This window comes from Gorilla gorilla, chromosome 20, assembly GCF_029281585.2.
Source record: "Gorilla gorilla gorilla isolate KB3781 chromosome 20, NHGRI_mGorGor1-v2.1_pri, whole genome shotgun sequence".
NCBI lineage: Eukaryota > Metazoa > Chordata > Mammalia > Primates > Hominidae > Gorilla > Gorilla gorilla.
Window position 1 is genome coordinate 16,113,723 of NC_073244.2, and position 121,896 is coordinate 16,235,618.

At 51.4% G+C, this 121,896-nt stretch overlaps 6 protein-coding genes and 2 non-coding genes across 17 annotated transcripts; 5 read left to right on the plus strand and 3 right to left on the minus strand.

Moving 5' to 3' along the window:
* Nucleotides 1-9,724: 9,724 nt before the first annotated feature.
* On the plus strand, nt 9,725-16,820 carry SHFL (shiftless antiviral inhibitor of ribosomal frameshifting). Of its 2 annotated transcripts, none has more exons than XM_019015218.4 (8): nt 9,725-10,060; nt 10,535-10,658; nt 10,857-10,906; nt 13,220-13,258; nt 13,461-13,610; nt 14,827-14,930; nt 15,053-15,207; nt 15,647-16,820. In XM_019015218.4, exons 1-8 carry the CDS (start codon nt 10,040-10,042, stop codon nt 15,877-15,879), a joined length of 876 nt encoding a protein of 291 aa, XP_018870763.1. In that variant the 5' UTR covers nt 9,725-10,039; the 3' UTR covers nt 15,880-16,820. The 2 variants fall into 2 exon arrangements, with proteins under 2 accessions (XP_018870763.1, XP_018870764.1); XM_019015219.4 differs by having other exon boundaries at nt 9,740-10,060; nt 15,161-15,207.
* ANGPTL6 (angiopoietin like 6) lies at nt 15,915-26,248 on the minus strand. Of its 2 annotated transcripts, XM_055371805.2 has the most exons (6): nt 26,091-26,248; nt 19,562-20,153; nt 18,338-18,518; nt 17,270-17,457; nt 16,926-17,196; nt 15,915-16,356 (listed from the first exon to the last, which is right to left on the minus strand). In XM_055371805.2, exons 2-6 carry the CDS (start codon nt 20,141-20,143, stop codon nt 16,166-16,168), a joined length of 1,413 nt encoding a protein of 470 aa, XP_055227780.1. In that variant the 5' UTR covers nt 20,144-20,153; nt 26,091-26,248; the 3' UTR covers nt 15,915-16,165. The 2 variants fall into 2 exon arrangements, with proteins under 2 accessions (XP_055227780.1, XP_063557060.1); XM_063700990.1 differs by lacking the exon at nt 26,091-26,248 and having other exon boundaries at nt 19,562-20,724.
* A 3,537-nt stretch (nt 26,249-29,785) lies between these two features.
* PPAN (peter pan homolog) lies at nt 29,786-38,831 on the plus strand. The gene is made up of 12 exons (XM_019015221.4): nt 29,786-29,894; nt 29,983-30,153; nt 30,982-31,083; nt 31,281-31,331; nt 31,441-31,611; nt 33,079-33,155; nt 33,361-33,468; nt 33,571-33,694; nt 33,772-33,850; nt 33,933-34,062; nt 34,145-34,314; nt 34,393-38,831. Exons 1-12 carry the CDS (start codon nt 29,877-29,879, stop codon nt 34,611-34,613), a joined length of 1,422 nt encoding a protein of 473 aa, XP_018870766.3. The 5' UTR covers nt 29,786-29,876; the 3' UTR covers nt 34,614-38,831.
* Nucleotides 31,128-31,212, plus strand: LOC115931683 (small nucleolar RNA SNORD105). Its single transcript, XR_004068128.1, has one exon. It is a non-coding gene; the product is annotated as a small nucleolar RNA SNORD105 (small nucleolar RNA).
* On the plus strand, nt 33,205-33,283 carry LOC115931689 (small nucleolar RNA U105B). The gene has a single exon (XR_004068134.1). It is a non-coding gene; the product is annotated as a small nucleolar RNA U105B (small nucleolar RNA).
* Nucleotides 35,098-38,831, plus strand: P2RY11 (purinergic receptor P2Y11). Its single transcript, XM_004059978.4, has 2 exons — nt 35,098-35,186; nt 37,071-38,831. Exons 1-2 carry the CDS (start codon nt 35,168-35,170, stop codon nt 38,174-38,176), a joined length of 1,125 nt encoding a protein of 374 aa, XP_004060026.2. The 5' UTR covers nt 35,098-35,167; the 3' UTR covers nt 38,177-38,831.
* Nucleotides 38,452-44,297, minus strand: EIF3G (eukaryotic translation initiation factor 3 subunit G). The gene is made up of 11 exons (XM_004059979.5): nt 43,242-44,297; nt 43,056-43,102; nt 42,490-42,573; nt 42,291-42,379; nt 42,092-42,151; nt 40,511-40,615; nt 40,227-40,416; nt 39,403-39,510; nt 39,138-39,274; nt 38,927-39,033; nt 38,452-38,563 (listed from the first exon to the last, which is right to left on the minus strand). Exons 1-11 carry the CDS (start codon nt 43,259-43,261, stop codon nt 38,548-38,550), a joined length of 963 nt encoding a protein of 320 aa, XP_004060027.1. The 5' UTR covers nt 43,262-44,297; the 3' UTR covers nt 38,452-38,547.
* A 12,455-nt stretch (nt 44,298-56,752) lies between these two features.
* DNMT1 (DNA methyltransferase 1) lies at nt 56,753-118,096 on the minus strand. Of its 8 annotated transcripts, none has more exons than XM_031004158.3 (41): nt 117,816-118,024; nt 104,985-105,021; nt 103,721-103,828; nt 103,287-103,506; nt 103,124-103,171; nt 100,603-100,678; nt 98,853-98,931; nt 97,216-97,250; nt 96,433-96,517; nt 91,681-91,715; nt 89,948-90,035; nt 86,683-86,717; nt 86,027-86,108; nt 83,771-83,805; nt 83,406-83,451; nt 83,230-83,310; nt 83,046-83,155; nt 79,800-79,918; nt 79,210-79,302; nt 78,259-78,410; nt 77,940-78,127; nt 77,647-77,833; nt 75,095-75,192; nt 74,743-74,890; nt 73,195-73,310; nt 72,795-72,999; nt 72,223-72,356; nt 69,705-69,878; nt 67,122-67,343; nt 65,445-65,637; nt 64,521-64,605; nt 64,197-64,325; nt 63,461-63,743; nt 63,091-63,232; nt 61,854-62,020; nt 61,247-61,424; nt 60,500-60,695; nt 59,536-59,702; nt 59,151-59,267; nt 57,624-57,714; nt 56,753-57,108 (listed from the first exon to the last, which is right to left on the minus strand). In XM_031004158.3, exons 1-41 carry the CDS (start codon nt 117,893-117,895, stop codon nt 57,074-57,076), a joined length of 4,899 nt encoding a protein of 1,632 aa, XP_030860018.2. In that variant the 5' UTR covers nt 117,896-118,024; the 3' UTR covers nt 56,753-57,073. The 8 variants fall into 8 exon arrangements, with proteins under 8 accessions (XP_030860018.2, XP_030860017.2, XP_055227581.1 ...); XM_031004157.3 differs by having other exon boundaries at nt 60,491-60,695; nt 117,816-117,973; XM_055371606.2 differs by having other exon boundaries at nt 89,942-90,035; nt 117,816-117,973.
* Nucleotides 118,097-121,896: the final 3,800 nt, after the last annotated feature.

A 121,896-nucleotide genomic window follows, 5' to 3' on the forward strand; every position in this document is an offset into this window, starting at 1 on the left:
ATGAGAGGCAGGAGGATTGCTTGAGCCCAGAAGGTCAAGGCTGCAGTAAATCATTCACACCACTGCACTCCAGCCTGGGCAGCAGACTGAGACCCTGTCGAAAAGGAAAGGGATGGGACAAGATGGGACAGGACGGGACGGGACGGGACAGGAAGGGAAGGGAAGGGAAGGGGAGAAGAAGAAGAAGAAGGAGAAGGAGAAGGAGAGAGAAGAGAAAAGAGAAGAGAAGAGAAGAAGGAGGAAGAGAGGAAGGAAGGAAGGAAGGAAGGAAAGAAGGAGGGAGGGAAGGAGGGAGGGAAGGAAGGAAGGAGGGAGGGAAGGAAGGAAGGAATGTTCCTTCCTCTTCTATTTGTTGGAAGCATTTGAAAAGAATGTGTACTTAACTTAATGGTAGACTTCATCACTGAAATCATTCAGTCATGACCTTTTCTTGTTTGGAGGTTTTTGATTAATAATTCTAGTTCTTATTACAGATCTGTTGAGATTTTCTATTTCTTCTTGAGTTAGTTTTATGTATTTCTAGAAATTTGTTCATCTAGATAGATTACCTGATTTGTTGGTGAATAATTGTTCATAGCATTCTCTTATAATCCTTTAAATTTCTGTAAGGTCAGTAGTAATGCCTCTATTTTCATTTCTAATTTTAGTTATTTGCACCTTTTTTTTCCTTTGTCAGTATTGCTAAAGGTTTGTCAATTTTCTTTATCTTTTTGAAGAACCAACTTTTGGTTTCCTTGAGTCTTTGTTTATTTATTTATTATTATTATTATTTTGAGATGGAGTCTCTCTCTGTCACCCAGGCTGGAGTGCAGTGGCGCAATCTCAGCTCACTGCAACCTCTGCCTCCCAGGTTCAAGCAATTCTCCTGTCTCAGCCTCCAGAGTAGCTGGGACTACAGAAGCGTGCCACCACACCCGACTAATTTTTTGTATTTTTAGTAGAGATGGGGTTTCACCATGTTAGACAGGATGGTCTCAATCTCCTGACCTCGTGATCCCTGCCTGTCTCGGTCTCCCAAAGTGTTGGGATTACAGGCGTGAGCCACCATGCCTGGCCCATTGAGTCTTCAAATTTCTCCACTGTTTCTCCTTTTTATTTCTTTCTTCCTTTTTTTTTTTTTTAAGATGGATTCTTGCTATGTTGCCCAAGCTGCTGGTCTTGAATTCCTGGACTCAAGTGATTCCCCACTCCTCAGCCTCCCAAACTGCTGAGATTACAAGCATGAGCCACTACGCCCAGCTATACTGATTACTTTTTTAATTTTAGTTTTTATTCATTTTCACAGACAGGGTCTCACTCTGTCACCTAAGCTGGAGTGCAGTGGCATGATCATGGCTCACTGCAGCCTGAACTCCTGCGCTCAAGTGATCCTCCTGCCTTGGCCCCCCAAGGAGCTGGGACTACAGGTAGAAGCCGCCACACCTGGCCTGTCCTTATTATCTTTTTAGGATACACGAAAACAAAAAGATTCCCCCAAAGGCAGACATGTAGAAAAGAAAATGGGGACTGGGCGCGGTGGCTCACGCCTCTAATCCCAGCACTTTGGGAAGCCAAGGCAGGTGGATCATCTGAGGTCAGGAGTTCGAGACCAGCCTGACCAACTTGGCGAAACACTGACTCTACTAAAAATACAAAATAATTAGCCAGGCGTGGTGACAGGCGCCTGTAATCCTAGCTACTCGGGAGGCTGAGATGGGAGAATTCCTTGAACCTGGGAGGCGGAGGTTGCAATGAGCCAAGATTGTACCACTACACTCCAGCCTGGACAATAAAGCCAGACTCTGTGAGAAAGGAAAGGAAAGGAGAGGAGAGGGGAGGAGAGGGGAGGGGAGGGGAGGGGAGGGGAGAGGAGGGGAGGAGAGGGGAGGAAAGGAAAGGAAAGGAAGAAAAGAAAGAGAAGAAAAGAAAGTGGGAAACTCCATCACAAGCCTTTATCGTACGCTCCTCCCCGCAGAACCAGAACGTGCACATCCTGCATCCCCTATTCAACATGGAAAACACTTGAGTAGCCAAGGACAAAAATATGTAACGTTTCTTACTGTGTGTACACAGGGACTTCCTCCTTCTGGATGAAACACTTCTTAATGTGTAACTTTTTGGAGGAGGAGTCCAACACGCTTTGCTTTTGCAATCAGAAAAGGAAAAAAGGGAGAGTATCATGCTTAGAGGGGAGGGAATGCTATCGGCAAATTTAAAATTCCAAAATGTAAAGTGGAAAGAGGACATTGTCTGTCCATCCCACATCCCAGAATTACAGGTCTGGTGTCTGCACCGACTGGCTTTTTTTTTTTTTTTTTTTTTTTGAGATGGAGTCTCGCTCTGTCGCCCAGGCTGGAGTACAGTGGCTTGATCTTGGCTCACTGCAACCTCCGCCTCCTGGGTTCAAGCGATTCTTCTGCCTCAGCCTCCTGAGTAGCTGGGACTAAAGGCCTGCACCACCATACCCGGCTAATTTTTATATTTTTAGTAGAAACGGGGTTTTGCCATATTGGCCAGGCTGGTCTCAAACACTCCTGACCTCGTGATCTGCCTGCCTCGGCCTCCCAAAGTGCTGGGATTACAGGCGTGAGCCATCACACCTGGCCCCAACTGGCTTTTTCTCAGTACTTTCCCTCGGGGCCTTCTGGCCTTGGTTCTCCTCCAGAATGTAGGATCAATGATTAATGATAGATGTTTCTGCTGTCAGGAGCTGAGATGTGGCAGCAGTCCCTGGAGTGGAGTGAGGAACTGTTTCCCACAGGCCACGCCCTCGGAAAAGCAAGATAAACCAAAGTGGTGGGCGTGGTGGCTCACACCTGTAGTCCCAGCACTTTGGGAGGCTGACATGGGAGGATCACTTGAGTCCAGGAGGTCAAGGCTGCAGTGAGCTATGATCACACAACTGCACTCCAGCCTGGGTGATGTGGCAAGTCCCCACCCCCAAAAAAAGAAGAAAGCAGCTAGACGTGATGGCTCATGCCTATAATCCCAGCACTTTGGGAGGCCAAGGCACGCAGATCCCTTGAGGCCAGGAGTTCGAGATCAGCCTGGCCAACATGGCAAAACCCTGTCTCTACTAAAGACATAAAATTAGCTGGGCATGGAGGCACACGCCTGTAATCCCAGCTACTACCTGGGAGGCTGAGGTACGAGAATCCCTTGAATCCAGGAGGCGGAAGTAGCAGTGATGTGAGATCACGCCATTGTGCTCCAGCCTAGGCGACAGAGCAAGACTCTGTGTCAAAAAAAAAAGAAAAAAACAAAAACAAACAAAAAAAAAAACACCGGAAAGAAAAGAGGCTGCGCTCAGTGGCTCACGTCTGTAATCCCAGCACTTTGGGAGGCCAAGGTGGGAGGATTACCTGAAATCAGGAGTTTGAGACCAGTCTGGCCAACATGGTGAAACCCTATCTCTATTAAAAATATAAAAAATTAGCCAGGCATGGTGGCGGGTGCCTATAATCCCAGCTACTCAGGAGGCTGGGGCAGGGAATTGCTTGAACCAATGGGGTGGGGGTTGCAGTGAGCCAAGATTGCACCACTGCACTCCAGCCTGGGTGACGAGCAAGACTCTGTCTCAAAAAAAAAAAGAAAGAAAGAAAGAAAGAAAAGAAGGAAAGAAGGAAGGGAGGGAGGGAGGAAAGGAGGGGGGAGGGAGGGAAGGAGGGAGGGAGGAAGGAAGGAAGGAAGGGGAGAAGGAAGGAAGGAAAGAAGGAAGGAGAGAAGGAAGGAAGGTTGGTTAAGGACTGTCTGGTTCCAAAGCATGCCCCCTTCATCTCTACAATTCTTAACCTAAATTCCAGCTTGAAGGAGTTTGCAGTCAGTTGGCCTGAGTTCAAATCCTGGCTATACCACTTATAAACTGGGTATCCACGTGATTTGCTTAATCTCTTGGAGGCTCAGTTTCTTCATCTGTAAGGGCCAATCATGCCTAAGCCAGAAGATCCTAAGGCCTAGGGCATAACCTGCAGACAGCCTGACACTCAGTGAGCTCCAGATACACTCAGGGAATTTATTTTAGCCATTATAATTTCTCCACTCACCACTCACCAAATTCATTTGAGCAGAGCCCCATCAAACAGCTTCCTCAACTTTTGCACATAATGTATTCCTGGAAAAATGTATGAAACTGATTTCACAAAACTCGAACAACAGATTTCTGTGCTACAAAGGATGTTCCATTTACTGAGAACTACTCAAATTATAAAATCCCAAATTACTTCTCACCTGTTAGGCATCATTGTCAAAGATAGTGTCCAGGGTTTCATACATGTTATTTTTAAAAATTAATTGGATTGGCTGGGCGCGATGGCTCATACCTGTAATCCCAGCACTTTGGGAGGCTGAGGTGGGCAGATCACGAGGTCAGGAGTTCGAGACCAGCCTGGCCAACATGGTGAAACTCTGTCTCTACTAAAGATACAAAATATTAGCCAGGCGTGGCAGCACGTGCCTGTAATCCCAGCTACACCAGGGGCTGAGCCAGGAGACTTGCTTGAACCTGGGAGGTCGAGGTTGCAGTGAGCAGAGAGCACGCCATTGCACTCCAGCCTGGGCGACAGAGCAAGACACTGTCTTAAAAAAAGAAAAAAAGAAAAAAGAAAAGAAAATTAATTGGATTTATCTTATTGGGTATTTTTTTTTCTCACTACAAAAATGATAGATTAGATGCTTGTTGCAAGAAAAATTCAAACCAGGTGCAGTGGCTCATGCCTGTAATCTCAGGGCTTTGGGGGGCCGAGGAGGGAGGGTCACTTGAGCCCAGGAGGTCAAGATCAGCCCAGGCAACATAGTGAGACCCCGTCTCTACACAAATAATAAAATTAGCTGACATGATGGCGCACATCTATCGTCACAGCTACTTGGGAGGCTGAGGCAGGAGGATCACTCAAGCCCAGGAATTCAAGGCTGCAGTGAGCTATGATGATGACACGGCACTCCAGTCTGGGTGGCAGAGCAAGACTCTTGTCTCAAAAAAAAAAAAAAAAAAGGCCAGGTGCGGTGGCTCACGCTTGTAATCCCAGCACTTTGGGAGGCTGAGGCGGGCAGATCACGAGGTCAGGAGATCAAGACCATCCTGGCTAACATGGTGAAACCCCATCTCTACTAAAAATACAAAAAATTAACTGGGCGTGGTGGCGGGCGCCTGTAGTTCCAGCTACTTGGGAGGCTGAGGCAGGAGAATGGCGTGAACCCGGGAGGCGGAGCTTACAGTGAGCCGAGATCGCACCACTGCACTCCAGCCTGGGCAACGGAGCGAGACTCCATCTCAAAAACAAAAAAAGGAAGAAGAATAAGAGGAGGAGGAGGAGGAGGAAGAGAAGGAGGAGGAGGAAGGAGGAGGAGGAAGGAGGAGGAGGAAGGAGGAGGAGGAAGGAGGAGGAGGAAGGAGGAGGAGGAAGGAGGAGAGGGAAGGAGAAGGACAAGGAGAAGAAGAAGACAGCAACAGAAAATGAGAGACATGATTAATCCAGCATGCTTAATAGTTTAGTAGCAGATTTTTCCATGGTGTCCTTCCCAAAAGGTTTCACCAACGGATGCTGTCTCTAATGATTTGGGAGATTTCTCGTTTCCCTACAGCTTCTCCAGCTCTGAGCATTCCCGATCAATTTTTCATTTGACTCAACTGGAGTGGGAAATTTACTAGATTGTGAAAAGCATGCACATGCTCCAATGGTCTCCATCTCCTCCACAATATTTTTTTTCTTTTCTTTTTTTTTTTTTTTTTGAGATGGAGTTTTGCTCTTGTTGCCCAGGCTGGCGTACAATGGCACGATCTCGGCTCACTGCAACCTCCGCCTCCTAGGTTCAAGCAATCCTCCTGCCTCAGCCTCCCGAGTAGCTAGGATTACAGGCATGTGCCACCATGCCCGGCTAATTTTGTGTTTTTAGTAGAGACAGGATTTCTCCATGTTGGTCAGGCTGGTCTGGAACTCCCGACCTCAGATGATCCGCCCACCTTGGGTTCTCGGCCTCCCAAGGTGCTGGGATTACAGGCGTGAGCCACCGTGCCCAGCATTTTTTTTTTTTTTGAGATGGAGTCTCACTCTGTTGCCCAGGCTGGAGTGTAGTTGTGCGATCTCGGCTCACTGCAACCTCTGCCTCCCGGGTTCAAGTGATTCCCCCACCTCAGCCTCCCAAGTAGCTGGGACTACAGGCACGCACCACCATGCCTAGCTATTTTTTGTATTTTTAGTAGACAGGATTTTGCCATGTTGGCCAGGCTGGTTTCGAACTCTTGGCCTCAAGTGATCTGCCCTCCTGGGCCTCCCAAAGTGCTGGGATTACAGGTGTGAGCCACTACACCCGGCCTTCCTCCATAATTGAACACAGTCGCCCAGCTTAAGCCTCCAAGGGTCCAGTTCCAGGTCAAGATTTGCTGCTTTTTTTGTTTTGTTTTGTTTTGTTTCGTTTTGGTTTTGAGACAGAGTCTTGCTCTGTCACCCAGGCTGGAGTGCAGTGGCATAATCTTGGCTCACTGCAACCTCTGCCTCCTGGGTTCAAGTGATTTTCCTGCCTCAGCCTCTCAAATAGCTGGGATTACAGGTACCCGCCACCACGCCCAGCTAATTTTTGTATTTTTAGTAGAGATGAGGTTTCACCATGTTAGCCAGACTGGTCTCGAATTCCTGACCTCAGGTGATCCACCTACTTTGGCCTCGTAAAGTGCTGGGGTTACAAGAGTGAGCCACCGCACCTGGCTGATGGGGTCTCACTATGTTGCCCAGCATGGCCTCGAAATCCTGGCCTCAAGTGATCCTCCTGCCTTGGCTTCCCAAGTGCCGAGATTACAGGCATGAGCCACTGTGCCCAGCCAATGAGCTTTTAATGTACACAATGTGGCTGAAGTGATGTGGGACTTTCAGGCTAGATCATAAAAAGATACAACTTCCACCTGGCTCTCAGCTCTTGGAAGGTGCTCGGGAGGCCAGCTCCCATGCTGGGAGTACACTCATGCCACTCAAGTATACTGGGAGGAATCAAGGCATCCCGCCAATCATAGCACCCATCTGCATGCCCTGGGAGTGAGCCACCTTGGAAGCAGATTCACCAGCCCCCGTCAAACCTTCAGATGACTGAAGCCCTGGCCAACTCCGTAACTGCAACCTTCTGAGAGGCCCTGAGCCAGAGCAGCCCAGCAGCAAAGCCATTTCTCAAGTCCTAAGCTACAAAGACCACATGAAATCATAAGGATGGACCAGGTGCAGTGACTCACGCCTGAAATCCCAGCACTTTGGGAGGCCAAGGCAACAGGATCACTTGAGCCCAGGGGTTCAAGACCAGCCTGGGCAACATAGTGAGACCCCTCCCCGCCCCCAGCTCTACAAAAAAGTATAAAAATTAGCCGGGAGTGGTGGCACATACATGTAGTCCCAACTACTCGGGAGGCTGAGGCAGGAGAATTGCCTGAACCCGGGAGGCAGAGGTTGCAGCGAGCCGAGATCATGCCACTGCACTGCAACCTGGGTGACAGAGCAAGACTCTGTCTCAAAACAAAAACAAAACACAAACAAAACAACAACAAAATAACAAACAAATTAGCCGGATGTGGTGGCACATACCTGCAGTCCCAGCTACTCAGAAGGCCAAGGTGGGAGGATTGCTTGAGCTCAGGAGGTTAAGGCTGCAGCGGAGCTATGATTGTGCCACTGCACTCCAGCCTGGGTGACAGAGTGAGACCCCGTCTCTTAAAACAAATTTTAAAAAATGCTAGCTCTACGAGGGCAGGGATCTTTGTTTTGTTTGCTGTCATGTCCACAGTGCCTGGAACAGCATTGGGAACAGAGTACACGCTCTATGTGGTTGCCACGGTGATGATAACCTAACAGACCTTTGCTCTGCATATTCTGTGCTAAAAAAAAAAAATCAAAAAACAAAAAACCTACCAGATCTGATTTATGTCAGGGCTAGCTCAGACTCTTACCTGTTTCCTGCTCACTCAGTGCCCATCTCGGCCAGTGAATGGGACATAGCTATGACCTCCCTCTGCACTGGGCAAATAGATTAGTAACTGGCAACTATGACAGGTGATCCCCTCCAAACCTCGCCACTTCCCTCAGGATAAAATCCCAGGTCTTCTGTGCAGTTTCCAACCCCCATCCTGCCTAGGATTCCACCATTCAGCCACGAAGAATCATGAACTGCTTGTAGTTTGCAAATACAGTAGTCTCCAGAGTGGAGTACATACACCCTATAAACAAAGCTTTGGGGTTCAACTGGAAAAACATTAGAATATCTAGATTTGGGGGGTTTTATTGTTTGTTTTTTAGTTTTTTAAAAATAACTTTATCCTTTTCTTTTTTCTTTTTTTAAAGACAAGGTCTTGCTATGTTGCCCAGGCTGGTTTTGAACTCCTGACCTCAAGTGATTCTCCCACCTTGACCTCCCAAAGTGCTAGCTAGCATTACAGGTGTGAACCATCATGCCCAGCTTCATTTATCTATCAATGTTTTATATAACAGTTAACAGAATATATTGACATAATTGTATTTGTATATAATTTATAAATAATATCCATCTTTGAGGCCAGGAGTTTGAGACCAGCCTGGGCAACATAGTGAGACCCCCGTCTCTACAAAAAAAATAGAAAATTAACCAGGCATAGTGGCATATGCCAGTAGTCCCAGCTATTTAGCAGGCTGAGGCAGGAGGATCGTTTGAGCCCAGGAGTTAGAGGCTGCAGTGAGCCACGATCAAACCACTGCACTCCAGCCTGGGCAACAGAGCAAGATCTTGTCTCAAAAAATAAATAAATGAATAAATATCCATCTGGGGGTGTAACTTTAACACTTTTACCTATAGGGGTGTGCAATGGAGAAAAAAATTTGGAGTCGTTGAACACAATGCTATTTTGCCCCTCAGAGAGTATCTGGCAGTCTCTGGAGACGTTTTTGGTAGTCACAACGGGGAGAGTAGGGAACCACTGGCATCTAGTGGGTGGAGGCCAGGGATGATGTTAAATGTCCCCCAATACACAGGACAGTCCCCCACACAAAGAACTAGGTCGCCCAAAGTGTCAAGAGTGCTGGGCTTGAGAAGCCCTTGCCCAAAAACCCCAGACTTAGTCTTGCTTTGGGGGCTCTGCACGGCTGCCTCATCTCCCCACTCTATTCCTCCCCTAGCTAAGACCTCCAATTTCAGTGACTCTACAAAGCATCCCCTCCTCCAATGAAGTTGCCATCTCTGTGTCCCCAGGCTGGGCCAGAGCCCCACCACCTAAGGGCTCCCCGATGTGCCCTGTACTGGGTTAGAGTTGTCCGTCCCACGGGGTTCTTAACCATTGCAGATTCCCTGGATCCCTGAGACAGCCGGATTCTACCGGGCTACTAGAGACCAAGAATCTGTATTTTTCTCAAGCACCGCTCCCCCCAACCACACACACACTGCCTACCCCTATCAAGGGCACACAGCAGGTGGCCCAGTGACTAGTTGAACGCCTACTGCAAGCCAGGCGCTATTACGCGATCCACTCGGGAATCTTGGCACATACTCCACTCCATGGTGTAGACACCAGGATTCTCCCCATTTCACAGAGGGGTAAACTGAGGTTCAGAGAGGTGACCGTAGCTAGGACAGAGACTCAGGGCAGGAAAAGGGCCCAGGTCCTCATGAGCGCCAAACTCCCGGGGAAGGAGGGTGATGAACTTGGGGAGCGCGCGCTGGGTGGGGGGGCGCGGGGCCTCGCCGCGGCCTTCTGATGCGGCCCCGCCCCCACGAGGGACGTGAAGACGCGGACCCCGCGCAGCGTGGGGACATGTGACCGACTGCAGAGGCCGCGCCGCCTCCCCCGTCCGAGATCTGCGCGCTCCGCCGCAGGGTGCAGACCCGGGGCGCCCGCCTGGGTTTGGGGCGCAATAGCAGAGGCGGAGCCAGGGCGGAGCCAGCGCGCCGGGTCCCCCCTGAATCGAAAGCGAAACAGGGGCCGGGGAGGAAGGGCGGAGCCGGCCCCGAGGCACCGCCCCCTGCCCTGCGCGGCTGCTGGACCGACGGGCGCACCCAGGTAGGGGGGCGGCTGAGCCGCGCAGTGCGGACCCTCGCGGGGAACTGCGCCGCCGCCACCATGTCTCAGGAAGGTGTGGAGGTAAGCGATGGCTACGGCTGGGCCGGGGTCAGCCGCGACAGACCCCGAGGAGCGGCCGGGAGGCGCGGAGGGGGCTTCGCAGTTCCTGGGGACCCCCATTCTAGAACCCCAGATCCTTACCCCTGCCTGGCGCTCGCCCCCCTTGAAAAGGAAAGTGACTCCCACGTTTCCCCAGAGCGAAATGAGGCCTCCCCGAGGAAAAGCGGGGGCTGCAGGGTCAAAGGTCAGAGGCCAGAGATAACCTGGCCGCCCCCCCCACCTTAGGCTGGGACGCTCGCCCCAGTCCGCGCCTTCCCCCAACGCCCTGTGGGGACTTTGGCTTTTTCCAGGAAATGCCGTAAAGGGATGAAGGGGGGGGGCGGCGGAGGCCAAAACCAAGGGTCAAGTTCGGGCCGGGAGAACGGTGCCTAGAGATGGGGGAGGGATGATCCCGTTTCCCCTTCCCCCACCGGAACCCCCCTGTCTCCATCCCAGCTGGAGAAGAGCGTCCGGCGCCTCCGGGAGAAGTTTCATGGGAAGGTATCCTCCAAGAAGGCGGGGGCTCTGATGAGGAAATTCGGCAGCGACCACACGGGAGTGGGGCGCTCCATCGTGTACGGTGAGGCTGCGGGGGTCCCGGGCCTGGTGCGGGGACCGCGCGTGGGAGCGCCAAGGGGGCGTGGTCTAGGGAGAGGCGTTGAGATCACCTCCCCCGGAGGTCCCAGCCTTGGGGAGGCTCTGCGTCGCGGCTCTGGGTGGCCTGGAACTCCCACAGACCCTTCAAGGGCCCTTCCCTTATATGCACTCTCCCCCGCAGGGGTAAAGCAAAAAGATGGCCAAGAACTAAGTAACGATCTGGATGCCCAGGTAACCTGTCCCCTCCCCTCGCAAAGAACCGGGTCACGGGAGGGAGAGCAAGAGGGGGGACCCGACCCGTTCATGGTGACTGACCCCTCTCTGAAACAGGAGGGACCAGGCATTGTCGGTCCATAACTCATCACCCAATCTCACTTTTTCACCTCTCCATCATTTGTCCGGCCAGGGAGCCTGCAAACAGTAGGCGCTCATTATGTGCTGATTGTATTCAATGGGGGAGAGAGCCATGAAACTAAGCAATGAAAGGAGCCAGGATTATTGCCATCATAGCGGGGGCGCAGAGGTCAGAGAAGGCTTACTGGAGGAGGAGGCACCAAGCCTTAAAGGATGGGGAGGAGTGAGCCCTGGGAGGGGAAAGGGAAAGAAAGGCAGGGGTCTTGGGGTGGGGGAGGGAATGGCATAAGCAAAGGCTGGGAGGTGGGGAAGGGTTGTTAGTGGCAGTCTCTAGAAAGGCTGGGATGAGCAGAGGATTGGGGAGGAGAGAGAGGCAGGGGAATGGAACCCTTGTGTTGAATGAATGAATGAATGAATGAATGAATGGCTTTGAAGCACAGGTGCATCATGGCTACTTTGCTTCTTTGACAGCTTTGGTGATGGGAACGCTGTGGATTTAGCCTGCCTGAAAGGCTCAGTGTAGGGCTGTTAAAGAGTATAATAGGCCGGGCGCGGTGGCTCACGCCTGCGATCCCAACACTTTGGGAGGCCGAGGCAGGCGGATCACCTGAGGTCGGGAGTTTGAGACCAGCCTGACCAACATGGAGAAACCCGTCTCTACTAAAAAATACAAAATTAGCTGGGCATGGTGGCGCATGCCTGTAATCCAGCTACTCGGGAGGCTGAGGCAGGAGAATCACTTGAACCCAGGAGGCGGAGGTTGCAGTGAGCTGAGATCACACCATTGCACTCCAGCCTGGGCAACAAGAGTGAAACTCTGTCTCAAAAAAAAAAAAAAAAAAATGCCGGGCGCGGTGGCTCATGCCTGTAATCCCAGCACTTTGGGAGGCCAAGGCAGGTGGATCATGAGGTCAGGAGATCGAGACCATCCTGGCTAACATGGTGAAACCCCGTCTATACTAAAAATACGAAAAAAAAAATTAGCCGGGTGTGCTGTAGTCCCAGCTACTCAGGAGGCTGAGGCAGGAGAATGGCGTGAACCCGGGAGGCGGAGCTTGCAGTGAGCCGAGATCGCACCACTGCACTCCAGCCTGGGCAACAGAGCGATTCTCCGTCTCAAACAAAAACAAACAAAACCAGAGTATAACAAAACATGTATCATAGTCTACATTTATACATATAAAAGTATGATAAAAATGATAGCAGAGGGGCCAGGTGTGGTGGCTCACGCCTGTAATTCCAGCACTTTGGGAGGTTGAGGCGGGCAGATCACTTGAGGTCAGGAGTTCAAGATTAGCCTGGCCAACACGGTGAAACCCCTTCTCTATTAAAAATACAAAAAATTAGCTGGGCGTGGTGGTGCATGCTTGTAATCCCAGCTACTTGGGAGGCTAAGGCAGAAGAATCACTTGAACCTGGGAGGCAGAGGTTGCAGTCAGCCGAGATTGTGCCATTGCACTCCAGCCTGGGCGACAAGAGCGAAACTCCGTCTCAAAAATAAAATAATAATAATAATAATAATAATATTAGCAGAGGGTAGCATTCATTGAGTACTTCCCACATGGCAAGACTCCAGGAATTTATTTATTTCATCACCGCAGTGACCCCAGGAGACAGGTCCTATTATTTATCCCCATTTCACAGACAAAGAAACTGAGGCCGAAGTCGCTTGCCAGCAAGCAGGGGCAGCTGCGATTTGAACCCTGGCCACCTGGAGTCAGAGCCTGGGCTCTAACATGCCTGTCAGTGGGAACCCAGGGGGCAGGGAGTGGCTTGCCCAAGTCCCCACAGCTGGAAGTGATACAGCTGGGATTTGAACCCACATCTCTCTCCCACTTAGCCGAGCACAACGTGGCCTCAAAGGGGCGATATGTCACAACACCAACAAGCATGTGGCATTTGCAGGCAGGAAGTGAGTATGGGGGTCAGGCTAGCCTCACTCAGGCAAGCCCTCCCCTAAGCCTCAGTTTCCCCATCTGAGCAATAAGGTAACAGGTGTGCCCACCTCTCAGGGCTGCTATGAGGACAACTGAGGCCACACACCTGGCTCTCAATAAGTGAGTGGTGCTCTGTGAGCTTCTGGCGAGTTAGGGGCACCCTACTCATTGCGGCTGGGGGCCTCCCCCAGCAAACGGGTGGAAAGAGGCCTGAGCCCCATCCCCAGTTTCTGCCCCTGCTATCTCCACCCAGGATCCACCAGAAGATATGAAGCAGGACCGGGACATTCAGGTGAGTTGGTGGCTAGGGCTTGGGATGGGGAAGTGGGGAGGGGGACATCTGCAGGCACAGAAGGATGTCCATTAGGGCAGGAGGGGAGATATTCACTGGGGCAGGAAGAGGACTCGTCTGTAGGGAGAGGAGGGCTGATGCTTATGTTGGTGCAGAAGGGGTGACACCCCCCCACCTCATCCCCACCTGCCCCATTCCACAGGCAGTGGCGACCTCCCTCCTGCCACTGACAGAAGCCAACCTACGCATGTTTCAACGTGCCCAGGACGACCTTATCCCTGCTGTGGACCGGCAGTTTGCCTGCTCCTCCTGCGACCACGTCTGGTGGCGCCGCGTGCCCCAGCGGAAGGAGGTGATGACCTAAAACTTAACCTCGACTTTGACTGTCCCGAACTCCACTCCTGACTCCCATCCTCAGTGACTGTACCTCTGACCTAAGGATTTCAATCACTGAGAGTCCAATCCCTGACCTCCAAACTCAGAGCTCAGCCTTGATCTCTGATCCCAACCCCTGACCCAGGACTGGACTTCTGACCTTAAATGTGAGAAGCCCAATACCTCCTTACCCCAGAACCTGACCCTTGACCCACAATTGAACAGCTACTACAGAAATCAAACCTGGCCAGGCGCAGTGGCTCATGGCCGCAATCTCAGTGTTTTGGGAGGCTAAGTAGGGAGGATCGCTTGAACTTAGGAGTTTGAGACCAGCCTGGGTGACAGGGTGAGACCCTGTCTCCAAAAAAATATGTTTTGAAGACATGGGGTCTCGCCCTGTCACCCAGGCTGGAGTACAGTGGCGGGATCATAGCTCACTGCAGCCTCCACCTCCTGGGCTCAGGTGATCCTCCCACCTCAACCTCCCAAGCAGCTGGGACTACAGGCCTGCACCACCACACTTGGCTAATTTTTGTATTTTGTGTGTGTGTGTGGAGATGGGGTTTTGCCATGTTGCCCAAGCTGGTCTCAAACTCCTGGGCTCAAGCAATCTACCACCTCAGCCTCCCAAAGTGCTGAGATTACAGGCATGAGCCACTGTGCCTGGCAAAAAAAAATTATTTTAATTAAAAAAAAATTTTAATTAGCTGGGAGTGGTGGTGTGTGCCTGTGGTCCCAACTACTCAGGAGGCTGAGGTGGGAGGATCGTTTGAGCCTGGGAGGTCGAGGCTGCAGTAAGCCATGATCACAACACTGCATTCCAGCCTGGGTGACAGAGTGAGACTCTGTCTCTAAAAAAAAAAAAGAGAAAGAAAAGAAACCAAATCTGACCTCAGAAGCACAGCCCCAAATCTGGCTTCTGAACCTCCTGACTAGTAGTTCACTTCAGGTCAATGCTTAACTAGTTCTTGCAAAAGAGGCAGGAAGCCAAGATGTGTAGTGTTTGCCAATTTCTGTGGTGTAAATATTCCCACCATGGTCAATATCAGGCTACCCACGTGAAGTCACTGATTGAGTTGGGTTGCTCAAGCTGAGGCCAGCCGCTGCAGCACACTGCTAGCCCTGACCCCAACCTCAGACACCTCTGACAATCCTTGGTCTCCTCTCTGTACCTCCCTGCCCACCACCACCAGGTATCCCGGTGCCGGAAATGCCGGAAGCGCTACGAGCCAGTGCCAGCTGACAAGATGTGGGGCCTGGCTGAGTTCCACTGCCCGAAGTGTCGGCACAACTTCCGGTGAGGGCGCTGACCCCCAGCTCCCCTTCAGCCCTGCCCTACCCCAGCCCTGCCCCTCCCTGCCCTGGCCCCACCCTGGCCCAGCCTCGCCCTCGGACCCTCACAGCCCTGCCCGCCCCCAGGGGCTGGGCACAGATGGGGTCCCCGTCCCCCTGCTACGGGTGCGGCTTCCCCGTGTATCCAACACGGATCCTCCCCCCGCGCTGGGACCGGGACCCGGATCGCCGCAGCACCCACACTCACTCCTGCTCAGCTGCCGACTGCTACAACCGGCGAGGTGAGGCTCTTCTCCCCCAAAAGCCTGGACAGTCTTTGTCCCCTTCTGTGCCTTTAAGTCCCCAAATCTCCACTCAGTCCACTTTGTCTCCCACAGCAGCAGCCACTGCTTCCACATGGCCTCCATGACCCCCCAGTCTCCGTGGTCTTGCCCACGAGGCTCTGAGGTTTCAGCCCAGTGGCCCGTGCCTGAGGGTCCCCATGGCCTCTGCCCCCATGGTCTCTGGGTTTGGGGCCCCTGTTTTGTCCCCTGTAATCTCAGGTGACCCCCATGTCCCCAGGTCTCCTGTATCTTCAACACCCCTGAATGTCCAGTTGCGCTGGTCCCCGTATCTGGTGGTCTCAGCTCCTCCCTAGAGCCCCGCGTGGCCTAAGTCCCCTCCTCCCCAGACTCTCATGGGACCTCCAGCCCCATGTCTGCAGCACCTCTCCCTCCCTAGAGCCCCACGTGCCTGGGACATCCTGTGCTCACCCCAAGAGCCGGAAGCAGAACCACCTGCCCAAAGTGCTCCACCCCAGCAACCCTCACATTAGCAGTGGCTCCACTGTGGCCACCTGCTTGAGCCAGGGCGGCCTCCTGGAAGACCTGGACAACCTCATCCTGGAGGACCTGAAGGAGGAGGAGGAGGAAGAGGAGGAGGTGGAGGACGAGGAGGGCGGGCCCAGGGAGTGACCCCTGCCAGGTGCAGATACAAACCAGACACGGTCTGTGGCTACTTTGTGTTATTATAAGATATGAGCTCAAACCGAGATATGAATGACCTTGGGGAGCCATCTGGGGCCAAGATATTGACGGGGGGGATTCCTGGGTCCCATTTTCAGCGCCCAGGGTCACAGATCCACAGTGGGAAGTTCTGTGGGACACATTGGCACTGAGCCACAAAGAAGGTGTGGCCAGAACAACTTGGGCTCCTGCTGACCAATGTCCCCTGGGGCCTAGGGGACAGAGGAACACAGAGTCACAGCTTCAGGGGCCGAATGAGCATGGCGGCCTTCCTGAGAGAGTATGCCCCACCACGAAACTCAGCCCAGTAGACACCATCCTGGTAGCGGCTTCGGTAGTGGCCGCCGTGGTGCCACACACCGTTGAGGTTGGAGTGGGCACAGGCATGGTACCACCAGCCTCCCCGCTGGTACAGGGCACAGTTACCTGAGGGGAGAGAGAGAGTCCATGTCCTCTCACCAGAATAAAAGCCTCTACCTGCACCTCACAGTGCAAGGCTTTTGCCAGGCATCCCCTGGCCCCTCCCATTCTTATTGAATACAAGCCCTGATCTTCCATCTCCTCAGCAAAAAAATAGGAGCCCTGGCCCCCCAACTTTCTTCAGAGTAATAGCCTTAATTCCTTCCCTATCTCCTTACCAAAGTACAAGTCACACCTTTCCCACCTTTTCTGCAAACTAGGAGTCTACCGTTCATTCCTTTATCAAAGAAAAGTATCTACTTCCTTTCTAGAATAAGAGTACTAGCTCTCACCCTCTGCCCTTTACTTGAACAGGAGTCTTGATTCTTTTTTTGCCTCATCAGAGAAGGAATCTGGACTCCCCATCCCCCCACCAGGATAAAAGTCCTGACCTTTGTTCTCTTGACAGAATAAAAGCTTGCTTATCCTTATACTTACCAGAGGGGCGTCTTACCTACCCTACCTCCTTTCATTCCCTCACCAGAACAGGAGTCCCGCCTCCCCTATCCTCTCACCAGAATAGGAGTTCTCCTTACCAGAATAGGAGTCTCGGTCCCTATCCACGGTGCTGAAGGGCTTGTCATTGTGCCAGGAAAGAGAGTCTCCAGCATCACCATGGTACTGGCCAAGCCGCAGGCGGTAGTGGTCGCTCTCGGGTTCCAGGGAGAAGCCATCATAGTGGGCACATGCTCCACGGCCCCCCCAGTCCTCCAGGAGAACCAGCAGCTCATGGTCCCCACGGCTGGTCAGCTGATACACGTGTTCAAGGCCCAGCCAGTATTCTCCGTCTGGCCGCCCAAAGCCCGCCTGGCAGGGCAGGAAAGTCAGGAAGCCAGAACAGGCTCCCTCCCCTTCCCTGCCTCTGCCCACCTGTGCCCACCTTATAGTGCTGCCAGGTAGTGAAGAAGTTGACTGAACCATCTTGCCTCCGCTGGATCACAGTCCAGCCTCCACCCTCCAGTTGCTGCTCACACCATACTGACACTACGTGACGGCCCACTCGCAGTTCATACACTCCACTCTGTTCATGGCCTGCCTGGCGGGCCTCTGCACAATCCTGCCATGGGCCTGTGGGCACAGGGATATGGGGGAGGCACAGCCTGGGCTGACCAATCCCTTACTGGAGCAAGAGTCAAGATTCTCACAGGTCCTCTCACCAGAATAAGAGTTCTGCCTCTCCCACTTTTCTACCAAAGAGTCCTGCCTCTCCCATTTCCTCACCAGAATAAGAGGCCTGCCTCTCCCATTTCCTCACCAGAATCCGAGCTCCAATAGCCATTTCCTTACCTAAGAATCTGGGTCACTTGTCTCTAATCAAAGGAAATGTCAAGTCTGGGGTTCTTTTTTTTTTTTTTGAGATGGAGTCTCGCTCTGTCGCTCAGGCTGGAGTGCAGTGGCGCGATCTCGGCTCACTGCAAGCTCCGCCTCCCGGGTTCACGCCTTTCTCCTGCCTCAGCCTCCCGAGCAGCTGGGACTACAGGCACCCGCCACCACACCCAGCTAATTTTTTGTATTTTTAGTAGAGATGGGGTTTCACTGTGTTAGCCAGGATGGTCTTGATCTCCTGACCTCGTGATCCACCCACCTCGGCCTCCCAAAGTGCTGGGATTACAGGCATGAGCCATCGCGCCCGGCCAACTCTGGGGTTCTTAAACCCTGGTTTTTTATGGTCTCCTCACCATAATATAAGTCCTGAATATGGTACTCTGAACCAGTTCAAACTCTTACCAAAGTAGCAGTCCCAACCATCGCCTCACTAAAGTAAGAGTCCCTCCTCTTCTATTTCTTGTTTATCCTATTTTCACACCTTAGAAGTTTGGTCTTATTTTTAATCAGAATAAGAGTATCATTTCTTCCGGTCTTCTCACAATGAGAGAAATCTGCCACTAAAATCCTGACTCCTCAATTTTCCTCTACCCACAATTCCTCAGCCCTAATGTCGACTTACCCACAGGCTTGGTGGGGACCGCAGGGTGACCTGCAGGCATGGGAGAAGCCAAGGGCTCCTGCTGTCTCTGGGTCTGGTCTCTCTGGGGCTCTGGGGCTGGGTCCAGCATCCTACTGGTGTCATTGGTGCTACCCACAAGACGGACCGGAACCACAGGCACCAGTGGGGGTGGGGGCAGGACCTGGGGTGACGGAGAAAGTCAGGTGTAATTGCACTAACCCTCAGGCCAGGAGGCCTGGTCTCAGGGGCAGAAATGGTGGATAAATCTCCCAGCTCCCAAATGACCTGGACATCTGGCAGTGGGGGTGTCCCAGCCCTAGGAATGATCCTCCCCAAAAGCTAAACAACTTGGCTTTAAAGTGCAGACAGGCTGGGCGCTATGGCCCGTGCCTGTAATCCCAGCACTTTGGGAGGCCAAGGCGGGCGGATCACCTGAGGTCAGGAGTTCGAGACCAGCCTGACCAACATGGTGAAACCTCGGTCTCTACTAAAAATACGAAAAAAATTAACTGAGTGTGGTGGCTCACGCCTGTAATGCCAGCTACTCGGAAGGTTGAGGTAGGAGGATCGCTTGAACCTGGAAGGTGGAGGTTGCAGTGAGCCAAGATCGCACCGCTGCACTCCAGCCTGGGAGACAGAGCGAGACTCCATCTCAAAAATAAAATTAAAAAAATAAAGTGCAGACAGAGCTGGGCTTAAATACCGGCTCTTGGTGCTCATGGTTTAACTGATCTGTGCCCCAGCCTCCTCTGTAGAGTAGGGATAATAAGAACACATCCAACAGTATCTAACTTACTGACTCCTCTCACCAACCCTGTAATGTAGGGACTGTCACAGAGCAACATTCTCTTATCCCAAACCCAGACCAGGACACGTTCCAGAATTCAGAATAACACGGCTGGATTTAGACACAGTGACACAGGGAGGGTTATGTATATGCATGTGTGTATAGAATATACATAACACTCCTAAAGGGGTTTTTGGTCTTTACGTGATAATGATATGCTTAATTATAGGATCCTATGACTATTCACATTAAGTGGTTAAGTGAAGGCTATAAATAGCCACCAGTCACTTTTTGACCCAAATAAGTTACCAGAAGGGGCGAGTAGGAATCCGGTTTTCAGGGTTTTGCGGATTTCAGAACTGTGGATAAGAGATCGTGGGGTTGCAAAACCCCCATTTCACAGACGATGCTGCTCTCCGGGGAGGCTGCGAGGTTACCTGCTGCTGCCCGCCCGCGCCTCCCGGGCACAGGCGCTCCAGGCGGGCGATGAGACTGCTCTGCTGGGTGACGAGCTGCGCCAGCTCGCGGAACTTGACGTCCAGCTGGTGGAACCGGGCGGCGGCGCGCTGAGCCTCGGCGGACGCGTTGAGCACGCGCTCCCCGAGCAGCGCCAGCGCCGCGGCAGGCTCCGCCCCCAGATCCGCCCCCGGGCCCGCCCCGGGCCCCGCCTCGTGCTGCAGCTGCGCGCGCAACTGGCCCAGGCGCGCGCTCAGGCCGCGGCTCTCCTTGCGTAGCGCGCGCACCTCGCCGGCCACGGCGCCGTCGGCCGCCGCCAGCCTCTGCAGCTCGCGTAACAGCTCCTCGTGGCGGCCGACGCGCATGCGCAGCGCCGCCAGCTCGCTGGCGTTGGCGGCCTCGGGCGCCGCCCGCGTGGATGCGGGGCCGCTCCAGCACACGGCGCCCGTGAACTTCTGCGGGGGCAGCACGAAGGTGTAGGTGCAGCGCGGGGCGCCCGCCCGCGCCCACGACGTGCCCAGCAGGAGCAGCAGCTGTAGCGCACGCAGCCAGGGCTTCCCCATCGCGGCGGACCTGCAGGCAGAGGAGGAACGGAAAGAAGACGGGATGCTGGGGCCCAGCGAGACCCCTCCGCTTCCACGCGGGGATGCGCGCGTCTACACCCGCGATGTCCCGGGCCCATAATTTCAGTCCCCATCTCATTCCCCTCGCGGCTGGAGGGCCCCAGGGTGATCCCACTCTGGCTTCAACACCGAGCTCCTGGCGCCAGGCCGGATAACGCATCTCAAGCATTCATTCATTCGACAAGCGAGGCCGGGCGCCGTAGCTCACGCCTGCAAGCTCAGCACTTTGGGAGGCCGAGGCGAGAGGATCGCTTGAGACCAGGAGTTCGAGACCAGCCTGGGCAACATGGGGAGACCCCTGTCTCTACAAAAAAAAAAAAAAAATTAGCCAGACGTGGTGCACACCTCTGGTCCCAGCTATTCGGGAGGCTGAGGCAGGAGGATCACTTGAGCCCAGGAGTTCAAGGCTTCAGTGAGCCATGATCGCTCCCCTGCACTCCAGCCCGGGCAACAAAGTGATACCCCATCTCAAAAATAAATAAATAAATAAAAACAAGGCTTATGGGGCTGTTCAGGCCGGTAATTCCAGCACTTTGGGAGGCCGAGGTGGGCTGATCACTTGAGCCTAGGAGTTGGAGACCAGCCTAGACAACACAGAGAGACCCTGTCTATACAAAAAATACAAAAATTAGCTGGGCATGGTGGCAAGGGCTTGTCATCCCAAGATCGCCTGAGCCCAGCAGTTCCAGGCTGCAGTGAGCTGTGATCACGCCACTGCACTCAAGCCTGGGCGACAGAGCAAGACTCTGTCTCAAAAGAAAAAAAAAAAAAAAAGCAGTCACTAGGCACACATGTGTGCCAGCCCCCTTTCTAGGCACTGGGAATACATTTAGGAACAAAACAGACAAAAATCCCTCCCCTAGTGGGCAAAAAAATAAATATGTACTGTATAGGATGAATAAATAGAGCATATTAGACAATGTTAAATGCTAAAAATAGCAGTAGGGCCAGGCGCGGTGGCTCACTCCTGTAATCCCAGCACTTTGGGAGGCTGAGGCGGGTGGATCACGAGGTCAGGAGATCGAGACCATCCTGGCTAACACGGTGAAACCCCGTCTCTACTAAAAATACAAAAAGTTAGCTGGGCGTGGTGGCGGGCACTTGTAGTCCCAGCTACTTGGGAGGCTGAGGCAGGAGAATGGCGTGAACCTGGGAGGCAGAGCTTGCAGTGAGCCGAGATTGTGCCACTGCAGTCCAGCCTGGGTGACAGAGCGAGACTCCATCTCAAAAAAATAAAATAAAATAAAATAATAAATATAAAAATAACAGTAGGACTGGTGAGGCGGCTCAGGCCTGTGTTAAGGCGGGAAGACTGCTTGAGGCCAGGAATTCAAGACCAGACTCCAGACTGGGTAACATATCCAGACCCTGTCTCTACCAAAAAAAAAAAAAAAAAAAGGAACTGCAAGTGCACAGAACCACATCTGGCTAATGTTTAAATTTTCTGTATAGTCAGGGTCTTGCTATGTTGCCTAGGCTGGTCTCCCCTGGCCTCAAGTAATCCACCTCTGCCTCCCAAAATGCTGAGATTACAGGTGTGACCCACCATGCCCTGCTAATTTTTAAACTATTTTGTAAATCTGGGCTCAGTGGCTCACACCTGTAATCCCAGCTGTTTGGGAGGCAGAGGCGGGAGGATCGATTGAGGCCAGGAGTTTGAAGCTGCAGTGAGCTATGATCGCAGCATTGCACTCCAGCCTGGGGACGAGAGCAAACCCTGTCTCTTAAAACAATAACAAAAAACAGCAAACTAGGTAAAGAATACGCAGGTCTGTGCAGGGGCAGCTGGAGAGGGGGTTGCCTAAAGGGAAGGCCTGGTGGAGGAGGAGATCTAAGTGCAAAAGCTCTGAGACTGGACCCTGCCTGATGTATTAAAGTAACCCGGGAGAGGTTAAAGCAAAAGCGAAGGGAGGCTGGGTGCTGTGGCTCATGTCTGTAATCCCAGCAGTTTGGGAGGCCAAGGTGGGTGGATCACCTGAGGTCAGGAATTCGAGACCAGCGTGACCAACATAGTGAAACCCCATCTCTACTGAAAGTACAAAATTAGCCGGGTGTGATGGTACAGGCCTGAAATCTCAGCTACTTGGGAGGCTGAGGCAGGAGAATCACTCGAACCTGGGAGGTGGAGGTTGCAGTGAGCCGAGATCACACCACCGCACTCCAGCCTGGGCAACAAAAGCAAAACACTGTCTCAAAAAAAAAAAAAAAAAAAAGCAAAGGGAGCAGGGTGCAAGGAGGTGAGGTGGGGTGAGGGAAACGTCTCACTAACTGCCTTCCCATCCGTCGGATATTGGAAACCCCATCTTCCACGTCCTCAGACCAAAACCCCAGCAGATCCAACCCATCTCAGCAGATCTAATCCATCAGCCGGACCCGTCTGCTCTTCTGTTTAGATCCTGAATTCCTCCACGTCTCCGCTACTCCCCACTGCCCCCAGACCCTCCCTGAATTCCCAGCTCAAGACACCATCTGGATGACAGCAGCTGCCTCCCTGCTCTCTGGATTTCCATCCTCAACCCCAGGTCTAGTCTCCCCGACAGCAGCCAGAGGGCGCCTGTGAACATCTGAGTCAGTTCACATCCCTCCCTCCCTCCCTCCTCTGCCCTGAATCCTTCTTGGCTCCCACCTCCTTTAGAGGAAAAGCCTAAATCCACCCATGGTCCATAAAAAGTTGCGCTATCTTGGTGACTCACGCCTGTAATCCCAGCACTTTGGGAGGCGGAGGCGGGCGGATCACGAGGTCAGGAGATCGAGACCATCCTGGCTAACACGGTGAAACCCCGTCTCTACTGAAAATACAAAAAAATTAGCCAGGCGTGGTGGCGGGTGCCTGTAGTCCTAGCTACTCGGGAGGCTGAGGCAGGAGAATGACGTGAACCCAGGAGGCAGAGCTTGCAGTGAGCCGAGACTGTGCCACTGCACTCTAGCCTGGGCAACAGAGCAAGACTCCATCTCAAAAAAAAAAAAACAAAACTTGTGCTATCTGCCATATCCCCTTCTGCCCTCCTCCCAGGCCCTTCCTCACACGAAGCAAGTTCCAGCCTCAGGTCCTTTGTACCTGCTGTTTTTGCAGCCTGGAACATTGTTCACAATTTAACATCATTCCCTTCCTATCCTTATTCAAGTCTCAGCAACGCTCCTTGAACAGCAGATTTAGGGTTGTACCTCCATATACAAGCTCTCTCTCTCTGTCTCTCCCTCTCTCTCTCTTTCTCTCTTTCTCTCTCTCTCTCTCCCCCACGCCCTCTTTTTTTTTTTTTTTTTAAGACGGAGTCTCGCTCTGCAATCTCAGCTCACTGCAACCTCCACCTCCCGGGTTCAAGTGATTCTTGTGCCTCAGCCTCCGAAGTAGCTGGGACTACAGGCATGTGCCACCACACCCAGCTAATTTTTGTATTTTTAGTAGAGACAGGGGTGCCTGATCAACAGGTGAAATCCCGTCTCTACTAAAAGTACAAAAAATTAGCTGGGCGTGGTGGCGCATGCCTGTAATCCCAGCTACTCAGGAGGCTGAGGCAGAAGAATGGCTTGAACCTGGCAGAGGTTGCAGTGAGCTGAGACCACACTGCCTTCTAGCCTAGGCAACCTGGGTGAGACTCCATCTCAAAAAAAAGAAAAAAAAGAGAGAGTCGTGCTCTGTTGCCCAGGCTGGAGTGCAGTGGAGCAATCATAGCTCACTGTAGCCTCCAATTCCTGCGCTCAAGTGGTCCTCCTGCCTCAGCCTCCTGAGTGGTTGGAACTACAGGAGCGCACCACCATGCCCAGCTACTTTTTTGTAGGGAGGGGGTCTCACTGTGTTGCCCGGGCTAGTCTCAAACTCCTAGGCTCAAGTGATCCTCCCACCTTGGACTCCCAAAGTGCTGAAATTACAGATGTGAGCGACCACACCGGCCCTAAACCTACACTTCCTGATGCCTGTACAAGCACATATCCCGAGGGTCTCCATCTCACACACACATTGCCTCATTCATGCATTCAACCACAGATGCCTTGAGTGCCTATTGTGTGCCAGGGATGCTGTTTTAGGCAATGAGGACACAGCCTTAACCCAAACAGACAAAATTCCTGCCCTTGAAGAGCTGACATTCAAGTTGGGAGAACAGAGAAATAAGTCAAACAGCCGCTAGGTAGGTCAGAGGGTAATCGTGCTTAGGAGAAAAATGGAACAGGCAAGGGGGTGACAGTCCTGGAGGTGGGGGACATTTAATAGAGGAGTCAGGACTGGGTGTGCTGACTCACGCCTGTAATCCCAGCACTTTGGGAGGCTGAAGTGCCTGTAATCCCAGCACTTTGGGAGGCTGAGGTGGGAGGATCACTTGAGGCCAGGAGTTTGAGACCAGCTTGGCTAACGTGGCGAAACCCTGTCTCTACTGAAAATACAAAAATCAGCCAGGCGTAGTGGCACGTGCCTGTAGTCTCAGCTACTTAGGAGGCTGAGGCACAAGAATAACTTGAACCCGGAAGGCAGAGGTTGCAGTGAGCCATGATTGCACCACTGCACTCCAGCCTGGGCAATAGAGCGAGACTCTGTCTCAAAAAAAATAAAATAGAGGAGTCAGGAAAGGCCTCACAGAAGAAGTGACACTTGACTGGAACAATGCCTCATGCCTGTAATTTCAGCACTTTGGGAGGCCAAGGCAGGAGGATTGCTTGAGCCTAGGAGTTTGAGACCAGCCTGGCCAATATGGTGAAAGTCCATTTCTACTAAATATAAAAATAAAAATAAAATAAAGAATAAGTGACACTTTCACAAAGACCTGACGGAAGAGAGAGAAGAGGAAGAGCATTCCAGGCAGAGGGAACAGCAGGTGCAAAAGCCCGGAGATTGCACCCAAGAAATGGCAGAAAGGGGACAGGCACGGTGGCTCACGCCTGTAATCCCAGCACTTTGGGAGGCCGAGGCGGGAGGATCACCTGAGGTCGGGAGTTCAAGACCAGCCTGGCCAACATGGTGAAACCCCGTCTCTACTAAAAATACAAAAATTAGCTGGGCATGGTAATGCATGCCTGTAATCCCAGCTACTACTCAGGAGGCTGAGGTGGTAGAGTCACTTGAACTCAGGAGGCCGATGTTGCAGTGAGCCGAGATTGCGCCATTGCACTCCAACCTGGGCGACAGAGCAAGGCTCAAAAAAAAAAAAAAAAAAGAAAAGGCCAGGCACCGTGGCTCACGCCTGTAATCCCAGCACTTGGGAGGCTGAGGCGGGTGTATCATGGGGTCAGGTGATCGAGACCATCCTGGCTAACACAGTGAAATTCCGTCTCTACTAAAAATACAAAGAAAAAAAAAAATTAGCCGGGCATGGTGGCGAGCGCCTGTAGCCCCAGCCACTCCAGAGACTGAGGCAGGAGAATGGCGTGAACCCAGAAGGCGGAGCTTGCAGTGAGCTGAGATCGCGCCACTGCACTCCAGCCTGGGTGACAGAGCGAGACTCCGTCTCAAAAAAAAAAAAAAAGGAAATGGCAGAAATGTCTATGAGGCCGGAACAGAGAATGGGGAAGCAGGAGGAGGTAAGACGTGACAGGGCAAAGTGTGAAGGGTCCTGTGGGCCCGGAGGAGGACTTGGGTTTTATTCTGAGTCAGGCAGGAGCCATGGAGGGTTCTGGGCTGGAGATGGCCACGTTTACTTCTGGACTCAGACACCAAGCAGGGGCTCACAAGGATCCGGGGGTACGGTCCTCTCTTCGTCCCCTGATCACTGACATGCCCCACCCCCCACAACAGAGATTGACCAACCCCCCAGCACTGGGACGTGTGTATAACACCCACTGCCTTTCACACTCTCAGCCTGGGGTGGCGGGGTGGCCTGGGGGCCCCCAAGCCAAGCTGTGGTCGGAGTTTCCCCACAGTGAGAATCAACCTCCACCTACCTTCCCACCCTCTCACCTCTGATGCCCCAGACCCTGAATCCAGCGAAGCTCACAGAACACACAAGAAGTCCAAGGAAGAGCCGGGGGTCCAGTGGGGCCTCTGAGCTAGAGACGGGGAGAGGGCAGTGGGACAGAAGGAGAGAGGAGGCTTGGTAACCACTCCCCAGCCCCCAGAGCCTGGGAGTGGAGCTGGGATGCTGGGCCCAGGAGCCCAAACTATAAATATTTAGCATTTCCCGAATGAGAAATGAGACAGAATTGCCAGACCCCCCTGCCCAGGCCACCAGAGCCTGATAACACAGGTCAGTGTCCTGGACATCCCTCCCTTTCTCCCACACCCTCCACTGCAGAGCCCAGAGCGTGGGAGGCTGCAGGCCCTGGGGCAGCCAGGCGTGATCCCAGCCCCAGACACACACACACCACACATAGAACGAGGAACATCACTGGGGACTCACCGTGTGTAGGGCTTGGCTCTAAACTCTCCACACCTTTTATGTATTTGATCCTTACAACCTGAGCTGGATTCTGTATGTACCCTCATTTTACAGCAGGGAAAACTGAGGCTCAGAGAGGGTAAGCGACTTGCCTGCGGTCACACAGCCAAAAAGAGACCAGGACGGGAGCCAGCCGAGGTAGCTTGACTCAGAAACTCACACATGTACACTACAGCAGTCACACACATATGGGCACATAACAGAGTGGACACAAAGACACACACACACATTCGCACGCACGCACACATTAACACCCAGAGAAAGTCTGGGTGCAGTGGCTCATGCCTGAAAGCCAGCACTTTGGGAGGCCGAGGCAGGTGGATTACCTGAGGTCAGGAGTTCGAAACCATCCTTGCCAACATGCTAAAACCCCGTCTCTACTAACAATACAAAAATTAGCTGGGCATGGTGGCATGCGCCAGTAATCCCAACTACTCGGGAGGCTGAGGCAGGAGAATCACTTGAAGCCAGGAGGTGGAGGTTGCAGTGAGCCGCGATCGAGCAACCGCATGCACTCCAGCCTGGGCGACAAGACTGAAACTCCATCTCAAAAATAAATAAATAAATAAATAAATAAATAAATAAATAAATAAATAATAAATTGAGGAATTAATTAATTAAAATAAAAAATAAATATAAAAGACACAGCTGTAAATTTTTAAATTGTGATAAAACAATATATTCTTAAAGTGAAAACCCTACCTCAGTTACATGTGACTTATGTTTTCTGGATTAATCTGGATTTTATAATTAGAAATAAAAATGTAAGGCTGGGCTCAGTGGCTCACGCCTGTAATCCCAGCACTTTGGGAAGCCAAGGCGGGCAGATCACGAGGTCAGCAATTCAAGACCAGCCTGGCCAAGATGGTGAAACCCCGTCTCTACTAAAAATACAAAAATTTGCCAGGTGTGGTTGCCCATGCCTGTAATCCCAGCTACTCGGGAGGCTGAGGCAGGAGAATCGCTTGAACCCGGGGGGCGGAGGTTGCAGTGAGCACTCCAGCCTGGGTGACAGAGTAAGACTCTGTCTCAAAAAAAAAAAAAAAAAAAAGAAAGAAAGAAAAGAAATAAAAATGTAAGATTTTGAGTCCACATAATTATTTGTTGAAAATAATACAAGTCAGTATAATAGAGAAGCATTCATATATTCAACACTGCGAGACAAAACACCAGAGACCTTGGATTTGATAATTGATCTGATATTCTGGACAGTATTCATATGTAGAGTGATAGCTATCTCTCTTTGGTGTTTTTTTTGTTTTGTTTGTGTGTGTGTGTGTGTAGTTTTATGGTTCTGAGTTGGTGGCCAGTAAGTTCCATGTAGTGTTGGCACTTATTTAATTAACTATTCATGATTTTGTTAATAGCTTGTTATAGAATTCAGGCATATATTTTTCAGCATAAGAAGCCAAGCACACCAGCTTGTCATTGGAGAGAATATATTAAGTGAGAAAAACATTCAGGAATCAGAGCATTAACATGTTAAAGTTAGTGCTAAACATTGTCATGTTGGATCTGAACCTATCCTAATATATAACCATAAAGCTTGACTTCTGCATTGGAACTATGCTTTCATAAATAAAGGATATCTCATTGATTAAAAAAAATTAAAAAAAAGACACAGCTGGAAACATAACAGTTTCAGGCAACAACTGTATGTTCCAAATATGGTCACACACACATCACAACTTAAAGGGAAATGGGGTGGGCTGAGTGGGTCTTTATCTGTGTGTCAGGCTTGTCCACATCCTGGTTCTTGTGATCACACAGTAGTGCACAGATGCAAAACAGGTACACACAGGTGACACCCGGAAACCTATCCACCGCACCACAGAGGTCACCGTCTGTCTCCCACACACTCGGTCACATTTTCACACAAGTCAAATCACACGAGGACGGAACTGGGGGAAGTAACCATGCAGTCATTTCCCAGGGGTACAAAGAAACTCACGTAGAGCCCCACAGAGCACAGGCCCAGGGTCTGAGACCTGTCCAAAGGCCCCACCGACGACCAGCCACACGCCGGGAGAGTCACCACCTTCCCCTGGTCTGCACCGTCCTGAGCTCCTGAGTAACTCGAGTGGACTCCAGGGTTGAAAAAGGAAATGGTCGTCCCAGATCTAAGAGAGGCTGCCAGGCTGGGCTCTGGGCCTGGGTTGGGGCCCCCACACTGGGCCCCTCGGCCCCCCACCCTCAGCCCCCTCTGGCTTCCCCATTGGCAGTAGAGAGGGAGGGAACTTCGTAAGTCACAGAGAGGGGCTGAAGAATACAGAGAGTCAGACAGATGGAGATGGGAGAGGCATAGGGAGATGGCAGAGAAAGGGAGAGACGGGGAGTTGGGGAGAGACAGAGAGAGATGGGAAGATGGGGAGAGACACAGGGAGGCAGATGAGAAGAAAGAAACAGGGATGGGGCCAGACACAGAGAAAGGAAACTTCTTTAGTTTCCATCTTCAGTTATAAATGATGAAAGAGACAACTGATGACAGAGACAAAGTTACAAGAGGGAGAAAGAGACAGGGGGAAGACGAGGGGGAGGGGAGACACATCTGGGGGAGAGGAGGAAGAATTGGGGTGCCAGAGAGAGCAAGGAGGGAGAGGAGGCCGATGGGGGAGGAGAGAGTAATGTTCAGCCCAGTGAGGGGGTGTCCCTTTCCCCCACTGCAAGGTTTTGGGGAAGAAGCCAGAGGCCTGAGGCCAAGACTGAGGCTTTGAGCGGAAAGAAGGAGGGGGCGAGTTATTCACGAAACGCCCGCCTTGCCCAGAGTTTCCAGAAGGTGATGTGGAGTTTCCATCCCTCAGCCTGTCTGCAGACAGGGGTACCCGGGGAGGACAGCTGGCCCAGAGGAGTTGCGAGACGAAAGTGAATGATTGCCACAGTCATTCCCTCCGGTGGCTTCTCCCCAAGTACTTGGCGCCAGAGCGCCCAACATTGTGCATACATGGTCGCTCCTAATTCGTGGGCCCGGGGGACATTATCAGCCTTACTTTGGTATATTTTAGGAGCCTCGGAATGCAGAAAGTGGTTTTAGCCCAGCTGGAGGAAATGGGCCGAAGCGGGATTCGAACCGGCGGATTCGTTTCTCTGCAGCCCGGAGCCGCGTAGCCCCGCCCCGGTCTCCCTAGAAACAGGCACCCGTGTCTCCATAGCAACCGCTCCATCTGATTGCCCCTCCCCGCTCCCAGAGGCCACCTAGTGCGCAGGCCCGCCTGATGACGTCCCACGCCGTGCCGGCTCTCAGGCGCCGGAAGTGAGCTGCGCAGCCCGGAAGCGGCGGACGCAGGAGGCCTCGTGGAGGACACAGCAGCATGGGACAGTCAGGGAGGGTAAGGCCCGGCAGCTTGGGAGGCAGGTGGCGCAGGTGGGGTCCCGGCCGAGGTCGCGGCGCTGACCCTTTGTCTCTCGCCGCCGCAGTCCCGGCACCAGAAGCGCGCCCGCGCCCAGGCGCAGCTCCGCAACCTCGAGGCCTATGCCGCGAACCCGCACTCGTTCGTGTTCACGCGAGGCTGCACGGGTCGCAACATCCGGCAGCTCAGCCTGGACGTGCGGCGGGTCATGGAGCCGCTCACTGCCAGCCGTCTGCAGGTCTGTACCCCACCCCCAGCCCGCTTCCACCCACCCTCGGCCTAGTCTTCGTAGCTGCAGTAATGGCTCCCGCTGTAAAACTGTGGGAGGACTTAGTTTCCCCAGCTGGAAAAAGGGACCCTCATGGGGAGCATCATCTCTGCCTTTCAGGGCTTTTGCTGGGCTGGAGTGAGGGCGCGCAGCTTGGGAGATAGTCGCCTAAGCCTGACAGTTAAGACTGGAATTTGGAGCCGGGCGTGGTGGCTCATGCCTGTATTCCCAGCATTTGGGGATGCTGATGCGGGAGGATCACTTGAGCCCAGGAATTCGAGACCAGCCTGAGCAGCATGGTGAAACCCCGTCTTTACAAAAAATAGAAAAATTAGTCGGATATGGTGGTGCGTGCCTGTAGTCCCGGCTACTCGGGAGGCTGAGGTGGGAGGATTCCTTGAGCCCAGGAAATTAAGGCTGCAGTGAATCGGGATCGTGCCACTTCACTCCAGTCTGGGCGACCGGAGGAGACCGTGTTAGGAAAAAAAAGACTAGAATCTGGAGGCAGCAAAGCAGGGTTGGAAACTGACTTCTCCCCAGTGTCTGAAGCAAGTTACTTAAACTCGCTGGGCCTGAGTTCGCTCATTTGTCAATGGGAAGATGCGCTGTGAGCAAGAGACAGAGTTAGAACTCAAATCCGCGTCCGATTGACTCTAAAGGCTAAGATCCTTTTGCTCCTCTGGGCTTGTTGAAAGGGTCAGATGCAAGACAGACCATAACAGGATCTGCACCGTCAGCTTATAGTCGTCGCAACAAGGGATAAGCTATGTTTTCTTTTTTTCTTTTTGTCATTTCCAGGTTCGTAAGAAGAACTCGCTGAAGGACTGCGTGGCAGTGGCTGGGCCCCTCGGGGTCACACACTTTCTGATCCTGAGCAAAACAGAGACCAATGTCTACTTTGTGAGTAGTCGCCCTCACCCTTCATCTCCCCCAGACCCCCCCTTCCCCTGTCTCTCATGATGAACACATATGCCTCTGAGCTGCTGTGATTTCTGGCTTCAAAGTAAACGCTCTGAAGAAGAGATGGGGCAAAGGTGCCTACTCCAGGCACCTCTGCTAGACCCCTCCAGAGTCACTGATCTTTTCTTCTCCTGCAGAAGCTGATGCGCCTCCCAGGAGGCCCCACCTTGACCTTCCAGGTCAAGAAGGTGAGAGGGGTGGAGGTGGTACAAAGCCATGTGGGGTGGGAGCTGGACTTCGGGGTGTCCGCAGCCATGTGTGGTTGGTGGTCACCCCCTCCTCTCTCCTGCCCTACAGTACTCGCTGGTGCGTGATGTGGTCTCCTCACTGCGCCGGCACCGCATGCACGAGCAGCAGTTTGCCCACCCACCCCTCCTGGTACTCAACAGCTTTGGCCCCCATGGTATGCATGTGAAGCTCATGGCCACCATGTTCCAGAACCTGTTCCCCTCCATCAACGTGCACAAGGTGGGTCTGGCCTGGCGAGGTGGCAGGTATGGGGGCGTGCAGCGGATAGAGGTGCCACAGACCCTCAGATGGATTGCTCACTCCTCCCAGCGCTGAGACTGAGAGCGCCCGTGTCTGATGATGCTGGGCAAAAGTGTCCAGAGATTCCCCCAACGCTCCACACCCCCATGAGCTGCACCTTTTCCAGCCAGTGGAAAGAAATACTGATGGAGCTCTATTTCCCACGTGTGTTGAGTGCTGGGCTGAGTAGGATCGTAGCATCTCTTCTTAGGGCCCTGTTTTACAGAGGGAAGCTGCGGGCCCAGTGCTATGGCTTCAGCCTGTAATCCCAGTACTTTAGGAGGGTGAGGTGGGAGGATCGCTTGAAGCCAAGACTTTGAGATCAGCCTGTGCAACATAGCGAGACCCCACGTCTACAAAAAGTAGATTTTTAAAAAGCCCGGTGTGGCGGTGCATGCCTGTAGTACCAGCTACTGGGGAGGCTGAGGTGGGAGGATCACCTGAGCCCAGGAGGTCGAGGCTGCAGTGAGTTGTGTTCACGCCACTCTACTCCATCCTGGGTGACAAAGCGAGACACTGTCTCAAAAAAAAAAAAAAAAAAAAAAAAAGCAAATCTGAGGCTGGCAGAGATGCTAAGTTTAGATTCCAGGGGGCAGGACTGGATTTTTAATTTCATTTGGCTCCTGAGTCCTAGCTCCTAATCCTTGTCACTAGTGACTCTCAGATGGGACTTATAAATTATATATATCAGTCATCAGGGAGGCTAATACGGCTCTGGGACCAGAATTTCTTGTTTACCTTTTTTTTTTTTTTTTGTGATGGAGTCTTGCTCTGTCGCCCAGGCTGGAGTGCGGTGGCACAATCTCATCTCACTGCAAGCTCCGCCTCCCGGGTTCACGCCATTCTCCTGCCTCAGCCTCCCGAGTAGCTGGGACTACAGGTGCCCACCACCATGCCCCGGCTAATTTTTTGTATTTTTAGTAGAGACGGGATTTCACCGTGTTAGCCAGGGTGGTCTTGATCTGACCTCGTGAGCCGCCCGCCTCGGCCTCCCAAAGTGCTGGGATTACAGACGTGAGCCACCGTGCCCGGCCTTCTTTACTTTTTTTTTAAGAGACGGGGTCTCCGTACATTGGTCTTGAACTCCTGGGCACAAGTAATCCTTCAGCCTCCGCTTCCCGAGTAGCTGAGACTACAGGCGTGCACCACCACATCCAACTCATTTTTCCATCTACTTTTTGTAGACATGGAGACTCGCCGTGTTGCCCAGGCTGGTTTTGAACTCCTGGGCTCAGGCAGTCCCACCACTTCAGCCTCTGGAGTAGCTAAAACTGGCAGGTGCGAGCTGGAAGCAGCATTTCTAGCCAGTGCCACAGTCCACGAACTGTGTGTGTATCCCCCAAAGCCCCCACTTCCCCAAACTTTGCCATGAGTCTACTGGACTATGCTCTCTTCCTCCCCTTCCAGGTGAACCTGAACACCATCAAGCGCTGCCTCCTCATCGACTACAACCCCGACTCCCAGGAGCTGGACTTCCGCCACTAGTGAGTGTCCCAGCAGGATGGGAGATGAGGGGGTGCCGGGTGGGGGCTTCCACATGCGGCTGATGACAGCACTCCTGCTGAGACGCTGTGATTGCTCTGTCCAAAGTAAACGCCCTGACGCACTGTGGGAAGGGTGAGATGGGCACCGCCAGCCCTATCACGTGCCCCCTGACCACCCCCTTGCCGTCCACTCATGTTCCTGCAGTAGCATCAAAGTTGTTCCTGTGGGCGCGAGTCGCGGGATGAAGAAGCTGCTCCAGGAGAAGTTCCCCAACATGAGCCGCCTGCAGGACATCAGCGAGCTGCTGGCCACGTGAGGAGGGCATAGGGCGGGAGGCCACCGCGGCCCGGGGACCCCAGAACAGGACCGGGAGCCTGAGCTCCCCCACTGAGCCCTGTTATGTCCTACACACAGGGGCGCGGGGCTGTCGGAGAGCGAGGCAGAGCCTGACGGCGACCACAACATCACAGAGCTGCCTCAGGCTGTCGCTGGCCGTGGCAACATGCGGGCCCAGCAGAGTGCAGTGCGGCTCACTGAGGTGAGGCCCAGGGCAGGGGGACCCCCGGGCTCCACCAGTCCCAACGGTGAGCTGACGCTTCTTCCTCATCCCCCCAGATCGGCCCGCGGATGACACTGCAGCTCATCAAGGTCCAGGAGGGCGTCGGGGAGGGCAAAGTGATGTTCCACAGTTTTGGTGAGGCCGGGGCCGCCAGGGGTGGGGGGTCATGGGTGTGGAGCTGCACCCGGATCTCGGTGACCCGCGTATCTTGGCTCAGTGCGCAAGACGGAGGAGGAGCTGCAGGCCATCCTGGAAGCCAAGGAGAAGAAGCTGCGGCTGAAGGCGCAGAGGCAGGCCCAGCAGGCCCAGAATGTGCAGCGCAAGCAGGAGCAGCGGGAGGCCCACAGGTCCAGGCAGGGCTGGGAAGGGCAGGGCCAATGGGGGGTCCCTGGGATGGGCGGCCATGTTGACCCCCACGCCCTCCTCCAGAAAGAAGAGCCTGGAGGGCATGAAGAAGGCACGGGTCGGGGGTAGTGATGAAGAGGCCTCTGGGATCCCTTCAAGGACGGCGAGCCTGGAGTTGGGTGAGGACGACGATGAACAGGAAGATGATGACATCGAGTATTTCTGCCAGGCGGTGGGCGAGGCGCCCAGTGAGGGTATGGAGTGGGGTCTGCAGCAGGGCACCCAGAGCCTGTCTTTGTCTCTGGGGGCCCTGACACTGTCTCTCCCCACAGACCTGTTCCCTGAGGCCAAGCGGAAACGGCTCGCCAAGTCTCCAGGGCGGAAGCGGAAGCGGTGGGAAATGGATCGAGGCAGGGGTCGCCTTTGTGACCAGAAGTTTCCCAAGACCAAGGACAAGTCCCAGGGAGCCCAGGCCAGGCGGGGGCCCAGAGGGGCTTCCCGGGATGGTGGGCGAGGCCAGGGCCGGGGCCGCCCAGGGAAGAGAGTGGCCTGAGCCCAAGCCGCACCGGAGCAGCGGCTGGATTGAACGCCCCAGATTGGGGCCCGAGATGTGGCCCTCGGTTTCCTTTCATAAAGGAGTTGTGTCCCCACCCCTTCCACTCCAGTAAAGAACTGAATTGGTCAGGGGTCCACGTCAGCGTTTGGGATGGGGGATACTGGAGCCATACAAAGCAACCCAGAGAGTCCTGGGCCGGCCACACCCGAGTCCCTCCCGCCTGGTTTCTTCCTGGAAGCTGGGTCTCTCCCCTACTTTGCATGGGGTTGGTTTCATTGGTGGCAGCAGCAGCCATGAGTGGCCCCTCCCCCCAGTCCCACCAAAGAGCCGTGTAAGCAGGCAGGTCATGCTTTCAGCAGATGAGCTTGAACCTCAGGAGGGCTGTGGCACAATGAGGAAGGAAACGTGGGTGGAAAGGCACGCTGGCCTGCTCTGCTGGCTGGGCCAGGAACTGGGGATGGGGCTGGGGCAGGGCCCGCTAAGCCACTGGTGACTGGGGGAGGGGCTGGGGAACTGGGTAGCAGACACAGGCTGAGGCTCGGCACGGGACCATGGCAGCCAACGTCTCAGGTAAGGAGAAGGCATGTTGGCTGTCTCTGGGGGTCTGCAGATTGTCAGGAGGTGGGGGTAGTGGGTATTGGTAAAACACCTAGGTCTGGGACTGGGCACGGTGGCTCACGCCTGTAATCCCAGCACTTTGGGAGGTCGAGGTGGGTGGAACACGAGGTCAGGGGTTCGAGACCACCCTGACCAACAAGGAGAAACCCCGTCTCTACTAAAAATAAAAAAATTAGCTGGGCCTGGTGGCACATGCCTGTAATCCCAGCTACTCGGGAGGCTGAGACAGGAGAATCACTTAAACCCGGGAGGCGGAGGTTGCCATGAGCCGAGATTGCACCATTGCGCTCCAGCTTGGGCAATGAGTGAAACTCCATCTCAAAAAAAAGCCTAGGTCAAGGCTGGGTGTGGTGGTGCGAGCCTGTGATTCCAGCTACTCGGGAGGCTGAGGCAGGAGGATCACTTGACCCCAGGAGGTCGAGACTGCACTGAGCTGTGATTGCACCACTGCACCTCAGCCTCGGTGACAGTGAAATCCTTTCTCCAAAAAAAAGCCACGTCTAGACGACACTTCCTCCCTAAGCAGGCTGGCGTTGGGAGCGGGGAGGCACCTCCGGAGAAGCCTGTCCCCAGCCTGCAGAGGCAGGGGTGGGGTGCACAAGGAGTGAGTGCCCCTGTGCTGCTGTGCCCTGGGCACTGTGGTGAGCACTGGCACCAGTAATGGGTAAGCAGGCCCCCCCATCCTCCCGAAGGAGGGAGATTTTTCTCACCGTCATCAGGTGGCACAGGGTATGGGGGAAAATAACACAGGGAAGGGAGAGTGGAGGCACGAGGGCTGCTGTCACAGTGGTTAGGGTGGCCTTGGGGCCTCTCGCAGGCAAGACCACGGACGTGGGAAGAGGAGCCTCAAGAATGTCTGGGTGTGGCTGGGCGCAGTGGCTCACACCTGTAATCTCAGCACTTTGGGAGGCTGAGGCGGGCAGATCTGAGGTCAGGAATTCGAGACCTCTTGGCCAACAGGGGGAAACCCCATCTCTACTAAAAATACAAAATTTAAAATTAAACCAGGTGTGGTGGTGGGTGCCTGTAGTCCCAAATACTCAGGAAGCTGAGGCAGGAGAATCACTTGAACCCGGGAGGCAGAGGTTGCAGTGAGCTGAGGTCACATTGCACTCCAGCCTGGGTGATGAGAGTGAGATTCTGTCTCAAGAAAAAAAGTCTGGGTGCAAAGGTACCAAGGCACAAGTCTGCAAGAGCTGCCAGGAAGCCTGGGTGGGCTGGTGCGAGGGAGTGAGTCGCGGAGCACAGAGGGTGGCTCTGGGGGGTATGGCGGGCGGGAGCGCTCTTGTGGGACCTTGTGGGGTGAGTTTGGCTTTTTGGCGGCAACTCCCTGGGCAAGTGTGAGCACCTGGAAGCAAAAGGATGGGGCAAGACCCCAGCGCTCGCGGGTGCCCTCTGGTGGCCATGAGGAGAAGAGGCTGTGGGCAGCGGCGGGTGCCAAGGTCAGGGCAGGGTGGGGGCTGGACCCCACGGGGCTTCGGACGGCACAGATCTGAAGTGGAGCCGGCAGGCCTTGCTGGGGCTGGACTTTGGGGAGGAGGCCTCTAGTGGGGCCAGGTGTGGTGGGGGAGTAGGGTGGCCGCTGTCCGTGTTACCAGTGGACCTTGAGCTCCAAGACTGCCTGGCCTGCCTAAGCTGGTCCATCGGGGCCCAATGCAGAACTCTGGTTCTGAGCCCCAGTCCTGTCCACATAAAGGAGTGGAGCCCGGTCCCCTTCCAGGGAGGGGAAAGAACTCGTGTCCAGGGATCCACGCCATGGCAGACGTGGGCTCTCAGGGTAGCAGGAGCCGCCTTATGGGGGAATAGGGCTCAGCTGGTGACACCTTCTGCCCACAGGTGCCAAGTCCTGCCCTGCCAACTTCTTGGCAGCTGCCGACGACATCCTCAGTGGGTTCCAGGGGGACTTCCTGTGGCCCATACTGGTGGTTGAGTTCCTGGTGGCCGTGGCCAGCAATGGCCTGGCCCTGTACCGCTTCAGCATCCGGAAGCAGCGCCCGTGGCACCCCGCCGTGGTCTTCTCGGTCCAGCTGGCAGTCAGCGACCTGCTCTGCGCCCTGACGCTGCCCCCGCTGGCCGCCTATCTCTATCCCCCCAAGCACTGGCGCTATGGGGAGGCCGCGTGCCGCCTGGAGCGCTTCCTTTTCACCTGCAACCTGCTGGGCAGCGTCATCTTCATCACCTGCATCAGCCTCAACCGCTACCTGGGCATTGTGCACCCCTTCTTCGCCCGAAGCCACCTGCGACCCAAGCACGCCTGGGCCGTGAGCGCTGCCGGCTGGGTCCTGGCCGCCCTGCTGGCCATGCCCACACTCAGCTTCTCCCACCTGAAGAGGCCGCAGCAGGGGGCGGGCAACTGCAGCGTGGCCAGGCCCGAGGCCTGCATCAAGTGTCTGGGGACAGCAGACCACAGGCTGGCGGCCTACAGAGCGTATAGCCTGGTGCTGGCGGGGTTGGGCTGCGGCCTGCCGCTGCTGCTCACGCTGGCAGCCTACGGTGCCCTTGGGCGGGCCGTGCTACGCAGCCCAGGCATGACTGTGGCCGAGAAGCTGCGTGTGGCAGCGTTGGTGGCCAGTGGTGTGGCCCTCTACGCCAGCTCCTATGTGCCCTACCACATCATGCGGGTGCTCAACGTGGATGCTCGGCGGCGCTGGAGCACCCGCTGCCCGAGCTTTGCAGACATAGCCCAGGCCACAGCAGCCCTGGAGCTGGGGCCCTACGTGGGCTACCAGGTGATGCGGGGCCTCATGCCCCTGGCCTTCTGTGTCCACCCGCTACTCTACATGGCCGCAGTGCCCAGCCTGGGCTGCTGCTGCCGACACTGCCCTGGCTACAGGGACAGCTGGAACCCAGAGGACGCCAAGAGCACTGGCCAAGCGCTGCCCCTCAATGCCACAGCCGCCTCTAAACCGTCAGAGCCCCAGTCCCATGAGCTGAGCCAATGACGTGGCCTAGCGGAAGCCACCTCCTCACCCTAGGTGTTGCTGGAGAACCCTGAGGGCAGGGCCCGAGCCCCGACGCATCCCTTCCCCCAAAAAGCAACACCTGTGGTTGCGGCCAGGTCAGGCCCAGCTGCAGCCCAGGCAGAAGCAGTCGCCTTTCCCACCCATAGCGCTGGCCACAGGGCTCCCTGCAGGGTCAGGGACCAGACCACGCCCAGGGGAGGGGAGGCACTGGCCCCCACCACAGGACTGGAGACGCAAGAACAAAAAGAACCAAGTAGAGTGGAGCTGCTTTATTGCCCTTGGAGCCCGCGCTCTCGGAGGCTGTCTTCTGTCGCCAAGGGTCCCGGGCCGAGTACACAGTGGCAGCTGGCTTAGTTGGTGGACGGCCTGGGGTAGGGGAGGGTTGCAGGTATGAGACTTCTGGGGGCACCCCAAGACCCCAGACACCCAAGTGGCATCTTGGGGGTAGGTGGGCAGAGGATGGGGTAATGTGAGGACGAAGCGGGCACGGAGCCAGATGGCCAGTCTCCAGGCCTGGTCCACGGACTGGCAGGGACCCCAGGCACAGGAGCTGCCACCCCTCTGCCCCTCTGCCAGGTTTTGGAAAAAGACAATAAAGGACTGTCCCCTCAAAACCAGCTGGGGGACTGTTAAATTGGCTCAGGGCTATTGGTTGGCCCAACACTCCGTGAAGGTGCTGGGACAAGGCAGGGAGAGGTGGGGTGGGGCGGGGCAGGGGTGGAGTCTTACTTGGCCCACTCGACGTTGAGGATGAGGTGGTCGTAGCCAAAGCCGGACACCCCGGCAATGGCACGGGCGGCATCCTCGCGGCGGTGGAAGCTGATGAAGGCAAAGCCCTGTGGAGGGGCGGGATGGGGTCAGGGGCACAAGCTAGGACAGGCGACCCTAGGACAAGTGACCCTCACACAGCCCCACCACGCCTGCCTGCCTGCCTGCCCACCTTGGATTGGCCAGTGGTCTTGTCCTTAGCCAGGTAGATGCGGGAGATGGAGCCGAAAGGCCGGAAGAGCTCCTGCAGGTCGGTCTCACGCGTGTCCTCTGACAAGTTGGTGACACGGATGGTGGCGTTGTCGTCGGCTGTGTGGGAGAGGGGAGGTGGCTGTGAGGGGGAGGACACTGCCCAGCCCTCGTCTGCACGCTTCGGGGATAATTACGAGGTGCCGAGAGGTGCCCACCCACCAGCCTGGCGTCGGGGTGCCCCTCACCTCTGCGGTTGGGCTGCATGGACTCCCCGCGGCGGCTGGCCCCGTCGCGCAGGCTTGGCGGCACATACTTCCCTGTCTTGTTCTGCGTGGCCTGCACCGGCTCTAGCTCTGAGGACCAAAAGACAGTCAAGTTCAACCTCACTGTGGCGCAGGCGTGGGGACAGAGCCGCCCCAGGAAGCTCGGGCTTCAGTGTTGAGCCAGCGCAGGCACTATGTGTCAAACCACAGGCAGCCAGTTGGCCACGAGGACACCAAGGTGACACCTGAGAAGCTGACACCATTTGAGCTCCCGGCCAGCGACACTGGCGGAGGAGGAGGAGCCCCGACCCCACCCCAGAGAGGGCGGGAGGACAACAGGGACGGCAGCCTCACATGCACAGCGACGGCAGACATGGGACACACGACAGGAACAGTGCCCAGGTCCCCCTCGCATGGCAGGCGACAAGTGCACGTCTCCACTCTCACAATCGCCACCAGCAAATCCCACCAAAGAATTCGGACGGTACAGCCACAGGCATGCAACGGAGACACTATACACACAGTGCGCACACACAATGTGGGGTGATCAGCACCCTGGGGCCGACAGACAGCAGCTCACCAGGACAGTCACAGGGCCACCAGCAAAGTCACAGCTGCCAAGTCGCACATATATGGGAGACGCCTGTCTCCCAACCATAGGTGCAGCCAATTAGGAAGGCACAGACGCCCCGAGGAGAGTCCGGCACCATCAAACCCGCTGCACTGTCGTGCGGGAGATGACAGCACAAAGGCAGCAGTGGGGACAGAACCCGTGCGCTGACAGCAGGACCCTCCCACCCCCGCACCTCCCGGCAGCTTCTCCTTCTCGCCAGTAGACAGGCCCAGCTGCTCGGCCAGCTCCTTCTGCATGGGCCCCAGCGTATCCTTGTAGGGGCAGCGGGTGGTCCAGTGGTCGCCCTTGCAGATGCGGCAGGACACGATCTTCTGGCCCTTGAGTTTGTTCATGGGGTCCTCCTCCTCCTGGCAGTTCAGGTCCTGGCAGAGGCGGGTTGGGGGGAGCTCAGAGGCGGCTGAGGCACCCCCTTTGCCCCACCCCAGGATGCCAGCCCCACCTGATTGCCCCGCTTACCTCTTTGCTGGTGATGAACGTCATAGAGACATCGTCACTGACAGTGGTGGTGGCCACATTGGGTCCCGGGGGGTCAAACTCTGAGTTCCCGAACTTCTTCCAGTTCTGGGCTCAGGGAGGGATGGGGGACAGTTGAGGACAGGGGCAGGCTGGGTTCCACAGTGGGGTACCCTAGACCTACAACAGCCACCCCCAGAGTGTCTGGGCCTCAAACCCCATTTTCATCCTCCTCAAGCACTCCCTGAACAGTCCTGGCGACAGTTGTTTCCTGAGTACACGCCAGGCCTGAGCTCCAGGAGGCAAGGCAGCTGTCAGCCTCTCGGGGTCCAGGTGACAGCTACACAGCGTGGGGCCTGTGCAGCCTGGCGGACCAGCTCCCACCAGGGCGCAATACTCAGGGATGTGCAGGGGTCCACCTAGACCTCCGGGCCCTTGAGCTAGACAACCTGAGCCTCAGCTTCCTCCCTTATAAAACGGGAACCACAAAAGCTTCCTGCCTCCCTGGGCTCCTAAGGAGACTGAATGAGAAACACTTTGTGCAAGGTGCTTGGCATGGGGTATGTTACAATTAAGTGCACAGCAAGCTGTTCTAAGTATACTTATTGCTAACGCTTCTTCCAAAAACTGCTGCGACCACCTCCTGCCTCCGTTCCTGCAGGTTGACAGGCCAAGAGGAATAAGAATCTAACCGTGGCTGGGCGCAGTGGCTCCCTCCTGTAATCCCAGCACTTTGAGAGGCGAAGGTGGGAGGATCTCTCAAGCCCAGGAGCTGGAGACCAGCCTGGGCAACATAGTGAAACCCCATCTCTACAAACAATTAAAATTAGCCGGTGTGGCAGTGCACACCTGTAATCTCAGCTACTCAGGAGGGTGGGGTGGGAGGATGGCTTGAGCCTGGGAGTTCGAGGCTGCAGTAAGCTATGATTGTGCCACTGTACTCCAGCCTGGGCAACAGAACTGGACACTGTGTCTTTAAAAAAATTAAAAGAATCTAATTTTTATTCGATATTTACAATGGATGTTATTTGATATTTAATATGATATCTATCATCAAACTTTGATTAGATATTTATCATTTATTTAGTTGCTATTTATCGACTGCTGTGCCTTGGACTTTTCAGGGCCCCAAGACAGTGCAAGCACCCCAGGCCTCAGTTCAGCTTCAACAAAATAGGTACAAAGAGGTAAGCCCGGCTGGGTGCGATGGCTCACACCTGTAATCCCAACACTTTGGGAGGCCTAGGTGCACAGAGCATGTGAGGTCAGGAGTTCGAGACCAGCCTGGCCAACATGGCAAAACCCCGTCTTTACTAAAAGTACAAAAATTAGCTGGGTGTGGTGGCACATGCCTGTAACCCCAGCTACTCGGGAGGCTGAGGCAGGAGAATCACTTGAACCCAGGAGGCGGAGGTTGCAGTGAGTTGAGATCGTGCCACTGCACTTCAGCCTGGGGGACAGAGCAACACTCTGTCTCAAAAAAAAAAAAAAAAAAAAAAAAAGAGTTAAGCCCCATCTCTAAACACGTCCGGGAGCACGGTTTTCCAATTCCTCTAGGTTAGCCCTGGGGAAGAAGAGCCTCACCTTCCTCCTTGCGACAGCCTTTGAAGCCTTCCGGGTCTCAATCCTGAAGGTGCGGACAATCTGAGGATGGGAGGAGAGAAGGGTCAGGCTCCTGGGACCAAGGGATCTCCTTTATCAACCTCCTCAACACACCCCACCCCATTCCGGTCTATGGGCCCCCAAGCACAAGGGTCCCCACCCCCTGCACCCCCACCCTCACCTTGAACTTCTTGCCATCCTCATCTATCTTGTACTCTGTCACTGTCTTTATGTTTCCGTTGATGACCTCCTTGGGAGGCGGCAGTGGAGCTGGCAGAAGGGGAAAAACAGAGAAGGACTGAGCCCTGGGTCATGGGGATCAGGAGCGGCAGGGCTAGAGGGAGAGGCAGCCCGGACACCGAGTGGCAGTCCTCACTCACCTCCCGGCAGTAGCTCTGGTTCTGGGCTGGTGTCACCTGTGGCCAGAGGGATCCCCTTGAGGAGCTCGCTGGTGACACATTTGTCTGCAAAAGGCAGCGTAGGGAGGAGGAGTCAGTTCCAGGGGCAGGAGCTCCCCAGCTGCGATGGAAGGGCTTTTGGGATGACGCCTACAGCAAAAGCGGAGAAAGGCAGGCCAAGGGCAGAGGGCTGGCCAGGCAACGCACTGGGATGGGCCTGTGGGGACTCGGAGTGGCAAGGATGGGGGATCCCTCGTAGGAAGGTGGGTGCCAGGCCATGAAGCCAACCAGGCGCCAGTAGAGAAACAGGAGACGGGAGATTACAACTTCCTCCCTGGAGGAGAACAGCTGGGAGGCAGTGGCATGGGAGGAAGAAGGACCCGCCGGGGAACACCTGGAGTTGGCAACAGGCGGGTCCCAAGGAGGATGGCGCGGGGCAGGGGCAGACCGTGACGGGGTACACGGTGCCAGACTGGGAGATGGAAGCAGGCGGCAGTCACACGGCTTGGGCCTGGCCGCGAATACCCCGGGCGACCGTGTACACTTACCGTCCTCCCCCTCCTCCTCCACCTGGTCGGCCCAACTGGGCTTCGAACTGCGGAAACAAATGTGTGGGGAACGAAGATTAAGTCAGCCAGGCCCGGCTCCCGCAGCCTCGGCGCACCCAGGCCCCATAATACTTCCCAGAGCACCCCAACCGCTTCCCGTGCCCCTTTCCGCGATCACCGACTCACTCAAAGTCTCCAGTAGGCATCGCAAAAAGTATTCTCCACGCAGCCCAAGCCCGGCCAGAGAGCGGAAGCGGGCAAAAACGAGACTTCCGGTGCCGCCGTCGCCGCCTAGAGGGGCCCAGCCGCGGCACCCACAGCGACACCTGCGGACGGAGGTGGAGGCTCACGCGGCTGTGTATGCTACTGGGCGCTGCTGGTACCAGAGTAGGGCCAGCGGGGCAGAGGCTGATTTCAGGGCTGGTCCTATTAACCTTTAAAATTAAAATAGGCCAGGCGAGGTGGCTCAAGCCTGTAATCCTCGCACTTTGGGAGGTCGAGGCGGGCGGATCACCTGAGGTAAGGAGTTCGAGACCAGCTTGGCCAACGTGGCGAAACCCCGTCACTACTAAAAACACAAAAATTAGCTGGGAGTGGTAGTGCGTGCCTGCAGTTCCAGCTACTCGGGAGGCTGAGGCAGGAGAATCGCTTGAACCCGGGAGGCGGAGGTTGCAGTGAGCCGAGATCGCGCCACTGCACTCCAGCCTGGCGACAGAGAGAGACACCGTCTCAAAAAAAAAAAAAAAAAAAAAAAAATTAGCCAGGCATGGTGGTGGGCACCTGTAATCCCAGCTACTCGGGAGGCTGAGGCGGGAGAATCGCTTGAACCCAGGAGGCGGAGGCTGCAGTGAGCCGAGATCGCACCACTGCACTCCAGCCTGGGGCTGCAGAGTGAGACTCAGTCTCAGAAAAATAAGTAAAATTAAAATAAATAATAATAATCATAAAGCTCACTTATTGAGTGCTTATCGTATATGAAGCATGGTGAGGAGGATATTACTTCCATTTTACAGCTGAAGAAACTGAGGCTCAGACTGGGTGCAGTGGCGCCTGCCTGTAATCCCGCACTTTGGGAGACCGAGGCGTGGGGATGGCTTGAGGCCAGGAGTTTGAGACAAGCCTGGGCAACATAGTGAGACCCCTGTCTCTAAAAAAGAAAAAAAAAGAAAGAAAAAAGAAACCAAAGTTCGGGGAAAACAATCCTTTTGCTTAAACTGTTCCTTGTCTTCTTTCCCGATCCCAATGATTCAGATGCCAAGTGGCCTCCCCTCAGCCACTCCCTCTTCTTTTCTTTGTAGCATTCTTGGCTTTCCGGTATAATTTTGTGCATTTACTTGTTTATTGCTCAGCTCCTTGCTCTAAGCACAACCGTCCTCAGTCGAAGTGATTCATGATGACTCCCCAGGGGAAAAAACTGGTCCTCAGGGAGGAAAAAAATCTTAGATATTGTGGTCTTCCAAAGCCAGCTCTATCAGACAGCATTTATCCCTAAGTATTTAGTTTCTGCCTTTAGGGAGATATTAAATGTAATTAAATTGAAATTAATTTAGTTGATGTAAATTCAATTTTAGGATAATTCGGGTTTTCTCCTAAGAAGGGTGATAATGAACAAAAAACGTTTGACAATGCCGGACGCAGTGGCTCACGCCTGTAATCCCAGCACTTTGAGAGGCCAAGATGGGCAGATCTCTTGAAGTCAGGAGTTCGAGACCAGCCTGGGCAATATGGGGAAACCCCGTCTTTACTAAAAATACAAAAATTAGCTGGGTGTGGTGGCCCGCGCCTGTAATCCCAGAACTTTGGGTGACTGAGGCAGAAGGATCACTTCAGCCTTGGAGTTCGACCAGCCTGGGCAACACATAGTGAGACCCCCCATCTCTAAAAAACAACTTTTTTTTTTTTTTTTTTTGAGATGGAGTCTCACTCTGTCGCCCAGGCTGGAGTGCAGCGGCGCAATCTCGGCTCACTGCAACCTCTGCCTTCCGGGTTCTAGTGATTCTCCTGCCTCAGCCTCCCAAGTAGCTGGGATTACAGACGACCACCACCACGCCGTGCTAATTTTTGTGTTTTTAGTAGACGGTTTAGTAGAGACGGGGGCCCACCTCGGCCTCCCAAGGTGCTGGGATTACAGGTGCGAGCCACTGCGCCCGGCCCTTAAAAAAAAATTTTTTTTTTAATCAGCTGGGCATAGTTCTGTGTGCCTGTAGTCCCAGATACTCAGGAGGCTGAGGTGGGAGAATAGCTTCAGCCCAGGAGGTTGAGCCATGATCATGTGACTGTACTTCAGCCTGGGTAACAGATGAGACCCTGTCTCAAAAACACACACGCACACACACACACATGCAACAAAACAAAAAATAACTTGTAAGGGAGAATGCCCTGAGAAAAATAAATAAGAAGACAGGAAAAAAAAGTTTATGCTTTTTTATCCTCTGAGGTGTGAGTGAGGAGGCCACTCAAGTGTTTGGAATATCACCAACTTTTCTTGTGGAAAAAATTATTCTAGAAGCCTGTAGAGAGCCAAGTGGAAGGGAAAACATTAGCTGGAGAGCAGGAAAGAGAGGCACGCCGCTGTGGCCTTTCAGGAGGGTGGCCTGGCTATATTGGTGAAAATACGAAGCTGGTCCAAAGGACTGATAAACATTTTTACAAGCTTACTCAAATGTACTCTGAGCAACACAAAATCCAAACAACCTAGCAGATTGGGCAAAGCTTCAAAAATTCGATATCACCCCGTGGTAGTAAAGATGTTATAGGGAAACAGGCTGGGCACCTGTAATCGGGAGGCCGAGGTGGGTGGATCACCTGAGGTCAGGAGTTCAAGACCAGCCCCTGGCCAACATGGTGAGATGCCGTCTCTACTAAAAATACAAAAAAAAAAAAAAAAAAAAAAATCTGGCCATGGTGGTGGGTGCCTGTAATCCCAGCTACTTGGGAGGCTGAGGCAGGAGAATCGCCATTGCACTCCAGCCTGGGCGACAGAGCAAGACTCCATCTCAAAAAAAAAAAAAAAAGAGGAAGCGATATATAAAATGGCATATATTACAGGAACCAATTTGTGTAAATCTTCAACAGCACATAGATATGCAGATATATGCAAATCATTTCCTGGAAAGAAAGAATCAGAACCTGTTAATGAGGAATGCTTTGGAAAGAAGGCACCAAGAAAGGAAAGATTATTTTTGGACATGTATTAATATATAATATGCATTTATGTAACATATGTGAAATGTAACATATAAATATATTTCTTGGCTGGGCACTGTGGTTCGTGCCTATAATCCCAGCAGTTTGGGAGGCCAAGGCAGAAAGATTTCTTGAGCCCAGGAGTTCAAGACCAGACTAGGCAACATCATTGAGACCCCATCACTACACACACAAAATTGCTGGGTGTGGTAATGCACGCCTGTAGTCCCAGCTACCTGGGAGGCTGAGGTAGGAGGATTGCTTGAGCCCAGGAGGTCAAGGCTGCAGTGAGCTATGATTGTGCCATTACACTCTGGCCTGGGTGACAGAGCAAAAACCCTGTCTCTAAAAAAGAAAGAGGCTGAGCACAGTGGCTCATGTCTGTAATCCCAGCACTTTTGCGGGCAGATGACCTGAGGTCAGGAGTTCAAGACCAGCCTGGAAAACGTGGTGAAAACCCATCTCTATTAAAAATACAAAAATTACCTGAGCATGTTGGTGCATGTCTGTAATCCCAGCTACTCAGGAGGCTGAGGCAGGAGAATCGCTGGAGCCCAGGAGGTGAGGCTGCCGTGAGCCAAGTGCTGGGATTACACAGGTGTGAGCCACATCAAGGTTTGGGTGCAAGAGTACATCTGGTTATAGATTACAGAAGCATAATACCCTAACCCCATTAGATGTTATTTTATGTGTAGGAAAAGGTTTGAACCAGGTCCTTTTTCTTTTTTTTTTTTGAGATGGTGTCTCGCTCTATTGCCCAGGCTGGAGGGCAGTGGCACAATCTCGGCTCACTGCAAGCTCCGCCTCCTGGGTTCATGCCATTCTCCTGCCTCAGCCTCCTGAGTAACTGGGACTACAGGCGCCCGCCACCACGCCCAGCTAATTTTTGTATGTTTAGTCGAGATGGGGTTTCACCTTGTTAGCCAGGATGGTCTTGATCTCCTGACCTTGTGATCCGCCCGCCTTGGCCTCCCAAAGTGCTGGGATTACAGGCGTGACCCACCCGTGCCCAGCCCAGGTCCTTTTATTCTTTTTTTTTGAGACAGAGTCTTGCTCTATTGCCCAGGCTGGAGTGCAGTGGTGTGATCTCAGCTCACTGCAACCTCTGCCTCCTGGGTTCAAGCGGTTCTCCCGCCTCAGCCTCCTGAGTAGCTGGGATTACAGGCATGCGCCACCACCACACCCGGCTAATTTTGTATTTTTAGTAGAGACGGGGTTTCTCTATATTGGTCAGGGTAGTCTCGAACTCCCGACCTCAGGTGATCCGCCTGCCTGGGCCTCCCAAAGTGCTGGGATTACAGGCATGAGCCACCGCACCCGGCATGCCTTTTTTTTTTTTTTTTTTCTTTTTTTTTTTTTGAGACAGGGTCTTTCTCTGTCACCCAGGCTGGAGTGCAGTGGCACGATCACAGCTCACTGCAGCCTCGACCTCCCCAGGCTAAGGTGATGCCCTTGCCCTGGTCTCCCAAAATGCTGGGATCACAGGCATGAATCACCGTGCCCAGACTCATTTAAGGAATATAATGACTCGGGCAAGGGACATGGTGTGCCCTGTGCTCTGTCCTGTTTTGTCTTCAAAGCCTCGTTCTGTAGAGCTGTGCAGACGTGTCTCACGTGTCTCAGAGTCAGGGGCTTTGTGAAATTACGCTGGAAAACAGAATTGAGCAAACCCAGCTTAACATTAGTTACTTTCTCTCACATTTTCACAACAAAATATCACAGACTAGGAGGCTTAAACAGCACACATTTATTTTCTCAGTTCTGGAGGCTGGAAGTCCAAGATCACAGTGTCGGCAGGGTTGGTTTCTTCTGAGGTGGGGGCACCTTCTCCCTCTGTCCTCACGTGGCCTCCTCTGTGTGTGTCTATGTCCCAATCTCTTCTTCTAAGGACATCAGTCACATTGGATTAGGGCCCACCCTAATGACCTCATTTAAACTTTTTTTTTTTAATTATTTTTTTTAAAGGTGAAGTCTCACTCTGTAGTCCAGGCTGGAGTGCAGTGGTGCAATCTCAGCTAATGGCAACCTCCACCTCCTGGGTTCCAGTGATTCTCCTGCCTCAGCCTCCCGAGTAGCTGGGTCTACAGGCATGTGCCACCACACCTGGCTAATTTTTGTATTTTTGTATTTCTAGTAGAGACGGGGTTTCACCAAGTTGGCCAGGCTGGTCTCAAACTCCTGATCTCAAGTGGTTTGCCTGCCACGGCCTCCCAACATGCTGGGATTACAGGCATGAGCCACCACACCTGGGTTTAATTTTCTCTCTAAAGGTCCTGTTTCTGCCGGGCACAGTGGCTCATGTCTGTAATCCCAGCACGTTGGGAGGCCAAGGTGGGCGGATCCCCTGAGGTCAGGAGTTCGAGACCAGCCTGGCCAACATAGCGAAACCCCCGTTGTCTACTACAAATACAAAAATTAGCCAGGTGTGGTGGCAGGCATCTGTAATCCCAGCTGCTCGGGAGGCTGAGGCATGGCAATCCCTTGAACCCGGGAGGCAGAGGTTGCCATGAACCAATACTGCGCCACTGCACTCCAGCCTGGGCGATGGAGTGAGACTCTTTTTTTTTTGAGATGGAGTTTTGCTCTTGTTGCCCAGGCTGGAGTGCAGTGGCATGATCTCAGCTCACCGCAACCTCCACCTCCCGGGTTCAAGTGATTCTCCTGCCTCAGCTTCCCTAGTAGCTGGAATTACAGGCATGCGCCACCATGCCCAGCTAATTTTGTATTTTTAGTAGAGATGGGGTTTCTCCATGTTGGCCAGGCTAGTCTTGAACTCCAAACTCAGGTGATTCGCCTGCCTTGGCCTCCCAAAGTGCTAGGATTATAGGTGTGAGCCGCCGCGCCCGGCCAAGACTTTGTAAAAAAAAAATAAAAATAGGCCATGCGCGGTGGCTCACACTTGTAATCCCAGCACTTTGGGAGGCCGAGGTGGGAGGATCACTTGAGGTCAGGAGTTCGAGACGAGCCTGGCCAACATGATGATACCCCATCTCTACTAAAAATACAAAAATCAGCTGGGTGTGGCCAGGCATGGTGGCTCACGCCTGTAATCCCAGCACTTTGGGAGGCCAAGGTAGGTGGATCACCTGAGGTTGGGAGTTCGAGACCAGCCTGACCAACATGGAGAAACCCTGTCTCTCCTAAAAATACAAAATTAGCTGGGCGTGGTGGCACATGCCTGTAATCCCAGCTACTCAGGAGGCTGAGGCAGGAGAATCGCTTGAACCCAGGAGGCGGAGGTTGTGGTGAGCCGAGATCCTGCCGTTGCAGTCCAGCCTGGGCAACGAGAAGGTGACTCTGTTTCAAAAGAAAAAAAAAAAAAAAACAGCTGGGCGTGGTGGTGTGTGCCTGTAATCCCAGCTACTAAGGAGGCTGAGGCAGGAGAATCACTTGAACCCAGGAGGCGAAGGTTGCAGCGAACCAAGATTGCGCCATTGCACTCCAGCCTAGGTGACAGAGACTCCATCTCAAAAAAAAAAAAAAGTAAATAGAGATAAAAAAAAAGAAATACTAAATTGATGGACATGCAGATGTGGTAACAGCCAAAAAACAGGGGCAGAAAGGAGACGTGGCAATGTCCTTACTGTGGTTTTTCTAGGGAAGTAGACGGGCACCTCAGCCTTACATGCTTATTTCATTAAAAAAACAGCCTTCCACTATGAACTATGGTATGGCGGTTCCTCAAAAAATTAAAAATAGAACCACCAAATGACCCAGAACTTCCACATCTGCTTTATACTTACAAGAATTGAAATCACTGGAGACCAGTCTGGGCAACAGAGTGAGATGCCATCTTTACAAAAAATAATCATATATTAAAAGGAAAAAAAAAGAAGCCAGGCACGGTGGCTTACACCTGTAATCCCAGCACTTTGGAAGGATGAGGAGGGACGATCATTGGAGCCCAGGAGTTTGAGACCAGCCTGGGCAACATAGCAAGAACTCATCTTTACTAAAAATAAAAATAAAAATTAGTTAGGCGTGATGGTACATACCTGTAGTCCCAGCTACTCCAGAGACTGAGGTGGGGGGATCTCTGGAGCGAAGGAGTTCGAGGCTGCAGTGAGCTATGATCGCATCACTGCAGTCCAGTCTGGGTGAAAGAACAAGACCCTGTCTCTAAAAAGAAAAGACAATGGTTTCTAATTCTTACACCAAAGTACATCCTCAAGTTGTTGTTCTTGGTGAAGGATCGTATACCTGAAACTGTGACCAGTGAAAAAGTGGGATTAAAAACAAGAAAATTCAGGCCAGGCGCAGTGGTTCACACCTGTAATCCTAGCACTTTGGGAGGCTGAGGTAGGCGGATCACCCGAGGTCAGGAGTTCAAGACCAGCCTGGCCAACATGGTGAAACCCCATCTCTACTAAAAATACAAACATTAGCTGGGTGTGATGGCCCATGCCTGTAATCCCAGCTACTCAGGAGGCTGAGGCAAGAGAATCCCTTGAACCCCAAGATGGAGGTTGCAGTGAGCAGAGATCACACCACTGCACTGCAGCTTGGGTGACAGAGTGAGACTCCATCTCCAAAAAAAAAAAAAAAGGAATTCAACAAGTTGGTTAGATTCAAAGAACACAGTTTACAAAATCACAGCCAATACAAATGGAGCATCTCTCCATAGGCAAAGGACCATGGTTTAGAAATCAAGAAAACATCCCATTTATATTAGTAATGAAGGGACTAAATACTTAGGAATCAAGTTATGAAGTCTGCAAGATCTGGATGAAAAGCTGTGGACACAAAGGAATTCCTGAACAAACAGGACAAACCCTGTTCTTAGAAAGGAAGGCTTGTCATTAACATGTCAATTCTTCCAGAAGTCTGCAAAGTTAATGAAATCCCTATAAAACACCTGCTTGATTTTTAGTGGATGTGCCAGTTCTAAAGTTTCAATCCAGTCATTCAACTCCTAGAAAAGTAGCCTAGATGTGGATACACATGTGTATACAAATCTATGTCCAGCCATCCCTCGGTATCCCCAGGGGATTGGTTCTAGGACCCCATGTGGTACCAAAATCAGAATGTGCTCAAATCCCTAATATAAAATGTCATAGGCCGGGCATGGTGGCTCACACCTGTAGTTCCAGCACTTTGGGAGGCTGAGGCGGGTGGATCATTTGAGGTCAGGAGTTCAAGACCAGCTTGACCAACATGGTGAAACCCCGTCTCTACTAAAAATACAAAAAAATTAGCCGGGCGTGGCGGCACATGCCTGTAATCTCAGTTACTTGGGAGGCTGAGGCAGGAGAATCGCTTGAACCCGGGAAGCAGAGGTTGCAGTGAGCCAAGACTGTGCTACTGCACTCCAGCCTGGGCGACAGAGTGAGACTCTGTCTCAAATATAAAATAAAATAAAATAAAATGGCATAGTATTTGCACATACGCTACACATATTCTGTGTACATTACTTTTTGACAGAGTCTTGCTTTGTCACCCAGGCTAGCGCAATCTCGGCTTAATGCAACCTCCACCTGCTGGGCTCAAGTGATCCTCCCATCTCAGCCTCTGGAGTAGCTGGGACTACAGGTGTGTGCCACCATGCTCAGCAAATTTTTGTTATTTTTTGTAGAGAGGGCATTTCGCCATGTTGGCCAGGCTGGTCTTGAACTCCTGGCCTCAAGTGTTCCTCCTACCTTGGCCTCCCAAAGTGCTGGGATTACAGGCGTGACCCACTGCGCCCGGCCTCTCCTGTGTACTTTATGTCGTTTCTAGATTATTTGTAATACCTGACATAACGTCTACACGTTGCTTTATTCTCATGGATTCCACGTAGTACTTGGTAAGTGGCAAATACAAGTTTTGCTTTTTGGAACTTTGTGGAATTTTTCTGAATATTTTAAATCTGTGGTTGGTTGAATGCCAGAGGTGGAACCCTTGGATACAAAGGCCTGACCTGCATCACAATTCAATCTACTGCTCTTGAGACTGTAGTTGTTTCCAAACAATATAAAGAAAAAAAGTTCAAATAAAGGCTTTCTAAGAGATTTATTGTATAACATAGTGAGTATAGTTAATATATTCTTGTCCAGGTGCAGTGGTTCATGCCTATAATCCCAGCATTTGGGGATGCCAAGGCAGGTAGATCGCTTGAGCCCAGGAGTCTGAGACCAGCCTGGGCAACAAAGCGAGATCCTGTCTACAAAAAATATAAAAATCAGCTACCAGGCATGGTAGCTCATGTCTGTAATCCCAGCACTTTGGGAGGCCGAGGCAGGCAGATCGCTTGAGCCCGGGAGTCTGAGACCAGCCTGGCCAACATGGCGAAACCCCATCTCTACTAAAAACATAGAAATTAGCCAGGCCTGGTGGCAGGCCTGTAATCCCAGCTACTCGGGAGACTGAGGCATGAGAATAGCTTGAACCCGGGAGGCAGAGGTTGCAGTGAACCGAGATCGCACCACCGCACTCCAGCCTGGTGACAGTGAGATTCCGTCTCAAAAATAAATAAAAATAAAAATAATGATTAGCTGGGTATGGCGGCACATGCCTGTGGTCCCAGCTACTGCAGAAGCTGAGGTGGGAGGATCACGTGAGGCCAGGAGTTTGAGACCACCCTGAGCAACACAGTGAGACCCCATCTCCACAAAAAAAATGTAAAACTTAGCTGGGCATGGTGGCATGCGCCTGTAGTTCCAGCTACTCAGGAGGCTGAGGCAGGAGGATCACTTAAGCCCAGGAGATCAAGGCTGCAGTAGAACATCGCTGTACTCCAGCCTGGGCAACAGAGCAAGATCCTGCCTCTAAAATATATATATATATATTTTAAAAAGGACAAAACTGATACACATATTAATGGCATGGATGAATCCCAAAGGCATTTATGCTGAAAGATCTGAAACACAAGAGCCCATGCTGGCCTGAACAGGCAGATGTCATCTATGCAGACAAAACTGGATGGGAGGCTGCCCAGGGACTGGGAAGGGGGAGATCAAGTGGGAGGAGGCACAAGGTGACCTGAGGTGACAGAGACATTCTCTATCTTGATAAGGATATAGGCTACAGTGCTATGTTCACTTCTCGAAATTTAAGCTGAACATTTAGGACTCGCATATTTCATATTCTACCCCAATTTTCAAAAATAGAGGAACAAGAGAGATTCCTAGGTAAGACAACCTTCGAGGTGCAAGACAGTTTATTTATTTTTTTCGAGACAGTCTCGCTTTGTCGCCCAGGCTGGAGTGTGGTGGCACGATCGTGGCTCACTGCAGCCGCCGCCTCCCAGGTTCAAGCAATTCTGCCTCAATCTCCCAAGTAGCTGGGATTACAGGCATGTACCACCACACCTGGCTGATTTTTGTATTTATACTAGAGATGGGGTTTCACCCTGTTGGCCAGGGTGGTCTTAAACTCCTGACCTCAGGTGACCCACCTGCCTGGGCCTCCCAAAGTGTTGGAATTACAGGCGTGAGCCACTGTGCCCGGCCCAAAGTGGTTTATTTTTGAGACAGGGTCTCGCTGTGTTACCCAGGCTGGAGTGCAGTGGCACAATCTCGGTTGCAGTGAGCCGAGATTGCTACTGCAACCTCCACCTCCTGGGCTCAAGCGATTCTCCCACTTCATGCTCCTGAGTAGCTGGGACTACAGGCACGTGCCACCATGTCCCACTAAGTTTTGTAAAAGCAGTCTTAATAGACACTATCACCGGGCGCGGTGGCTCATGCCTGTAATCCCAGCACTTTTGGAGGCCAAGGTGGGTGGATCACCTGTTGTCAGGAGTTTGAGACCAGCCTGGCCAACATGGTGAAACCCCATCTCTACTAAAATTAGCTGGGCGTGGTGGTAGGCGCCTGTAATCTCAGCTACTCGGGAGGCTGAGGCAGGAGAATCGCTTGAACCCAGGAGGTGGAGGTTGCAGTGAGCCAAGATCATGCCATTGCACTCCAGCCTGGGCAACAAGACCACAACTCCATCTCATAAAAAAAAAAAAAAATTGACACTATCGGCTGGGTATGGTGGCAGATACCTGTAATCTAGCACTTTAGGAAGCCAAGCGGGAGGATCGCTTGAGGCCAGGAGTTTGAGACCAGCCTAGGCAATATAGTGAGACTGCATCTCTACATAAGTAAAAATTAGGCCTGGTGTGGTGGCTCATGCCTGTAATCCCAACGCTTTGGGAGGCTGAGGTGGGCTGATCACTTGGGGTCAGGAGCTCGAGAACAGCCTGGGCAACATGGTGAAAGCCCGTCTCTACCAAAAATACAAAAATTCACCAGGCACACGCCTGTAATCCCAGCTACTTGGGAGGCTGGGGCAGGAGGATCCCTTGAACCCGGGAGGTAGAGGCTGCAGTGAGCCGAGATTGCGCCATTGCACTCCAGCCTGGGCAACAAGAGTGAAACTCCATCTCAAAAAACAAAACAAGAATTAGCTACATATGATGGTACACTCCTGTAGTCCCAGTTACACGGAGGCAGGGGATCACTTGAACCCAGGAGGTGGAGGCTGCCATGAGCCGAGATCAGGCCACTGCACTCCAGCCTGGGTGACAGACTGAGACCCTGTCTCAAAAAAATAGAAAATAAAAAAAGATAATAGGTACATGGGTGATTGTTTTCTCACAAGGTCACACTATGCATTAGTACAAAGATTCAGTTGTCTTGATCAAGGTGCCTTGGAATCCAGAAAAAGAAAACTCATTATACTCATTATATACTTTAAAATGAATTTTTTAGCTTAAAATAGCAGCAGAAAGTATATTTTAAAAAAAATCTCGGATGGGGGAACTTTACCATATGTCAAGCTGAGCTGTTGTACTTTGCTGTGTGCATTTGCTATCAGTCTTATTCAAAAAATAAGCTGAGATCCCCATTTTTAGTCCTTACAAAAGTGATTCATGTGTTAAAATGGGAATGTCAGAAATGTGGAAGAAGATACATGTTTAAGATCTCTTGGTGGGGGGAGGGAAGGCGTTTCTAAATAGGCTACAAAGGCCGGGCACGGTGACTCATGCTTGTAATGCCAGCACTTTGGGAGGCCAAGGCAAGAGGATCATTTGAGGTCAGGAGTTCAAGACCATCCTGGCCAACATGGCAAAACCCTGTCTCTACTAAATTAACAAAAATTAGCCAGATGTAGTGGCAGGCGCCTGTAATCCCAGCTACTCAATCCCTGCTACTTGGGAGGCTGAGGCAGGAGAATTGCTTAAACCCGGGAGGCGGAGGTTGTGGTGAGCAGAGATCACACCACTGCACTCCAGCCTGGGCGACAGAGTGAGAATCTGTCTCAAAAATAAACAGGCTACGAAAAACTAAGAGTGACAAATATAAATTGACTTCCTAAAAATGGGAGGTCTCTGTATGGCACAGACATGATGAGCCAGGATGACTGAGCAGGGGCAGTCATCCCAAATGCCCAGGGAGCTCCCAGCAAAGACAGTCATGTGGCCATCACAGAGAAAGGGTACATCCAGTGGCCACAGGACACACAGAAGTGTTATGTCACTATTAAAAAATGCTGGCCAGGCATGGTGGCTCACACCTATAATCCCAGCACTTTGGGAGGCCGAGGCAGGCAGATCACCTGAGGTCGGGAGTTTGAGACCACCCTGACCAACATGGAGAAACCCCGTCTCTACTAAAAATACAAAGTTAGTTGGGTGTGATGGCGCATGCCTGTAATCCCAGCTACTTGGCAGGCTGAGGCAGGAGAATCACTTGAACCTGGGAGGCAGAGGTTGCAGTGAGCAGAGATCGTGCCACCGCACTCCAGCCTGGGCAACAAGAACGAAACTGTCTCAAAAAAAAAAAAAAAAAAAAGCTAATGGGAGGCTGGGTGCAGTGGATCACACCTGTAACCCAGCACTTTGGGAGGCCCAGATGGGCGGATCATGTCAGGATTTCAAGACCAGCCTGGCCAACATGGTGAAACATCGTCTCTACTAAAAATACAAAAATTAGCTGGGCGTGGTGATGGGCGCCTACAATCCCAGCTACTCGGGAGGCTGAGGCAGGAGAATTTCTTGAACCCAGGAGGCAGAGGCTGCGTTGAACGGAGACTGCCCCACTGCACTACAGCCTGAGCAACAGAGCAAGACTGTCTCAAAAAAAAAAAAAAAAAAAATCTTTGGAAAGAAAAAAAACCCAACTAAAGAAGAGGTTTTGCTTGGGGATAGGGTGGCCGGGGCTCCAAGGGCAGCTCAGTGGTGACTTCTCTCTCCTTATTCCACCAGTTGCAGCACAGAGCTCTGCCTCATGGTCACAGGATGGCTGCTCCACTGCCAGGCATCACAACCCACTTCAGACCAAAGAAGGCCTACCAGCCATGGGGAAGGCCAGCCAAGACTTCCTTTAAAAGGCTTTCCTGGAAGCTACACTAGCAAGTTCCATTTGCATGTCATGGGGATCAACTCACGTGACTCAGTTCTGAACAAACACAGACAGACACACGGAGTGTCTAGCTTCAAACGTGCTAGCTTCAAACTCCATGTGGGTCGCCTTCAGCATGGAAGAGCTTGTTCCTGTCTGACCTCAGCCAGAAGTCCCGTGCAAATCACGAATACCCACCCAGGGTGGTTTATAGGAGAGATTTATTTGAAGAAATATTACAACATATAAAAACTACATAAAGTCTTAATTTCCACTCATACAGTGGTAGATTTGATATAATGCATAATAAAAAACTTTTAAAATCCAGAATGCACAAAGTACTGCACAATTTGATCACTAAATCATTAGTTGATAAGCGAACCTCACACAACAGCTTCATGTCAGCCAAGGCCACAAACACCATGTACCACACATGTGAACGGACAGATTGACATGTTAAAAACACAACATCAGTGCATGTTGGGGATTCCTGGTGCCAGAAACAGGGGTGACGGGAGGGCAGAACTAGTCCTTAGCAGCTTCCTCCTCCTTTATTTTAGCTGAAGGGAAATAAAAGGAAAAGTCACTCTGGGGAACACGCCCGGTGTCACGCCACTTGACAGGCGAGTAACAGACATGGACCATCAGGAAACATTAACGTACTGATGTTAACAGCCGACCCAATAAGTGGCAGAGTGCTAAGGGAACGTTCACGGAGACTGAACACTCCTCAAACGGTCCCCAGAGGGTTCTAGACCCAGAGGCTCAAGTGAGCAGCTGAGGCAGGTGCCTGCTGAGCCAAATTCACCGAGCAGGAGTGAGGGAAACGGCCCCAGGGCCAGCCCAGCAGCCAACCTGACCAAAGGCCTGCTGTGTGCAGCCCGCCTGCTCTAAGCACTCGACACGTGCAACTCACTCAATCCTCACAGCAGCCCCTTGAGAAAGATGGGGCCACGAACGTGGGTAGGTGACCCGCCTGAGTCCCAGAGCCCAAAGCAGTGGCCAGCAACTGCCCCCACATGTACCCCCAGAGGGCAGTCAGGCCCCAGAGGAAGCCTGGCCCACCCCACCATACCTGAGGCACTCTCTCGGGCTTTGGCCAACATACAAAGCTTGATCTCCAAGCCAATGGCTTTGGCCAGGGGCGGTGGCACGGCGTTGCCCACCTGCGGGAGGGGAGAAGGGCAATGCCTGATGTGGACACCCAGGCCCAAGGCCCGGGGGCAGGTGTACTGCCAGCCCCTGCTCAGATGGAGGACAACCTGGGCATTGCACCCCTTGGGGAAGGGTTCTGGTCCTGCTCACATGGGCCGAAAACCCTTCCAGCACAAGATCCTTGGACCCTCCAACTGGTCCATCATCCCGCCCCACAGCCACAAGTCACTGGGCCTTTGAAGAGCTTCAGAAAGACTTGAGACAAAGACACGTGGGGCTGGGAGCAGTGGCTCATGCCTGTAATCCCAGCACTTTGGGAGGCCAAGGCAGGTGGATTAGTTGAGGCCAGGAGTTCGAGAGCAGCCTCGCCAACATGGTGAAACCCCGTCTCTACTAAAAGTACAAAAACTAATTAGCTGGGCATGGTGGCACATGCCTGTAATCCCAGCTACTCAGGAGGCTGAGGCAGGAGAATCACTTGAACCCTGGAGGTGGAGGTTGCAGTGGGCAGAGATCATGTCACTGCACTCCAGCCTCTAGGGGACAGAGTGAGACCCTGTCTCAGAAAAAAAAAAAAAAAAAAAAAAAAAAGACAAATGGACCACCTAGACACGTTTCGCTCCCAGTTAAGAGTGGCTGCTTCCCTGGCCGGCGCAGTGGCTCATGCCTGTAATCCCAGCACTTTGGGAGGCCGAGGCAGGCGGATCACCTGAGGTCAAGAGTTCGGGACCAGCCTGGCCAACATGGTGAAACCCCATCTCTACTAAAAATACAAAAATTGGCTGGGTGTGGTAGCACATGACTGTAATCCCAGCTACTAAAGAGGCTGAGGCAGGAGAATCACTTAAAACCAGGGGGGTGGAAGTTGCGGTGAGCTGAGATCACGCCACTTCACTCCAGCCTGGGCGAAAGAACAAAGCTCCATCTCAAAAAAAAAAAGAGAGAGTGGCTGCTTCCCGAGAACCAGATTCGGGGGGAGGGGTGAAATGTGGTTTTCACAGGAACCGTGGACACTGGTTTTTAAGCAATGCGCGTGCCCTATGTTGATGAAAATACAGTTAACTAAGACTAACTCATAGACTAACTCGTTAAGACAACCCGACACCTGAGAAGCAGGTAGGAATTAAGGTGCTAGTTCATTTGAACCTACAGCGAGTGAGCTGTCGCCACCATGGGTTTTAGCCTGCTCCTTTAGCGCGATGGACTGTCCTTCTGGCTCAATCTCTGCCTCAAAAACAAACAGTAAGGAACCAGCATAGGGACGCAGCCTGACTCGGATGTCTCAGCACTGTCCCTCCCGTGGGCCGTCTTCCCACTGAGAGTGCTGGGGCTACCCGGCAGCCAGCAGGCGTCCTCCCAGAAGTGACTGCGCTGGCCCCAGCCCCACCTGGTGACAGGCACAGAAGCCTCCTTCCTGTCCAGACCCAGCGGGCGCCACCCCACTGACCTGCCGGTGCTTGTCCAGGATGTTGCCGAAGAGCCGGTAGGTGTCAGGGAAGCCCTGGGAGCGGGCACACTCCCGCACGCTCACCACACGGTGCTGCTCTGGGTGGAGCACGCGGCCCTGGGGGAAAGAGGCGCGGTGGGCGAGGGCAGTAGCACCCAGGCCGGGTCACCGTCGGGGACAGGGAGGGAAATGGCACTGTGGCAGCATCCGGCCATGGCCTTGGCCTATGAGCTTGTCCCGTGGACATGGAGGGGCAGGAGGCAGAGGCCAGGTGCCTGGGGTCCTGGGGTGCTGGCCCCCACTTGGCTAAACCCACACTTCCACCTAGTTAGGCCGCCAAGTACAGGGCCTGACCCAGGCCCTCGGATGCCCCCTCCCCACCTACCTGCTTGCCCATGGGCTCGGGGTTGGTGACGGTTGTGCTGAAGAAGCCGTCCCACTCGAGCCTTCCATAGAGGCCAGCCCAGTGGTTGTGCCGGTTCCCGGTGTGGGGCAGGCACCAGGGGATGAGGGTGTTGAACTGCCTGGCTGCGGGGTCGCAGGCTTTGCCGGCTGGAAGACAGGACAGTGATGAGGCTGCAGTTGTGGGATGGGGTATAGGCTTGGGACAGTGGCTCTTAGAGCTTTGGGAGGCAGAGATGGCACCTCCTGCGCAAGGGGCCCCCTGGGGTGGAGCAGCCAACAATCCTCATTCTCTGGGCACTGTTTTTATTATTAGTACTATATGTCTCGCTCTGTTGCCCAGGCTGGAGTGCAATGGCATGATCTTGGCTCACTGCAACCTCTGCCTATGGGGTTCAAGCGATTCTCCTGCCTCAGCCTCCCAAATAGCTGGGATTATAGGCGTGCGACACCACGCCTGGCTAATTTTTGTAGTTTTAATAGAGATGGGGTTTCACCATGTTGGGCAGGCTGATCTCGAGCTCCTGATCTCAAGTGATCTGCCTGCCTTGGCCTCCCAAAGTGCTGGGATTAGAGAGGTGAGCCATCGTGCCTGACCTGCTTTTATTATTTATTTATTGTTTTTTTTTTTTCTTTTTAGAGACAGGGTCTCACTCTGTCTCCCAGGCTGGAGTGCAATGGCACAATCACAGCTCACTGTAGCCTCCTCAACCTTCCAGGCTCAAGTGATCCTCCCACCTTGGTTTCCCAAAGTGTTGGGATTATAGGTGTGGGCCATGAACCCAGCCTGCTTTTACTACTCAACATGGTCAGCAGCTACCTTCTCTGGGACACCCAGGCTTGGTGTGTCTGTGCCCTGCCCTGGCCTCCAGGTTCACAGGCCAAAGGCCCAGGGCTCTGCCTTCCTTCCCCTCAGCCCACCGGGAACCACAACCTACAGGCCCCACCTTCCACGCAGGAGCAGACCCCACGGAGGGCCCCAGAGCTGCTGCGGCCGTTCTTCCTGTCATGGTGGGTATACCGCAGCTTCCTGGCCATGGTGCCGTCCGAGAGCCGCACCTCGATGTTGGGCAGATCGCGCCAGTCTGACCCTGGGGCCAAGGGGATGTGCCGCATGCGGGCGGCCACCAATGCACTCATGTCCTGAAAGAGTGTGGGGGGCCCAGCTGTCACCTCATGTGAGCAGCATCCGAGCATCCATGGTGGGCTGGGTGCTGGGAACACCATGGTGACCAGGAAGCCCCCTGGGGCTCACGCCCATCGGGAAAGAGACAGTCAGGGATATCACACTTGGCTCGAGGCCACGGCAGGGACCTGAGGCAGCGCAGGTGTAGGAGAGCGTGGGAATCTAAGCGGAGCCTTTAGGGTGGGGGAAGGGGAGTGATGCCAGGGGATGGTGAAAGGGCTGGTCTTGGCATCTTGGGAAAACATGTGGGAAGAGGCAGCAAGGGGGAAGGCAGAGGTGGGTGGGCAGTGGCTTGACACCATTCCAGACCGAGTCCAGGACTGCGGGAGCTCTGACACTTCCCATGACCATGCAAGAAAGGCCAGGGGTCACACAAAGGCTGAGGACTCGGGAGGAGGAGCCTGGGATCAGATTCCATGTCTCCCCTGAGTCTTGGGCAGGCTGACTGTTCCCACGAGGCTGCTGGGCTGGGCCTCGAGGAGGAGCCGCTCTGTCGGGGTGCCATTACCTTACAGATGTGGTCCCTGAGGATGGGCTGGTACTGTGCGCCCCGGAGCTGCCTCTGGAACCAGGACTGAGGCTCCCCGTTGTAGGAGATCTCCAGTGCCGAGGCTCCATTCCGCACCTCCGGCAGGTCGGACATCGTGTCTCGCACCGTGATGGTCCGGAAAGGACCCGAGCTCAACCTGCAACAGAGGAGGAGGTCAACACCTCTGGAGATGCACGCAGCAGCTGTCCCCTCGTCACAGGTGCCACCCCCTGCCTGCTCAGATGGCCTTCTCCCGAGATCACAGCACTGCCCGAGGTCACATGGGTGGCAGTGTGCCTGGATGCCATCTGGAAGGGGGGATGGGGCTATGGCGTGGGCTTTGTGGATGACCACAGCCAAGCATGTGGCCGACCGCTCTGCACATGCTATCTACTAGGGAAGCAGATGATGCAGGGTCAGAACTGGAGACCACAGGTGGCAGAGTGCCATGTGGCAGAGCACCGTGTGGCAGGGCAGATGCTGTACCATCCTCTCCTCCCCAAGCCTCACCAGGGAGCACTCACAGGCCCCATGAGCTACTGAGGCCTGCTCGGCAGTGTGTGGAGGAGCGACGGGGGCCACCTACCTGGTTATGTTGCTCACAAACTTCTTGTCATCCACCACCACACTCAGCTGGCAGGCCCGGGGAGCAAACACGTGCAGTGGCTCCGGGAACAGAGGGAGCTTCTCTCCAGGGGCCGCGGCCAGGATGATGGCCCGCCTCCGTGTCTGGGCCACGCCGTACTGACCGGCCTGTGGGGGAGAAGGACAGACAACCCCACCATCAGTGGGACACTCCCAACTGGACTGGCCAGACGCAGGCCCAGGGTCAGCAGCCTGAGTCGGGAGTGGCTGGCCAATGCGGAGCGCACTTGCAGAAATCCCCAGTTACCTCAGCAGGCGTGCTCCTGGTCAGAGGAGTTTGGAGCAGATAAAGAACAAAAGCAGCTGAGCCCAGGGGGCAGCCACTGGGGAATGTGGGAGCGAACCCTGCGGGGAAGTCCGGCCAGCTCTGAAAACACTGCAAGGGCCCCAAGGTCTTAGCACTCGGGGAGAACACTGGAGACCAAGAGCCCTGTCGCTTCCCTGATGGCTGTGGTCACAAGGACAGAGAACGTGGCTGCAACAAGTCTTGTCTGGTGAGCCTGAGTCGCCCTGAGGCTGAGCTAGGGGACCGGGTAGCCAAGTGCTTGCCCGCTTAGGCAGACATCCTGTGCTAGCATCTGGATAGCTATTTCATTTTTAATTATGCCCTCAATTGCTGAGCTGATACAGAGAGGATGGGGGATGCTTTTCAGATAAGGCCTGGGCCCCACAGACTATGTCCATCCCTGTCCCTGCAGACACAGCCACCTGGAGTGCAACCCTCGGCCATCTGTGGGGGTTTGTGTGCGCAGTTACCCAGAGCAAAACTGTCTTTTAAACCAATCGAACAGCTGCCGCCTACACATGGCTCTGTGCACCTCACTTCCCCTCCCCCTCTGTGCAGACTCAGCCATTCCACAGTGCTCCATGGTGGGCTGCTCACCCTTCCCCATCGAGGGAAAGGAGCCAGGAGGTGCATGGCGAGAAGCCCATTGTAGCCAGCCCTCCCAGGCATGTTCGAGAACACAGCTCAAGAGACACTAGCGGTGGACTCGCTGGGGGCCGGCTGAGCACGCATCTCCCCTGACTCCGCCAGTGGGACAGAGCACCATGCCAGCCTCTGCTGCCTGGATGGCAGGCCTGTGCCATTGAACCCTGCCTTCAGTAAGGGATGGCTGGCTGCTGGCCGGGTCACGTGCTGGCCACATCTGTCTGCCCGCCCCAGCCCCGGGGCCCACCTGCAGCACGCCGAAGGTGCACTGATAGCCCATGCGGACCAAGCAGCGGAGGGTGAGCTTCAGGACCATGGAGCGCTTGAAGGAGACAAAGTTCCTGACATTCTCCAGGAGGAAGAACCGGGGCCGGTAGTAGTCGCAGTAGCTGTAGGGGGCAGGAGAGACTGCAGGAGTCACCTCCACAGACAGAGGGAAGAAACGACCCACTGTGCCGGAAGCCCCTCACGAATGTTATCAAAGTCTCTCCCTGGTGAGAGCTGAGCTGTGAGCTTCCGGGGGGCAGAGGCCTCAGTGCAGGGCGAAAATGACCACTGCTGACATGCGGCACAGCCCCGGGCCGTCTGGCAACACTGGGGGGCTTCTACCCGTTTACCTGAGGAAGGAAACCACCAGAGAGTTTTTGAACTTGGAGTAGGTGCGCGAATTGAAGCGGTTCATGCCGCTGAAGCCCTGGCAGGGCGGCCCGCCGCACAGCATCTCCACGTCTCCCTTCTGGGGCAGCCGCTGGCCGCGGGAGTTGGTGGTCTCCCCAGCCATGACCAGCTTCAGCAGGATGTTGCAGTCCTCTGTGAACACTGTGGAGCCGGGGTTGTTCAGCCGGAACGCCTGGGCCGCGGGGTCCCACATCTCGATGGCCCACAGCGTGTCAGAGATGCCTGGCAGATCAAGCACGAAGCCATGCTTTCAACTCTCCAGAAGATTTTTTTTTTTTTTTTGAGATGGAGTCTCGCTCTGTCACCCAGGCTGGAGTGCAGTGGTGTGATCTTGGCTCACTGCAAGCTCTGCCTCCCAGGTTCAAGCGATTCTCCCACCTCAGCCTCCTGAGTAGCTGGGACTACAGGCACACACCACCACGCCCAGCTAATTTTTGTATTCTTATTAGAGACGGGGTTTCACCATGTTGGCCAGGATGGTCTCAAACTCCTGACCTCATGATCCACCCACCTCGGCCTCCCAAAGTGCTGGGATTACAGGCGTGCGCCACCGTGCCTGTTCTCGGAAGGAGATTCTTGAGTCAGGAAGGTGACTGGGGTTGGAAGTCGTTTCAGGTAGCACCTGCCCGGTCTGGGCTCACCAGGTATTCAGAGATGGAGCCTACGGGCGCTCACCTGCTTGGTGGAATCCCTCCGACAACCCCCCGCAGCCAGAAAACACGTCCAGGGTCCGCAGCTTGGGCAGCTTGATCTCTATCTCTGGCTCGCTTGGCTCACAGGCTTGGGACTTGGGCTTGCCCTTCCCTGGGGGAGAGAGGCCAGAGGCTAAACCCGATCCTCAGAGTCCAAGTCCACCTTGCTCTCAAGCGCCTTGTTAACTCAGGCGGCCTCGCCAACCCAGAGTCAGTAACACCAGAGGTGGTTTTACACTGAGGGATTCACAGGCAGCCTCCAAGTTACAGAAGAATAACTTGAAAAGAAACCCATACAATGACGTACCTTTTCCCTTGCCCTTCCCTTTGTTTCCAGGGCTACGGGCATGGTTGGGAGGATCTTCAAAGCTTTTGCTCTTTGCATTATAGGCCTGAAAAGGAGAGAACTGCAATCGTTTGGGAGAGAAACGCACTGTCCCCTCTCTAACGCAGACTAGTAAGAAGGCAATTTGATAGTCACTTAATTTCTCCCTCAGTGGGGCCATGACCAATTAGCCACCAATAAGAGTAGTTTGACTTTGCTACAATAGAAACTTAAAACAATCCATTTTATTAATACTAACATTTGATCTGGCTGACACTGAAATGCCTATTACAAGCACTTGAGAGTACCTTCTAGAACAGGAAAAAGTGCTACGCAGAATCTGCTGTCCAATTGGGCTATCCTCATCCAAGCCTGGGAGAACGTGGATGTATCGTTTTAAGATAACAACACGGAAAGTCCAAGCCCCAACAATTTACAAGTCATGAGCTTGATCAGCTGACTCGTGGGCCCTCTCCATAACCAGGGCCACCCGCACAGGCATGTGGGCTGGGCCTGGACGTAGGCGCCTGGCCCAAGGGACCCAGGAGCAGGGGCACCTTCTCCAACTCATACTAAGACACCAGTCAGGCTGGTGGAAGCTGCCTCATGGTCCTCAACGTTCAGTTGCACCAAGACACTAAAACGTTAGGTTCTCTAATGACGTACTTTTTAAAAACCAGGAGTGTTAAACTCCGGGACCACTTGAATCTCATACAACTTGTGCTCTGGAGAACCCTGCTCAGACCCCTGTAAAGCTCCTGCAGAACAGCTTCACGTCAGCCAACCACCCACTTCTTACAAAAGCTGAAACCCTGCAGCCAAGCCGCCTTGTGTATAACCCGACATCAGACTCCTTCTGGCCAACTTTGACCCCGAAGCCTTCCCTCTAGCAAGCAGGGGCACCACCTCGAGGAAGTAGAAGCGGTTGGGGCCGCCCATGGAGTACACCTGGACGCACTCGGGCAGGTCCTCCCCATACTCCACGGTGCAGCGGCCCTGCACAGCCTTGAAGTCCACCACGGCCTCCTCGTCGCTCCAGTAGAGCAGGTTGATGTCTGCGTGGTAGCTCGCTGGAGTGGACTTGTGGGTGTTCTCAGGCCTGCGAGCGGGAGAGGCCTCGTTAGGAGCTCTCCTTTGTGGTGAGCTTATGCTGAATTAAACAGTACCATGTTCCTGGGGTGCTCAGGGAACTGCTGGGTAAAGACCCCCTCCTCAGTTAGGGAACCACCAGGTAAAGACACCCCCAGTTAGGGAGACACCAGGTAAAGACCCCCCCCCCCCAGTTAGGGAACCGCAGGGTAAAGATCCCCCAAGTTAGGGAATCACAGGGTAAAGACCCCTCCCAGTAAGGGAATCACAGGGTAAAGATATCCCCTCCTCACCTTAGGGAACTGCAAGGTAGATTCCCCCACAATTAGGGAACCTCCAGGTAATGACCCCCGACCCAGTTGGGAACTGCAGGGTAAAGACCCCCCAGTTATGGAACCGCAGGGTAAAGACCCCCCCAGTTAGGGAGTCATAGGGTAAAGACCCCCCTACTTAGGGAACCGCAGGTAAAGATATCCCCTCCCCAAATGAGGGAACTGCAAGGTAGATTCGCCCCCAATTAGGGAACCACTGGGTAGAGACCCCCCAACCATTAGGTCAGCTTGGCTGCTTGCTCTGCACGCCTGGCCCTGCCCTGCTGTGTCCGCCTGCCGGTAGCAGCCTCTCGAGTGTGTTTCTCTCACCTGTACCACTCAGAGCCCTTGTTTTATTTCCTGTTATTACAAAGGCTTCAGGAAATCTTTGATCTATGTTAGCTAAGAGGTGAGGCAAGTGTATAGCTTCCTGTACAGGCTAGTTTCAGGTTAATGCCTAATCACCGCAAGTTACTCGGGTCTTAGAAAAAGAAAACGTAATAAGCCAAAAGCTTAGGAAAGAGAAAAAATCCCAGAGACAGAAAGGAGGACCTGGGAAGAGGTGGGGACAGCGGGACAGAACCTGGACAGTCATAGATGGAGCTTGGGAGGTTCTCTGGGGGTGCCCAGGCACTCTACCCGTTTTTTCTTTTGAGACGGGGTCTGGTTGTCACCCAGGCCGGAGTGCAGTGGTGGGATCATGGCTCACTACAGCCTCAAATTCCTGGGTTTGAGTGATCCCTTCAGCCTCAGCCTCCCAAGTAGCTGGGATTACAGGCGTGTGCCACCACGCCCAGCTAGTCTTTTTTTTTTTTTTTTTTGGTAGGGCCGGGGTCTCACTACGTTTCCTCAAGCTGGTCTTGAACTCCTGGACTCAAGTGATCTTCCTGCCTCAGCCTCCCAAAGTGCTAGGATTAGAGGCGTGAGCTACAGTGCCCAGCCAGCTTAAGGATTTCTTTTGGAAAAAGGGCTCTGCAACATTAAAATAAGGACCTAAAAGTGAGGGCTGGGAACTAGAATTCTAGTCATTATCTGTGCCCACCGATAATCAGAAACACTTGGAAAAACAGCTACTTCAACCTAACTCTTAGAACAACTGTGGGTGCTATGCCACAACCTTGTTTCAGGCAGAGCCTTCTAGAAGAGTCTGTGGCCTCGTGGAAGAACAGAGGCCTCTGCTGACCTGTAGAACTTGTTGACCCGGATTTTGATGTCAGTCTCATTGGGCCTGCCGTTGCTCTTCTTGGGACAGAAGATCTCTTTGATCCGGCCAATTCGGTAGGGCTCAGGGGCATCCAGGTTGCTGCCTTTGATGTAGTCGGAGTATTTCCGGTAGTGCTCTGGGTACAGGTCCTCGTCCACAGGCTCCTTCCGTGGGCGTTTCACGGGACTGGACAGCTTGATGCTGCAGAGAAGCACCCACTTGACATCAATGAACCTTCCACCTTGCAGTGGTCAGTCAGGTATGACTGACCAGTGAAAATAACCATTTAAAGTCAAGCACCTGATGAATTAAGGTAGGTGTGTACCCTAAGAAATGATTTAGGCTGGGCATTGTGGCTCACGCCTGTAATCCCAGCACTTTGGGAGACCAAGGCAGGTGGACCACAAGGTCAGAAGTTCGAGACCACCCTGGCCAACATGGTGAAACCCCGTCTCTACCAAAAATACAAAAATTAGCCGGGTGTGGTGGTACATGCCTATAATTCCAGCTATTTGGGAGGCTGAGGCAGGAGAATTGCTTGAACCCAGGAGGCAGAGGTTGCAGTGAGCTGAGATTGTGCCACTGCACTCCAGCCTGTGTGACAGAGCAAGATTCCATCTCACAGAAAAAAAAAAAAAAGATTTAGCCGGAGATTCAGTCTCACAGTTTGAAGCACGCATTCACCCTCTGCGCATTACTGGCTACGGTGGTGGCTGACACTGCTCAAATACCCCAGGCTCCTGCCTCCCGACCACTTGGCATCTTGTGTTTCCTGGCATGTGACGTGGGCAGAAGTGACCAAAGAGGATGTCACTGCCTGGGGAATGTCCTGTGTGCTTTCCCTTGGGCTCAAACACTGGCAACTTCTGACTCCAGCGGCCCAGATATCCAAGGGACACAACAGGCGGAGTCCTCTGCTGACCTGTGATGGGCACCTCGTATGAGCGACAGCGGCTACCGTGGTTTTTGTTGAGACAGTTTCACTCTGTCACCCAGGTTAGAGTGCAGTGGCACGATCTCGGCTCACTGCAACTCCTCCTCCCAGGTTCAAGCGATTCTCGTGCCTCGGCCTCCCAGGTAGCTGGGATTACAGGTGCCCACCACCACACCCAGCTAACCCTGGCTAATTTATTTTTAGTAGAGACAGGTATGTTGGCCAGGCTGGTCTTGGTCTTGAACTCCTGACAGGCATGAGCCACCGCACCCAGTCCAGCTTCTGTGGTTTTAAGTCACTGTGATTTGGGGTTGTTGCTATGATACAACCTACGCTACCCTGACTAAGGCTCTGATCTAGAAGTGACACTGGAGGCCAGTGTAAGGCGACACAGGGCCTGGGACCATGGGAGTGTGGTCTGACTAGTGTGGAAAAGCTGTTCTTTGAAGAAGGCCTGCCGTTAGGGAAGGCGGCTGTCACGTTCTCCCCACTAGGCCCCCCAGGAGTCTGACGGGCCCCAAAGGCATCTCTGTGCTGACTCTCCCACTTTGCCAGGAGCAACTGGCAGAAAACACTACGGGGAGGTGTCCCCTTCCCACCAAGGACAACCAGAGGGGGTAACGCGCCCCAACTGTGCCAAGGCTGGAGGGACCCTGCTTCTCCAGTTCTCATAATTCACAGTAACTGAACTAAGGCAAGGGAGCTGGGGCTCTAAGGAAATGGAATTGTGAGCCGGGAAGGCATCTGGAAAACGTTGGCTGTAATTCCAACCACACGCTGATTCTTAGAAAAAACACAGAATGGATCAGTGTGGAAACGATCTGTGGCTTTAGGTTTTTCCTGGAAGAGCCTCGATCCTCTGACACAGAGAAGTCATCTGATGTGATTCCCTCTAACCAAGAAGTAACTCATGTCCATTAAACCTTTACTTTAAGCCAGGTACTGTATGGAGCACTTTCAACTCACTCAACCCTTCGAGCCCCAGCAGGCAAGATCCCACTCTCCCACTTCACAGCAGGGGACGGAGAGGAGGTGTCCTTGGGCAGAGGCAGAACTTGGGGGTGGGCCCCCAGCTGTCCCTCGCGCTTTAGCCAGTAAGTTCTTTTTTTTTCTTTTTTAATTTTGAGACGGAGTCACACTCTGTTGCCCAGGCTGGAGTGCAGTGGCATGATCTTGGCTCACTGCAACCTCTGCCTCCCAGGTTCAAGTGATTCTCCTGTCTCTGCCTCTCAAGTAGCTGGGACTACAGGCGCGCACCACCACACCCGGCTAATTTTTGTATTTTTAGTAGAGACGAGGTTTCACCATGTTGGCCAGGCTGGTCTCAGACTCCTGACCTCAGATGATTCCCCACTGCCTCGGCCTCCCAAAGCGCTGGGATTACAGGCGTGAGAAACCACACCCAGCCAAACCAGCGAGTTGACTTTTATGCTCAGCTTTGCTCTGCAATAGCATCATGGTCAGTCTACACGATTTATGTTGTCTGTTTGCCACCTATGCCAACGTGACGGCTAGGACAACAGCTGGTGCGGAGGGATTGGCAATGTCTGTAAGGAGGGGGACACCACAAAGCCAGCCTGGCTCGGCCTGGAGCGCCCTGGCCCCGGCTGCTCCGAGGGGGCACTTACTTGAACGTGAAGGCCTCAGGGGGCAGGTACACGCCATCACCAACTCGGTACAGGATGCCGTTCTTGGTGGCTGAGTAGTAGAGGACCCGGCTATCCAGGTCCTCGAGCTGCTCCAGGACCCTGGGGATTTCTTTTTGCCTCATCTCAGCCAGACGGGCACAGCTCACACAGAATCTGAAGGAAACAAAGGGACAGAAACATAAGGCCCTGAGGTGGCCGGCAGTGGCCGCAGCAGCTACTGCCAGCTTAATCCAGAGACTCTGGCAACCAAGAGGAAAAAACATTTGCAGATGCTAGAAGGAAGAGGTGGCTTTCTTGTGCTTTGTGTTGACATTTTGAAGGCACTTATTTGAGACCAAAGCCCAGAGAGAACATAGCAAGAAAATCAGGCAACTTTTGAGTCATTGATACAAAAACCCTAAGATATCAATGAACAGGGTCTAGAATATGGTTAAGAACACACCACGAGCAACAGTCCCGAGTGCCTCAGTGAGGAACTCAATCCAGCAGAGACTCCTACTGTTCTCTCTATAAAGGCTCAACAGGTATTTGAGGAAATTCAACATTATTCTTGACTAGTAAGCCCTTAAAGGAGACTTGAAGATGGCCTTAAAAATAGAGATCAAGGCCCAGCATGGTGGCTCATGTCTGTAATCCCAGCCCTTTGGGAGGCCAAGGCAGGAGGGTCGCTTGAGTCCAGAAGTTTGAGACTAGCCTGGCCAACACAGTGAGACCCCGTCTCTACAAAAAATTTTTAAAACATTAACCAGGCAGGGTGGTGCATGCCTGCAGTCCCAGCTACTCAGGAGGCTGAGGCAGGAAGATCACTTGGGCCCAGCAGGTCGAGGCTACAGCGAGCTGTGACCACACCACTGCATTCCAGCCTGGGTGACAGAGCGAGACCCTGTCTCAGATAAATAAATAAATAAATAAAAGAGGTTAGGTAATAAATAAATAAATAAATGAGGTTGGGTGCAGTAGCTCATGCCTGTAATCCCAGCACTTTAGGAGCCTGAAGGGAGCAGATGACCCAAGGTCAGGAGTTCCAGACCAGCCTGGCCAACACGGTGAAACCCTGTCTCTACTAAAAATACAAAAATTAGCCGGGCATGGTGGCAGGCGCCTGTAGTCCCAGCTACTTGGGAAGCTGAGGCAGGAGAATCGCTTGAACCCAGGAGGTGGAGGTTGCAGTGAGCCGAGATCGTGCCACTGCACTCCAGCCTGGGTGACAAGAGTGAAACTCCATCTCAAAAAAGTAAAAAATAAAATGAAAATAGAGATCAAGCCAAAGCTAGCACGAGACTTATGGGAGAAGCACAGATGCCCCCGGGGAGCCCTCTTGGCCTCCTGGGTTTCCCTGGTTGCCAACTGCTCCTCTGGGAGTGCTGGCTGCTGCTTTTAGTTGAAACAAGTGAGGTACAGAGGTTAAAAAGAAGGCATGGGGCATTTGACATTAAAAAATAAAAGCTCGCCGGGCGCGGTGGCTCACACCTGTAATCCCAGCACTTTGGGAAGCCGAAGCGGGTAGATCACCTGAGGTCGGGAGTTCGAGACCAGCCTGACCAACATGGAGAAACCCCGTCTCTACTAAAAATACAAAAAAAGTAGTCGGGCATGGTGGCCCATGCTTGTAATCCCAGCTACTCAGGAGGCTGAGGCAGGAGAATCGCTTGAACCCAGGAGGTAGAAGTTGAGGTGGGCCAAGATTGAGCCACTGCACTCCAGCCTGGGCAACAAAAGCGAAACTCTGTCTCAAAAAAAAAAAAAAAAAAAAAAAAATTAAAAAAAAAAATAATAAAAAAAATAAATAAATAAAAGCTTCCCTCAAAGCAGTCACCCAGTTACAAAAGAATCGAGGACAGGTGCGGTGACTCATGCCTGTAATCCCAGCACTTTGGGAGGCCAAGGCGGGCAGATCACAAGGTCAGGAGATTGAGACCATCCTGGCTAACACAGTGAAACCTCGTCTCTACGAAAAACACAAAAAACTAGCCGGGTGTGGTGGCGGGCGCCTGTAGTCCCAGCTACTCAGGAGGCTGAGGCAGGAGAATGGCATGAACCCGGGAGGCGGAGTTTGCAGTAAGCCAAGATCGCACCACTGCACTCCAGCCTGGGCAACAGAGCGAGACTCCGTCTCAAAAAAAAAAAGAAAAAAGGAAAGAAAAGAATCAAATAAAAGGTCTCATTTACAGGAGAAAATATCTAAGAAACAGCCAAAAACATGCAAGAGCTGGGCACACACTGAAGAACACACGGGAAGTCTTGAAATGGGAAGACGAACCCTGTTCCTGGGTAGGGAACCCTCTTACAAAGACAACGCCAGGTCATCCACACACTTAAAGCATCTCCAGGCCATCTACACACTTGAGCATCATTCATAGTCAGGCTGGCCTTTGACGAGCAAGAGACACAAACTGGGGGGCCATTGGCGGAAGCCAACCAGACAGAAGCACACGGGAAAAGGGAGCGATGTGGGCTGAAAGTGCCTGCTGACCCCGAGTCCAGCCCCAGTGCTCACTTGAACTTGTTGTCCTCTGTTGGCTGGGTTTTTGGAGGGGACTCGAATCTCGCGTAGTCTTGATCGTACCACAGCTGGTAGAAGTAGGTCTTCCCGTCGCCCTCCTCCAGCAGGGACTCAGGATCCATGCCTCCCTTGGGAGATAAGAATGCATGTCAGGCCAGGCGCAATGGCTCATGCCTGTATTCCCAGCACTATGGGAGGCCGAGGCGGGTGGATCACCTAAGGTCAGGAGTTTGAGACCAGCCTGGCCAACATGGTGAAACCCCGTCTCTACTAAAAATACAAAAAATTAGCTGGACGTGATGGTGGGTGCCTGTAATCCCAACTACTCGGGAGGCTGAGGCAGGAGAATCACTTGAACCCAGGAGGTGGAGGGTGCAGTGAGCTGAGATCATGCCATTGCACTCCAGCCTGGGCAACAAGAGCGAAACTCAGTCTCAAAAAAAAAAAAAAAAAAAAAAAAACACAAATAAAAACAAAAGAAATACAAATCAAAACAAAACAGAACGCACGTCAGCAGTGACCCTCCACGGTAAGGCAGGGGCTCAAGAGGGACACCAGGCACTCACCTCCATGGCCCAGTTTTCGGAGGGGGCTTTGTAGATGACTTTCACTTTGCTGTGGATATATGAAAGCTGCATGTCCTCACATTCATCCACCAAGAACAGCTCCAGAGGGTCCGACGTGGCCCCGAGGACTGTGTCTGTCCCAGCGCAGAACCAGTGGGCGTGAAACATCTGCCCGTTGCTGCTGTCCTCCCACAGTGCTGTGACCCTGGAATCAGAAGACAGGCATGGGGAGAAAGTTCTGACTTGGCCAGCAGATATGTGACCAAGTCTATGCAGGGGCACTCGTCCTTTTCAGTTCTCATCTAGGGCAAAAAGCTGCTGGTGCTAGTTTGGCAAAACAGGCATCTCCTACTTGATGAGAAAGTGCATGCAGAAGTCAAGCAAAAAGAAAGATGCAAACCTTGCTAGATACAGCGGTTTTGAGGAATCATCTGGAATAACAGAGACACAGTCTCCCACTTCCAGGGTTTCCGCATCAATGCACACCTTCTTATAGTAACTCTTCTTCCCATCAGTCTGAAAATGAGAGCATAAGTTCATGGAGGATCATTCTGAGGGTCTTTGCTGGCCTTGACTTGCATGGTCCTCTGTTACTTAAAGTAAGACATGACTCGATTTCATTAAGAAGTCAATGAAGAGTTGCTGCTAAAGAGAACATCCTGTTCTACAAGGGCTTCAATAATAAGAAAAAAGAAGAGAACATCCACCTTCCTTGGCCAGATGCTGTGGCCAAGGGCATCCGCGTCCCTCCCACTTCTGCTCTGCCACTCGGGTCCCAGGATTCGATTTTAACAGCACAGCCCACAATACCTCACCATGGTCTGTAAGGCCACAGCCTGAACCCTGACCCCTGTCCTGCCCATCATCCCCTGGCTCAAGCCACTCCAGCTGCAGGGGCCTCCTTCCTTTTCTCCAACAAAGTAAGCTGACTGCCACCTCAGTGCAGCTCTCCCCCAGGTCGTGTGGCTAGGTCCTACCTGACCTTCTCCATCTCAGCCCAGGTGTCACCTCTGCAAGCCCTCGTGGCCCCAGCCTCCTCCCAGCCCCCTACCCTGCAGAGGCACTCATGCCATGCAGCAGTACCCATGTCTGTCCTCCTGCAGGGGCTCAGCCACGGCCCAGGCAGCCAGCAGGTGGCAAGCCTCATAATTAAGTGAACTGATTGCATCTTTAATTTATGGACGTCAGAGAAGCAACACAGAGGATACTCACTCCTCTCTCTCACACTGTGGTAAAGGAACTGACCTTCAGTGAAGCCAATGACCACAGAACGGATGGGAGGCCATCTATTGGTGCCCCAAAAAGACCCACCCCACACCAGAGGGGGCTGTGACGGCTCTCTTGGAAACAAGCTACGAGGGGCCAGGCGCAGTGGCTCCTGCCTGTAATCCCAGCACTTTGGGAGGCTGAGGTGGGTGGATCACTGGAGGCCAGGAGTTCGAGAATGGCCTGGACAACATGATGAAACCCCGTCTCTACTAAAAATACAAAAAAAGTTAGCCTGGCATGGTGGTGCACGCCTGTAATCTCAGCTACTCAGGAGGCTGGGGCAGGAGAATCGCTTGAACCTGGGAGGCAGAGGTTGCAGCGAGCTGAGATCGTGCCACTGCACTCCAGCCTGGGTGATAGAGCAAGACTCCATCTTAAACAAAACGAAACAGAAAAACAAGCTATGAGGGCTCACCTGCCTGACGCCCCTAGAACTGTGTCAAATGCCCATTTTGGGACATTAGGAGAACTGAACCTTGTGGCCACACAAAAATGCCTTGCTGGTACTGAGCCATGGAACATGGTCTCTTGGCCAGTCCCGCTCTTCTCAGGGGCAAACAGACAGGTTTCTTAGTGCCGGGGCTCAGGCTGCCTGAGAGGTCAGGTTGGCGAGATACTAGAGGGCAACCTGCTTATTGGGAACATGGCAGTGAGCTGACCGAGGGGCCCCAAGGGTTACCTTGACGGCTTCTCCGACCCAAGAGATGCGATTCTTGTTCTGTTTCTTCTTCTTCCCCTGGTGCATTTTTTTGGGTGACGGCATCTCTGGGATGTTATCATCGACTTCCTCATCGTCATCTGCCTCCTTCATGGCCATATTGGGACACCTGCAATGTCACTGGTTATACCTAAGGCCCCTTTTCTAAGTAAGACCAACCGGGGCTGTTTTCTTCATAACAGGGACAGGCCCTGAGACAATGCCTAACGAAGGAATCCTGGTGCTGTCCCACACATGCGGGCCCTTCTCCACAGTGCATCCGCCACCAGCTGGCAAGTCCTCTGCCACAGGAGGAAGACTCGGCCTGACCTACCTCCGCTCTTGGCAAGCCTGCTTGCTCCGTCCACTGCCACCAAATTTAACCATGTCCTTGCAGGCTTTACATTTGCCACACTCAGGCTGCTGACACACCTAAAAAATGGCATTAAAAAGGCAAATCAGGGCTGGGCACAGTAGCTCATGCCTGTAATCCCAGTATTTCAGAAGGCCGAGGCAGGCAGATCACTTAAGGTCAGGAATTCCAGACCAGCCTGGCCAACGTGGTGAAACCCCATCTCTACTAAAAATACAAAGATTAGCCAGGCATGGTAGGGTGTGCCTGTAATCCCAGCTACTTGGGAGGCTGAGGCAGGAGAATTGCTTGAACCTGGGAGGTGGAGATTACAGTGAGCCAAGATCACACCACCACATTCCAGCCTGGACGACAAGAGTAAAACTCCATCTCAAAAAAAAAAAAAAAAAAGGAAAAAAAAGGGGCAAATCACACAGCCCTTACTAACAATGAGACAAATGATGCATTAAGACTTTTAGGTCTCAAAAAATTAAAAAAAAAAAAAAAAAAAGTGAGTCACACAGCCCTTATTAGCAACAATGAAACAAACGGTAAATTAAGACTTTTAGGCTGGGCATGGTGGCTCATGCCTGAACCAGTACATTGGGAGGCTGAAGCAGAGGTAGATGGATCACTTGAGTCCAAGAGTTCAAGACCAGCCTGGGCAACATATTAAGACCCCCAACTCTACAAAAAATTAAAATTAGCCAGGCGTGTGACAAATTCCTGCAGTCCCAGCAACTCAGGATGCTAAGGCGGGAGGACTGCTTGAGTTCAGGCATTCAAGACCAGCCTAGGCAACATGGCAAAATCCCATCTACAAAATGTTTTTTTTTAATTAGCTGGGCATGGTGGCGTGCACCTGTGGTCCCAGCTACTTGGGAGGCTAAGGTGGGAAGATCACTTGAGCCCAGTAGGTTGAGAATGCAGTGAGCTACAATCATGCCACTGCATTCCAGACTGGGTGACAGAGCGAGACCCATCTCAACAACAACAACAACAACAACAACAAAACCAAGACTTTTAAAAATGTGCCTATTTGGCTGGGTGCAGTGCCTCATGCCTCTAATCCCGGCAGTTTGGGAGGCCAAGACAGGAGCACCACTTGAAGCCAGGAGTTTGAGACCAGGCAAGGCAACACAGCAGGACCCTGTCTCTACAAAAAAAAATAAAAAAATAAAAAAAAAAAAAGCAATATTCAACCTTATTAGAAATATGGTAAGTGAGAGAAATAAAATTCCCTTCCCATTCTCCAGATGGGCAAAGGTTAAGAAGCCAGATAGGTGGTGTGAGGAAACAAGAACGCACACTGCTCAAATGATAAGTTGGTAGAACCATTTTGGAGAGCAATCTTCTAGATCAAAGTTAAGAATACACACCCACAACCCAGCAACGCTACTTCTAAGCAGATACGCTCGCGAGAAGCTTTGCTCAAGGATGCTGCCACATATTTACAATACTGAAGAGGTGCCTGTCATTGAGGAGTAAGTTACGATATTCATTTAACAAAATACTACAGAATATTTAAAACGAAATAACTAGATCTACCAGTATCAACACATAACAGTTACACAAATAAAAACAAATGATTTTAGGGCTGGGCACAGTGGCTCACACCTGTAATCCCAGCACTTTGGGAGGCCGAGGTAGGTAGATCACTTAAGGTCAGGAGTTTAAGACCAGCCTGGCCAACATGGTGAAACCCCATCTCTACTAAAAATACAAAAAAAATTAGCCGGGTATGGTGGCGGGTGCCTATAATCCCAGCCACTCAGGAGGCTGAGGTGGGAGAACTGATTGAACCCGGGAGGCGGAGGTTACGGTGAGCTGAGATGGTGCCACTGCACTCTAGCCTGGGTGACACAGAGAGACTGTCTCAAAAAAATTAAAAAAAAAAAAAAGATTTTAGAAGTTATAAAACATTGGACACACGTGTGTTAACCAAGAAAAATAAAATAAAACCAAAATAACAATGGTGAGGACATGCAGGCTCCTGTTAAGAGATGCCAGCGGGGATCAAAAGCGAAGCCCTGAAGCCAGTCTTTATCCAAAAGAAAGTCAGGTAATAGGTATCAAAATAGTCCTGGTCTTTGGGTCATAGGACTAGGAAGTTAGTTCCTCCTGAGTGAAGTAAACATATATTTTAAAAACTCACAGAAAGGAACGCCTCCTGAGGGCCTCAAATCTAAGCTGGACAAAGTGCCCACTTAGATGTGAATACCCCCTTAGCAGTCCAGCAGGGGCCTTCAGACAGTGAGATGCAAGCACAGCAGAGCCACCCAGAAGCCAGGCTCTTCAATTAAGGACAGTGGCATTATCAGCAAAGCACCCAAGCATGCCTCTGTGGACATCTGTCCTACTGACGTTCAATGAAGCATGCAGGGTCCTCCCAGACCACTAACTAATTTCTGTCTCAGGGGTCACATTTGAGCAGCCAGAATCTCAAGCCACAGAGAGAAAGATGGAGCAGTCCTCAGATCAGGCCAGAGGCTGGGCCACCTTAGGGGAGCGGGAGCCCCCACAGGTGAGGTTACCTCACAGACGCCACATCGCCGGCGCTTAAAGGCGTTCTCCTTGTCTTCTCTGTCATCCTTTTCAATTTGCTCTGCGAAGAAAGTATCGAAGATCTGGTAGACCAACTTGGTGGTGGTGGCTTTCGTGGGTCCCCTGTCCTTCTCCCTGGTAGAATGCCTGATGGTCTGCCGCCTCGCCTGGGCTCGCCTACGGGAGAGGTTCCAGCATCTCAGAGGACTGGGACAGAGGATGTGGGCCATGCTCTACCCTCCCCGGTCTCCAGTCTTCACTCTGGTCCCCGCCGCATCCTTACCTCTGTCCCAGCGTGACCCCAGCCAGCTTGATCAGGTCCCGCATGCAGGGCGTCAGGAAGATGGGCTGCTCGTCACTGTCTCCGGCCTCGTCATAACTCTCCACCTGCTCCACCACAAACTGCGCGTGTCGCAGGAGGGAGTCCTCTGTGAAGCGGTTCAAGTTGAGGCCAGAAGGAGGCACCGTGGTCTTGAAAGAGAACAGGTTTCTCTCATGCTTAAGCCAAACTGGCCTAAATCCAACTGAAGAACAGTGTCTGCTGGTTCTGAAGGCAAGTTTCCAGTGGGAATCCCGGATGCTGAGGACCCTCGATCTCTTACCTCGATCTTGTTGATCAGGTCCTCATAGGTCGAGTCGGAATTGCTCTGCAGGAACTCCACCACAATCTTGCTGATGTAGATCTTCTCCTGCATCAGCCCAAATATGGGCGCATACTCGGGACTGGGATCCATCAGAATGTATTCGGCAAATGCTGGGGTGAACAGAGGAGGTGTGGAAAAGGGGCTGGAATCCGATGGCGCCTACAGTGGCCACAGGGCATGGAGGAGTCTACCAAACTCACCCAACAGTCTAAAAGTCATCCCGTACCCAAATGTCAGAAACATAGGGCACAACACATCATAGCTGGCTTGTTCTGAAGAAGCCTGTCTGAGCCAGCCAGAGAGCAAAGACTAGCTGAGTAGGCCTTCATTGAGCTCATCTCTGGTGTTTGGAATTCAGTCTGGGTTTGGGTTGCAAGAATAAGACCTGCTCTTTTTTTTTTTTGCAGGGGAGGACACAGTCTTGCTCCGTCACCCAGGCTGGAGGGCAGTGGCGTGATCTCGGCTCACTGCAACCTCTGTCTCCTGGGTTCACGTGATTCTCCTGCCATAGCCTCCCAAGTAGCTGGGATTACAGGTATGCACCACCATGCGTGGCTAATTTTTGTATTTTTGGTAGAGAGGGGGTTTCACCATCTTGGCCAGGCTAGGCTGGTCTCGAATTCCTGGCCTCAAATGATCCCCCCAACTCAGCCTCCCAAAGTGCTGGGATTACAGGTGTGAGCCACCATATCCGGCCAAGACCTGCTCTTACAACTGGAGAGTCGGTTCCAGAGCCAGTCATAACTAACACAAGAGGCTACCCCAACTGAACCTGCTAAGGTTCCCACAGTCACATGGCCTTCTGCAAGCCTGCTGAGAATTCCCACCAGAGCCCCGTCAGCCCCCAGGAAGAAGAACATGAAGGCCCCTTTCAGACCCCGGCCAGCCTATGATGGGCCACACACTTACAGGTGCTGAAGCCGATGAGGGCCTTTTCACCTCCATCAAAGCCAGTGATCCACCATTCATTTATGGGGCCAAGATTTTTGCCATTAACACCACCTAGAGCAGAAAAAGGAAATGGACTAAAGGCTCTGACTCACATCCCAAACCCAGGAGGCGCTCCAAGCGCCCACTCAGCAGACATCCCATCAGCCAGGTCGGGTGCTCCTCAGTCACCACAATGACTTGGCCTACAGCTGCTCCTGGCACAAAGTCTCACACCCTAACTTTAAGAGGCAGCAGCAACTCCAGCTGACTATTGCTTCATAAGTATGTTTTTTATTTATACATATATATATAGTATACATGTATACTATATATATAAGTATACATGTATACTATATATATAAGTATATATGTATACTATATATATATGCTATATATTTTTTTTTTAATAGAGGCGGGCTCTTGCTATGTTGTCCAGGCTCATCTCAAACTCCCGGGCTCGAGTGATCCTCTGGCCTCAGACCCCCAAAGTGCTAGGATTACAGATGTGAGCCACCCTGCCTGGCTGTTTTTAAAGTGTGCCCCAAACATAATCCCAGACTATTCCTTACCTTCAAGAGACGGGTCATCATCATAGATTGGTTTTGCTGAACCAGAAAAGAAGAGTTCGATATTCTTCTCAATGAGGCCGGTGTCGATGGGACACAGGTGACCGTGCTTACAGTACACACTAGACAGGAAACAAAGCACATGCTTACCAGCTAAGCCGTGAAGGCGGGTCTTCGTGCAGACTTCAGATCAGGCATGAGGCAATGAGAGAATGTACAAGTCTGACACTCTTTTTTTGTTTGTTTTTGAGACAGAGTCTTGCTCTATCCCTCAGGCTGGAGCGCAATGGCATAATCTTGGCTCACTGCAGCCTCCACCTCCCGGGTTCAAGTAATTCTCCTGCCTCAGCCTCCCGAGTAGCTGGGATTACAGGCCTGAACCACCACGCCCGGCTAATTGTTGTATTTTTAGTAGGGACGGGGTTTCACTATGTGTAGCAGGCTGGTCTCAAACTCTTTATCTCCAGTGATCTACCCACCTCAGCCTCCCAAAGTGCTGGGATTACAGGCTGAACCACCATGCCTGGCCCCGACACTCATTTTTTGGTTGCGGGAACACTGGATTAAGACAGTGTTCTATCACCCAGAGTTTCTACCTTATTCTCCCACCTAAGCATCAAGTGTATGTGTGTCTGCAACAGCAACACCAAAAGATCAGTCAGACTTACAGTGCGGGAAATACCGGTTTCTAGAACACCTTCCACTATGCAGTGCAGCCACTAGCTCTATTCAGCTGCAGAACATTTCTGTCACTCAAATGTTAATAAAGCCTCATTCCCATCAAGTAGCAGTCACTCTCCAGTCTCCTCCCAACCGGCCCTCAGCCCCCAGCCCCCGGCAACCACCAATCTGCTTTCTATACCTATGAAGTCACCTATTCAAGATACCTCATATGGTTAATTTTATATTATACGAGTTAGACCTCAATTTAGAAAATAAAGCAGGTTATAGAACAGTGTGAAAAGGGATGTGGGAAGGAAGGACTTCTGCCTCCTTTTGGGCATAAATCTCAAACACCCACGGCCCCACTGTCCAGATGCCCCTTGACATTCGGGAGCACGTTCTTTAGTGAAGACAGAGAGGCAAGATGTCAAACTCAAGGAAAACGACATGAACTGGGTGTTCTGCTTACAAACCTGCTCATCTAGACAAGGACCACCCTTTCCTGGCCAAAGATGCTGGGCTATCCTCAGAGCCCCCATATGAAGTCTGCACAGGTCTCTGGAGAGCACCCTCCACCACACTCACCCAGCTTAGTGCCTTGGAAGCCAGAAAGGCTCAAACAAAACACTGCATACCTCCTGCGGAGCTCCCCTACTGCGTGCCAGGCATGGCAGACAGAATAGGTTGCAGCCCTGCCTCAGGATGTAAGGCCCAGAAGAAGAGACAGAGAGATGAAGACAGTGTGGATCAAGGGAGGGCCTACAGAAGAGGGGGTCCCGCTCCCCGCTGCACAGGTGGGCTGGAGGCTCTCTCCATAGGGGAGACATGGGAGAGAAGCTCTAAGCCTCAGGCAGGGGCAGGACCCACTGGTTGGTAGGCCAGACCCCACCCATGACTGGCTTCTATCGCCAGTTTCAAGCCAAGTACAGCAGTATGGAGAGTACCTAAATAACTCAGGCAGTCCAGCTCCAGTGGACAGAAGGCATGTGACTTCTGGATAGTGTCCTCCAGACCACCATCCACCCTCCAGGAACGAATCTATGATAGATCTCAACTTAGGGAGGAAGCTGAGACACTCAGGACTCTGGCAGCCCCAGCCCCAGGCTCCCCCAAGCCTTTGTCCTGGTGAAGGCCAGAGTGAGGCCCTCGGGCATGGTTGCCAGCTCTGCCCACCACAGCACACCTCACTCACACCAGCAGGCAGAGGTGTGTGGCCCTGCTTTGGGCCAGGCCTGGGGGTGCTAGCGGTTGCTGGTGGACGCAACAGCATCTTGATCTAGATAGAAGGATCCCATAGAAGGAGAGGGAGGGGAACAACCATCAGCCAAGCACGGGGAACGTGTGGGTGCCCTCCCAGTGGGTGCAGGAACCGCTGCCTGGGGGTGCTTCCAACAGGGGTCCCCAAGGCACTTCCCCCTCCTCTTCACAGAGAGGGAAAATACCACCCAGGCCTAAAAGGAGGCAGGGCCGTTCCTGGAGCTGAGGCATTTCCCACGAAGAACAAGGTGAAGCCCTGGAGGGTAACTGCACCCGCAGGGAGAGGGAGCAAAATGGGGCTGGGGATACCTGAGAGCACGGGGCCTCTGCCCACTCAAGAGCTGACGTGAGCCTCGGTGAAGGTACGGGCCGGACGCCAGGCACCTTCCCTCAGAGGACAGGAGAGTCAGTGCTGAGGCCCGCAAGGCCCTGTGTGGCCCAGCCCCAACCCAGCAACCACCACACCAGACTCACCATTCACCTTCCACAGCTGGCACAGGCCCCTCCGAGCCCTAGTAATGGTGTCCCCTTCTACCTAGGGTGCCCCACCCCGGCCATCCCCTCGGCCTCTTCTCTCACAGGCCACCAAGGTCTTTACTGAAAATCATTGCCTCTCCCGTTTTCACAGAACTTCCTCCTCCCACTTATTCTCTCTGCATGTCACCAGGCTTTTAAAATCTGTCATGGCTGTCACTACCCGACAGGTATCACCCATTTCTGGCTCCATGAAGGCAGGACACCTAGATCACTGGTACCTAGCACAGAGCAGGCCTTCATCTGAGCGTGTGACCCTCAGGATGTGGGCAGAATGGAGGGGTAATACGTGTAGTGTAAAAACCCAAAAACCAAACCAAAAATCAGCAAAGCTCTATTGTCCCTTCACCAGCTTTCCACGGTGGCTCTTTGAGATGGAGTCTTGCTCTGTCGCCCAGGCTGGAATGCAGTGGCACCACCTCGGCTCACTGCAGCCTCCGCCTCCAGAGTTCAAGAAATTCTCCTGCCTAAGCCTCTCGAGTAGTTGGGATTACAGTTGCGTACCACCACACCTGGCTACTTTTTGTATTTTCAGTAGGTTTCGCCATGTTGGCCAGGCTGGTCTCGAACTCCTGACCTGAAGTGATCTGCTCACCTCGGCCTCCCAAAGTGCTAGGATTACAGGCATGAGCCACCGCGCCCAGCCCTCCACGGTGGCTCTTATCCACGAAGTGTTAGCTTAAGACATGTTGCAGGTCAGGCACTAAAAAACATCACCAGAATCGTGAGCCCGCAGGCACCTCTGGGGATGTGCCTCCTTCCACGAAGCAATCATGCACACGAAAGTGCACTTACCTGAAGCAGGTCAGTTTGTGCTGGGGAAGCGCCTCATAACTCTCAAAGCCAGACTCGTTGGCGTCAAAGATGGACAGCTTCTCATTTGTCAGCATCTGTGGCTCATCCACCTGAAGGACACGGGGCTGGTGAGCAGTGGGACAAGGGACGGGCAGAGGAAGGCTGGGAAGAGAGCTGTACGTACCGCGTCTGGTGGGTGCTGCCCATATTTGAGGTCGGGGTCGTCCAGGTACTGCCCGCACTGAATGCACTTGGGAGGGTGGGTCTGTGGGAGCAGGAACACAGATGATGGCACTCAGAGAGCAGCTCCCAGCCGCCTCGTGAGCGCCGCCACCAGCTTTATTCCCGGCAGATGTTTACCTTGGAGTTCACGACTGTTTTGGCGCGAGCCATTTTTTTCTCCGTTCTGGGGGAAAAAAAAAATCACAAGATCGTTTGTTTAATTGTTTCAGAAAATATCAAAATCGCCCCTGTGAGGTTTCTGCCTGAGGTGCCTGTGGCACAGGGAGGCACCGGCTGTGGCAGTGAGGCCCAGGCGCGTGGTCACAGTGGCTCTTCACCGCAGGGGCATCCTGCCTGACGCACCTTGGTCCTATGTTCACCAACCCGATCCAAAATGAGCCTAAGGTTGCTCTGGCAATTACTAAAACCCCTTCCCTTTTGTTCTAGAACCATCATTTTAACATTACCATCTGCTTTGGATAATGTCAAGAATAAATTCTTACGGTTCTTTGGGGATCGTTTTGCGTCTCTTCTCCTCCTACACAGGGAAAACAAAAGAGGATTAAAGGCTAAGAGAGTGTTTTACACCCAGATAGTGCTTCGGTGTTAGGAACTTTGTATAAGTGATTATCATAAAACAGAGAGAAGGGGAGGGAGGCAGTGAGAGGGCCAGCAGGTGAACTCTGACTCACTCTACCATCTAAAGTCATAGAATACAAAATCTTATAGTCAGGCCCAGCACAGTGGCTCATGCCTGTAATCCCAGCACTTTGGGAGGCCAAGGCACACAGATGACTGGAGGTCAGGAGTTCCAGACCAGCCTGGCCAACATGGCGAAATCACGTCTCTACCAAAAATACAAAGATTAGCCAGGCGGGCACTTGTAATCTCAGATACTCAGAAGGCTGAGGCAGAAGAATTGCTTGAACCCGGGATGTAGAGGTTGCAGTAAGCAGAGATCATGCCACTGCATTCCAGCCTGGGCGACAGAGTGAGTGAGACTCCATCTCAAAATAAATGAATAAATAAATCTCATAACCAAAGACTTCCTGAAAAGATTTAGAGGAGAAGGCAATTTTTTAAAACCTTAGCTTTCCTGTGTAAGTGGACACCTCAAGGTAAACAAATAATTGGCCAGGCACAGGGCCGGGCGCGATGGCTCACGCCTGTAATCCCAGCACTTTGGGAGACCGAGGCGGATGGATCACGAGGTCAAGAGATTGAGACCATCCTCGCCAAGATGGTGAAACCCTGTCTCTACTAAAAATACAAAAATTAGTTGGGCGCAGTGGCGCATGCCTGTAGTCCCAGCTACTCAGGAGGCTGAGGCAGGAGAATAGCTTGAACCAGGGAGACAAGAGGTTGCAGTGAGCCAATGTCGCACCACTGCACTCCAGCCTGGCGGCAGAGCGACACTCTGTCTCAAAAAATAAATAAATAAGTAAATAAATAAATAAATAAATAACTGGCCAGGCACAGTGGCCCATGCCTGTAATCCCAGCACTTGAAGAAGCCCAGGTGGGAGGACTGCTTGAGCACAGGAGCTCAAGACCAGCCTGGGCAACACAGTAAAACCCTGTCTCTACAAAAATAGAAAGTTAACTGGGTGTAGTGCCATCTGCCTGTAGTCCCAGCTACCTTGAAGGCCCAGGTGGGAGGATTGCTTCAGCCCAGGAGTTTGAGGCTATGGTAGCTATGACTGTACCACTGCACTCCAGCCTCGACAAGAGTGAGACCCTGTCTCAAAAATAAATACTAAAATGTAAAGGTAAGCAAACAATTGAGGGGGTATACAGACCGAGTCATGTCCCCTGCAAAATTCATATGTTAAGACTAACCTGCTATGTGACTGTATTTGGATGTAGAGTCTTTAAGGAGACAATTATGGTTAAATGAGGTAATAAAGGTGGGGCCCCATCCAATAAGACCAATGTCCTTGTATTTTTTGTTGTTGGTTTTGAGACAGAGTCTTGCTGTGTCCCCAGCCTGGAGAGCAATGGTGTGATCTCGGCTCACTGCAACCTCTACCTCCTGGGTTCAAGTAACTCTCCTGCCTCAGCTTCCCAAGCAGCTGGGATTACAGGCCCCTATCACCACAACTGGCTAATTTTTGTATTTTTAGTAGAGACAGGGTTTCACCATGTTGTCCAGGCTGGTTTCAAACTCCTGACCTCAGGTGATGCACCTGCCTTGGCCTCCCAAAGTGCTGGGAAGACAGGCGTGAGCCACTGTGCCCAGCAATTTTTTTTTTTTTTTTTTTTTGAGACAGAGTCTTGCTCTGTTGTCCAGGCAGGAGTACAGTGGCACGATCTCAGCTCACAGCAACCTCCGCCTCCTGGGTTCAAGCAATTCTCGTGCCTCAGGCTTCCAAGCAGCTGGGACTACAGGCATATGCCACCACGCCCAGCTAATTTTGCTGTGTCCCCAGCCTGGAGTGTGATCTTGGCTCACTACAACCTCCACCTCCCAGGCTCAAGCGATTCTCCTATCTCAGCCTCTCGAGTAGCTGGCACTACGGGCGTGCACCACCGTGCCCAGCTAATTTTTATATTTTTAGTAGAGACAGGGTTTCACCATATTGGTCAGGCTGGTCTTGAACTCCTGACCTCATGTGATTCACCCGCCTCAGCCTCTCAAAGTGCTGGGATTACAGGCGTGAGCCACCACGCCCAGTCTTCTTTTTCCTAAGACCAGCCTGGGCAACATGGCGAAACCCCATCTTGGGAAAAAAAAAAAAGAAAGAAAAGTGAGACCTTTACCTTTTCATCCTCGTCTTTTTCATCAGAAATCTGTGGATTTACTTTTTCAGGTTCTTTTTCTTCGGGCCTCCGTTTGGCAGCTCTGCAGCGTGAACAGATACACAGCAAGTAGCAGCTTAGAAACACTAACCACATCGCCAACTCGCACGGAAAGTGACAAACTAATGCCTCCCCATGGGAAAGCAAGATACCCATGGGAGCTCTATAGGCACACTGCCAGCTTGTCATCCTGAGGCGAGGCCTTCAGAGGCCCCAGGGTCCCCACACATCTACATCACCACAGGTTTCTAGAACAGGCTTTTTTTTTTTTTTTTTTTGAGACAGAGTTTCACTCTTGTTGTCCAGGCTGGAGTGCAGTGGCGCAATCTTGGCTCACTGCAACCTCCACCTCCTGGCTTCTAGCAGTTCTGCCTCAGCCTTCCGAGTAGCTGGGATTATAGGCACCCGCCACCACACCCAGCTAATTTTTGTATTTTTAGTACAGACAGGGTTCCACCATGTTGGCCAGGCTGGTCTCGAACTCCTGACCTCAGGTGATTCACCCACCTCAGCCTCCCAAAGTGCTGGGATTACAGGTGCAAGCCACCACACCTGGCCTAGAACAGGCTTTCTACTGATCCAGATGACACAAAAGCACAAGCATTTTAAACACTTACAGATCTTTGGGTTGACTTCTGTGCTTCTTCTCATCCTGACAGAAAAATAAGGGGGAGGTAGAGAGATAAAGAAGGGAAAAAATTAGTTTCTGAGCCAGAGTGAGATAAAATGCAAACACTGAAGTTACAGGTTAGGGATCCCAGCACTGTGGAGCTGGAAGACAGGCAGGCCTGGGCAGATCTACCGGGTAGACACGAGGCTTCACTTTCCCTCACTTAATTCCCCACCTGAAACTAACAAGAGGGCACTAAAGAACCTCCTAGACCAGGGCTTGGCAAACTGTTTTTGTAAGAGCCAGAGGATCAGTATTTTCAGCTTTGCTGACCACGTGGTCTGTGTCAGGATGATCATCTCTGCTGTGGTAGCACAAAAGCACCCACAGGCAAAATGTAAATGAGAAAGTGTGGCTCTGTTCCAATAAAACTTTATTTACAGGCTGTGTGCAGTGGCATGTGCCTGTAAACCCAGCACTTTGGGAGGCTAAGGCAGGAGGCTTGATGCCAGGAGTTCGAGGCCAGCCTGGGCAACATGCTGAGACCCCATCTCTGCAAAATATACTATATATATATATGACACAGGCTGGTCAGCTCGGGGGGCCCTGCACCGGGGCCAACAGCTCCTAAGGGCTGACACAAGCTCCTCCCCAGGTTCAGAGGACAGGCTGCCTCTCCTGTCTTCACTGCAGGAAGCCCAGAGGGCATTTACTACTCCAGGACTCAAGGTCTTCAGGAACACCATCAATACCCCATCTGAATGTTGGTCAGAGATGCTAGTGGTTTAATACAAAAAGCAGCATATATATATGGTTAATATATATATATATATGGAGAGAGAGAGAGAGATTGATTCACTCTTGTTGCCCGGGCTGGAGTGCAATGGTATGATCTTGGCTCACCTCTGCCTCTCAGGTTCAAACGATTCTCCTGCCTCGGCCTCTCTAGTAGCTGGGATTACAGGCATTCGCCACCACACCCAGCTAATTTTGTATTTTTAGTAGAGCTGGGGTTTTACCATGTTGGTCAGGCTGATTTCAAACTCCTGACTTCAGGTGATCCGCCCACCTCAGCGTCCCAAAATGCTGGGATTATAGGCGTGAGACACTGCGCCTGTCTTACAAAAAATAAGTTTAAAAAGTAGACATCCATGGTGGTGCATGCCTGTAGTGCCAGCTACTTGGGAGGCTGAGGTGGGAGGATCACTTGAACCCAGGAGACTACAGTGAGCTATGATAGCACCACTGCATTCCTGCACTCTAGCCTGGGAAACAGAGCAAGATCCTGTCTCAAAAAAAAAAAACAAACAAACAAACACGCCGGGCGTGGTGCCTCACACACATAATCCCAGCACCTTGGGAGGCTGAGGCAGGTGGATTGTTTGAGATCAGGAGTTAGAGACGAGCCTGGCCAACATGATGAATCCCTGTCTCTACTAAAAATATAAAAATTAGCTAGGCATAGTAGCACACGCCTGTAATCCCAGCTACTCAGGAGGTTGAGACAGGAGAATCACTTGAACCTGGGAGGTGGAGGTTGCAGTGACTTGAGATCACACCATTGCATGACAGAGAGAGACTGTCTTAAAAAAAACAAAAAACAAAAACAACAACAACAAAAAAAAACAACAACAACAAACCAAACAGACTGAATGCAATGGTTCGTGCCTGTAATCCTACCACTCCGCCACTTTGGGGGACTGAGATAGGTGGATAACTCGAGTCCAGGAGTTTGACTGAGACCAGCCTGGGCAACATGGCAAAACCCTATCTCTACAAAAAAATTTAAAAAAAAAATTAGCTGGACATGGTGGTGCCTGCCTATAGTCCCAGCTACTTGGGAGGCTGAGGTGGGAAGATCACCTGAGCCTGGGAGGTCGAGTCTACAGTGAACCGTGATTGCACCATTGCATTCCAGCCTGGGTGACAAAGCAAGACCCTGTCTCTTGGGATGGGGGACAGTAGCTCTTAGAGCTTTGGGAGGCAGAGACAGCACCTCCTGTGCAAGGGGCCCCCTGGGGTGGAGCAGCCAACAATCCTTGTTCTCTGGGCACTGCTTTTATTATTATTACTATATTATTTTTTTGAGACAGAGTCTCGCTTTGTTGCCCAGGCTGGAGTGCAGCAGCATAATCTTGGCTCACTGCAACCTCTGCCTCCTGGGTTCAAGTGATTCTCCTACCTCAGCCTCCCAAGTAGCTGGGATTAGAGGCACATGCCACCATGCCTGGCTAATTTTTATATTTTTAGGTGACACCGGATTTCACCATGTTGGCCTGGCTGGTCTCAAACTCCTGACCTCAAGTGATCCACCCACCTCAGCCTCCCAAAGTGCTGGGATTACAGTAGTGAGCCACCATGCCCAGCCCTCACATCCCTTTCTACCATGAGGCAAAAGTGCTGGCAGTGTGAGCTCAGGCCCCTGCCAGTTTCCAATAGAGGGCAGGGAGTAATGTGACTACTCCAGTCTGAAGGAGTGCTGACAGTAAGGTGACCAACATTTGGACAGAAGAGGTGAGGGATGGGAGGCTGGAGGCAATACCAAAGGCTCCCCTGCTATGGGGTGAGGATGGAAGCCCATTGGCGACCGGGTCAGAAGTGAGGGTGCTTGTCACCCAGCAAGCCCGTGACCTTGGGCTCCACTTTCTAGATCGTAACAGGCGGAAACCCAGAGACCCTCTTGGGGTCTTCGGCGTCTCTTAGATAGGGACCCGCTGCCCCCCACCGATGACCTAGCTCCCTTCCCTGGAGTTCATGCAGGAGGGCCTGCAGGCAACCTGGCCATCCTGTACTTTGACAGAGGCCCAGCGGTGTTCCACATGATGCTTTAGGGTTTAAACGCATGCACTTGGCTAAACTAGACTGGGGAGGCTGGCACGGGGAGAGCTAGACTCAGAACGTAGGAGGCTGGGAAAGAATCAAGGTGTGGCTGACATGTGCGTCGGAGCTGACTGTGTGTCAAGGCTTCTCAGCAGTGAGGCCTCAGGAGAGGATGCTTCACGCACATCTCAGCCCAGGCGCACACAGACTCTCTCTAGTGTGAAAGACAGAGGACAACTGAGTGTTCACTAGGCATCCAGCACAGGCATCCAGCCACAAATCCCGGCCCCCAAAAGGAGGAAAAGGTGACCTTCCCAGAGTCTGGATGGCCCCATGGAGCCTGGGTGGATGGGGCTGGACTTGAACCCAGAGCCCCACCCTGCGCACTCCCGCCCAAGCAAACAGGAGCAGAAGAATGAGGGGGAGTTCAGAAACAAATAACCCGCCTTTACTTTCTCGTCTCCATCTTCGTCCTCGTCAGCCTGCACGCCTGCCCTGGCTTCTCTGTCCGGCTCCTCCTTCAGTTTCTGTTTGGGTGTTCTGTCACAGAAGACAACACACACAGGCTGGTCAGCTCGGGGGGGGCCCTGCACCGGGGCCAACAGCTCCTAAGGGCTGACACAAGCTCCTCCCCAGGTTCAGAGGACAGGCTGCCTCTCCTGTCTTCACTGCAGGAAGCCCAGAGGGCATTTACTACTCCAGGACTCAAGGTCTTCAGGAACATCAACAATACCCCATCTGAATGTTGGTCAGAGATGCCAGTGGTTTAATACAAAAAGCAGACAAAGGGATGTCATGATTTCCGTGGCCTGATAGGAATCCAGCCTGCGGTGGAGGAAGACCCATGTCTGGCCTGCCTAGGTTGAGAGTTGGGCTGATGTGCGATCAGCGTCAGTCAGTGACCATGGACAGCTGACTGCACACAGGGGTCCAAGTCTTCACCTCCCACTCTGCCAGGGCCCTGCCGCTCAGGTGGGGTATTCTGCCCACCTCTGGATTCAGGCTCAGTCTCAAAATTTGCTTCAGCTAATTGTTTTCTTTTTCTTTTTTCCTTTTTTTTTTTTCTTGAGGCAGAGTCTCGCTCTATCACCTAGCCTGGAGTGCAGTGATGTGATCTCGGCTCACTGCAACCACCGCCTCCTGGGTTCAAGTGATTCTCCTGCCTCAGTCTCCCAAGTAGCTGGGACCACTGGCATGCACCACCACACCCAGCTAATTTTTTGTATTTTTATTAGAGACAGGGTTTCACCATGTTGGCCAGGCTGATCTTGAACTCCTGACCTCAAGTGATCCACCCGCCTCAGCCTCTCAAAGTGCTGAGATTATAGGCGCGAGCTACTGCACCTGGCCCAACTTTTTTCAACAGAGGTTTGAAAAAGTGCTACTTTTCATTTCTGCCCTTGTGGTCTGGCACAGCCACAAGCGTGTACCCAGCCTGGCCAAATTGCGGAGGCAGAGCTGGGTCAGCCCAGCCATCCCCACTAAGCCAGCTCAAGATCAGCTGACAGCCACCAAGCTGTAGACAAGTGAGCTTGAAAAATGCTCACTGTTCTAGGCCTCTGGCCTTGGAGCCATTTGTCACACAGCATTTTCACAGTGAAAGGTAAGTGACACAGCTGCTCACTTGATGGCCTTTCACTACCACATGACACACAGCTGTGTGACCAACCCTGAGAAGGGCCCTGGGGTTGGGAGGAGAAATCGAAGCTAACTTCACCCCGTAATCCCAGCACTTTGGGAGGCTGAGGCAGGTGGGTCACGTGAGGTCAGGAGTTCAAGACCAGCCTGACCAATATGGTGAAACCCTGTCTCTACTAAAAATACAAAAACTAGTTGGGCATGGTGGTACAGGCCCATACTCCCAGCTACTCAGGAGGCTGAGACAGGAGAATTGCTTGAGCCCGGGAGGTGGGGGTTGCAGTGAGCCGGGATTGCACCACTGTACTCCAGCCTGGGTGACACAGCAAGACTCCGTCTCAAAATTAAATTAAATTAAATTAAAGTTCAAAAAGTCTACTTCAGCCTTCACTTCAGGGTGGTCTCACCTTTCACAAGCAGAACTTGCCCACATAAGAGACATATGATTAGTGCCCACTGTTCCACACCAACCCGTTATTTTACCAAGATACTTATGTTAGCAATTCAGTTTCACAGCAAAGCACAAAGGCAGGTTCGCTGCACTTACAGTTCTTTGGTTTGACTTCGGAGTCTCTTTTCTTCCTAAGTTGCAGGGAAAAAAGACAAGTTAATTTTTTCCATTTGGTTTGGATCTTTCTATTAAAGTGTCCTACGGAAATAAAACACCTGAACTGATTCTAGAGTCCAGTGGTGGGAGTAAAGACTGTCTACCAGTGGGCACAGTAGCTCACGCCTGTAATCTCAGAACTTTGGAAGGCTGAGGTGGGAGGATCACTTGTGCCAGGTGTTCAAGACAGCAATTTTCTTTTCTTCTTCAGTGGGGTAAGTAGACAGGAAATGAAACTCTTAGAAAGGAGATACTACAACACTGCAGTTTAAGTATTTTTACTTCAAAATTCCTCTACTACTTGTCATCAATAAGTGTTGATAGCCTCACAGAAAGTAACTTTATTATAAATCTCTACTTCCGATATTAAAGGAATGAAATAGGATGGCCCAATCTGAAAAGTAGCTCCAACTGAGACACAACAACACATCCTCTGAGACTGCATTTATTCATTTATTTATTTATGAGACGGAGTCTCACTCTGTTACCCAGGCTGGAGTGCAGTGGTGTACTCTTGGCTCACTGTAACCTCCAACTCCCAGGTTCAAACAATTCTCCTGCTTCAGCCTCCCAAGTAGCTGGGTTTACAGGCACACACCACCATGACCAGCTAATTTTTGTATTTTTAGTAGAGACGGGGTTTCATCACGTTGGCCAGACTGGTCTTGAATTCAAGTGATCCATCTGCCTTGGTCTCCCAAAGTGCTGGCATTACAGGCGTGAGCCACCATGCCCAGCCTGAGGCTGCATTTAAAGAACCAGACACATCTTGCCAGAGAATCAGGCAAGTCAAATCCAACCCTCAGAAACTCCACACGTGGTAGTCTGTGAAGAGATTGCAAAGGTCAGGAATATTAAGAAACACTTTGCAGCTGGGCACGGTGGCTCACTACTGTAATCCCAGCACTTTGGGAGGCCGAGATGGGCGGATCACGAGGTCAGGAGATCGAGACCATCCTGGCCAACACAGTGAAACCCTGTCTCTACTAAAAATACAAAAAAAAAAAAAAAAAAAAAAAAAAAAAAATTAGCCGGGCGTGTTGGCGGGCGCCTGCAGTCCCAGCTACTCGGGAGGCGGAGGCAGGAGAATGGCGTGAACTCGGGAGGTGGTGTTCCGAGTGAACCGAGATCGCGCCACTGCACTCCAGCCTGGGCGACAAGAGCGAGATTCCGTCTCAAAAAATAAATAAGTAAATAAATAAATAACCCCGTCTCTACTAAAAATACAAAAAAAAATTAGCCTGGCGTGGTGGCAGGTGCCTGTAGTCACAGCTACTCGGGAGGCTGAGGCAGGAGAATGGCGTGAACCTGGGAAGCGGAGCTTGAAGTGAGCGGAGATCGCACCACTGCACTCCAGCCTGGGCGACAGAGTGAGACTCCGTCTCAAATAAAAATAAAAAAAAAACGCTTTGCAAATCTTCCTACTACAAGAAGAAATCCTGAGAGTATGCTTACAGGTGAGGGATTTCGATCTTGCCCCAGGTTCCTTCTTTGGAAGGTGGTGGTTGAACTAGCCCGTTAGGACTGCTTGTTCTGAAACAAATTTGAGGTATGCACTGACTGCAACTGCTGTCTAATTTAACTAGGATCAGGGTAGGAAAGGTGATCAATGAAAGACCAGCCTCGGCCGGGCGTGGTGTTTCACCCCTGTAATCCTGGACTTTGGGAGGCTGAGGTGGGTGGATCACCTGAGGTCAGGAGTTCCAGACCAGCCTGGCCAACACGGCAAAACCCTGTCTCTACTAAAAATACAAAAATTAGGCGGACAGGGTGGCGGGCGCCTATAATCCCAGCTACTGAAGAGGCTGAGGCAGGAGAATCGCTGGAACCCAGGGGGTGGAGGTTGTAGTGAGCTAAAATTGCGCCACTTCACTCCAGCCTGAGCGAAAGAGCAAAATTCCATCTCAATAAAAAAAAAAAGAAAAAAAGCAAGAAAGACCAACCTCAAGTACCGAATGGTTCAAAAATTATTGTACAGCGGCCAGATGCGGTGGCTCACGCCGTAATCCCAGCACTTTGGGAGGCCGAGGCAGGTGGATCACCTTAGGTCAGGAGTTCGAGACCAGCCTAGCCAACATGGTGAACCCCTGTCTCTATTAAAAGTACAAAAAGTTAATTAGCTGGGCGTGGTAGCGGAAGCCTGTAATCCCAGCTACTCGGGAGGCTAAGGCAGGAGAATTTGTTTGAACGCAGGAGACAGAGGTTGCAGTGAGCCGAGATCACACCACTGCACTGCAGCCTGGGCAACTAGAACAAAACTCCGTCTCAAAAAACAAAAAAAATTATTGTACATTTTAGTTGATTCCCCAATGGACAGCCATCCTTTACTAAGCTCCCAAGTAAGGCACTCGTCACCTACCTAAGTTGGTAAGAAACTTCTAGTCATCTTGTTTTTTGTTTTTGTTTTTTTTTTTTTTTTTGTTTGTTTTTTTAAGACCAGTCTCACTTTGTCATCCAGGCTGGATTGCAGTGGGACAATCATGGCTCACTGTATCCTCAGCCTCCTGAGCTCAAGTGATCTTCCTGCCTCAGCCTCCTGAGAAGCTGGAACTACAGGCACACTGCCTGTTGTAAGCTCCACCACATCCAGCTGATTTTTGTATTTTTTGCAGAGATGGGGTCTCACTACATTGCCCAGGCTGGCCCCGAACTCCTGAGCTCAAGCGATCCACCCACCTCGGCCTCCCAAAATGCTAGAATTACAGGCATGAGCCACCACGCCCGGCCCTCAGTCATCTTATTAAAAAACAAAACAAACAGAAAAAAAACAGGACCCAACATCTGTATTGCATAGAACCTTAGATTTTACAAAGAAGATGAGGGACTGGGGAAAGAGCTGGTCTGACTTCAGAGAGGAGAATACAACTTTATGTCTGGATGATGCTAAAGAATTTTAGCACCTCCTACATCTGAAAATTAGATCTTCACCAAGATCTCGTCAGCCAGAGAAGGTGGTTGAGGTGACAGACTGAAACTGACTAGTTGATTTAAGTAGCATAGGTTGGCCGGTGTGGTGGCTCGTGCCTGTAATCCCAGCACTTTGATGGCTGAGGCAGGTGGACCGTTCGAGATCAGGAGTTTCAGACCAGCCTGGCCAACATGGTGAAACCCCGTCTCTACTAAAAACACAAAAATTGGCTAGGCGCGGTGGTTCACGCCTGTAATCCCAGCACTTTGGGAGGCCGAGATGGGAGGATCATGAGGTCAGGAGATCAAGACCATCCTGGCTAACGTGGTGAAACCCCGTCTCTACTAAAAATACAAAAAATTAGCTGGGCATGGTGGCAGGCGCCTGTGGTCCCAGCTACTCGGGAGGCTGAGGCAGGAGAATGGTGCGAACCCAGGAGGTGGAGCTTGCAGTGAGCGGAGATCGAGCCACTGCACTTCAGCCTGGGCGACAGAGCGAGACTCCGTCTCAAATAAATAAATAAATAAATAAATAAATAAATACACAAAAATTAGCCAGGTGTGGTGGCAGGCGCCTGTAGCCCCAGCTACTTGGGAGGCTGGGACATGAGAATTACTTGAACCCGGGAGGCGGGGATTGCAATGAGCCAAGATCGCACCTCTGCACTCCAGCCTGGGTGACAGAGCGGGAGACTGTCTCAAAAAAAAAAAAATTAAATTAAATTAAAAAAATACCACAAATAAGTAGCAAAGATCCTCGCTATGACAACCTCATAACCCACCTTCCATGTAGAGAACTACAAAAAAATAAGTTTGAAAAGTATTTTAGGCCGGGTGTGGTGGCTCACGCCTATAATCCCAGCACTTTGGGAGGCCAAGGCAGGTGGATCACCTGAGACTGGGAGTTCAAGACCAGCCTGATCAACATGGAGAAACCCCATCTTTACTAAAAATACAAAATTAGCTGGCTGTGGTGGCAGGCACCTGTAATCCCAGCTACTCAGGAGGCTGAGGCACAAGAACCCGGGAGGCAGAGGTTGCGGTGAGACAAGATCACACCACTGCATTCCAGCCTGGGCAACAGAGCAAGACTCCGTCTCAAAAAAAAAAAAAAAAAAAAGTTTTAGCACCTCCTACGTCTGAAAATTAGATCTTCACAAAGATCTCATCAGCCAGAGAAGCAAGAAGGCGAGGTGACAAACTGAAGCTCTGTGACTAGTTGATTAAGTGGCATAGGTTGGCCGGTGTGGTGGCTCATGCCTGTAATCCTAGCACTTTGGTAGCTGAGGCAGGTGGATCATTCGAGGTCAGGAGTTCAAGATCAGCCTGGCCAACACAGTGAAACCCCATCTCCACTAAAATTAGCCGAGTATGGCGGCGGGCGCCGGCAGTCCCAGTGACTCAGGAGGCTGGGACACGAGAATCACTTGAACCTGGGAGGCAGAGGTTGCAACAAGCCGAGATCGCACCTCTGTACTCATTCCAGCCTGGGTGACAGAGTGGGAGACTGTCTCAAAAATAAATAAATAAATAAAATAAAATAAAATATCACAAATAAGTAGCAAGGGTCCTCACAATCACAACCTCATAACCCACCTTTCATGTAGAGACCACAAGAAAACAAGTTTGAAAGGTGTTTAGCCAAAGTCAAAGGCATTTTGATCACTGGCAAAACCCATCTTGTTCTTCCATGTTCCCCACCCCCTGTCCCCACGTCCTGGAAGGAAATTGGGACCATATAGGATTAAGGGAGAATTAACAAACTTAGAGGTGATAGAGCTTTACTTTTTCATCTCTTTCTTCTTCCTTTTCAGTGCGCGTTCCTGATTTTGCTCTTTCAGGTTCTTCTGCAGGAAGCGGTCTAGCAACTCTGTCAAGCAAAATAACACAGACCCCAAGTGTGAGTGCCAGGAGCTTCCCCAAAGAAGCAGTTTTCATAAAGCTCCTCTTTCCCCTAAAAGCAATCTTCATTATCTCAGGAGCCCTGACAGACACATACTCATTTAACATTTAGTATTTGATATGACTTTTACACCTGGTTCGAATGCCAGCTGCCCTCGATTCATTCCTTCCAAGAAAACAGGAGAATTCTACTTGAATCTAAACGCTAATGATCTGACCCCAAATTCAGATCCTTCATAACGATATGGTTGCCATGGAAACTCACGATAAAGTTCTTCTTTTTAAACTTTTTTTTTTTTTTTTTTGAGACGGAGTCTTGCTCTGTCACTCAGGCTGGAGTGCAGTGGAATGATCTCAGATCACTGCAGCCTCTACCTCCTGGGTTCAAGCAATCCTTCTGACTCAGCCTCCTGAGTAGCTGGGATTAAAGGCATGTTCCACCACGCCCAGCTAAGTTTTGAATTTTTAGTAGAGACGGGGTTTCGCCATGTTGGTCAGGCTGGTCTTGAACTCCTGACCTCAAGTGATTCGCCCGTCTTGGCCTCCCAAAGTGCTGAGATTACAGGCATGAGTCACCGTGCCTGGCCTTAAACTTTCTGAAAAAGTTTTGTGATCAAGATTACACAACTCCTAGAACAAAAAGAAAGGTATAGTAATTATTCTTACCGTTCTCTGGATGTAACTCTACGTCTCTTCTCATCCTGTGTGGAGGGAAGGAAGAACAAAAAAGATTAGAATACTGGTTTCAAGGGAAGATCAACACCAAAAGTGTGAGTTGAAATATTAACACATTTGACATGGTTAGAGCAAGAGTGGGAAAAGAAGGGGCCTGGGTTTTGGGGAGAAGATCTGAGAAACTCTTACTCTGGTATTAATCCCCACCAACCCCAAAACAAAGGCAGGTCCGAGAAGTAGGCAGGCACACTGCCCATCACTAGAGATCGCCTGGTGATACTATGTAAGAGAATCAAAGATTCTCCATCTTGTGTCAGGAATTTGTTTAATTTATTTGTTAGAGACCAGTCTGGGCAACATGGGAAACCTCATCTCTACAAAAAATACAAAAATTAGCTCATTGGCATGCGCCTGTAGTCCCAGCTGCTTGGGAGGGTGAGGTGGGAGGATTGCTTAAGCCCAGGAGGTTGAGGCTGCAGTGAGCCATGACTGTGCCACTGCACCCCAGCCTGGTGACAGAATGAGACCTGTCTCAAAGAAAAGAAAAGAAAAAAGACAGAACTGTAATCCCAACACTTTGGGAGGCTGAGGCGGGTGGATCACTTGAGGTCAGGAGTTCAAGACCAGCCTGGCCAACACAGTGAAATCCCATCTCTACTAAAAATATAAAAATTAGCTGGGTATGATGGCACATGCCTTGTAGTCTCAGCTACTCAGGAAGCTGAGGATGGAGAGTTACTTGAACCCAGGAGGCGGAGGTTGCAGTGAGCTGAGATCGTGCCACTGCACTCCATCCTGAGCGTCCATCCTGAGCGAAAGAGTGAGACTCCATCTAAAAAAAATTAAAAACAACAACAACAACAACAAAAAAAAAACAAATTGGCTGGGCACGGTGGCTCACACCTATAATCCTGGCACTTTGGGAGGCCGAGGCGGGCGGATCGCCTAAGCTCAAGGAGTTCGAGACCAGCCTGGGCAACATGGTGAAACCCCATCCCTACTAAAATACAAAAATTAGCTGGGCGTGGTGGCACGCGCCTGTAGTCCCAGCTACTCGGGAGGCTGAGGCAGGAGAATCACTTGAACCCGGGAGGCTGAGGTTGCAATGAACCAAGATTGTGCCACAAGAGCAAAACCCTGTCTCAAAAAAAAAAAAGTCTCAAAAAGAAAAAAGTCTAAATACATACATACATACATATATATACACACACACACACACATATATAACATGTATGTATGTAAGACTGCCTTGCCACTTGAGCTATGACATCATTTCTCCCCTGGACCTCCAGCCTGCCCTGCAGATTTCAAATTTGCTGGCTTTCACAATCTTGTGAGCCAATTTCTCAAAATAAAGTCTCTACCCATAAATATATATTCCAACTATGTACCCATAAAAACAAGAAAAAAATCAAACGAATTATATATATATACATACATGTGCATATGTATATATGTACCTATAGCTGTATACACACATATACATTCTATTGGTCCTGTCTCTCTGGAGAGCCCTAAATAGAGCCCTAGACAGGGTTTTTATTTACTTGGACAGAACACATATGAAGTCACAATCATCAAATACACCAAGTTAAGGTAGAGTCAGGAAATGAAAGCACTGGCCCTACCTGGTCTTTGTCTTCTTCCTTGATGGACTCATCCAATTTGGCTCTTTCAGACTCTTCCTGAGGTTTCCGTTTGGCAGGGCTGTCACACACAGTGAGGCCAACCATTAGTGGAACAAGACCCTAGGCCTCCAGCTGGCCTGAAGTGGACCCTCATTCACCAGGATGTTGAAAGAGGCTTCAAGTTTAATGTTTCTCTGAATGATGGGTTTAGAATGTTGTCTTGCCATCTTGTAAGTCCTAAGAAATCACGGGTCTAAACACCGATCAACAGCTGCTAGTGTCAGAGAAGAGACCTCACACACCTTTCTGATGGAGGGACACAGCACCATCCATAAAGTCAGCCTCAGACCAGGTGCAGTGGCTCACGCCTATAATCTCAGCACTTTGGGAGTCCAAGGCATGAGGATCACCTGAGTTCAGGAGTTTCAGACCAGCCTGGCCAACGTGGTAAAACGCTGTCTCTACCAAAAATACAAACATTAGCCAGGGGTTGTGGCGGGCACTTGTAATCCCAGCTACTCAGGAGGCTGAGGCAGGAGAATCGCTTGAACCTGGGAGGTGGAGGTTGCAGTGAGCCGAAATCGCGCCACTGCTCTCCAGCCTGGGCTACAGAGCAAGACTCCGTATCAAAAAAAAAAAAAAGTCAGTCTCAAAAAATAAAAAGCTGGAATCTGATCAGTCCTGTAATCCTATCAGTTTATAGGGAACAGAAGGCAAGGGGACCTATGGAACACCACAAGGATGCAATCGGCCCAATCTAGGAACTATTGGACAAATGAATTTCTTCAAGTAAATGGCAAGAAGATAAGAGATGAAAGAATTTAAAATCTGTGAGGAATTTTAAGTAAAATAGGAGGGAAGGAATCTATAACTTTAAGGAACAAGTCAACCAAACGCTGTCTGTTTGCCACACGGCTTGTTCACCACAAAGGGAAAAATGTAAATACCAACTATATATCTGATAGCAGGGAATTCTTACATTTTTATAAAGACATCAGAACAGTATTATACTTTGGTTTGTTAAAAAGACTGTTTTGGCTGGGCACGGTGGCTCACGCCTGTAACCCCAGCAGTTTGGGGGGTTGAAGTGGGCAGATCACCTGAGGTCAGGAGTTTGAGACCAGTCTGGCCAACATATTGAAACCCCACCTCTACTAAAAATACAAAAATTAGCCAGGCGTGGTGGCACGCGCCTGTAATCCCAGCTACTCAGGAGGCTGAGGTGGGAGAATCACTTGAACCCGGGAGGCGGAGGTTGCAGTGAGCCGAGATCGTGCCACTGCACTCCAGCCTGGGTGACAGCCAGATGCTGTCTCAAAAAAAAGACTGCTAAATGTTAGCAATTATTGTAAAATATGAGTAATTTTTTAAAAAGTTGTCAAAAGAGATCTCATTGTCTAGAAATATACTAAACTATTTATGGACAAAGTAATCCAGGTGGGGCAGGGACACACAATATGGGGGTACAGATGAAACAACGGCTGTAACTTGATAACTGTTGGCACTAGGTGATGGGTATTTCAGGGTTCATTATACAAAACTCATGATTTTGTGTACATTTGAACTTTCCTATATGAGTAAAAACAGGTAACATTTTCAGAAATGCTATTCATAAATGTCTAGAGAACAGAACCACAAGATGAAAACCTATACAACACGGAAGACAGAATTGCCACGTGACGCCCTACCAATTCCATCCCAAAACAGCCGGCCCCTAAAAAAGGCAGCCGCCAATTTATCATATACTGACCCCTTTGCAAAATGAGATGTGATGGTGGTTTGCCTGGTGCTTTTCCTTGTAATCCTGGGGCTAGGTGAAGGTTCAGCTGTTTAAAGAAGAAAAAGCATTAAAAAGAAAAAAAAAAAGCCACTATGAATAGAAAGCCCACAGCAATAATGCAGTTCAACATTACTAAGCTATTGCAGGAAGCCAGGTTCTAAGGACTAAGCATCTTTGCATTTTTATTCTAGTCAATAACCAGCTTGCTAATGTTGGCAGTTAGCACCTGCCAGTTTGTTGAGCCATATCATGTCAGTTATTTGAGGGGCCAAATGCTAAAGAAGGCCAGGAAACAGAGCCTCTTGTTAAAATATCAAAAGATGAAGTGGGCCAGGCACAGTGGCTCTATAATCCCAAAACTTTGAGAGGCTGAGGTGGGAAAATAATCCAAGCTCAGGTATTCGAGAACAGCCTGGACAACATGGCAAAACCCCATCTCTACTAAAAATACAAAAAAATTAGCTGGGCATGGTGGGACACACCTATAATCCCAGCTATTCAAGAGGCTGAGGCACAAGAATCACTTGAACCCGGGAGATGGGGGTTGCCGTGAGCCAAGATCACGCCACTGTACACAGCCTTGGCGACAGAGCAAGACCCTGTCTCTTAAAAAAAAAAAAAAGAAAGAAAGAAAGAGAAAAAAGAAATAGGCCAGGTGCAGTGGCTCATGCCTGTAATCCCAGCACTTTGGGAGGCAAGACGGGCAGATCACAAGGTCAAGAGATCGAGACCATCCTGGCCAACATGGTGAAACCCCGTCTCTATTAAAAATACAAAAATTAGCTGGGCATGGTGGCACGTGCCTGTAGTCCCAGCTCCTCAGGAGGCTGAGGCAAAAGAATCACTTGAACTCAGGAGGTGGAGGTTGTGGTGAGCCGAGATTGTGCCACTGCACTCCAGCCTGGCAACAGAGTGAGACTCCATCTCAAAAAGAAATAAAATAAAGGGCCGGGTGAGGTGGCTTACACCTGTAATCTCAGCACTTTGGGAGGCCAAGGCAGGTGGATCACCTGAGGTCAGGAGTTCGAGACCACCTTGGACAACATGGTGAAACCCTGTCTCTACTAAAAATACAAAAATTAACTGGGCGTGGTGGCGCATGCCTCCATCTCAAAAAATAAAATAAAAATTAAAAGAAAATAAAATAAGGCTGGGTATGGTGGCTCACGCCTGTAATCCCAACACTTTGGGAGGCCGAGGCAGGCGGATCACGAGGTCGGGATATTGAGACCATCCTGGCTAACACAGTGAAACCCCATCCTACTAAAAATACAAAAAATTATCCAGGCGTGGTGGTGTGCGCCTGTAGTCCCAGCTACTTGGGAGGCTGAGGCAGGAGAATGGCATGAACCTGGGAGGCAGAGCTTGCAGTGAGCCGAGATTGCGCCACTGCACTTCAGCCTGGGAGACAACGAGACTCCATCTCAAAAAAAAAAAAAAAAAAAAAAATTCCAGAAGAGTTCCTTTGCCTAAAACTGGGCAAGAGTCTGAGAATAAATGTTTAACCAGGCATATAAGGTCTTAGAAGGAGTAAGTATTTGTAGCACTTGTCATCTGCAACCTGTCACACATGTAGTCATGTTTTGGGATCTAATGCTGCAACTTGGTCGAAAACAAAAAAAATTTTTTTTTTTTTTTTTTGAGACAGTGTCTTACTCTTGTTGCCCAGGCTGGAATTACAGACACCCGCCACCACGTCTGGCAAATTTTTTGTATTTTCAGTAGAGACAGGGTTTTGCCATGTTGGGCAGGGTGGTCTCGAACTCCTGACCTCAGGTGATCCAGCCACCTTGACCACCCAAAGTGCAGGAATTACAGGCATGAGCCACCACACCCCCAGCTAAGACAAAATTTAAAGACGTACACATCTAAGCTAGTTAGGAAGTGTCCAGTAATTACTAGTGAGGATGCGTACAAAAGAAAGGAACCTGGACACACTGACCTGGGGTCCAAGTTTAACTGCCCCCTTATATGCTACCAAAGCCTGCTTCTAGGTTGAAAATGAGCCAAGTGGGGCCGGGCACGGTGGCTCACACCTGTAATCCCAGCACTTTGGGAAGCTAAGGTGGGAGGACCACTTGAGGTCAGGAGTTCCAGACCAGTCTGGCCAACATGGTGAAACCCCATCTCTACTAAAAATACAAAGATTAGCTGGGCATGGTGGTGCCCGCCTGTGATACTAGCTACTTGGGAGGCTGAGGCAGGAGAATCACTTGAAACTGGGAGGCAGAGGTTGCAGTGAGCCGAGATCGCGCCATTGCACTCTATCCTGGGCGATAGAGCAAGACTCTGTCATCAAAAAAAAAAAAAAGAAAGAAAGAAAGAGAGTTAAGCAGGGCCAGGCGTGGTGGCTTATGCCTGTAATCCCAGCACTTTGGGAGGCCAAGGCAGGCAGATTACTTGAGGTCAGGAGTTCCGGACCAGCCTGGCCAACATGGTAAGACCCCATCTCCACTAAATACAAAAATTAGCTGGGTGTGGTGGCACATACCTCTAATCCCAGTTACTTGGGAGGCTGAGGCAGGAGGATCTCTTGAACCTGGGAGGCAGAGGTTACAGTGAGCCGAGGTTACACCACTGTGCTCCAGCCTGGGCAACACAGTGAGACTCCATCTCAAAAACAATTAAAAATAAAAGGAATCATCTGCTCTTACGCTTAGCCTCTCCATCGGACTTGCTCCTCCTGGGCGTGCGAGGTTTGGAAAGGGGTTTGGGGGGGCTGTTGGCATCTGCCATTCCCACTCTACGGGCTTCACTTCTTGCTTGGTTCCCGTTTTCTAGACGTCCATTCACTTCCCGGTTGTAAGCATGAGCACCGTTCTCCAAGGACAAATCTTTATTTAAAAGGGATTTGACTTTAGCCAGGTAGCCCTCCTACAGCAGGAAAGGATAATTTAAGTAGCAGTGAATGTAAACAAGTGTCAGAGAACAAGGAAACACATGTGTTTCCTTCATCTTCATCATCATCATCATCATCATCATCATCAGGCAATGAGGACAGCTGGGGATCTTGCTGCCTCCCTGGTCACAGACAAGTTACTAGGAGGAGACATTTTTCTAGAGGCTAGGATGCTGAGAACTGACTTACCTCGGATAATTCTTCTTTACGTAATTTGGTTTCCAAGTCACATAACTGATTCTTTATTTCTGTTTGCAGAAATTCGTGCAAGAGATTCAATTTCTCCTTCACACATTCCTAAGGGAAGGATATAGGTTTAGCAGAACCCACATTCCCAAGCTATTCACTAGTGGACTAATACACAAATTATTGAGCTGCCTGATCACATCACAATGAGTGAATGGCAGGCAATGCTGTCTCGGTCAAAACACTAAACAGTCACGAAATGTGTTCAGGGAATTTCCATTAGGATCACTTCACTCCTGTCTCCAAAGTGGTGAAAAATGGGAAAGTTGGAGGTGAGATGGAGACATATCATGGTTTATAAGAATAATACTGTGCTTCTGTAAAGTGTCGGCCAGGCACAGTGGCTCACACCTGTAATCCCAGCACTTTGGGAGGCCAAGGCAAGTGGATTGCTTTGAGCCCCAGAGTTCAAGACCAGCCTGGGGCGACATGACAAAATCCCATCTTTACAAAAAATATTTAAAAATTAGCTGGGCATGGTGGCTTGAGCCTGTAGTTAGAGCTACTCAGGAGGCTGAGTGGGAAAATCACTTGAGCCTAGGAGGCAAAGGTTGCAGTGAGCCAAAATTGTGCCATTGCACTCCATCCTGGGCTACAGAATGAGACCCTATCTCAAAACAATAACAAAAACACAATAAAACAGTGTTACCAGGACAAGTTACAATCCAGAGTAGATTGTTTAGGAACTGAGATTGGTTAAAAAAAAAAAAAAACCTGGGCCAGGCATGGTGGCTCACACTTGTAATTCCAGCACTTTGGGAGGCCAAGGTGGGCAGATCACGAGCAGGCGTTCAAGACCAGTCTGGCCGACATGGTGAAACCCCATCTCTACTAATAATATAAAAATTAGCTGGGCATGGTGGTGCGTGCCTGTAGTCCCAGCTACTTGGGAGGCTGAGGCAGGAGAACAGCTTGAATCCGGGAGGCAGAGGTCACAGTGAGCCGAGATCGTGCCATTGCACTCTAGCCTGGGCGACAGAGTGAGACTCTGTCTCAAAAAACAAAAACAACAACAAAAAAAAACACCACCACCACCCAACTATTAGCAGCAAATTAGTGCTGACATTTAACAAGAATATCCAAATTATCTTTGAAACTTCATGGGAAAAAATGCAAAATCCATTTAAAGAAAACAAATTTCTTTTTATGAGCCACAAAGTGTGTCAGTCAGATTTGGTAATAAGAAAAATTTTAAGGTGGAGATTACCTTTTCTGTTAAGCTGTCTCTTTCCAAATCTTTGAGCCTGGGAGGAAGAAATAGGGGAGAAAATACAAACACTTGTTAAGCAACTTCATTTGCCTGTAAGAATATCACAGTTCTAAAGAAGTTTTGGACACAAACAAGTATAACATATGAGTGTTAGAAAAAACTAAGCTGGCTTTTGTCTCCCCGCAAGAGTCTACAGTGTCCTACTGGAATGCCTAATGCTAAGAAGTCATCTGATCTGAACAAGGTTCCCCTTTTGGGGGTCATTTTTCTGATGATTGTGAGATTACATAGCAGCTCTGTAACAGAATTATGTATATGTTTGTGTGTGTGTGTGTATATATATACGTATATATATACGTGTATATACGTGTATATATACGTGTATATATACACGTATATATACACGTATATATACACGTATATATACACGTATATACACGTGTATATATATACGTATATATACACGTATATATACACATATATACGTATATATACACGTATATATACACATATATACGTATATATACACACACACAGCAGCTCTGTAACAGAATATGTATGTGTGTGTATATATATGTGTGTATATATGTGTATATATATTACACACACATATATACATACATACATATACATTATACAGATAGATAGACAGACAGACAGACATGGAGTCTTGCTCTGTTGCCCAGGCTGGAGTGCAGTGGTGCGATCTCAGCTCACTGCAACCCTCACCTTCTGGGTTCAAGTGATTCTCTCACCTCAGCCTCCCGAGTAGCTGGGATTACAGGCGCCACCAGCCTCGTTAATTTTTTGTATTTTGACTGGAGACAGGGTTTCACCATGTTGGTCAAGCTGGTCTTAAATTCCTGACCTCAAGTGATCCGCCTGCCTCAGTCTCCTGAAGTGCTAGGATTACAGGCATGAGCCACCATGTCTGGCATGCATATATATATATACACGTATACATATGTATATATATGTGTGTGTATATATACGTATATATATGTATATATATGTGTATATATATACGTATATATATGTATATATATGTGTATATATATACGTATATATATGTATATATATGTGTATATATATACGTATATATATGTGTGTATGTGTATATATATATATATATATATATTTTTTTTTTTTTTTTTTGAGATAGGGTTTTGCTCTTGTTGCCCAGGCTGGAGTGCAATGGTGTGATCTCAGCTCAACCTCCGACTCCCAGGTTCAAGCGATTCTCCTGGCTCAGCCTCCCGAGTAGCTGGGATTACAGGCATGCACCACCACACCCAGCTAATTTTATATTTTTAGCAGATACAGGGTTTCTCCGTGTTGGTCAGGCTGGTTTCGAACTCCCGACCTCAGGCGATCCACCTGCCTCAGCCTCCCAAAGTGCTGGGATTACAGGCATGAGCCATCATGCCCAGCCTGTATATTTTAAAAGGTACCAGGGACCAGGCATGGTGGCTCACGCTTACAATCCCAGCACTTTGGGAGGCCAAGGCGAGCAGATCACTTGAGCCCAGGCGTTCAGACCAGCCTGGGCAACATGGCGAAACTCCGTCTCTACAAAAATACAAAAATTAGTGGCTGGGCGTGGTGGCTGATGCCTGTAATCCCAACACACAGCAGCAGGTGGGTGGATTACCTGAGGTCAAGGGTTTGAGACCAGCCTGGCCAACATGGCGAAACCCCATCTCTACTAAAAATACAAAAATTAGCCAGGCATGGTGGTGGGTGGCTGTAATCCCAGCAACTTGGGAGGCTGAGGCAGGAGAATCACTTGAACCCGGGAGGCAGAGGTTGCAGTGAGCCGGTCACACCATTGCACTCTAGCCTGGGCAACAAGAGTGAAACTCTGTCTCAAAATAATAAAATAAAATAAAATAAAATAAAATAAAATAAAATAAAATAAAATAAAATAAAAATAACTGGGTTTGGTGGCATGTGCTTGTGGTCCCAGTTACTTGGGAGGCTGAGGAAGGAAGATCACCTGAGCCCGGGAGGTCGAGGCCACAGTGAGCCGTGATTGCATCACTGCACTCCAATCTAGGAGACAGAGTGAGACCCTGACTCAAAAAGATACCAGGAAAGGGGGGGCAGGTCATATAGTTGGGGCCCTTCCGTAAGGGAAATGACCTACAGCTGGTCTTTCTCCAGTTGGGTCTGACAACAGCCCATAACAAGGTGTGCCACAGTATGGCCAGTGTCAGAATGAGTAGCCCAGGGCCACAGGACACTGTGGGGAACAGCCAGCTGATGTTCCTAAAGGCCTGGTGGGGGGTGGTGGCATTTTAATGAGGATGAAATGGGGGAGTCAAGCATCCAGGGAAGCAAGGGGTACCCACACAGAGGGCAGATAGAGGTGAAGTTAGAAGAGGTGGCTGGCGCCTCCCGGAATTACTCATTCTTCAGGATGTCTCTAGCTAGTCATTCCTAAATGCAGAACTGCCAGGAGTTTGCCTGGGAAATCGTGGTCTGATTTGATTACTGACAATTAGTGGCTTGACTCTTTCAGGGACAAACAGGGAAAAAAATAAAAGAACAATAGCCGGGTGCAGCGCTGCGGTGCTGCGTGCCTGTAACCCCAGCTACTCAGGAGGCTGTGGTGGGAGGATGGCTTGTGGGCAGGAGTTCGAGTCCAGCCTGGACAACATAGGGCGATCCTATCTCTTCAGAAAAAAATAAAGGAACAAGAAGAGAAGGTACCAAGGAAAGGGAGAGAAACACAGGCTGTTGTTCCCAGCCTGGGTGCTAACTACAGACTGTGGGGTGAGAACAGGTCTAACCAGCTGGGTAAGTGTCTGTTGGTGGAGAGAAGGTGCCCCAGGCAGGGACCAGGCCACTGCCATATCTGGACCTTTCCACCTAGCACCCGCACAGACAGGTGCTCAGTTATCATTTGCCTGAAGGGCAGAAGTGGCTCCTCCAGGCTGGCCTTCCTAGAGGGTAAGTGCAGGCAGCAGCATGAGGAATGCTTTGCTGGACCCATGTCTTACAACAGCTGCTCTGGGTCATGCAGGCCCTGATTCCCCACCAGCGCCACTCACATATGAGCACCTGCTGAATGCCAGGCCCTGCTCCAGGCAATGAGCTAAGTGATTAGATGTAGGTGTCACTAGGCAGGGACTTCCTGACTTGCTGTGTGGTTAGGAAAGACCGTTCTGTAGGGCCGGGCATGGTGGCTCACACCTGTAATCCCAGCACTTTGGAAGGCTGAGGTGGGCGGATCATGAGGTCAGGAGATGGAGACCATCCTGGCTAACACGGTGAAATCCCGCCTCTACTAAAAATACAAAAAATTAGCCAGGCGTGGTGGTGGGCGCCTGTAGTCCCAGCTACTCAGGAGGCTGAGGCAGAAGAATGGCGTGAACCCGGGAGGTGGAGCTTGCAGTGAGCCAAGATCATGCCACTGCACTCCAGCCTGGGCAACAGAGCAAAACTCTGTCTCAAAAAAAAAAAAAAAAAGACTGCTCTGTAGAAAAGACACTTAGCACCCTACAAACACAGTGGTAATATAGACTGTATATTATATATACTGTATCACTTGGACTCAAGGTGCTACAAGGCCAGGCAAGACGCAGTAGCTCATGCCTGTAATCCCAGCACTTTGGGAGGCCAAGGCAGGAGGATCACTTGAGGTCAGGAGTTTGAGACCAGCCTGGGCTACACTGAGAGATCCCGTCTCTACAAAAAAAATGTAAAAATTAGCTGGGTGTGGTTAGTGTGCACCTGTGGTACCAGCTACTTGGGAGGCTGAGGTGGGAGGATCGCTTGAGCCTGGAAGGTTGAGGCTGCAGTGAGTTATGATGGTACCACTGCAATCCAGCCTGTTCAGCCTGGGCAACAGAACAGGACCCTGTCTCAAAAGAAAAAAAAAAAAAAAAAAGATGCTTTGACATCAGGATTTCCAGGAGCACAAGGAACCTCTTCCAGGCAAAAGTCATTCTACCCTTGTAGCAACTGGGGTCCAAGGAGAGCCTTAAGTCAGGAGGGCTACAGAAACTGGTACTTCCAGCCAGAGGCACACACGCTGTGGTAATAGCGTTACACTTGACTTCTCAGTCACGCCGCTGAGAAAACTGGAAGGACATGGCTTCTACCTCGACCAAGCCAGCCAGTCTCCTGATCCCGAGGTTGCCTGGGGTGTGAAGGACAAGGTTCAACTGATTGTGGAGACCAAGGTGTCCTTGCAGAATGGGTCTGCTTTCTTTCAACCCCTCATATGAACTGGGATATTTAGCCTGGCAAAGAGAATAGAGAAACCTTCAAAACCCTTAGAATGTCTCATCCAGTAGAAACTGGATTTAACCTGCCTGGCCCCAGAGTGGCAGGTGGGATCCCAGGCAGGCAGTGAGGAGCTGGCAGGAGGGTCACTTTAGCGACATCCCTTCCCTGGTAAAACTGTGATGACACCGATCACACCTGCTGAAGCCAGGAGGGTCGCAGACAGCCGTGAAGGACGGAGCAGAGGACTCAGAATGCCGGCTTAGTGCCCAGCCTGAGACCCTATGATTCCTTCCTAGTGCTTCCCTCAGAGATGAACCCTCCGCAGAGGGGAGATAAGATATATACAAACAGCTGGCCAGGCGCAGTGGCTCATGCCTGTAATCCCAGCACTTTGGGAGGCCGAGGCGGGCGGATCACCTGAGGTCAGGAGTTCGAGACCAGCCTGACCAACATGAAGAAACTTCGTCTCTACTAAAAATCCAGAATCAGCCAGGCATGGTGGCACATGCCTATAATCCCAGCTACTCAGGAGGCTGAGGCAGGAGAATCGCTTGAACCCGGGAGGTGGAGGCTGCGGTGAGCCAAGGTCACGTCATTGCACTCCAGCCTGGACAACAAGAGTGGAACTCCGTCTCAAAAAAAAAAAAAAAAAAAAAAAGATATATATAAACAACCGCAGAGGAATAAGGCAAATACAGCTCACGCCTGCGGGATTCCCAAGAGAAAGGGTATAACAGCCTCAGGAAGAAGTTGACAGCTCTGTGTGAACCGGGCACAGGAAGCTGCTCAAACAGGGGCACCATCGAGAAGCAGCTGGCTCTGGAAACACACAAGAAACAAACACGAGACTGGCCACATACAGGGAGGGAAAGGCACCTCCAGAGAGGTGGCTGGGGACAGTCGGAGGGAGGGCAAAAGCATCACACTTATCAATCTTGTTCCATAGTTAACAAACCACCAAAGCAGTCAAGGGGAAGTAGAACCAATGACAGCAGAGCCATGTTAAGAAAACTAACCCAGCAGAGGTATCTAGTATAGATTGGATAGGAAGAAATTATAAAATGTTAGATTACTCTAACACCTCTACGCCAGAAATGCTCGTCTGAAATACAGCAGACCATGGCTGGGCGCAGTGGCTCATGCCTGTAATCTCTACACTCGGGAAGCCAGGACAGGAAGATCACTTGAGCCCAGGAATTCGAGACTAGCCTGGGCAACAGAGCGAGACCCTGTCTCTACAAGAAAGAATAATTAGCTGGCTGTGATAGCATGCACCTATAGTCTTAGCTACTAGGGAGGCAGAGGCGGGAGGATCACTAGAGCTCAGGAATTTGTGACCAGCCTGGGCAATACAGTGAGACCCTGTCTCTACAAGAAAACAGTAATTAGCTGGGTATGATAGCATGCACCTGTACTCCTAGCTGCTCAGGAGGCCGAGGCGGAAGGATCACTAGAGCCCAGGAATTTGAGACCAGCCTGGGCAACACAGCGAGACCCCATCTCTACAAAAAATAGTAATTAGCTGGGTGTGGTGGCATGCACCAATAGTCTTAGCTACTCAGGAGGCTGAGGCGGGAGGATCACTAGAGCCCAGGAATTCAAGACCAGCCTGAGCGACACAGCGAGACCCTGTCTCTACAAAAAATAGTAATTAGTAATTAGCTGGGTGTGCTAGCATGTGCCTATAGGCCTAGCTACTCGGGAAGCTGAGGCGGGAGGATCAATAGAGCTCAGGAATTTGAGACCAGCCTGGGCAACACAGCAGAGACCCTGCCTAAACAAAAAATAGTAATTAGCTTGGTGTGGTAGCATGCACCTGTGGTCCTAGCTACTCAGGAGACTGAGGCAGGAGGATCATTAGAGCCCAGTGAGCTATAATTGTGCCGCTGCATTCCAGCCTGTGTGACACAGCAAGACCTTGTCTCTAAAAATAAAATATAGTGGACCATGCAAGACAACTTACAAGTCTCTGTCAAACCAGCCTCTTCAGGCCGGCTGCATGGCAGCTGGAGCAGGGCTGCCCAAGAAGGCATCCGCAGTAGGCAAAAGAGTAGACCCACTGGGCACAGTGGCTCATGCCTGTAATCCCAGCACTTTGGGAGGCTGAAGCGGGTAGATCACCTGAGCTCAGGAGTTCAAGACCAGCCTGGGCAACATGGCAAAACCCCATCTCTACTAAAAATACAAAAATTAACCGGGCTTGGTGGCTCACGCCTGTAATCCCAGCTACTCAAGAGGCTGAGGCACAAGAATCATTTGAACCCAGGAGGCAGAAGTTGCAGTGAGCCAAGATCATGCCACTGCACTCCAGCCTGGGCGACAGAGCGAGACTCCATCTCAAAAAGAGTGGACCCACCGAAAAATGTTCATGCCCTAATCCCTGGAACCTGTGAATATATTACTTTACGTGGCCAAAGCGATTTTGCAGATGTAACTAAGAATACAGCCCTTGAGATGGGGAGATTATCCTGGATTATCTGGGGTGGGCCCAATCTAATCACTTCAGCCCTTAAGAGCACAGAACCTTTCTAGCTGCAGAGAGCGGGCAACATTGGAGGATGGGTCAGAGAGAGATGCAACCCGCAAATGCTGACTTTAAAGGTAGAGGAAGGGGGCATGAGCCAAGGGATGAGACCGCCTCCAGAAGCGGGCAACAACCCTCAGTTTAGAACCAGTGAAAAAAACGGGACCTGAGTCTTACAACTACCACCTTCTGCCAACACCCCAAAATAGGAAACAGATTCTCCCCTGGAGCCCCCAGAAAGGAATGCAGCCTGCTTACACCCTGATTTTCATCCGGTGAGACCCACATCAGATTTCTGACCTGCATAAGGTAATAAATGTATGTCCTTTAAGCCGGCAAGTTTGAGGCAAGACCCTCCACCTGCAAAAAGATTATGAATCGCTGAAGACTCAGATGTTTTGTTTTTTTTTTTTTTTTGAGACGGAGTCTCGCTCTGTTGCCCAGGCTGGAGTCCAGTGGCATGATCTCGGCTCACTGCAACCTCCGCCTCCCAAGTTCAAGCAATTTTCCTGCCTCAGCCTCCCATGGAGCTGGGACTATAGGCGCGTGCCACCATGCCTGGCTAATTTTTTTTGTATTTTTACTAGAGACGGGGTTTCACCGTGTTAGCCAGGATGGTCTCGATCTCCTGACCTCGTGATCTGCCCGCCTTGGCCTCCCAAAGTGCTGGGATTACAGGCGTGAGCCACCACGCCCAGCTGATTTTTTTTTTTTTTTTGAGACAGAGTCTCACTCCTTCACCCAGGCTGGAGTGCAGTGGCACAATCATAGCAAACTGCAGCCTCGACCTCATGGGTTCAAGTGATCCTCCCACCTCTGCCTCCTGAGTAGCTGGGACCCCAGGTGCATGCCACCACTTTTGGCTTTATTTTTTTGAGATGGGGGGGGTCTTCCTATGTTGCCCAGACTAGTCTTGAACTCCTTGGCTCAAGCGATCCTCCTGCCTTGGCCTCCCAAACTGCTGGGATTACAGGCATGAGCCACTGCACACGGCCTAGTCTAATAACTTTTACACATACTAGAAAACCAAAATGTGTGTGTGACTCACTTTCTTGCTAGATTCACTTTACTGCAGTGGTCTGGAACCAAACCCACAGCATCCCCACTGTACACACAGGACCACGTAATAACCAGTGATGAAGGGCTTTGGACAGGTGCTGCTCTCAACATATCTGTACTGATAAGCTCAGTCTTCCTAACACCCCTGTCAAGCAGGCAGCCCCACCCCCTTTTTATAGATGAAACACCAAGGCACCAAGAAGTTCAATAACTTAGCCATACGGCTGGCAAGTAGGGCGGCATTTGAAACCCAGCAGTCTGTACCCCTAGAATTCTACCACAGGGGAGCAAAACAAAAGAGGTAAGTCAATTTTGCCTTATTCAGTATGTACTCAGTAGTAGCCAAGGAACTGGAATTAAGGAGTTCAAGACCTAGCTTAATCCCATCACAGAATGACTAGCAGTAAGAAAGCTGTGGTAGTTATGAAAGCTAATCAGTTGTGCAAAGGAGTCTGCTAGCATCAGTGTTAATCCAGGCTGTACAGGGGAAGAGCTGGCATGCAAGCATTTGAGTCTACTGTGCTCCAAGCTGCAGATACAGTGAATACGGCAGACACGCTCTGGTAACAGACCCTGAAATAATCACTAATTTCAGTGTTATAATGGCACCATGCGGGGTACACCGACAAAATTCAACACTCTTATTGTGGAGAAGCAAGCCTAGCTGTCTGAGAGCAGGCTTAAGAATGAATTAAAAGGCCAGGCACGGTGGCTCATGCCTGTAATCCCAACACTTTGCGGGAATGAGGCAGGCGAATCACTTGAGTCCAGGAGTTCAACACCAGCCTGGCCAACACGGTAAACCCCAGTTTCTACTAAAAATAAGAAAAAGTTAGCCGGGCGTGGTGGCACATGCCTGTAATCCCAGCTACTCAGGAGGCTAAGGCAGGAGAATCACTTGAACCTGGGAGGGGGAGGTTGCAGTGAGCCAAGTTCGCGCCACTGCACTCCAGCCTGGGCGACAGCACAAGACTGTCTCAAAAATAAAATAAAATAAAATAAAATAAAAACAATGAACCGGCTGGACACCATCATACCTGTAATCCCAGCATTTTGGGAGGCTAAGACAAGTGGATCACTTGAGATCAAGAGTTTGAAACCAGCCTGGTCAATATGGCAAAACCCAGTCTCTAATAAAAATACAAAAATTACCTGGGCTTGGTGGCGGGCGCCTGTAATCCCAGCTACTCGGGACACTGAAGTAGGAGAATTGCTTGAACTCGGGAGGCAGAGGTTGCAGTGAGCTGAGATCATGGCCACTGCACTCCAGCCTGGGCGACAGAGCAAGACTCAGCCTCGAGGGGGAAAAAAAAAATTAGCTGGGCGTGGTGGTGCACACCTGTAATCCCAGCTACTTGGGAAGCTGAGACAGGAGAATTGCTTAAACCCGGGAAGCGGAGGCTGCAGTGAGCTGAGATCACACCATTGCACTCTAGCCTGGGCCACAGAGCAAGACCCTGCCTCAATTAAAAAAAAAAAAAAAAAAAATCTAAGTTTCAAGTACTGTTGGATACCATGTTTATTTTTCATTTAATGAAATATTTTCAAAATGTAAAAAAAAAAAAAAAATCTGTGGAGTGAGTCATATAAACTACAATTTCAATGTCTACCACATGGTCAAAAGCAGTCCTCCAAAACTCCAATGCCTACAGTGAAGCAATCTGAGTGTAAAGAAATGTGGAACCCAGGGTCAATGGTGGATTGTAAGGCTCACCTAATGGTATTCCAATTCAGCCAAACAAAATATTTGCACAGGGCCAACAGAGCCCCTGAGCCAGTGGCCTACTGGCAACCCCTGTTGAAGGGAAAGGCTTTGGCAAGCAGCAGACCTTAACAGGAATTCCTGCTTCCTGGCAGTTAACTCCTGCCGCATCCACTTTTAAGAACTCTTGAGGAATAATGGCCGGGCCCAGTGGCTCACACCTGTAATCTCAGCCCTTTGGGAGGCCAACGCAGAGGATTGCTTCAGTCCAGGAGTTCAAGACCAGCCTGGGCAACAAAGCAAGACCCTCATCTCTAAAAAAAAAAAATTTTTTTTTTTTTTCTGAGACAGAGTTTCGCTCCTGTTGCCCAGGCTGGAGTGCAACGGTGCAATCTTGGCTCCTGGGTTCAAGCGATTATCCTGCCTCAGCCTCCCGAGTAGCTGCGATTACAGGCACCTGCCACCATACCTGGCTAATTTTTTTGTATTTTTAGTAGAGATGGGGTTTCGCCACGTTGGCCAGGCTGGTCTCAAACTCCTGACCTCAGGTGATCTGCCCATCTCGGCCTCCCAAAGTGCTGGGATTACAGATGTGAGCCACCACGCCCAGCCTTCTAAAAAATTTTTTAAGGATTAGCTTGGGCATGGTGGCATGTGCCAGCCACTCAGGAGGCTAAGGCAGGAGGATTGCTTGAGCTCAGGGGTTCAAGGCTGCAGTAAGCCATGATTGTGCCACTGCATTCCAGCCTGGGTGACACAGTGAGATCCTGTCTCTTAAAAAAAACTGAAAAAAAACAAGCTAAGTTAACCACTAGCATGTGAACCTTTATGTGCCATGCATATTCTGATTTAACCCAATACCAGCTGAAAACCCATGTCATTATTCCTAGACTATGGATATAGAGGTGGCATACGCTTGTTTAAGGTCATTGAGCCAGTGGAGGTCATGTTTTCAAGAAGGCTGGGCAGGCTGGGCATGGTGGCTCACACCCGTAATCCCAACACTTTGGGAAGCTGAGGCAGGAGGATCGCTTGAGGCCAGGAATCGAAGACCAGCCTGAGCAACATGGCAAGACCCCATCTCTACAAAATAAGAAAAAAGGAATAAAAAAGGAAGGCCGGGCCCAAACTTCTCTGAATTGGGTGTAACATCATGAAGCCAGGCACTTTCATAATTTCACTTCCATTCCATTTTAAATCAAGTTTTATTTTGGGAGGATACTGGCACAGATGATTCAAGAAGATATATACCCACTAACTGGTTAAGAAGTGGTTTGACTATAATCCCAGCACTTTGGGAGGCTGAGGCAGGTGGATCACGAGGTCAGAAGTTCGAGACCAGCCTGACCAACATGGAGAAACCCCGACTCCACTGAAAACACAAAAATTAGCCAGGCATGGTGGTGTGCACCTGTAATCCCAGCTACTTGGGAGGCTGAGGCAGGAGAATCACTTGAACCCTGGAAGTGGAGGTTGCAGTGAGCCGAGATCACGCCACTGCATTCCAGCCTGGGTGAAAGAATGAGACTCCATCTCAAACAAACAAACAAAAAAAAGTAGTAGTTAAGGCATGATGGCTCATACTTGTAATCCTAACCTTTGGGACACAAAGGCAGGAGGACTGCTTGAGGGCAGGGGTTTAAGACCAGCCTGGGCAATATGGTGAAACCTCACGTATACAGAAACAAAAACTAAGAAAATCACCCGGGCATGGTGGTGGGCGCCTGTGGTCCCAGCTACTCAGGAGGCTGAGGATCCCTTAAGCCCAGGAGTTCAAGGCTCCAGTGAGTTATAATTGTGCCAGGGCACTCCAGCCTGGACAACAGAGTGAGACCCATCTCTAAAAATAAAAAGTGGTTTTTTTTTTGAGACAGGGTCCCACTCTGTCACCCAAGCTGGAGTGCAATAGCGCGATCTCAGCTCGCTACACACAGCCTCAACCTCTGGGGCTCAAGTGATACTCCCACCTTAGTCTGTTGAGTAGTTGGGACCACAGGCGCACGGCACTACTCCTGGCTAATTTTTGTATTTTTAGTAGACATGGGGTTTTGCCTTGTTGCCCAGGCTGGTCTCAAACTCCTGGCTCAAGAGATTCGTCCGCCACTGCCTCCCAAATTGCTGGGATTACAGGCATAAGCCACAGCACTCAGCCTTCAAAAAAAAAAAAGAAAGAAAGAAAAAGAAAAAGCGGGGGTTGAACCAAATATCCATCCCTCCCCAAAGACCCAAATCAGAACCGGACTGGCCCAACCAGGTCAGTTAACAAGCCCAAGGAAATAGAAAAATGGCAGAGTGCTTTCACAAATCCAGCTGGAAGTGTCCACGCCTGGTGAGGGTTCCTATGACTCACGCACACCTCACTTGAACAAGTTTTCAGGAATGAACTGATGGCGTTCATGAACAAGGGGCTGGGACCAGTGCTCCCGCTGATCCTTGTGCACGGAAGTTGGACAGAGGCATGAACTGCTAAAGCCAGGGCCTCCAACATTAGACACACACTAAAGAACACACCCATGAACACACACAGACACACACGAAAGTGTAGCCAATTCTCATTAGCAAGACTTCCCTGATGCCCACGGCTCACAGGCACAGATTTACAGGAAAAGACCAACCATGCAGCCTTCACGCTTCCCGGGCCCTGCGCTGCAATGCACGGTTAAAGTTCCTGCCAAAACATGGACTTTCCCAAGGAGCAAGAACCACACAGTCCCAAGTGACAGAATGAGTACCCCCACGGAAGGCTGGGCTCTCGAACATGAGCCAGCCCAGCCCAGGCCCCGATGGGTGACATCCGTCTCTGGAGGCCGCCATCGAGATGCACAGCTTTGGGGAAAAGGCACTGAGGGACCCCCCACCACAGAAGCGCCCCCGGGGACCGGGCCGGACACCGGAAGTGGAGGCCGAAGTGCCGGTGCCCGAGGGGTGTCCGTTGGCCGCGGGCTGCCCACTTCCTGTGCGACCAAGCTGGAGGCAGGAGCCCGGCCCACCGCTGCTTGAAGAAGGGGACCCCGGAAACGAACCCAAAGCTTGCTGTATTTGGGGATCAAAAGAGAACCCCCACCCCGCCTAGTTTCTAGCCACCAGGGAGCTACGGGGGAATCCACGGCCCATTTTGGCGCCAAACAGCCCGGGCACGCGCGACCGGAAGTGCCACCCTGCCCGCGCCAACTGCCGCTGCGCGCCGCACCACCCCACGCATGCGCGCCCGTCTGTCAGCAGCGGCCACCGGCCACCCCGAGGGGAAGCGACCCCCCACCCAGCGCCCTGCCTGTCCCCCTGAGTCCGTGTTCCCCCCCATGGTACCTACCGCCTGCGGACATCGTCGGGCAGCGAGATGGCCGGGATGGCCAGTGTGGGCACCCGGGCTGGGGCGGTACGCGCCGGCATCTCGGAGGCTTCAGCAGACGCGGCGGCGGCAGCGCAGGCGCCCCGGCTTTTCGCGCGGAAACCGATGGGGAGGGGCGATGAGCGGAGGCGGCGTCTACCACCCCAGTCCGGGCGTGGGGGAGGAGGGGATGTACCAAACGGAGAGAGGCGATACCCTGTGCAGAAGGATGGAACGGAGCCGGCCATGCCCAGGGAACACGCATGCGCAAGGCGGGCACACACCCCCACGCGGAGCAGTGGGCTCGTCCAAGCTCCACGGTTTGCTGGGAGGTGGGCACGGTGCCCGAGGCATTCATTCATTCATTCTTTCAGGTGTGATGGGGATAAAGCAGCGAGAAGCCCCCAAGGGCTTGTGAGAGCCCTTGAGTAAAGTCCTCAGTTCTAATCCAACCTCCATCTATTTGCTGGCTATACGACCTTAGGTGGGTCACTACGGCTCAGCCTCTGTGTCCTCATCTGTAAAACGGGGTAACTGCACCTACTCTAGAAAATCTTGAGTATACACCAATTTGTAGCTAGTACCAAGAATCTCACAGTGTATAGAGGCCCATGCCACTTCTATACCCAGTGTGTGGGGGGTTTTTTGTTGCCTTTTTTAAGCACCATGTGGCTCACGCCTGTCATCCCAGCACTTTGGGAGGCCAGGGTGGGAGGATCGCTTGAGCCCAGGAGTTTTAGACCAGCCTAGGTAACATAGAGAAACTGCATCTCAAAAAAAAAAAAAGAAAGAAAGAAAAAAAGAAAAACAAAAATTAGCTAGTCGTTGTGGCATGTGCCCGTAGTCCAAACTACTCCAGAGGTTGAGGCAGGAAGATCACTTGAACCAGAGAGGCAGAGGTTGCAGTGAGCCATGATTGTACCACTACATTCCAGCCTGGGAGACAGAGCAAGACCTTGTCTCAAAAAAATAAAAATAAAAAGTAAGAATAAATTAAGAAGCACCATGTCAGGCGCAGCGGCTCACACCTGTAATCCCAGTGCTTTGAGAGGCCCAGGTGGGAGGATCACTTGAGGTTAGGAGTTCAAGACCAGCCTGAGCAACATAGGGATACCCCATCTCTACAAAAAATACAAAGATTTGCTGGGCATGGTGACACACACCTGTAATCCTAGCTACTTGGGAGGCTGAGGTGGGAGGATGGCTTGAACCCTGGCAGTGTAGGCTGCAATGAGCCATGATTGGGCCACTGGACTCCTGCCTGGGCGGCAGGGTAAGACCCTGCCTCACTCTGTCACCCCGGCTGGCGTGCAGTGGTGAGATCTTGGCTCACTGCAACCTCTGCCTCCCAGGTTCAAGCGATTCTCATGCCTCAGCCTCCCTAGTAGGCTGGGATTACAGGCGTACTCCACCACGCCTGGCTAATTTTTGTATCTTCGGTGGTAGAGACAGGGTTTCACCATGTTGGCCAGGCTAGTCTGGGACTCCTAGCCTCAAGCAGTCCACTTGCCTCAGCCTCCCCAAGTGCTGGGATTATAGGCCTAAGCCACCGTAACCAGCCAGAATTTTTTTTTTTTTTAAAGCATCAGAACATGGGGGAAAGATTGTGTCTTTAACAAATGGTGCTGAGAAAACTGTATAACCACATACAAAAAATGAAGTTGGACCCTTACCTTACACCATATACAAAAACACAAAATTTATTAAAGACTTAAACATAAGACCTGAAACTATAGTGCTCCTAGAAGAAAACATGGGGAAAAGCTTCATGACATTGGATTTGGCAATGATTTCTTGGATATGACAGCAAAACACAGGCAACAAAACAAAAGATAGACAAATGGGTTTGCAACAAACTTAAGGATAGCTATACAGCAAAAGAAATGACCAACAGTGAAAAGGCAACCTACAGAATGGGGAAAAAAAAGTTTGCAAACTGTATTATCTGGTAAAGGGTTAATATCCGGAATATATGAAAAATTACAGCCAGGCATGGTGGTTCATGCTTGTGATCCCTGCACTTTGGGAGGCCCGGGCAGGCAGATCACTTGAGCCCGGTAGTTTTAGACCAGCCTGAGCAACATGGCGAAACCTCATCTCTACCAAAAAGAAAAGAAAAAAATTATATAAAAAATAAATTACTACCCATCAGGCTTGGTGGCTCACACCTGTAATCCCAGCACTTTGAGAGGCCAAGGCGGGTGGATCACCTGAGGTCAGGAGTTTGAGACCAGCCTGGCCAACATGGTGAAACCCTGTCTCTCCTCAAAATATAAAAATTTGCTGGGCATGGTGGTGTGCCTGTAATCCCAGCTACTCAGAAGGCTGAGGCAGGAGAATCACTTGAACCTGGGATGCGGAGGTTGCAGTGAGCCGAGATTGCACCACTGCACTCCATCCAGCCTGGGCAACAGAGCGAGACTCCGTCTCAAAAACAAACAAAAAGAGCAAATGATTTGAATACATACTTTCTCAAAGGAGATATGCAAATAGAAAACAAACATATGAAAAGATGCTCAACATCACTGGTCATCGGGGAAATGCAAATCAAAACCACAATGAAATATCCCTAAGACCCCTTAGAATGGCCACTGTCAAATAATAAGTGTTGGTGAAGATGTGGAGAAACTGGAACCCTTGTGCACGGTTGAGAGTCGAATAAAATGGTGGAGCTGCTATGAGAAACAGCATGGAAGTTCCTCAAAAAAATTAAAAATAGAATTATCATATGATCCAGCAATCCCATTTCTGGATATAAATTCAAAAGAATTGAAAAGAGGATCTTAAAGAGATATTTGCATACCCATCTTCATTGCAGCATTAGTCACAACAGCCAAGAGACAGAAAAAAAAAAAAGATCCTATTGCTGCTAAGAGATGGGGTCTTGCTGTGTTGCCCAGGCAGGTCTCAAACTCCTGGGCTCAAGGCATACTCCCATCTCAGCTTCTTAAGTAGCTGGGACTACAGGTATGTGCCACCACAATGGGCTAATTTTTTATATTTTTTGTAGAGACAGGATTTCTCCATGTTGCCCAGGCTGGTCTCAAACTCCTGAGCTCAAGCGATCTGCCGGCCTTGGCCTCCCAAAGCGCTGGGATTACAGGTGTAAGCCACTGCACCCAGCCTAATTCAGTCTTTAAAAAAGAAAAAATGGCCAGGTGCAGTGGCTCACACCTGTAATCCCAGCACTTTGGGAAGCCAAGGCAGGTGGATCACCTGAGGTCAGGAGTTCGAGACCAGCCTGGCCAACATGGAGAAACCCCATCTCTACTAAAAATACAAAATTAGCCAGACATAGTGGCTCATGCCTATAACCCCAGCTACTCCGGAGGCTGAGGCAGGAGAATTGCTTGAACCCTGGAGGTGGAGGTTGAGGTGAGCCGAGATTGTGCCACTGCACTCCAGCCTGGGCAACAAGAGGGAAACTCCATCTCAAAATAAATAAATAAATAATATAAAAGTAAAAATACAAAATTAGCTGGGTATGGTGGCATGCACCTGTAATCCCAGCTATTTAGGAGGTTAAGGCAAGAGTACTGCTTGAACTCGAGAGGTGGAGGTTGCAGTGAGCTGAGATCACACCATTGCACTCCAGCCTGGGTGACAAGAGTGAAACTCCGTCTCCAAAAAACAAAAGAAAAGAAAAAATATCTTATTATATGCTACAACATGGATGAACCTTGAGGACATTACGTGCAGTGAGAGAACCTAATCACACAAAGACAAATACCATACAATTCCACTTATGAAGTATCTAAAGTAATCAAAATCTTAGAAACAGAAAGTAGAATAGTGGTTACCAAGGCCGGGGGGGAAGGAGGAAAAGGAGTTATTGTTCAAGAGTTTCAGTTTTACAAAATGATTCCAGAGATCTGTTGCACAACAATGTGTATATACTGAACTGTACACTGAAAAATTGATAAGATGGTAAATAAAATACTGTTAGTAAATAGGGCTAAGTTTTTTTCTTTTCTTTTTTTTTTTTTTTGACAGAGTCTCACTCTGTTGCCCAAGCTGGAGTGCAGTGGCACGATCTCTGTTCACTGTAACCCCTGCCTCCTGG

Coding starts and splice junctions, on each gene's coding strand:
- PPAN (XM_019015221.4), top strand. Junction 31,084..31,280: donor CAGAGACCAATGTCTACTTT/GTGAGTAGTCGC, acceptor CTTCTCCTGCAG/AAGCTGATGCGCCTCCCAGG. Junction 34,063..34,144: donor GAGCAGCGGGAGGCCCACAG/GTCCAGGCAGGG, acceptor GCCCTCCTCCAG/AAAGAAGAGCCTGGAGGGCA.
- ANGPTL6 (XM_055371805.2), bottom strand. CDS start 20,143: ATGGGGAAGCCCTGGCTGCGTGCGCTACAGCTGCTGCTCCTGCTGGGC. Junction 18,519..19,561: donor GCGCGGGCGGGCAGCAGCAG/GTAACCTCGCAG, acceptor CCGTCACCCCAG/GTCCTGCCCCCACCCCCACT. Junction 17,458..18,337: donor GGTCCCCACCAAGCCTGTGG/GTAAGTCGACAT, acceptor CTGTGCCCACAG/GCCCATGGCAGGATTGTGCA.
- DNMT1 (XM_063700991.1), bottom strand. CDS start 118,081: ATGGCCGGCTCCGTTCCATCCTTCTGCACAGGGTATCGCCTCTCTCCG. Junction 91,716..96,432: donor AAGAAGAAAGAGATGAAAAA/GTAAAGCTCTAT, acceptor CCTGCAACTTAG/GAAGAAAAGAGACTCCGAAG. Junction 78,411..79,209: donor CCTCATCGGCTTCAGCACCT/GTAAGTGTGTGG, acceptor TGTTCACCCCAG/CATTTGCCGAATACATTCTG.
- SHFL (XM_019015218.4), top strand. CDS start 10,040: ATGTCTCAGGAAGGTGTGGAG. Junction 13,259..13,460: donor AGCAGGACCGGGACATTCAG/GTGAGTTGGTGG, acceptor CCCATTCCACAG/GCAGTGGCGACCTCCCTCCT. Junction 15,208..15,646: donor CGACTGCTACAACCGGCGAG/GTGAGGCTCTTC, acceptor CTCCCTCCCTAG/AGCCCCACGTGCCTGGGACA.
- EIF3G (XM_004059979.5), bottom strand. CDS start 43,261: ATGCCTACTGGAGACTTTGA. Junction 42,380..42,489: donor ACCAGAGCTACTGCCGGGAG/GTGAGTGAGGAC, acceptor CCCTTCTGCCAG/CTCCACTGCCGCCTCCCAAG. Junction 40,616..42,091: donor AGGCTGTCGCAAGGAGGAAG/GTGAGGCTCTTC, acceptor CCCTGAGCCCAG/AACTGGAAGAAGTTCGGGAA.